At 40.8% G+C, this 140,804-nt stretch overlaps 10 protein-coding genes and 2 long non-coding RNA genes across 23 annotated transcripts; 7 read left to right on the forward strand and 5 right to left on the reverse strand.

The window, feature by feature from the left end:
* Positions 1 to 262: 262 nt before the first annotated feature.
* Positions 263 to 9,008, reverse strand: p3h3 (prolyl 3-hydroxylase 3). The gene is made up of 16 exons (XM_030393675.1): positions 8,714 to 9,008; positions 6,004 to 6,188; positions 5,757 to 5,915; positions 5,001 to 5,193; positions 4,778 to 4,909; positions 4,002 to 4,144; positions 3,764 to 3,853; positions 3,634 to 3,686; positions 3,471 to 3,550; positions 3,264 to 3,391; positions 3,091 to 3,186; positions 2,746 to 2,896; positions 2,483 to 2,600; positions 2,020 to 2,095; positions 1,792 to 1,932; positions 263 to 741 (listed from the first exon to the last, which is right to left on the reverse strand). The coding sequence occupies exons 1-16, from the start codon at positions 9,006 to 9,008 to the stop codon at positions 577 to 579; spliced, it is 2,205 nt and encodes a 734-aa protein (XP_030249535.1). The 3' UTR covers positions 263 to 576.
* A 550-nt stretch (positions 9,009 to 9,558) lies between these two features.
* usp5 (ubiquitin specific peptidase 5 (isopeptidase T)) lies at positions 9,559 to 21,983 on the forward strand. Of its 2 annotated transcripts, none has more exons than XM_030393673.1 (20): positions 9,559 to 9,879; positions 10,550 to 10,678; positions 10,825 to 10,888; positions 10,983 to 11,110; positions 11,330 to 11,475; positions 11,676 to 11,860; positions 12,026 to 12,120; positions 13,088 to 13,281; positions 13,478 to 13,549; positions 15,102 to 15,189; positions 15,347 to 15,472; positions 15,548 to 15,701; positions 17,188 to 17,350; positions 17,433 to 17,521; positions 17,867 to 18,052; positions 18,447 to 18,590; positions 18,679 to 18,821; positions 19,386 to 19,536; positions 19,724 to 19,808; positions 21,069 to 21,983. In XM_030393673.1, the coding sequence occupies exons 1-20, from the start codon at positions 9,772 to 9,774 to the stop codon at positions 21,160 to 21,162; spliced, it is 2,544 nt and encodes an 847-aa protein (XP_030249533.1). In that variant the 5' UTR covers positions 9,559 to 9,771; the 3' UTR covers positions 21,163 to 21,983. The 2 variants fall into 2 exon arrangements, with proteins under 2 accessions (XP_030249533.1, XP_030249534.1); XM_030393674.1 differs by having other exon boundaries at positions 17,867 to 17,995; positions 21,069 to 21,209.
* Positions 21,984 to 22,211: 228 nt separating this feature from the next.
* cd4-2.1 (CD4-2 molecule, tandem duplicate 1) lies at positions 22,212 to 27,513 on the forward strand. Its single transcript, XM_030393676.1, has 9 exons — positions 22,212 to 22,452; positions 23,519 to 23,560; positions 23,925 to 24,071; positions 24,151 to 24,288; positions 25,850 to 26,080; positions 26,174 to 26,245; positions 26,356 to 26,489; positions 26,623 to 26,690; positions 26,907 to 27,513. Exons 2-9 carry the CDS (start codon positions 23,533 to 23,535, stop codon positions 26,989 to 26,991), a joined length of 903 nt encoding a protein of 300 aa, XP_030249536.1. The 5' UTR covers positions 22,212 to 22,452; positions 23,519 to 23,532; the 3' UTR covers positions 26,992 to 27,513.
* Positions 27,514 to 28,481: 968 nt separating this feature from the next.
* Positions 28,482 to 52,176, forward strand: cd4-1 (CD4-1 molecule). Of its 2 annotated transcripts, XM_030395219.1 has the most exons (12): positions 28,482 to 28,517; positions 40,779 to 40,905; positions 41,712 to 41,766; positions 46,794 to 46,864; positions 46,958 to 47,110; positions 47,244 to 47,405; positions 48,524 to 48,760; positions 48,845 to 49,228; positions 50,637 to 50,894; positions 51,045 to 51,145; positions 51,249 to 51,292; positions 51,486 to 52,176. In XM_030395219.1, the coding sequence occupies exons 4-12, from the start codon at positions 46,798 to 46,800 to the stop codon at positions 51,514 to 51,516; spliced, it is 1,437 nt and encodes a 478-aa protein (XP_030251079.1). In that variant the 5' UTR covers positions 28,482 to 28,517; positions 40,779 to 40,905; positions 41,712 to 41,766; positions 46,794 to 46,797; the 3' UTR covers positions 51,517 to 52,176. The 2 variants fall into 2 exon arrangements, with proteins under 2 accessions (XP_030251079.1, XP_030251080.1); XM_030395220.1 differs by lacking the exon at positions 41,712 to 41,766 and having other exon boundaries at positions 28,491 to 28,517.
* A 1,633-nt stretch (positions 52,177 to 53,809) lies between these two features.
* On the reverse strand, positions 53,810 to 56,528 carry cldc1 (C-type lectin domain containing 1). The gene is made up of 5 exons (XM_030395221.1): positions 56,449 to 56,528; positions 56,181 to 56,357; positions 55,889 to 56,040; positions 55,670 to 55,791; positions 53,810 to 54,075 (listed from the first exon to the last, which is right to left on the reverse strand). Exons 1-5 carry the CDS (start codon positions 56,501 to 56,503, stop codon positions 53,913 to 53,915), a joined length of 669 nt encoding a protein of 222 aa, XP_030251081.1. The 5' UTR covers positions 56,504 to 56,528; the 3' UTR covers positions 53,810 to 53,912.
* A 10,725-nt stretch (positions 56,529 to 67,253) lies between these two features.
* Positions 67,254 to 84,913, forward strand: cops7a (COP9 constitutive photomorphogenic homolog subunit 7A). Its single transcript, XM_030393412.1, has 8 exons — positions 67,254 to 67,389; positions 72,454 to 72,576; positions 78,814 to 78,889; positions 79,650 to 79,738; positions 80,574 to 80,776; positions 80,894 to 80,999; positions 82,791 to 82,960; positions 84,317 to 84,913. Exons 2-8 carry the CDS (start codon positions 72,454 to 72,456, stop codon positions 84,354 to 84,356), a joined length of 807 nt encoding a protein of 268 aa, XP_030249272.1. The 5' UTR covers positions 67,254 to 67,389; the 3' UTR covers positions 84,357 to 84,913.
* On the reverse strand, positions 71,067 to 94,002 carry pianp (PILR alpha associated neural protein). Of its 6 annotated transcripts, none has more exons than XR_003981144.1 (6): positions 93,829 to 94,002; positions 93,254 to 93,310; positions 92,637 to 93,052; positions 92,157 to 92,235; positions 72,433 to 72,639; positions 71,067 to 71,444 (listed from the first exon to the last, which is right to left on the reverse strand). XR_003981144.1 is itself a non-coding variant. In XM_030393413.1 (6 exons), exons 2-6 carry the CDS (start codon positions 93,262 to 93,264, stop codon positions 87,851 to 87,853), a joined length of 675 nt encoding a protein of 224 aa, XP_030249273.1. In that variant the 5' UTR covers positions 93,265 to 93,310; positions 93,829 to 93,981; the 3' UTR covers positions 86,332 to 87,850. The 6 variants fall into 6 exon arrangements, 4 of the variants coding, with proteins under 4 accessions (XP_030249273.1, XP_030249275.1, XP_030249276.1 ...); XR_003981145.1 differs by having other exon boundaries at positions 71,067 to 71,206; positions 93,829 to 94,001; XM_030393413.1 differs by lacking the exons at positions 71,067 to 71,444; positions 72,433 to 72,639 and adding exons at positions 86,332 to 87,872; positions 88,507 to 88,653 and having other exon boundaries at positions 93,829 to 93,981.
* LOC115567141 (uncharacterized) lies at positions 73,921 to 76,494 on the forward strand. Its single transcript, XR_003981146.1, has 3 exons — positions 73,921 to 74,528; positions 75,448 to 75,598; positions 75,779 to 76,494. It is a non-coding gene; the product is annotated as an uncharacterized LOC115567141 (long non-coding RNA).
* Positions 75,959 to 77,960, reverse strand: LOC115567142 (uncharacterized). Its single transcript, XR_003981147.1, has 3 exons — positions 77,584 to 77,960; positions 76,794 to 76,929; positions 75,959 to 76,098 (listed from the first exon to the last, which is right to left on the reverse strand). It is a non-coding gene; the product is annotated as an uncharacterized LOC115567142 (long non-coding RNA).
* A 423-nt stretch (positions 94,003 to 94,425) lies between the features above and the next one.
* Positions 94,426 to 103,934, reverse strand: LOC115567137 (F-box/WD repeat-containing protein 7). Its single transcript, XM_030393411.1, has 13 exons — positions 103,681 to 103,934; positions 100,133 to 100,251; positions 99,456 to 99,676; positions 99,040 to 99,163; positions 98,653 to 98,774; positions 98,014 to 98,100; positions 97,728 to 97,817; positions 97,287 to 97,375; positions 96,415 to 96,637; positions 95,559 to 95,681; positions 95,247 to 95,412; positions 94,938 to 95,029; positions 94,426 to 94,773 (listed from the first exon to the last, which is right to left on the reverse strand). The coding sequence occupies exons 1-13, from the start codon at positions 103,768 to 103,770 to the stop codon at positions 94,676 to 94,678; spliced, it is 1,644 nt and encodes a 547-aa protein (XP_030249271.1). The 5' UTR covers positions 103,771 to 103,934; the 3' UTR covers positions 94,426 to 94,675.
* A 2,504-nt stretch (positions 103,935 to 106,438) lies between these two features.
* On the forward strand, positions 106,439 to 115,580 carry znf384b (zinc finger protein 384 b). Of its 5 annotated transcripts, XM_030394824.1 has the most exons (11): positions 106,445 to 106,597; positions 108,772 to 108,839; positions 108,990 to 109,212; positions 109,686 to 109,799; positions 110,723 to 110,865; positions 110,952 to 111,043; positions 111,795 to 112,019; positions 113,529 to 113,696; positions 113,815 to 113,893; positions 113,997 to 114,155; positions 114,300 to 114,650. In XM_030394824.1, the coding sequence occupies exons 2-11, from the start codon at positions 108,774 to 108,776 to the stop codon at positions 114,648 to 114,650; spliced, it is 1,620 nt and encodes a 539-aa protein (XP_030250684.1). In that variant the 5' UTR covers positions 106,445 to 106,597; positions 108,772 to 108,773. The 5 variants fall into 5 exon arrangements, with proteins under 5 accessions (XP_030250682.1, XP_030250680.1, XP_030250684.1 ...); XM_030394822.1 differs by having other exon boundaries at positions 106,439 to 106,625; positions 113,997 to 114,650; XM_030394820.1 differs by having other exon boundaries at positions 106,441 to 106,597; positions 113,997 to 115,580.
* Positions 115,581 to 116,366: 786 nt separating this feature from the next.
* gnl1 (guanine nucleotide binding protein-like 1) lies at positions 116,367 to 127,583 on the forward strand. Its single transcript, XM_030394266.1, has 12 exons — positions 116,367 to 116,591; positions 117,539 to 117,686; positions 118,538 to 118,674; positions 118,798 to 118,949; positions 120,642 to 120,713; positions 121,589 to 121,781; positions 121,979 to 122,077; positions 122,200 to 122,382; positions 122,871 to 123,049; positions 123,378 to 123,564; positions 124,609 to 124,749; positions 124,879 to 127,583. The coding sequence occupies exons 1-12, from the start codon at positions 116,519 to 116,521 to the stop codon at positions 125,142 to 125,144; spliced, it is 1,830 nt and encodes a 609-aa protein (XP_030250126.1). The 5' UTR covers positions 116,367 to 116,518; the 3' UTR covers positions 125,145 to 127,583.
* Positions 127,584 to 140,804: the final 13,221 nt, after the last annotated feature.

Consider the following 140,804-nt stretch of genomic DNA (forward strand, 5'->3'; position numbering starts at 1 on the left):
AACGCTAATGTAACTACTTTTAGTTTGCTACCGTTTAATTGCATATCTTATCACATGCTTCCACTATAAAGACAGGAACGGACTGAGGAAAGTATTAACACTCGAGGTTTTTTCTCTCCATATTTAATCAGCAGGCGGCCACAGAGAGTGTGAGGTGATCACTTAATAGATTACACAGCCTTGCTTTCACTTTTCTGGCCTTTTCCTTCCTCTCTTTGTCTCTAATGCTCTTACAGTTCCTCACTTTCGAGTACTCATTTAGTACTGGGAAAGAGTCGTGTTTATTTCGTCTTTTAATCTCTTCATTTCCACACAGAACGCACAGGGGTACAGAGTGACATTATAGGGAGGAGAGAACCGTCTTTCCTTCATTTATCGTCCTCATGTACAGTAAAAACACAGTATACAAACAAGAAAGCAGCTTTACATAAATAGGCAGCAAGAGGAAAACTGGACGTGTGGATAAAACTGAGAAATCTGAACAGAAAGGTGTCCATGGTCTTGTGATGGGATGGCGAACTGAGAATATATGTATTCCCGTTTGGTTGGTTCAGTCTATCATGTTTGTTCTGGCTCTCACAGCTCGTCTCTGCCGCCCGTCACCCTGCCTCTCCCTCGGCTGCTCTGCTTCGGCGCTTGGCTCCGGGCGTTCCGTCCGGCGGTGCCCTCGGCCTCCTCTTTGTCCTTTTTCACCACACTCTGTCCGTCTGCCGCCCACATGGCCTCTGCCTCCTCTCGCTCCTGAGGGATGAAGCAAAAAAGCACAGCGATGATGGATAAAATATTGATTGCCACTAGTGACTGATTACAGTTAAGAGTTATTTTTATATCCTTGTTCTTTCTGAGGGAATATTCTGAAACCAGTTAACCTTCAACCTCACGTAGTTTAAACCTCTGCTTTCCAACTTTGACTTAGTCTGTGTGGGCATGGTTACACCTTTCTGCGTTGTCTACGTTTATGTATATTTTGCTAATGCTTTTCATTACTGTTTTATTACACAGATTGTAAGTAGTTGTCGTTTTGTAAGTATGTTTGAGATGTATCCATAATTTGCGATTTATTTCTCCAACTAAAAATTAAACTTTCTCACTGTGAGGATATGTTAGGCAGTCTGCGTGGTCTTAAACATATTAAGTAGCATTGAGCTGGGTAAGCTACTGTTAGTTTACATTTTTGGCTTAATATTAAACAGACACTTTTTCAGAGCAGCTCCTGGTATTGGTTCAGCGTGTAAGAAATAGTGGCATCTAGCAGTGAGGTTTCACATATCAACAATCTGAATACCCCTTGCCTCACCCTCCCCTACAGGGAATGTGAATGGCCCTCTATAGTCGGTGTTTGTAGTCAGCGTTTGGTTTGTCTGTTCTGGGCTACAGTAAGAAAAAGTTGGTGCAAAATGGTGGACTCCGGCGAAGAGTCTGGCTGAAAAGGCTCATTCAGGGGTAATAAAAACACATACATTCTTAGATTAATGTGGTTATACAGTAATGAAATCATAATAATGTATAGAATATAACATTTCTACCCTAAAGAGCCCTATCAATCCTGCTCCCTGGATATTTATCTACAGAATGGTTCATCTTTAAAAATAACAATAATAAGACCATGGTACGGTCAGAGCGGGCACTGTGAATGCCAAAACATGATAACAACCACCGCATTTGCATTACACTCCTGCCGGCCTTGTTATCCAGCGCCAGTGTCACGACATCAACAACCAAATGACTTCAGGAGGACAGATCCGACCTGAGGAGGAGGTCAGTGCTGTGTGCTGACGTCATAATTCTCACCATGTCCCTGTAGAGCTTCTCCTTCGTGAACCAGAGGGCCAGTGCACACCGCCGGCCACTGGTCACTGCGGTAACACCGTGTGGATTTACTGGACCTGAGGAAAAACCCACCAGTCGACCACAGCTGGGTTTTACTCTGGCCTGGAGACGTGTAGAGTACGAATAAAGGTCATAAAGCAGGTTGAATTTATCAGTAAATTAGTGACCTCAGGTTGAAAAGTGACTTACTGTTACTGTCTTAGCGTCCCTGTTAGTGAAGAACAACTCTCCTCCATCGAAGTTGTCATTTAGGTAGAGAATGGCACTGAGAGAAAAATATATACAGCATATATATATTTATATATTTATATATATATATATATATATATATAAATATACACACACACATACACACAGCAGTACAGAAATATACAATACACCTTTTTAACCTTAGAAGTAGGCTGTCAGCTTGATTCTCTAAATTCCCCCTACTTTAACAACCTAGGTCAAACTTTTTAGTGAAATAAGGGCATTTTCGTGCTTAGCAACAGACATACTTGTGAATGGCTAATAAGCTTTATAATAAAATGATAAAAGGGCCAGAATCTGATTGTTAAATATATGTAAGGGTACATAATATGTGTACTCCTGAAAGAAAGTGTTTGCCTCTTTGCAGCCGCCGCTCTTTCCCTTAATGATACATTTTCTTTACCTGAGGTCTCTGTGTATGAATGCTGGTGGTTCCCTCCAGCACTGCTTGGTCTCAGGCTCGAGAAGACAGTTGTCAACATGGACAGGGTGAGACAGATCCAGCCTGCCCTCCTGGTCATCTGAGGAGCAGAGAAAATCAGACGAACAATTTAAGTTCACAGCATACAAGTCAACAGAGCGCTGTGAGGCCCCGTAGTTGTCATTCCACGTGTTAAGTATTAAGGATCTCCCTGTATGGAGGCATATGGATGATGTCAGTAATACCTGCGACAGCACTGCGGCAGACCAGGTGTGAGAAAGACATGAATAGTCCTGAGGGGCTCCTGAAGTAGGAGTGCAGCAGGACTGTCACTCTCTCGCCCAGCTCATGTAACAGCTTGGCATCTGATTGGTTCACCAGGCCTTCCTGAGCGAACTGCCAAAAAAAGAAAAAAAGAAAACAAATACTTCATAAATCATGTCCACGCACGAGATCCCCACAGCGCACCAAGATAATCTGATTGGTTCTTCAATCAATTCACCTTCAGTTAATTAATTTTGAGTGCAGGTTATTAAGGTTCATTCAGAAACACGTCTTAGCTCTGCTCCTGTTATCTTCTGCTCACCCACCTTCACAGCCCTGAGAACTGTCAGACCCTCAAACGTCTCATGAGGCGTGTGTGGAGACCGTCGTCCCCGGTAACCATCGCCGACAGATCCTGCAGCCTATCAGAGACGAGATGAAATGTCAGGTGAGAGTGTTGCTGATCTATCTGAGGGCCTCTTTAATAATCTGTACTTACTGCCGCTAACTGCAGTATTCTGTCACACTCCTTCTCAGTCATGACTCCGTCGAGCACTACGCGATTGGTCCCGTTCAGAAGCTCGTCGTCCATGGTGATGGTCACACCCACCTGAGGCACCGGACCACCTGGAGAGAGGACGAAAAAGAAAGGGTTGAGACAGGAAATTGGTAGGTGCTACTGACTTAGACAAGAGGATGATCTTACCTGAAAAGAATCCACTGTCGTCCACTTCCTCCTGCTTCTCTCCCTCTTTCATTTTCTCATTCATTTTCTTTTTTTCAGCTCTGAAAGTAAAATACAAACAATCCTGAGTTAATTCACATCAACTTTTGTTTTTAAAGTTCGTAGCACCTTCAGTCTTTCTCACCTCCAGATATCCCTCAGTGATTCAGGTACAACATCCTCTGGAGTCCACAGATCCTAAATGGAATGCGATAATTAAAATTGTGGACGCATTTTGTGAATCAAAAGTAGCATATTTTTGTCTCTGTACTTACTGGGTCAATGAAACTGAAGTCAAAGTTCTCCATGCCAAAATACAGCAGCTTCTTCTCTTGCAAGGAGCGACTGAAGTATCTGACAATCTCCTGCATAACACACAAGCATGAAGTCAGCATGAAAATGAGAAAGACAATTCAAGTCTGAAATGACTGGACAGTGATTCCTCACCTCTTCAAGTAAATACATAAAAAGGAAGTCAGACTTTTACAACCACAGTGGTGATTTTGGTGCTACCTGAGCTGGCTGTGTGCCCTGTGACTCTGTGTCTCCTCCTAGTGTCTCAGAGTAGAGCTGCAGGTTGTCTAAGGAGTCCCTGTCAGAGGGGTAGAACAGGAGAAGAGAGCGAAGAGTCTGCACTGCTCCTTTAATATCACCAGCTGTGGAGGCAGCAAAACAAGGAGGGTTAGCACTTAAGGCTTTAAAATGACGGCATTGAATGGACAGTTCACCCAAAAAACAAATCCAAAATACTTTTCCTCTCACCTGTAGTGCTATTTATCAATCTAGACTGTTTTGGTGTAAGTTCCTGAGTTTTGGCGATATCAGTTGTCGAGATGTCTTTCTTCTCTTGAAGATAATGGAACTACATTGCGCTCAGGTCTGCATGGTTCATCTCAAATGACATTTGGAAAACTCACAATCATGACCCTGTTCCTCTGTTGTGAGCAGTTTGATGAAGGGACTATTTTCTTTCTGCCTAACTATCCTTGCCAACCGTATCACCACATAATTAAAACAGATTCATTTCTAGCTAACTGATTCTGCTAACTCACCTTGCATCACTGAGCAAAAAACTCAGGATGCTATGAATGTTGACATCGTAAACTCGTAAGCACGTAAATTCCAAAACTCACGCCAAAACAGTCTAAAAGGATAAAAACAAATACAGGCAAGAAAAAAAATATGTAAGAGGAAGTTTATGTATAACTTTGATTTGGGGGTGAATTGGAAGATACACATAACATTGAATATACTTTGAATAGTGATGAGCTTGACCTCTGAACCCTGACCTTTAAACTGTGCAATATGCAGATGCTCCAGCTGTGAGGGCAGGAAGTCCTCCTGAGCAGAAATCCTTCCGGGTCTTGTGGCTACCTCCGTCACACAGGACTGTCGGCATGCGAGCAGTGAGAGGGAAAGAGCTGGACGGAAAGAAACGGAGTGATTGCTCTGTTCCATTTCTGCAGAGAAGTCAAGCTTCTAGTGATCTGTGTTTTGTTTTTGTTTTTTTACCTGCAGCCTTTTCATAAGCGCCGTCAACAGTGTCCACTCCCCTGTCATCGGGCAGCCGTTGAGAGGCTACCTCACATTGCACCCTGCACTCATCTGTCTGCTGCAGAGTTTGATTCACACATGCTTTCCACTTCTCTGCTGCTTGCACCCAGTCAGAAGAGGCCTCGGACTGAACCGCAGAATCATACAGGACCTGAGTTTGACAGTGAGCAAAGACAGAATAACATTGTTAGGTTAAATATAAAGATGCTGCTCCACTGGCATTATAGGAAAATAAAAGTACAAACTTAATCCGTTGAATTTCGAGACACGAGTGCATAGAATTACATGGGCCATTTTAGCTAAATTCAAACAAGTCTCGTCGTGTCATAACAAGCGAGTCTGAACAGAGAAAATAGGCTGCTCAGGCAGCGGTCCTCAATTAGTAAAACCAGGTTTGGACCACATGATTGGACAAAAGAAAGTGAAGGTGAGAGAGAGTAAGTTAGTCTCTCGAGTCATGGCTGTCTTTTCACATGAGCCAACACAAAATAATTAAATGAAGTTAAAATATTAAACCTTTCTGAAATATTGGTGAAGAGATGGTATGTCTGTAGAAAGGTACAGTCTCTACCCTTCCTGTCCCTTTAGCATAATTTGGTATATGAACCTGCAAACCAGTGACGTTTCTGGATATTAAAGAACATAATTGCTTAGCCTGTACAAAATTCCTCCTGCAACTCCAGTTCCTCAAAGACATCCCCCCTCCCAGCTCACCCAGTGTTTCTCATTCTCAATCTCTCGGTCCTGGAAGGCCTCCTCGGTCACTCCGTCCATTCGTCTGTACTTCTCAATGTTGTTCCTCATCTCCAGGTGACTGGGGTTGGCAACAAAGTAGGTGTGAGCTGCTGATGCCGCCTTCTGCAACTTTTCCAACTGACCAGAAGGGCAAACAGACAGACAGGAGTGTAAGAGGTCAGTTGTTATGTTATAAATCTGTGTGGCTGCCCAAAGATTAGCTCACCTTGTAGTATGTGACCTGCAGAAAGTTGTAAGGGTTGCGACTGCTGAATTCATAATCTATGTCCGAAGAAACAGGGAGCTGTCCTGCAGGTGTGACAGAGCGTCCGACACAAAACCTCAAACATTCAGCCTTCTGCTGCGCCCAGTCCAAGGCCCAGAGGTCCCACAGGTGATCCTTTTCAGAGTCTAGCAATACAGAAAACATGAATTTAGCACGCTCTGTCAGCCATACAAAAGACAACAACGTCCTAATGATGCACATTGTTTAGGCATCATCAACATTTGTATATAAAGCCTTCTGTTTTTTAACTCTACATTCTATACAGAGATAATGAGAGATTCACTCATGCATAAAAACTGTGATTTTTATTAAGTATAAGGTCCCTTTTTGATTTTGCAATGCATTTGTCTTCTGCTCATGAGGTCAATCTTAGATTTGAAGCACACGTTTAAAAACTGTGACTCAGGGAAGCTGCCCATGGCTTCATAGTTAAGTTACAACCCACTAATTATCTTGCATCCAAAGCAGTTTTGGCAACTCCAAAGCGTGGTGAATGAAAACAGCTTGTTTGTTTTTTCAGTTAAAATGCAGTTTGATCAACATCGCTGGTGTATTAAATTAGCCACTGAATGGACTCAGAGCTAAATTTTGATGATAGTACTAGATTTACACTATGCTGCCGACGAGAAACAATCTGTTTATTCTGATCAATATTGCATTTCTCTAACCTTTGTTTTTGTTTTCTGTTCCCACAAGCTGCAAGCTGTGTCACTCTCTACACTCTCTATAGCTTTATCCTCCCCCTCCTCCTCCCCCTCCTCCTCCTCTCTCTCCTCCTTCTCTTTCTCCTCCTCCCCTCTTTCTTTCAGGCTCCCTTCTGATGGACCACGGCCCCCTGGGACCATCTACCATTTCCGGGCTCCTGCTGCCTTGAAATACTGACTGATCTGGATCGTCACAACCCGGGCTCTGCTGGATCATTGCTCTCCTCTGTTTCACTATCTCCTCATATCTATATTTCTGTTAACCTTGATGCCTCTCTCTGTCTATTACTAATGATCTTGTGTGGCCTGCCCTCTTCCAGGTCAGCATGGTGGACAGGAGGTCGTCTGGCTCAGGCTCTACTTGGTGATGCCTTGTCCTGCTCGGTCGTCTCCTGGTTCCACTGACTTTACATAACTTGTATCAGATTTTCTGTTGATGTAACTTGTAAACTGTGAATTGTTGCTCTTTTCTGTACACGCAACATCTATTGCATGTCTGTCCGTCCTGGAAGAGGGATCCCTCCTCTGTGGCTCTTCCTGAGGTTTCTTCCATTGTTTTTTTTTACCCTGTTAAAAGGTTTTTTTTTCCATCAACATGTGAAGTTTTTCCTCACTCGAATCGAGGGTCTAAGGACAGAGGATGTTGTTCACTGTACAGATTGTAAAGCCCACTGAGGCAATGTGATTGTGATTTTGGGCTATATGAATAAAATTGATTTGATTTGATTTGATTTGATGACTTAATGCAAAAATGTTGTCGTGTTTATATGAATCCATGAATGAGAGCTGCAATGATTAGTCGATAAATCAGTTAGTCTATCAAGGGAAAATGTGTTGCCGACTATTCGGATAGTCATCTTCAAGCAAAAATCTCTAACATTTGCTGGTTTCAGCTTCTTACATGTAAGAAACAGCAGCATAGCATAGCATTCATTTATGACAGTAAATACAGAGTCTTTGGGTTTGGGCCTACTGGATGGACAAAAGAAGCCATTTGAAGATGAAACCTCTGTTACACAAAATGATGTTTATTGCCTTTTCTTTAATATTTTTTGCAATTTTCTGGGGAAGCTGACTTCTGTCTCCTCTGACTTTAGGCAGTGTTGCATAAAGTACCCAAAAGTCGTACTTAAATAAAGTGAAGATATCCCATTATAATTACTACTTTTTTACTTTTCTAAAAGTGAAAGTCACCAATACTAATAGCACTTGAGTGAAAGTCTTAATGTATCTGATATTAGATGTAGTAGTATAAGATAGTATAAGATTTCTGGCAATAAATACAGTAAAGTATCAAAAGTAACAGTAAAGGTAAAGGTAACTACCCACCAAGGTTGATTATCGAGTAAGATATTCAGCATTTTTCTGATAATCACAATGTGTTTTCTTTCATTTTCTTTGTTTGGTTTATAATCTGATCCGCAATGAAAAGTAACTAGAAATTTCAGTTTTCAAGTAAATGTAGTGAGTAAAAAGTACAATATTTTCTCCAATATGCAGTGGCGTCGAAGTGTAAAGCACTAGAACAAAGTACATGTACCTCAGAATCTTACTTAAGTACACTTCTTGAGTAAATCAGCTTAGTTACATTCCATCACTGACTTTAGACCTCTTAAATGCAACTCACTTGTTGAACTGATGTGCTGACAGTTTATGCACACACTGAGGTCACAAGTAAACATGGCTTTATTAAAAAGGGGTCACAGGGTTAAGGGTTTGGGAACCACAGCCATAGGATATGAGGTAATTAAAGTCAGGTATTGCATTTGATTAATATGTTAGACTGTGTATGGATTCTAGATCATTCATGTGAATCTGATTCATTCAAGGAATTACCAACAGCTATTAGAGCAGACCATTTGGCACACCACTGACTGACTGACTGCAAGAACACACATATCCCTCCATCTGAAGACGCACAGTATATCTGATACCTCATAACTTACCCAGTTTATTGAGCGCTTCTCTCCCGGCCGCCACACAGTCATCATGACACTTTCTGCGGACTCTAAATAGTGATTCCTTGGTTACGATGGATTTCTCCAACAGCTCCGCAGACTTCGCCCACTCCCCACCAAAATATGCACGTACTCCGCTGTAGTACAAGAAGTCATACGGCTGCAGCAGGGACAGAACATTGGAGCTGCCACCACCCGGGGTTGCTGAGGTAAAATTAAGTGATGTTAGAAAAACAAAATAAAACGCCACGTATACAGTGGAGTAGTCAGCCTGCAGCGCCATGGTCCGAGCGACAAACCAACCGTGTGGAGGAGACGGTGCTGGCTGGGGGAGGTGGAGGAGGGACCACGGAAATATTTAGGGAACGGAGGAGGAAAGTTTAAGGAAAGTAGGTGCTACTGTTCATATGACAGGATGTACTCACAACTGCACCTCCGTTACATCTCCAACTGGTGGTTCTGATCAATTAAATCAAGCTAAATGTAACTAAATGTGTTGTTTTGAACTAGTTATTGCTAGTCTGTGTGTTTAACGGGTTGTTATCCAGCAAGTTAGGTTGCAGTACCTCGATGTCGCCACGAGAGGAAGCCGTTGGTTGTGGTCAACCCATGTTACCGTAAATATACAAATAAAACAGGCTGAGGCCACTGAAATCAATCAGACAATCAATTGTCTGGTGAACGCATGGATCACTTCTCACAAACTCAGAGTCAGTCGATCCCCCGCGCGTGAACGCGAGTGACCGCAGTGATTTGGCTGTAATAGATGTGATCAGAATGTGAATTTACTGCTTTGTAAAATCGTGGCAGGCGGCCGTGTTCTATAGATTACGGTAACGAGCCGCAGCCCGTCGGCGTGCGGGCGACTGAGTTCGTTCGGCCTTCTCCCAACACCAGGCAGCGGCTCATGATTCATTCAGCCAAACACAGACAGCAGAAGACGGGCTAGACAACGGACACTCAACCGAGCCGGGGAATCAAGAGGCTGGGGGTCCAAACTCAGAGGAGCAAGTGTCCCACTGAAAGGCGGAACTAGCTAGCTTGTCATGGCGGATGTTGGAGAGGTTTTGATGTCGGTTTTGTCCACAATTCGGGTTCCGAAGCCCGGGGACCGTGTCCACAAAGACGAATGCGCCTTGTCATTTTCCTCGCCGGTGAGCCATCTTCCCTTTTAAATTTAAACGTCAGCCAACAATCAGTGTTGTTTCACTTCCCATTCGTTTCCCCTCTCTTTTGTTTATGTTTTATGTCTATTCTCGCCCACTTTGACGCACTGGCTTCCTAGATATTCTTGCTGCAACTAACAAACAAGCTAGCATCAAGCTAAGCTAATAATGCACTGTAATGGAAACTTAGCTGCTCTAGCTTTTTAGCTAGCTGTGCTAGTGTAATTGGGTATGCTGTCAAACTAACGGTAGCTAGCAAGCAAACAAACCTGGACGAGTTCAGGTCATAACTGTGGCAAGACTGTCCATGCTTTCTAATATAATTAACCACATAATATATCAAACATTACGGTGAAGTTTCTCGTGGATAGATAACATCAAACCAGTGTTAAACTGAATGCAAGTGTTGGCTGATTTTAGCTAGTCGGCTAAAATACAGTAGCTGATATGTGTCATGGTTAGAACACCTATATTGACAATTTTCTTTTTTTTTTTTTAAATATATTCTGTGACGCATTTGTAACGTTTTTATGACAACTGCCGTATAAATGAAGTTATTATTACCATTATTACTTATATTTTTCACTTCTCTGTGTTGTATCTGGATGGAGAGAGATAAGAACAGGTTGCAGCACTGAACATTGTGTCTTCTTCACAGGAGAGCGAAGGTGGCCTGTATGTGTGCATGAACAGTTTCCTGGGCTTTGGTGGTCAGTATGTGGACAGACACCATGCTCGGAGTGGCCAGAGGGCTTACTTGCACATCACCCGGACTCGCAAGGCTAAGGTGGATTGTTTATTCTACTTTTTGATTTATGTTTTCTGACATAGACACATATCTAGAATATATTTGACACTGTAAGGGCCATCTCTTTCCATGTCAAGTGAACTAATCCCCACACCCAATGATACCCTATGTTATTGTCACAAAAGGAAGAAGATAATAACTCTGGATCTGGACACCCTCCTAAGAAAAAGCCCACCAGACTGGCTATAGGTGAGCACACGAGCCAACAGAAACATAGATCATACAGGTGCCTTGTTTTGAGACTGACCTAGTCTTCCTCTAATCCTGTTTGTGGTCTGTCCAGGGATTGAAGGTGGTTTTGATGTGGAGCAGGAGCTGTATGAGGAGGATGTAAAGGTGGTAATTTTACCTGACAGGCAGGAGGTGACATCAGAGGACCTTGCTACCATGCCTGATGTTGTGAGAGAGAGGGTGAGCTACCTTGTGTGTTTTGTGGCAAAGACAAAAACAGTCTTTATAGATCAAATTAATGTTCATACAACATATTCCCTTAATACTAGAGCACAGGTGCACTTGCCCATAGGGATATGCAGGGACATATGAATAATCAATTGTGTTACTTTCAGTTTTGCAATGAGCTTTTGGTCACATGTAATTTGTTCCTATCCATTCATTTGTTGCCCCCCCAAGGTGTCCCTGTCAATGGCGGGTATCATGGCAGCCGACTCAGTGTCTCACACCTTACAAGTTCAACAGTGGGATGGAGAGGTGAGACAGGAGTCGAGGCATGCTGCTGATCTTAAACAGCTTGACAACGGAGTCAAGATCCCTCCCAGGTGAGACATCAGTTCCCAGCTGTCCTGTAAATAAATCTACCATCCACCTTGTCATAGATCAGAGATTTTACCAACAAAGTGTCTCTTCTATTCTGCCCAAAATTAAAGAAGAATGTGCAAAACTGTAAATTCTATTGCTGTCTCCTCAAAATGCATATACTTTAGTCCGTAAATGCTGTTTTGTCTTCTCTACATCCTAGTGGCTGGCGGTGTGAGGTGTGTGACCTCCAAGAGAATATTTGGATGAACCTGACGGATGGAAAAGTGCTGTGTGGTCGCAGGTATTTTGATGGCTCTGGTGGAAACAACCACGCCCTTCTCCACTTCCAGGAGACGGGATACCCCCTCGCTGTCAAACTCGGTACCATTACTCCCGATGGAGCAGGTGAGCATAACCAATTTCTGTTATAAAATTTTGAAGTCAAATTGCATGGCAGGCATAATATGTGGGCTTTGGTGGATCTCTGTTGGACTATACACAGTATTTGCATTTGTCTGGCTCTTCAGTGCTTCATTGCTCTTAACTTCCTCAACTGTTTTGTATGTCCAGATGTGTACTCCTATGATGAGGATGACATGGTGCTGGATGCCAAGTTACCAGAGCACCTATCCCACTTTGGCATCGACATGATGACCATGGAGAAGGTAAGCTCTGTGTTTCTGTTGCTTTTAGCCAAAGCTGTTATTTTTTGCTCTATGACAATTAAAAATACAAAATTAGCCATTATGGCCACTGGTTTATTATGTTTATCATCGGATCAAATTCCTGTAGACAAAGGTATCGTTCAACTCTCGTCTTCATGATTAAAGTCGTACGGATTTAGTCAGAGATATTGGAATTTCTATCCTATTGGCAGACATCCAGACAGTTATGGCTGGCTCGTCATCATAGAGCAGCTATTGATAACATGGTCAAAATTTTAGCTGCAGTCTTAGAGAACCAACACCACTAAACTAATGCCACAGAAAATTCATAGTATTCATTCACTATGAAATATGTATACGTTTATGTAACATTATTAAAGGATCATTACAGTATTATTACTGGTGGATTATAATAATGCAGTAATACTTCTCCTCGTGTGCTCTTATTTTCATAGAAGACACATTATTATATCCACATAATGTCCCCAGTTTCAGATATTTTCCTCTAACCTTTTTCTATTCTGATTCCTTGTTTGCCGTTCATTTTTTTGCCACCTGCTTGTCCCCTCACGCAGAGTGCAGGCTAAACAATTGTCAATATCTCTACCTCTCACCGTGCCATGTAATGTTGTTTCTTGTCTTGCTAATGTATTGCCGCACACACATAATGATGTTGCGCATACAGGGGGTGGAGGAATTGTGCTACACTGGGGCAGAAGACAAAGTGCATCACTTAGTACTGTGATGATGTGTTCTGTAGTTTCTTCATCATCTGACTGCTGTCACTACTGCATATTGGCTAATTTTGCTCATTTTTCTCAAAACCTACCTTTATTATATGATTGTTGCCATATATATATATATGTTTATATATATTTTATTTATATAAATAAATATATATATATTATATATTTGCTTATACACTGTATCATTCGTTACCTTATCCTTCTGACTTTTCTGCTCTCAGACCGAGCGGACGATGACAGAGCTGGAGATTGCTGTGAACCAGCGTGTTGGGGAGTGGGAAGTGATCCAGGAGTCGGGGACCACCCTACGGCCCATGTTCGGCCCTGGCTTGACGGGCATGAAGAACCTGGGGAACAGCTGCTACCTCAATTCTGTCATGCAAGTGCTCTTCACCGTTCCAGACTTCCAGAGCAAGTCAGTACCCTCTAATCCTCCTTCCTATTTGTTTTAAAGTGAATATGTCATTTCCTGTGTGGACAGACGATATTAAATTTAACCCTATCCCTTGAATATTTTTTTACAAAGTGACACTTTTCACACTGTCCAGCTTTAACATTAGGATACTGAATGTAAAGACTTTGTTTCATATCCTTTTGTTCATCCTGCCCAGGTATGTGTCTAACATTGACAAGATCATTGATGATGCCCCAAGTGACCCCACCCAGGACTTCAAAACCCAAGTGTGAGTGTCTTCTCCTATTGTGTAGTTGTTTTCTGTTGCCACTTTTACACAAAAATGAGTGTGTATATGCAGGTTTTTTAACTGTAGCTAAGTATAGGTGATTAACTCCTTTTCTTCGCCAGTAGATGAGTTTGTCTATCCGTTCCATTTTTTTGTGTGTATGTGCATGTGGTCATGTGTAACGTTTGTCATCACAAAGCCAACGGTAAAACAGGGAACAATGGAGAACAAAAATTTTTTTTATTCGATAACATTTTGAATTATGTTTTTTTATGTGGAATTTGCCAAGGAGTGAGACATCTCGCTTCCGTCTCATCCTTGTTAAGTTGCACATGTGCAGTAGTGATCAGGCAACTGTAAAGCACAAAACGACCATCAGCACTTTTTTAATAATGTTTGACTTCAGTCTCTCTTTCAAACTTGGTGCCGACTGAACACTGTTCGACCGCTCTTTGAACAGCGGCAGAGGTGACCAAGCAAGCGGTTCTTACTTTAACACATGTAATATCATCACGTCATCACGCTGACAAGGGGCCAGGGTGTTGTTTTTTCATCACAGCCAATCAGAACCGAGGCTGATAGACACCCGTGACAACTGCAGTCATTTGACACGGGAGTGAATGCTGATTGTACTCAATAACATTTTGGACAAGAGCCAGGATTTTTGTCCAATGTTGAAGGGATATATGACAAGGACTTGTATTACAATTTGATGCCCAAAAACATCCCTCATGCTACAGGAGGAATGCCAGGAAAATATTACACATTTTAAAAGTGCTTTCTCTGTATACATCTTCTCATATAACGGTCTTCAGACACATCCATTCTGACACACGTCCTGCCCTCTTACCCATTTTTTCTTGAGGATGTTGCCATCATGCACCGTAGATGAAAGGAACCCTCAACACGAATACACACAAGCAAACTCATGTGCCAGCTGTCATCTACAATTTACAGACTTCTTTTCAGGCAGCTCTGTGTTTGAGTGTGATTTGTATTTTTAATATGGTTTAGGGGGATCGAAATGCTCTATTGATATCAGCAGGGTTTAGTGCAGACCTGTACTGACACTTGGCCTCCTGTCATTTTAGCTCTTTACGATTGAAGGAAAAGAGTGCTTTGCTTCTTCTGTGACTCATCTAAACTGACAGAGCTTCTTATTGTCGAAAAATGAAACCTTAGTCTGGAATAGTCTTCTCATGTGTATGCCCAATACAGTGACTTGACACTTTTTGGTGTTGAGTTTAGATGTTATCATGATTATTGCAGTAACTTATTTTACACCAACATTTTAAATGTTTCCATTTGAAATTGAAATCTGGCAGATTTGATGTTTATGTGGCCTAATTCGAAACAATATCTACTTTTGTTGCTGCAAGGTCTTTATTACCCAGATACTGTATGAGAAAGTCTTCTCCCTGATAAGACATTCCACCATGCTATTTGAAACCCAAAAATATGTCTAGGCCTGTATCCAATTCCTCTCCTCGTGTGTGAGACTCTGGTATATTGTTGGATGTGAAGTGATGTCAGCTTGATTTGTTTATCACAGAGCCAAGCTCGGGTACGGCCTGTTGTCAGGAGAGTATTCCAAACCAGCACCAGACCCTGGAGATGAAAACGGTGCATCTGAACCCAGGGTAAGAAGAACAATCAGTCACAGTGGATTTACAAGTCTTACATATTGCAGATATTCACAGCACATGTGGGATTTACTCTCAGAAATATGTGACAATATGGTCTCCCTATTATTAGTCCTCACCGTTGTCAAATCAGACTGTTCATGCTTGTTTGCAGGGGGACCAAATCGGCATAGCACCACAAATGTTCAAAGCACTTGTTGGGCGGGGCCACCCAGAGTTCTCTACCAATCGACAACAGGATGCTCAGGAGTTTTTATTGCACTTCATAAACATGGTGGAGGTAAAGCATCTCCCTCTCTTTGCTTCTCATCTGGGTACCCAGCTTTCTCCTCACATTATTTCTTTTCGCACACAGAGGAACTGTCGCTCTGGGTCCAACCCGTCTGAAGCTTTCAGGTTCCTGGTGGAGGAGAGGATTGTGTGTCAGCAATCACAGAAAGCCAAGTACACACAGCGGGTGGATTATATCGTGCAGCTGCCTGTGCCGATGGACCAGGCTACCAACACAGGTGAGACAGTTCTACTCTTGGTTAGCAGTATGGTTGCTTAACTTGGTTTAAATAAGATTATATTTTAGGCTTTTAGCCTTTATTTAGATAGGACAGCTGGTAGAGTTTGACTGAAAGTGGGTAAGAGAGATGGGATGACCCTCAGCACAGGGCTACTGGTTGGAATCAAACCCGAGCAGCTGCTGAGGCCTCAGCCTCTGAACATGGAGTGCAAACTCCACCAGGTGAGCTGTCAGGGCTCTCCAGATTCACAGTAGTTAGGTTTCCACAGGCTGTATAGCGCCCATCATGGCACATACAAGGAGTGATGCCAGGATTTCTGCGGGGTCTTTAAAAGTCTAAAATTTCTAAATTTTTTAATTTTTATTTTTTGGCCTTTATTGACAGTACAGCTGCAGAGGGTGACAGGAGACAGGGTGAGAGAGAGGGGGAGTGACACACAGCAAAGGGACCTGGGCCGGGAGTCGAACCCGGGTCTGCTGCAGAGCCTCAGCACATGGGACACCCGCTGTACCAACTGAGCTAAACGGCGCCCTGACCATTTAGTTAGGTCTTAAATATGTTCATTTACCGCTTCGTTGTCACCTTTTTTTGTTTTGGGGAAATGTGTTGGTGAGATTCACAGCAGGTTCCGTGTGTTGTACTTCTTCCTGAAGTAACCAGGAACGTAAGTGGCATTTTGCCAACAGCCTGGTTGGAATTTATCACCGTACACTTGCAAGATCCAGAAAGACTTTGACTGCGGAATCTGCTACAACTATGGGAAAGTGAAAATTTGTGTTGGCTTGAACAACCAGAATTCAGTTGGTTAAAAGTCGTACCTCATAATGAATTTGAAGCGCAGTGTATGCTCTGCAAGAGGACCCTCAACTTGGGCACACTTGGTGTAAAAGCGCTGGTGTCACACACAAAATCGGAAAGACACCAGTTGGCTTCTAAAAGTCTCCAGCGAAGTCACACTATCACACACTTTTGTATGCCTTTGTCACCAGTTCCCAGTCTGAGTTCATCCAGTTCTGCTCGACCCGAACTTGGCGCTGCCTCTGCCGCCTCGCATTCAATCGACATTCAAACCATTTTCGGCTCAACTATGGCGTTGAAAGCGGAGGTGCTTTGGATTTTGAACACCGTTGCTAAACATTTTGGCAACAGATTTGGATGTTAAAAGTTGGTTATTTTTTTAAGTTCTTCTGGGACCGCACTTTTCCTTACTTTTTCGTACTACGTTTAGGTCTTAAATTAATTTCAAAATGGTCTTAAAAAGGTCTTAAAGAGTCTTAAATTTGACTTGTTCAAACATGCAGAAACCCTGGATGCTCTAAGGATGTTAGCTGAGGGTTCTTTAAGTCTCAGGGATGATTCTTTTTAATTTTTTAAAATCCTAAAATGTGTTTTCTGTAGCTATAGATATTTTACCAGTTTTAGTCCTCATACACATTGGTGTGCAAGTCACTGATGTTCAGCCATGCTTATATTTCTCTGACAGAAGAGCTTCAGGAGGCAGAACGCCGGCGTGAGGAGGGGGACTCATCAGCCCCTACAGTGCGTGCACAAATCCCCTTTACAGCTTGCATGGCGGCCCTCAGTGAACCAGAGATCCTCACAGACTTCTGGAGCTCAGCTGTGCAAACCAAGACTACTGCTACCAAGTATGAAGAGGGACAGTGACATGATGATTAAAACAAATTCTCAAATGCATTTATTAATATCTACTTTTGTGTCATTTGTCAGAACGACCCGCTTTGCCTCTTTCCCCGACCACCTGGTCATCCAGATTAAGAAGTTCACCTTCGGCCTTGACTGGGTCCCTAAGAAACTGGGTGAGCAAAGATATTATGAATATGTTTTGTTGTTGCACTCAAAAACGATTTGGGAATCTGTATTTTGCCCCCAAAAATGTTAAAATCCCGAATTCCCTTTCCACTCTCCCACTCACAAAATAACAAAAAAACATGAGGAAAGATAATGAAACAAAATATAGCAGCTCTCCTCTACGGAGCTTCCTGCAATAAGTAGTGGTAATTAATCTACACAATAAACAATAAATTAGGATGATTAAATTCTAAGAATGCTGTGAAAAATGTTAATATAATGTCAAGAATCCAAGCTGTATAAAACTATGGTTGTAAAGTTTGAAATGAAAAGTGTGTTTGAATGCTGTGCAGACGTGAGCATCGACGTTCCTGACACTTTGGACTTGAGCGCACTACGTGCCACCGGCCAGCAGCCAGGGGAAGAGCTTCTACCAGAGGTGGCCCCGCCCCCACTCATGACCCCAGACGTGGAGGTTAAAGGTATCCTGGGTTCCCATTTCAACGAGGAGGACGACTCGCTCTACTCCCCACTGCTGTGTTAGTCTGTCTGTCATTTCTGCTCTTTTCCTTCCTCCTCTCTTATTTGTCCTTCCTTGTTTCCTTCTTTTCTTTCTTTCAGCCTTTTCTTTTTCCGTGCGTCCTTCTGTTGCCTTTTTAATTATGTTTTTTACTTTTGCATGATGTGAAATTATTTGAGTTATATTTCAAATTGAGGAGGCAATATCTGAGTTAATTTTCTGTTGGTGTATGCTTTTGAAATATATGAGTTGATGTTTTTCTATTTATTATTTTCATTATTTTGTTGATTTTGTTGGAAACTTTTATTTATTAAGAAAGTATTCAGGGCCCAAAAATCAATGTTATTATTTTGCAAATAATTGGTGCTCTCACCAGCAAACAATGTAAAATTGCACATTGATCCACCTTTCAGCTCCAGTCCTCGATGACTCCACTGTGTCCCAGTTATGTGAAATGGGATTCCCACTGGAGGCCTGCAGGAAAGCGGTCTACTACACTGGGAACACTGGAATCGATGCTGCCATGAACTGGATCATGAGCCACATGGATGACCCAGGTGTGCACGGTGGTGGGAATCTATCATAAAGAGAATCCTCAATCTGGTCACTCAATCCTTATGTTGTCTTCTTTCTGATTGACTGCAGACTTCTCAGCCCCCCTGGTGTTGCCCGGCTGCAGCTCTGGTGCTGGGACCACACCCACAGAGAGCCTCTCTGAGGAGCACCTGGCAACCATTGTATCCATGGGCTTCAGCCGAGACCAGGCAACCAAAGCACTTCGAGCCACGGTTAGAATCAAACTCCGTCCAGATTAGAGATTTTACCTATCTCAGTTGTATAGAGGTAGAGCTGTGCATGTACAGATGCTGCAGCCATGTTTTCACCATGCTTGGAGACTCAAACCAGTGCTGTGCTTAATACCTCAACAAAAGGTTGCATTAAGCTAAGCTAGCTCAGAAATGCTGGTGAGAGAGAGGTCTCAGATTTGAGTTGTGGTTTCTCTGGAGGTTTTGTGGTAGTGACAAAATAATGGACATTAGCTAACACAGTTTTCACCTACATGCCCAAATGAAACAGCCAGACATTAGTTTAAAAAAAGAGTTGAGTACAGTGTCTCACAGGACAAAGAATTGCTCAGAAATTAGAGTAGGCGAAAAACCCAGAAAAGCCTTACAAACAAACGCTAACTAACTTTAATTTTCCGCGCAGAGTTTGATTTTGATGGCCAGCCCCCTAAGAAATAACATCAGCCGCCTTTGGCCCTCTAGCTTGTAAAATATTGTTCTTGCACTAAAAGCTCCATTTGTAGATATTCTCTAATAATAACTCTTTTTACTGGGGTTGTTTCACAGAGTAATGTTCTAGACCGGGCGGTAGACTGGATCTTCTCCCACCTGGATGACCTGGAGTCCATGGATGTGTCTGAAGGTGGTCGCTCAGCCGCAGAGAGCGAGGGCGGCAGAGATCCTCCACCTGGGCCTCGTGTCAGAGACGGACCAGGAAGTGAGTCCCAAGACCTCAGACAGAGCCTCACAAATTAGCTGCAGAGATGTGCTAATAAACATGAAATGTAGACGACCGTGATTTTACATTCTTCTATTTCAAGTCTTATGTTCTTCCAGCCATCCAAATATATTACTTTTGAATATATTTTAAAAATAAATTGAACTCATGGTTTCTCTCTTTTCAGAGTACGAGCTGTTCGCGTTTATCAGTCACATGGGGACAAGCACAATGTGCGGCCACTACGTCAGTCACATCAAGAAGGATCAGCAGTAAGTGGTTTCTGTTTGTTTATGGGTTTTTCTCCCCTGTTATTCTTACTTTAAGAGATATTTTAAAGCCTTTTGTCACTTTAAGGTTAGACCGACCATTCAAAAAACCATTACAAGTGTCAGATCCGTCACGCAAAAAAACCCCATTCCAAATGAGTTAAAGTCTTACAAAGTAAATGCTTTCTCTTCTCTAATAAGTAGTTCATTTATATATTAAATGTCTATACAATCATATTGTGTAATAAAGTAGCTGATTTTTACAGAGCCTCAGCAGGGGGCACCATACTCCAGGTCTGGTCTGAGCAATAATAGCTACTGACTGCAAAGTATCAACCTCTCAAAGAGCTGGGGATTTAAAAGGCCTGTCATTAAAACAACTTCTTGCTGGATGATATATTGTCCCAGAAATAATTGTAATAAATATTTTTCATTTTAAGGCCCTTTGATCCCACGTATTAATTGATCAAATAATAAGCATGATAATGCAGGTGCAGCCTTTCAAACAGCTGTGAACTTTTAATTCTAAATATTTCAGACACTGTAAGTGGAATGTAAAAAAAAAATAAAGTCTATATACATAAAGCACCAATTATACAAAACTTCACTACAAAAACAAAAAATCAAATGTGAAAAAATCACTTTCTGCAACAAAGCCTTATAATGGTTTGGAAAACTACAAGTTATTTTGTTATCATATTGGTGACATTCTTTATGTTAACAGACATGCTTGTGAACACAACGGTCAGCAAAAGTGACTATGATCAGCTCTCTGGCTCTTTGTCTGCCGTACGCCTCTCCTGGCCCTGCCTACTGTGTCTCTTTGTCCCTGTAGCCATTGTCTTGGTCAGAGCCGCTGTAAATCACCTCTGTACGGGCTTCAAATTGGTCAGCAACAAGCTTTGGAGGCTGTGTTCAGTCCTGTTTCAGTGTCCAGCTGTGTTCACTCTCAAGCTGCAAGGCAAACGGTAGCGAGCTACAGCCAAGTAAACAGCAGCAGCTGGTGGTTAAACTGGTGACAAGCCGCCGCCTATATTTTTGGAGCTACACTCAAATCTTGCATTTTAGAAAGATATGGCTTAAAATTGTTTCTAAATCACTACTTTGTGTTCAGATATGATGTTGCTCACGGGGACAATGGGTGTTGGATATTTTGTGCTGTGATAAAACCCTGTTAGTTTAGAAGTGTCTTGTTTATACATAATTAAACTGTCTGTTATCAGGGGCTCTCTCTGACCTCTTTGTGATCTCTCCGTTTCACAGGTGGGTCATCTTCAACGATCAGAAGGTGTGTGCTTCTGAGAAACCTCCCAAAGACCTGGGATACCTCTACTTCTACCGGAGAGTGGCTGAATGAGATGAAGGAATGTTACACTTGGGGTGAAGGAGGAGAAATGTGGACGCTAACAAAAAACACACCTTCATAGTCACACCCCACTAAACTCTTACGAATGCCCTGGCACGCTTCCCTGCTGACAAAAGTGTAAATAAATCTCTCAGACTGCATATATACACAGTTAATTAAGTTGGTGCAGATGTACAGATATGGTGTTGGGGACGGGGGGATTTTTCTTTTGATCCATTGATTACACACCATAGGCCTGTTCAGAAAAGCAGAGTCTGTCACCTGGACAGCTGACACATGAAACCTGTTAAAACAACTTTCCCTAGTTTCACTGTCCAAATAATTTTGAAACTGCATCATGAAACAGGCCTCAAGTTGAGTCTATTCACTCCTTATTAATGAGTATGCTTTAACTTTCACTGTTAATCTGTGTCCTGGCTATTGATTTACACTGCCATCAGTAGTCACTGCCCCTCCCTATCAAAACATGACGCTTCCAGCCCCCTCCTCTTTAATTGGACGGTTGCAGCTTGGTGTCACCCGGTAAGCCCGGCGCTAACTCCTTCTCCTCCTCTACCCTTTTCAGTAAAAACAGTTCAACATCCACGATGAGAGGAAATTGTCAGTAAATCAAATAAAATAACAGCTCAAATGTGTGTTGCAAAAAGGAAATACAAGAAAAAGAAGTCAAAACACCAAATCAACTTGTTTTTTTTCTTTATCGTTTGGTGAGGGTGATATCTGGATGATTTTTGTTTTATTTTTTGTTTTTATTTTGCAAACAAATCCTTTGTTACTTCTGCTGTGACAAATAAAGAATTGTCTTTCTGTCATTCTGCCTTTGTTCCTTTTTTTCCTAAAATGTCATCACAGAGTTGATTTTCAGTTGACTTTCACTTCTCTTCATGGTTTATCCACATTATGATTTTGACACCATGAGTTATAAATTAGTGATGAGTTAGCACAATCCTACAGGCTTAACATTTGGTTAATGATTGTATCCTTTAGGTTAATTGTAAATAAGTGTTTTTAAGTTACTGAACTTCATACACCTTCATGTACAAACTCCCAGGCCTACTTTGTGAGAAAGCGCAGGCATGAAGAGCAAACCCACAGAGGGCTGGGGGTTTGCTTTGGCCTACAACTTTCCAAACTGCAGGTTTTCTTTTTAGATCTCTTCCGCCTTGTGCAGTTTTTGCATCCTTGCGCTGTCGTTTTTCGATGAAGTGAAGCAGAGAGAGGATGAGGACAGATTTTGGCCTTCAAAAACAGCATTAAAATCTGTACTGCCGTGAAATAAAGGTAAGATCTCGAAACTATATTATGAAATCAAGCTGTATTAAAATTTCTGGATTCGATGTGAACATTTTGAAAGTTTTTTTTCTTGTCTTAGCGTGACGTGACCGCGACGACGAATGAGTAACAAATACACTCTAAAACATTTTGTAGCTTTTGCTATGTTCTCTCCTGTATCTGTAATCAAAACATCTCTTAGAGACTTGATTAAAATGTCTTGATTAAATGATTGTAAACAAATATGAAGAAACATGTGCTCGACCATGTCTCCACTGCTTTGATATGTTTGTCAACGCAAACTCTATATTAATGGATTATATACTTTATGATCTAAATCTAAAACTACCGCTCAGTCGGAGAAGTGAAATACATGTATTTATTGTTAAAAATGTCATCACTGTTTTAGATCGATTTTGATTGTTATCTACTAATGAGTGTTAATCTTCTGATCAGACTGTGTTTGTTCTGGCTGTCAAAAATAACTAAAATACAAAAATATAATTTGTGGCTTTAATATGAGAGATTGTTAAAACAGGTTTGAGTATTTTAGCTTTTGAATTTATTTCCAAAACCTTTCAGAATCATGAGACAGAAAGAGGAAGTCAAGAAGTGATGAATAAGTTGTTAGAAGTTTTTTTTTCATTTTGATTTGGTTTCCTTGTAAGTAACAAAGCTGCAGAACACAATTATTGCCTTTTTTTGCACTATTTTACAAACTTCTTATTTCTGATGTACAATTATTTTCTTTTGGAACGGGATGATTTACAAAAAAGCATCTTGGCATGCATTATTGAGCATTTCATTAAATACAAAAGAGCCAAAACATATGCTCGAATTCTCCCAGAGACATTTGGTTCTGTTTTTTTTTTTATTCAAGTCTACGAAGCAAGTTTTACATTTTTGATACGCAGAGGAAGGAAGTAGAGAGGTAGCTCGGTGGTTAGGGATGTTGCTCGCCTTAAACAGAAGCTGTGCGGCTTCTCTAAACTTGAAATGTGCATTCACACTATGAGCTACTGCAGCAAAGGTTTCCTTCTTTAATGGACATGTGTTTGTCATTTTCAACTTTTAGATCCAACGTTTAAAATGAAGACAGTTGTGTGGTTTGGGTTTGGTGAGTAAATATACTTCATCGTGACCATCCTTATCCTTTACATTAAAGTGGTAAATAAGTCACAAGTGGCGTAGATCCAAATTTGTCCTTGTTGTATGTTTACACGACTATTTCAGTCTACCGGTGAAAATGGCTGCAGTTCTGTTTTACTCATCCCAGATGCCTACAAACTCCCAAAATTCAACTAAATCAATTACCCTTTAACTTTACATTCTCTATATGGGCCTCTAATGCAAAATAATTGAGAATGTATTCCAATAACACAAGTTTGTCCTTGTCTTAATGCACAGAATGTGTGGTAGCCTCCTCTGAATATATCATACTAAATGAAGTGCGCCTCATGAATGTGATGCTCTCTCTTCAGTGCTGGGTGCACTCTCTGCTGCAGGCAGAGTGATCGTCACAAAATCAGGGGACACCGCCACCTTAGATTGTCCAAGCTTCAAGAGGACTCTGGAATGGCTTCGTGAATCTGAAAGTATTATTGTCGAAGGGAAATACACTAGAAAAGGTAGAAACAGACTTAAGACAATACCTACCGCACAATATTGTTGTTTTATTGTTAATTACATTAATTTTTTCTGCATTAGGCAAAAGTGACATTGCATCAAGGTCGATTGTGAAGCAGAGTGATCTGTTGATCCGCAATGTGAAGCCAGCAGATGCTGGATCGTTCACTTGCAAGGCAGATGGGCAAGATAATCAACATACACTCGTTGTGGTCTCAGGTAAGCAGAGGAAGCAAGAAATATGTGTTTGCAAATAAGTCTTAGTGTTGCTTTGAGCAAGTCTCATCATTACAATCCCATTTTTTGAAAAGGAAGTGATAATTAGATACTTCTGGATGATACTCGTAATTCATTGTTTTACACAAAATTTCTGCCCATGTTTTTTTAAAACACCACATTTCTGAATTTCGGTCAGTACATCTATTAAGTAATTAAAGTATGAAGTATGTATTTCTTTATTTCTTGCTCTGTAATGCTCTCTCTTTCTCTCTCTCTCTCTCTCTCTCTCTCTCTCTCTCTCACACACACACACACACACACACACACACACACACACACACACACACACACACACACAAAGTTAAAGGGTGTTTTAGCAAATTACTCTTAAATCTTTACAAACTTCACAAGAGACACATTTTTAATAGACAGAGTCGACCACCTGGTAGACTCTTTTAAAACGCCCTACTTCCTGTTAAAGTAAATGCTCTATGACTGATGACATCATCACGACTACTTCATCAAATCAGAAATCTCATTGTTATCAGTATTGTACAAAGTGCCTTAAAGTTATAGCAACATGATTAAGACTGAAGATATATGTTTGAATATTACTTTTGTAAAAATGAAGTCACCCATAGTAATAGTACTTGAGAAAAAAGTATCTGATATTGAGTGTATTTAAGTATAAAAAGTACAATAAAAGCAAGATCTACATATATTCACATGTATGTACTGTACACTGTGGGTCAATTGATTATCTGCCTGATATTCCTTTATTTGATCATCAGAAACAGTGTTTTTTTTCTTTTTTTTATATTTTTTTTGTTCAGTCAGCAGAATAACTGTCAACCTGAAGTTGTAATTGATAACATTCAGCCACATGTAGAACTGAGCTATGTTTACTTCTATCCCCACAAACTGCAAAATACCAAGACTCTTGATCGCCTACGACACACAGATACCAGAGTCGTTATACTTTTGGCTGAAAAACGTTGCTGTCAGCTGGAACCATATGTCATCTTCTTACACAGAGATAAACAAAACAATCATAATAAAGCTTTTTAATAAAAGAGATAAAAAAATGTTCAACTTTCTATGTCTAATCTATCTAATTGTCTACATAAAAATTGCATTAATATAAACTTAAAGTTATCAAATAAATGTAGTTGGGAGTGTAAAGTAGTACAAAATGTAAATACTGAAGTAAAGTACAAGCACCTCAAGATTGTACTTAAGTACTTCAGTAAATGTATTAAGCTACATCACAGCACAGCTTATTATAATGATATTTCAACAAGATGACTGTAACTTCTTATCATTTTTTAATCTGAGCTTCATGTGTGAATTCAGTGGAGTGGCCCTTTAATTCTCTGATTTGTTATCCCTAAGATTCAGATGCTCCAGTTTGTAAAACCAACCAAACTGCCATGTTATTTTTTAATGCTGCTCCTCCTATCATATACATATATATCCTATATGGATGAAGTCCTTTGTTCATCTTTTCCTCTTTGTGATTCTCACTCTGTCCTCGACTCCGTCTGTTGTCCCCCTCCATCAGTCTCTGCCAGCCCCTCTGGTGAGCTGCAGCCGGGCAGCAAGGTAACGCTCGAGTGTCAGGTAAACGGTATTAGCCCGGGCCCAATTCAGTGGAAGACGCCAGGTGGGAAACAAGTCAAAGGGTCACCACATGCAGTTGAATCTGTGGCCCTCTTAGACGCAGGGACCTGGGAGTGCATGTTCTCCCAAGGTGGGGAAATGCAGAGTCACAGCCTGGTCATCACGGTTAAAGGTAGGACACTCTTCTACTGGAGTCTTTGCCTTTTAACATATAAAAGCAGCCCCTGTGGCCACTGCTAAAGGCATAATGTGCTTTTGCTTTCAGAGCCTGTAACAACTACAACACTTCCACCAACCTCGAAGACCAACTCCAAGAACGGAGAGTCGCCGCCCAACGGTACGTACAGCTACTATAACACCTCTGACTTTGAGCACATTCTTCAGAGGATGAGTCATTTGTTCATTATCCTCCTCTTCTGCCGTGGTCTTCTGTCGTGGCTCAACCAGGTGGTCCCAGCGCTCCTGGTCCGCTGCTGGGGCTCAGGTGGTGGATGTGGGTTGTAATTGGAGTTGGCTGCCTGGTTGTGGTCCTCCTGATGGTCCTTGTCATTGTCTTGTGCAAGAGGATCAAAAGGAGGAAGGTATGTATAAAAAGTCATCAAGGGGAATTTAATGCTCAGTATATCTGAATTAGCTGTTCGGCAGGAGGAGGTTGGGTTACTGAGGAAAACCCCCTGAAAATTATAATGTGATTTTGCTTTTTTTCTGCGACAGAGAAAATTGCAGACGATGAAAAATGGCCGCCAGCTGCTCACGCCCAGGCAGTACTGCCAGTGTAACCGGTAAATGTTCTTTACTGTCTTCTATCTAGTAAAAAGAGAGACCGCTTTATCCGCTCTCCAGTAATCTGCTCACTTTACAGATGCTTTCTAATGGACTCCATTCACTTCATATTAATGACAGTTTGACCTTCATTTTCACTGTGCCTTTTACCAAGTGCTTCATTATTGTGTCGTAATTAGTGTGAAAACTTCTCCTCTTTCCTCTCTTTATCACAGCCCAGCAGCTGCAGCGAAACCGCAGCAAGGACGCCGGAGAGAGAAACCATCAGTTCCCCCTCTGCAGCCCCTCCTAATGGAGTGACATGAAAGGCAGATCGAAGAAAGAGAGAGACAGACAAAGAAAAAGAAAGAAAGAGAGGAGGATAGAGAGAAAGTGTGAGGGAGGGAGAAGATAGAGATAAGGAGAAAGCAAGTGGAAGAGATCCCCAGTGTGAATATGGCATGAATGTAAATGGGCTTTTGAATGCTCTTGATGAAAATGAAAATCAAATGTAATGATGTGGGCACTTAGAGCTTTTTTCACCACATACAACCAGTGAAGTGAATGCAAATAGGCTCTCCCACTGCAATAAAAAAAAAAAACAGCAACCATCTGTACTTATTTTTTACATTAATGCGGCGTGTGTGTCTGTGTCTGTACTGCCTTCGATCTTGAATTTATTTCAGCTGATTCATATGCATTTCTTTTCTTGAGTCTCTGTGTGTTTGATATATGTGTACGTATATGTTATTTCTCTAAGGCTGTAAATGCAAAGATTAGAGGACTATATTAAAATTTGATGTCTTTTTTCCCCCGCAGTCAATAAACTATATGGATACCAAACTGCAAGACTTGTTAAATTATTTCCATCCTCATATAACGAAACAGGGAAGCTTCTGTCAGTGAGATTAAATAACAGGCAGTAAAACTGGGTGTGCAGCATTTCCTGTGCGTTTAGGTGATGCCTAAACATTGCAAGGCAGGCAGACTCCGCCACTAACCATACAAACTACTTAATAAACAGGTAATTACTCACTTGATATACATTGAATGGCTATTTTGAGTGAAAATTATATAAAGGTGTATGATAAAAAATGAATTGAAAACAAAAAAACTACCTACTTATGTCTTAAGGTAGTTTGGTAACAGTGTGTGAAAGGTGGACCCTGCTAGTAACAAAACAAATGACATTTATTGACTGAATATACATTGAATGGCTACTTTTGAGAGAAAAAAAATATACAGCGGCATCAAAAAGGGGCTTGAAAAATACATTTGTTAGGAATTGTAACTTTGACATTTTGTTCGAATTAATTTCACACATTTTCTTGACTCTTTCGTGCCACAATATGCATTAAACCGTGCCTACATTGACACAGAAACTCTGTATTCCCCACAACTGGTGCAGGACAACGCAGGTGTTGACACCAGTGCAGCGCTACATGTAATGAAAACACACAGTAAACACCTGTTTAACACAGTAGCACAAGACCACAAACTACATCCATACAAATGCATACATGTGTGTAGGTATGTAAGAGTGAACAATATCTGATGTCTTGTATGAGCTTAGTAATTTCTTAGATTTTGGATCAGTAGTCTACTTTGTAAAACTTGGTGTGTGTGTGTGTGTGACAGAGAGGCAGAGACAATGTTATCCTGATCTATGTAATCCATTTAGCACATAACAGATAGGATGGGATCATAGCTGTGTCTGACTTCCTGTGTGTGTGTGTGTGTGTTTGCGTGAGTGTGTGTGTGTATGTGTGTACGAAAGCGACACCTGCAGTGCCGACAGTCGACCAAATGTCAGTGCTGAACTCATCGCTTCACTGAGAACATCACATGTGAGTACTCTTCAACACACTGTGCATTTACTCAGCGCTGTGCTTGTTATTAGCCAATTTAAGGGATATTCTTACAGAGGGAAGACACATGAGTCAGGATGACAATATGTGTGTGAATGAGAGCACAAATTGTTTCTACAAATACTGGCAAGGCTCCCAGACGCTGCCGGAGATCCACTCTCGTAGACAGGAGCCAAGGGGCAACCGAGGGACGAGGCTGTAGTGCTCAAATCTGGTCTCGTCCAAGGCCACATTTTTAAAAAACTCTTTGTCTTGTTACAAATGCTGATTGATTTGTCTTGGCCTTGGTTCGGTATCATCTGTCTTGTTAGCAGTTTGCCTCAAAAACTGGCACAAATGATCTCAAATAATTACAAGAAGAGGACGAGCCAGAATATCTGAACGCCTGGTGATATTTGTCTGATAAGAACACAGATGAGCTCGATGAAGTAATACAATTCTGAATGATTGGCAGTCTGTTCTATCCCTATAGCCTTACACAATATTAATGACATCAGTCTCAATCTGTGGATTTGACACTCTGTGTCACTCAGACTTGACTTTACTAGTCTTTGTGTTGTGCTGTTCATGATGACGACTCTGAGAGGGATTTCAAAATCTCAAATCAGAGAATCCAAAAATAGAAATCTGTTCCTCAGCTCACTGAAGTGTAAAGATAAACACTTGTGCAATAACGAACGATGACATTTGGTTGATTTTGCAATCGTTGGCATTGATGGGGTGGGCTATACACACAAGTAGTAAACAAAGAAGTACGGAATATTGTGTTCTTATGGAACAAATCTGTTCCTTAATGTAAAACCAGGAAACCAAGGAAAATGTAAATTTTATCATAAATATTGCTCAGGAGATCAGCTCTGTGGACTACAAACTGTTGCCTAACATGAAAAATGTTTGCTGCAGCTTTTATCCATCAATTATATTTCAAAAATATTTTGAAATAATTCAGCGATGTTCAGAAGCATGTGACAGTAACTGTTACCATCACACTTAGTCTTTCTATTCAGAAGAATTATTCTGTATTTATATCATACTGGAATTTATATGTTATAAATAATGTTTTATTCTGAAGAGCACGGAGTAATCATGGATATGTTGTAAACTTTGACATTATTGTTGCTGATTTCTAATTTGAAACAGAGCAAAACTCAAGATAATGTTTTTGTATTTCAGGGCACTAATATACATATAATACCAATATTAAGACATGAAATATCAGTATTTATACGTACGGTATTAGTTCTGTCAAATGAGATCGACACAATGCCAATACTGACCCTTAACAGGTTTATCGTACTGCTCATTACGGTGCACCGGCATGCAGGCTGTCAAAGCAAATAGCTTTCAATGTGCTTTCAATAATGCCATAAGAAAACCAACGTATGCTGTGCTGTAAATGTGTGCGTTGCAATCCATGTACAGTATGTCACACAGTGTCTACAAATGTAACCCGACTACAATATTCAACATATCACATGTTTTTACCCAATCCAACACTAAACCAAATGACTTTGGAGACCATCTCTGGTTCATGTTTGCAGGTTCATGGTCGTCTCTCTCCCGTAACGTGCTGCTGGTTGTCAAGTGATCTGATATAAAATGAATGAATGCTCCGGCATATTTTAGTAACATCTCGCGGCATTCTGCAAAAGGATGCTGTAACTAAGTCCCAAAGGTATTCTGGAGTCTGAAAAAGCTTTAAAATGTGGTGCATGTATCCCTCAACAAACCCAGTGTTCCTGTATATTGTCAACGTATAACTCACATGATTTTTTCTTTTTACTTTAGAACTGCAACACAGGAAATTACAAAAACAATTTCAGTTTAAAAGTAAAAAAAAATGGCTGATCTAAACCAGTCTTTAGTGTAGTGTACATAATATACAGTCTGTGTAAGTTGCTGAGAGATATACCTCTGTCTGTAAAATATAGCCACTATCCGTAATATTTATGAAAAGACACGGTGCAATAGACGGTCAGTTAATATTGTGTAACGGCTGATAAATGCACCTGCACATTTTGACATAATATTCCCATGTTGTCCTGGTCAGCGACAGACTGTCACACTGTCATTGACCCTGTGTGGTTACAGCCTTCTTTACATCAGCGCACTTCCTATCTCTGGATTGTTTTAATGTGTGTGAATGAATTATTTGTGTTGCTTTGTGCCGGCAAGCCTCGAATTGCCCACTGAGGGACGCGTCAAGTGTTTAAATGCACTGAAGTGAAAGTATAGTTAAAGCAGACACTCCATACTCATGTTACCCAGATGCATTGATGCTATTTGTTTAACAGCATTAACGGCCACAGGAGGAATATCCCAACCTCGTTAGTGTTGGTCCGTGCTGTATTCACTACTAGGAGATGTAGTCGAAACAGCCGTCGGTTGACAAAAACTCACCTACCTAGGCCTTCTGGGAGATCATCCGTGAGGTTTGCTCATTCTAACTTTATTCAAGGTTTCTTGCAGTAAGGTCAAAGTAGAAGGAAGGGGATGTATTATTGTTGTGGTTATTTATTTATCAGTTCATTTGACAGGGACAATCCATGGAGGCATCTAGTTAAAATGCACACTGATGCAACGTATTCTGGCTTCTCGCCATGGCTCATTTGCTTTCCTTGTTGGCTCGTTGCTCCGCCGTTGTGCCGTATTAATAAAACCTGCCATGAAAAGCACCCACTGCCTCTGATTAGCGTCCCCTCATATTCTTACCCTAACCCTAACAAATTTCCCTCCTCGTGCCTAAACCTAACCACGGTTATTAACTACCCAGGGGTGCTTTCCATGGCAGGTTTGCTTATTTTGGCATTACACCGGCATTTGATTTGAAATTACACGATGAGAAGACAAAGTCGATGCTTCGTTTTAATTTGGGAGTTTATTTAGTCAGTATTTACTTGCAGGTCTGTATTTAATGTTTGCAATCTGCGACCACTTTCTGACACCTTTACTTGCTCAGTTGTCCTCCTGGATCCAGATTCTTCCATATATATTATAATGTGCATGTATCAAAATCTTTGTACCAGAATCTTTATGTTCTGTGTTGGTCTGTTCCGTACACGCGACATCTATTGCAGGGCTCCCTCCCCTGCTGCTCTTCCTGAGGTTCCTTCCGTTCTTTCCTCTTTTTGTCACTTGCTCAAAATGACTGTCGAAGGACGGAGGGTGTCGTTCACTGTCCAGATTGTAAAGCCCACTGACGCATAGTGATTAGTGACTGGACTTGGTATTTTACCTGTGATGCTCTGCCGCTGCATGAATCTTTATGTCCTGCTTGTTTTGGGCGCTTTCACCACCAGATCGGCCTTCTGTAAAGGGGTGCACAGCTGTATTGACTCCAAGTGGCTGACTTGGCTGGTCACCACGTTTGGCTGTAGATCACTTCTTGTTTAAACACATTGTTCTACTGCATAGACCTCAAATTTCGCAGAGTACGTCGAACAAAGGGCTCTGAGTTCGATATCTTCAAACGCGGATGGAGCCGGAGGTCAGCACTTTAATCTCACTCATTGTTTTATTTGAGCGAGTGCACAGCCAATGTGATGAAAAAGAAAAAGTAATGGAAAAAAACCTCATGTATTCCTTTTCTTCCTCTCGGGGTTGTGAGGAGCGTGTCAACATTCATACTTAGAGGCCCAGCGTGCAGTTTTTCTGTCTCGTCTGTAAGCGATTACCAGGCTGTGTTTCCCTCGCTCTGTGCTCGATGAAAATATAACATCTCTGTTGCTCTGGGGGTGTTTTTGAGACAATAGGATTCCCTTTTCATGGCTATTACTCAGTTCTCTCTTCTCATTGTCTGTCTTGCACAAATGAACACACACACTCACACACACACACACACACACTCCAACACACACACATGCATACACACACACACGCATACACACACTCACAATCGTTCAAAGTGAAACTGAAATTTCTGAGGCAGTGTGTGTCCTTTCCCTGTTGTATTTGCATTTGGGTTTTAATTCCATCTGCGCAAATCATCATGAGCCGAATCCAGGTCAGAGAATGTGATTTTCAGTCCCTCAGACAATAATGCTACACAATAAGTTTACTTATGGTGAATATTAGTCGAGGTTACGGGGACCTTTCTACTCCAAAGTCGAAAAATACATATTTTCCCTCTTACCTGTAGAGCTTTCCATCCATCCAGACTGTCGACTTTTGGAGATATCAACCGTAGAGACATCTGCCCTCCTCTTGACAATACTTAAACTACGTATCGGCACTAATGGTGTCCCCGTCATGGATCTAACAATTAAAAACTGAATTTCACTTCAGAGGTGGAGCCACGCTGATTCCCCTTTATGCATGGTGACACAGTTAGCAGGTGTAGTTTGGTAGAAAGAGCACAGTTCCTCCATGAAACTGCTCATAAAAAGGTCTGTGGATTATCTTGGGTAACCAGATCATGACTTTCGTATTGCGCTGAGTGACATCTAGTTATATCATCAATGCAGACAGCTCTACGGCTGATATCTCCAAAACTCTAGATGGGTAAACAACACTACAGGTAAGAGAAAAGTATGTATTTTTGATTTTTGGGTGAACCGCCCCTTTAAACTTAGTCATGTAAACAGCTGGTACAAATGTGTAATGCAGCAAACAAGGCTTTCATCTTGAATGCCAAACAGCAGCATTTTTTAGTCAGGCCTTTGTGCTCCGACTGTAGGTGGAAACAGCACACTTTATGATTTTTTTTAAAACAATCCTTCAATTTCAGACGAGGATGATCTGAGAGGTGGTTTCCCGTTCTGTAAACTCCCCTCATGTGTAGCTTCAGTTCCACGCAGGTTTCAGTTGTCAGAGCAGATCCTGATGTGTGCAGTCGGTGTTTAAACAGCCCGTTCATGGTGACCGATTGCTGACCAGTCTCACACTTAAATGATGCATTTTGTAGTTTTGTCATTATAACAAGATGGCAGCAGGCCAGTGTTGCTGGGGTGTGAAAGCTTTGTGGCTTCACTGTTTTACTGCTAAACAAGAAGATGGATCCCAGTAGGCTAAAGGGTAACTGAACCAGGAAATGAGATGTAATGGTTAAAAGCTCTAAAGCTGTTACGGCGAGGTGGATGACAGCACCTGTATTTGTCCGACCATTTGCGTTAAGCGCTGAGATGAATGACGATGAAAGTTATTTACTCAAGTACTGTTCTTAAATACAAATCCAAGGTATTTTGGTTATTTTCATGCATCCATTATGTATCTTTATATTTTTACTTCACTCCGTCTCGGGGGTTAATATTACACTTTTAACTCCACCACATGTATCTGACAGCTTTTGATTTTACAAAAAGTTTGGGTTGAAATGCATCCGCTCACAAGGTCACACATGATAATAATGTCTCTCGGTGCGTATTTTTCAAGTCCTTTTCCTCGAGTCTATGTTGTGACATTGCATAAAACAAGAATTTCAGTGATGCTTCGAGCGCAACATTAATTAAAGGGGCACAGAGGTTGTGAAAGTCAGTTGAATAACTGTGATTAATGTACGGAGAACAAACAAACAGCAGTTTGCTTATGACATTCACCTCATTAAAATGTGACTTTTTATTATTTGTTTCATTGTTAATGACCAATAACAAATTGTAGGGTGGAGGTAGTGAACTTTTATGGGGCGTGTGTCGTCTTTTTTAAACTTAATCGTGACAACCCCTGTACTGAACTACAGTTTTAACACCACAAACTGATCTGATCTTTGATTTCAAATATCAGAGCATTATTATAAGATTCTGACTTAGAACGTATCATTCATGCATTCATCTTTTCTCGTCTTAACTTCTTCAGTTATGCTTTTTTTAAACTTGCTTTCATCAAACTGCCCTGGCTCGACTTCAGCTTGTTTCAAAATGCAGCTGCTAGGCTGTTAACAAGGTCTGCTTGGAGAACTCACATTCCACAGATTTTGGCTTTTCTGCACTGGCATGCCATCGCTGACCGACCCTCTTAGGTCATCGAAGCAGATGGTTGTTCCACAAGCAAAACTTAAAACCAGAGGTGACTGCTCTTTTAGCGGTCTTGGCACACAGACTCTGGAATAGTCTTCCCCTCTCGTTAGATCAGCGGAGTCTGTGGACTCAGAAACACACTTTTTTAGGCTCCGATGAAATCGAGACTTGCTCTGTATGATTATGGATCTCTGTGTGCTTTGAGTGTGTGTATTCTTGCCGTCTTTGTATGTGCGTTTGACTATGTTTTGTTTTGATATGCTCTGTGCTCAGTAGTTGTACATTATCTTTAATGTACATTGTAATTGACATTAATCACTTTGAAACTCGGGTTTTGAGAAGTCCGATGTGAATAAAGTTTTACTGGCTGGAAATGTTCTTCATTTATACTTTGAGGAGTCAAAATACTCTGAACAAATACATGCTTGAGGAGCACTTTTTGCATTTATTTGATACAAACAAGGTTCCAGCTGAGCTGAGTCAAGGACATTGTGGTTATGTGCCGTACTTTATCTGTTAACTTATTAGATGGTCTGATCAAATGCTTTGTGATGCCAAAACTTGTGCATTAAGGTTTATTTTAGAGTTCTTGCTGTGGAACATTTCAGTAACATTTTACTGAACATAAAGCTTAAAGGCGCTCTGTGGAACTGTTTTAGTTCTTGTTAGTGGACTCCATTTCTAAACTAACGTTAGTGCTGTCTGTCAGCGGAGCGCAGCGAGGCGCTGAGACGAGGCAGTTGAGAACGTGCATAAAGTCACATCGTTTGGACTGTGGCAACCCAAATCCTTTGCAAAGAAACCAACAGTCCAGCAGCTTTAAATACCTTAAATAGTCAATGAGAGAGATGGGGAAAGTCTCATTTTTTCACATGACGTTACAATCCGCTCTCATGTGGCCAAAAAAAGGGATTTATTCATGTAAAATGCCCCTTTAATATTGTGCAAAGTGAACATACACTAAAGTGGTGCATCAGTAAATAAACGTTGATGCTGTCGCATCGAAAAAGGATTTTCATTGTTTGCAGGATTTTTTTTAATTGAGTTTTAGCGTTCATTTGACGACTGCGTTTGCTTTTCAGTCTGTATTTTGTATCGTGACCTCTTTCAGCGGCCCTCACCTACCACAGGCCACTCACCTCTCAGTGGAGAGGTCTGACCCTGACAGTTATTTTGGAATGATGAGTTTAGATTGATTATTTACAGAATACTACAGAAACATGAAACTGCGTACATGTATGTAGGTGCTGTGGGACTGTACAGCACTTTTTCCATGGCACAACCAACGTCATCACCAACTCAGCTTCAGCAAAATCAGCTCTATGTTAATGAAAAGCACTACGGTAACAGTATGTTTTAACATAAACATGATGCTGTTTCTCCATCACGCAAATCCTTCTGCTTAGTTTGCATTTGTTAGGAATAACACGCAAACATGACTTGACATTTACAGCCAAGATAATTAGACTGACTGGAACAAAACAAAAGTAGAAGAATGTATTTTTCCATTCTGATGAAACGATCAGGCAGCAGCCCACAAACAATACAGCAGTGCACAGAAATAACTTGTGTACGACTGATGGAGGTGAAGCTGTGAGTGGGAGAGACAGAGAAGAACTTTTCTGTCTTTATCTTCTGTTTCACAACTGTGAGGTTTCAAAGAAGCTTGAATGAAGTTCCCCTCATGACAGACACACTGTTTTTCAGTCACTGAATGTCACTTGTTTCTGATTCTTAACATCTTTTCCACTGACATTTTGTTTATTTCTGAAACATACAGTACAAACTCGGTACCTCCCCGCTCTTTGTACGGGCCTTAGACATCCTCCAGTGTTTTGGTTACATCACACACCATGAGTCTAACTCGAAATGGTTATAAAACACACACAAAAAGTCAGAAACAGAGGATACAGATTGCCCTGCGAGGGAAACCCTCTGTAGGAGAGAACGGAGGATGAGGAAAGATGAGATGTATGTGAAAAAAGTGAATCACCCTTCATTCTTGCTTGTGGCCCACACTTTCTGTCTTTTTCTCTTTCAGTAATGACACAATGTGGTACGCTCGCCCTCGTTAGCTGTGTGACTAATGAGGGAGTCCTCACTTTCAGGTGTTTTCCATCAAAATCACAACTCAAAAAAAAAACAAAAAAACAGATCCACAGAGAAAGACGGTAGAATTTGGACCTATTCTTTGTGCCAGATGTGACGCACAGATGCTCACTTGCGCTGGGGCCACAAGTAGTAAATGTTTCTGCGCGGCAGTCGTAACTTGAAGGGTTTTGTTCTGGGGAGCAAACAAAAAGGCTTGTTTCATTTCGAGCTCAGAGGGAAACAGAAGCAGGTGCGAGCCCTTCATGGAGGCAGTACAGAGGCAGGCAGAAAAACCTCAGAGAGACACATGAGACGAGAGCAAGATGTTTGTTTTGTCCTTGTTGTGGTTCACGTCTGTAAACCACCTCGGCAGCGTGTTTCTGCACTTCTGGTCCCTTAACTGATTCCTGTAGCTGTAATTAGTTAGCTTGGGACGAGGCTTGACGGATCAACTCAATACTGTATGAAGAAGGATAGTTATTTTAGTTTTGATGCCTAAAAATGAATGTTTTAATGCAGTGGAAGAATAAATGGTCCTCAAATGATTGTCAAGCTTTTCTGCACCATAAATACTTTGCCCTCTCTGCTTCTCACCCACGGATGCCAGAAAATCAACAGAAGTGCTTGTTCTGTTTGTTAACTTTCTTCGGTGGTTTTGAGCTCTAATGAGTAGATTTTCAAGTCGTTGTGAAGGTTCACTGAAAAGAAACGAACAAAGACAAACTCAGGCCGACTGTGGCTGCCGCTGCAGTTTCATTCACCTCTTCAGTAACTTTCAAAACCTGCGATTGGTTTTAGTAGAATAACTGTCTGTCAAAAAATTTTTTTTAACTCTGAATTGGTGCAGTTGTAAAGTGATATTATAACAGTTGTGCGTATAACTTCAGTAAGGATCACAATAAGCTGTTAAAGTACAAACAGAGCGGCACAGTTGTGATATTACTGTTGTATTGAGTGCAGACGCGACTCTACAGCAGGTTAGGAGGGGAGATAAGCACCAACAGATGTTTGGCTCCTTCACAGGTGTACATTTACCAAATACTAGAATTACTGTGTGATGCAGAGTGTAGTCTGTATTTGATCCTGGCTGTTTTGTTTATTTGATAAAATGTTCTAATCTTTTAACACATCTATAATTGCCTGTGTAATCAGCCTCCGCAGGTGCTCGGTGACCTCTTGGTTCCACTCAGTGTTTCGGGCTCCGTCGGGAGTACATTGCGCCTAAATCATCATTCGGATAAACAGATTGTGGAGATCCTAACCCGCAGAACTCAAACTGGATCCTGACTCAGATCAATTTTAAACACAGACCAAAACAGTTTTCAAAAAGGGAGCAATGGCTTAACCATGACTGATCCGGCGCTTCTTGTTTTACGGCGCTTTACTGTATTATAGTTTGTGTCAGGTGTTGTTCCGTCTGTATTTTCTTGATGAGTTCTGAGTTCAGTTTGAGCTTTTTACCGTCTCTTGCATATGTTTTGTATTTGAAAGGCCCGGACAATGTAAATGAGCTTAGGCTATAGATGCTTTGTTGTGTGGCATCGGTATATGCTACATACTTGTCCCTATACAAATACACGACTGCAAAAAGCTGATGTTCTTATAAAAAACCAAATATTCATTCCTCAGTGAGTTCATGGTCATATGAAGTCCTTAACACTGGGGACACTGGACCTCTCTTTAAAATGGTTGATTTTTGTCCCCATCACTTTTAACTACAGTACATTCAAAGATTAGATATCATGTGGCCTCACACTTAGATTCCGTAATGATCGGTTGAACCTGACTCTGGACTTCTTGTGAACTCTTTCTCTAATATTAAAGAAGTATGACTACTTGTGTGGTCCTGTGACCTGTTGATGCGCCACTATACTAGATTTTTCCTGTTGTAATGATCTACTCTGACCTCATACTGATCCCTTCATCACATTGCCTTAAATCACTTATGCTGAAGACTGCGTGAGAAGAGTTCTTTCATCTGAGCCCTTTTGTCCACACCGCTTTTCAACACGAAGTGTCGCCCTCGTTCATGGTCCCATCAAAAGCAGCGCTGCAAGAGGCAGTGAGCGCAGGACTATATTCAGATGAATCTAATATATGTAATTTAGTTACAGTGTAATTCATTTAGGGACAAATGTTTGTTATTACAGAGATCAAACCTGCGCTGTCTGCTCGCGGGTTTGTTTGTTAAATCCCCGCGCTGCTCTAATTTCCTCGGTTAACCGTGATCAGCTCCCGTTATCAACAAACTCTAATTCATCGTTTATCAAAAAAGAAAACAGGAATTAGGTTAGATGAAATCATTTAGTGAAAAACGTTAATCTCTTCCATCTGCTGGGGCTTTTTTGGCGGGTCTACCGTTCACAATCTTGCATGGATGAGACTTTCAAAACCCACAGACCCTCATTTGATTCGAGTAAAATTCTTTTAACCATCAAAGATTCGAACATGACTCGCTTAATTGCGAGGAAAATCCAAATGATGCAAGAAAACTTTGGTGGAGGGAAAAAACAGTGTCTGGGATCTGAATGTTTGACTTGATGCCAGTATGATGCATCGTTAAATGGAGACGGACAGAGGATACATGTCAGGTTATCAAACAGTAAAGGGAAATAACCAATTATATAACTTTAATATTGCTAGAGGGAGATTCCACAGGCAATCAAGATACCCAGAAAAAGTAAAAAAATCCAAAAATGGGGAAGGAAACATCACAAAGCTTTTAATTGTAGTGGCTAAATCATTAAAAGGGCCCCGCGGAGCCTTGATGAAGACCTAATGGTCCAAACATGTTGGCTTTTTCATGATTACCCTTTTAATGATTTGGCCACTACAATAAAGGCTCTTTGATATTTTCTTCTGCGCTTTGGGATATCTTCTTTTTTGGAGGGGCCTCTGTAATCAACCTTTTCTCCCGTTCTCTATGAGCACCCAAAACAATCTTTGCCTACGTCGTGTTAAATAGAGCAAGCAGTCATCCTCTCTGCGTTTCACTCAAGAGGGGAATTAAAGCTAAATACTGTGGTAATTTTTGCTAATATGTATGTTTCTTTGGTTGAGATTCAGCATTTTTACATCCACAAGAGCAGTTAGTAGCAAAGATTTTGACGTGACGGAGTGACTGTCCGGCTCACTTGTTTGTTGACAGCCTGACAAAGTATCCGAGGCACTTTGATAATAAGAGAAATACTTTATAAGTCTACAAGTTTGGACTCCGAAGATTTTTCCTCTGGGCATTGAAAGTCTTTTTGTTTGCTACAAGACAAATGGCCCCGCAGGCTTTATCTAATTCTAACATCCATTTATCTCGCTGTGAACTTTAAGACTACGGAGTAAACTGATGTGCGTAGCTCCCGATGTTCACACAACAGCATTCGCCCGCTTCCTAGAAGATATCTAAAGACTTTATCTTTAGTAAAATGATTGATCAAAGACAATTTTAATGAAAGATTAAGTCTAAAGTGACGGTAGAATGAACACAGGGACAGGTCTTTGAGCAGATGAACTGCGGTGATTGTTGTTTTTTAAGATTTAAAGCCTGATGTTAGACTTACACCATATGTGTATTAAACTCACATGATTGCGTCTCTCTGAACAGCCGTCCCCGCGAGACACTTATGCGCTTCATCGGAGTGTTTCTGTTCAGGAAATGTTGCATTTTCAATTTCCCATTTATGAACTGCCTTTGTGAAGACTGGTCCAGCAGTTCATGGCTTGAATTCTGATACGCTAATTATGTATCTAAATCAGAACAAAATTATGACCAGGGGAAAATCAACTGAGCAATTACAATAAATTAGGCCGTACGCCGCCCATGTGCTATTTAGGACGTGCTAAAGATAGATAATGAGTCCAGTGAGACCCTTCACAAATTTTTGGGACTTCTGTTATCAGGCAGCAACTCACAGAGCCAATTCAGCCAATTAAGATTAGTTGTTTATTTGTTTAAAATTGGACTCATTAAAAAGTGGAAAGGAACAAAGTAACTCAAGAGTGCATTTGAACTGACTGATTAAAATGTGGCAACATTACGCTGCCCTAATTTAGTCCGAAATTGGGCGATTAATCAAAACTGTTAAGATTGTATTAAAAAAAGCAAAAGGATGAGATCTTGCTCTTTTCCTCTGTAACTAACAACCAATCAAAGGTCATTATTCTGATTCTGGGTTTGATCACTGACTGTGTGCTTTGTTTCCAGACCAATCGTTGGCGAGGGAGGTGCAACCGCACTTAAAAAGAAGGTTTGTTTGATAAATATTCAACATTTCCACCCGACTCCACATCCGTGAACACAGAGGGGGGACACTCAGCACTCAACACCAGCTGTAAGTATGCTGTTATTTGTTTGAAATTTTTAGCTCAATATACTTTTAAATTATAAAACATTTACTGCCATTTACATGAATTATCAGCGTCAGATTCTTTCCTCGTGTCAGACACTAAGTTTGCATCGAAAACCTGTGAGACCTCAGCCGACCCGCTGGGGACGAAATGAGTATTCATTGAATTGCAGCGACAAGATGTATGAATAAAAAGCGCATACTGATCCTTTTAATAAACTGAAAGAAATACTAAAAGATTAAACATTTAAAATGCATAAAATTCTCAGTACACCTGAAATCCATTTGATGTTTTAATTTTATGCAATGACGGCACAAAATGTTCTCTCGCTATACACACAATTTATAAATTAGAAAGGTAAAAATGAACTTTTAAAGAAATTCTGTGCATTAAATCAACATGGACCTTAGAACATAATATGACAGGCTGAGATAGCATCAACGTTAATATGTGAGCTGCAGAGTTTTCAGTGGAATATAAATCAGCAACAAGCAACATGTCTCTCTGATATATAAATTCTGTCTTTCTGTCGAGTATTAAAGTGGTTCAGCAATTTTGTGTCAAAGCTTTGTAAAGTTTATTTGTATTCAATTTAGCGAGAAGGAAAATTTTTAAATAAGAGCGACGATAAATTCAGCCCCAAACCAGAATTTTTATTCATTTTAAGTAAATAAATTATAAACTAATCCTGCCTGTGTTTTCTTCTCCTCCTCCTCCTCCTCCTTCACCTCGCCACTGTGTTTGACCCTCGCCCTCCCCTCCCCCCCTCCGACTCTGCATGTTGTTGAAGCTCCATCCTGACTGCAGATTACGATCATCTTGGTTTCTGGGTTAAAGCTCCACAGGTGCGATGACTTTGACGTCTCTTTATCATCAATTTCACTCTGTGTCTGATCTCCCTTCAACTTGTTTTTCTTACAAACTCTGAGCTCAGCGATAAATGATGCATCTTTATTTTATTTTCTATCAAATCTCCCCGGCAGGTTTGAAATATTTTTGCATATTTACGTGTTTGTAGTCCTTGATCTTTTATAGATACACCGGAAACATACATAAACCATTTTCCTTGAGACGTTTGTCCTCAACGCATTTCACGTCAGATTTTAAAGGTGTTCTTTAGGTAACCGATGACTGATGTAACAAACCAAAAACCTTTTTATGGCCTTTCCTTTATTTTCAAGCCAATGTTCTCATATTTAAAGAGTCAGGTCCCAAACGGAGGATAATAAGATTTTAAAGTCTTAAGGAGAATTTTTATGTGTTGGGATTAATGTGGGTATAAAAAGGACTTTAGGACCGGAATAAATTTTAAATGTATCCCAATACTTTTATGTAGAGGGCTATATAATTTCCTCACTACATTTTGTATCATCGGTGCCTCCAATGGTAAGATAAAGAGAGTTTTAAAGAGATCTTTCAGGCATTTTGTGTATACTGGACAGTTGACAGAGATGACAGGAAACGAGGGGAGAGAGATGATGAAGGATGATACGAGAAAGAAGACGAACATTGTGTTCCGCATCGGTGCTTTAAACCACCAGGGTGCTCAAATATTGATATTTTTATACAAACAAGTTGGGACGCCGTGTGAAACATAAACAAAACATGATGATCCTTTGCTCGTCCTTTTTCCTCAAAAATATTTTGTCATGCTTAAGACAGCGGCCGCATCATCACATCGCATCATATCCACTTATATACATACATACACGTATGTATATGAAAAGCTCAAACCCATAACAGGTTTTTTTCAAATTTTTGGGGGGCTTTTATCGGCTTTATTGATAGAACAGCTGAAGGTACGACAAGGAAACAAGGTGAGAGATAGAGGGAGTGACACGTGGCAAAGGGCCCCAGGGCAGGACTCCAGCCCGGGGCCGCAGCAGCGAGGACAAAGCCTCTGTACATGGGACGCCTGCTCTACCAACTGAGCTAAACGGCGCCCTAACCCCAGAACAGTGATGCGCCAAATAAACACCTTAAGAGAAGAAAAAAATTATTATAAATAATAATCAGAAATGAAATATACTATCCCACTTTGTACCCCTCAAAAAATTGTTAGAAAAATTGTTCTTTATTGACATCTATCATGTACTTTTACCAGTGTATCTGAAGTCTTTAGAAAATATGATCAAATACATTAAATCTGTATTTTAGACATTCCATTGGTATTATCTCAAATATCAGTTTGTGCCAACTAACAATTTTAGGGGGCGTATAATCGATCTGTGTGAGTAATATATTTTTCCTGGCAACAAATGTATCAAAGTATATGAAACATCCTTCTTCTTCAAACCAAGAAGCAAAACCTGAGGTTTAGCACCCAACCTGACACCAAAAATCAGGCCAAGCCTACTGGCAGTTTTATGACAAACGTCCTCAGTCAATGTCCACATTCAGTGTACATCACTCGCTAATCATTTTTGACATATACTTAATCTAAAACAGTACAATGTATATATGTAATGTCTTACTTTATCAACTTTATAGATTTTTAGTAAATATGTTCTTACTAACTTTGGAAAGTTGTTTAATGCTAAAAAAAACAAAACACTTATCACAAGTAAACAGGTTCACTTTTAACAGGTGATGGTATCATGATTGGGTGTGAAAGAGGCGTCCTCAAAAGGTCTATGACAAGAGAAGGGAGAGCGAGAGTTCACCACCAAGTGAAACGCATGACTGAATAAAAGGACACCGCATAGGCTCGGGAACGCTTCTTAAAACTGTCGTCGAAAGTCTGTTTGCAAATAACTGCATTCTGTTTTTATCTATGCTTTATACATTATCACAACTTTTTTAGAATCGTGGTTGTACCACAAAAATATATGTCAGAACTTAATAAAAGCCCAAATGGATATGCTTTGTTGCGAAATGTTGTTAAAGAAGGAAAAACACTCCAGTGGAAGTTTATTAGTTCAACAAATTATCTGAATGTCTTGCAAATCAAACTCACATTGGACTAAAACCTATTAGTTTCCTGTTTGTATGAGATACATGTTGATTGGTTGGCTCTGAAGATAAATAAAGATAAGATAGAACTTCATTCATCTCGAAGCAAATTCTCGTGCCAAAGATTGCTCCAAAGATTTACAGTAACAACCAGTAACAACCACTGTGTACCCGGGTCAGGGTCCACATTTTTACGAGAATATTTCATGAGCCCAGTTTTTATCAGAATAAGGACACTAGAGCACAAAATACTAGTTTAAACATGCAAAATACAATCTGTTTAAGGAGAAAATGCAAAAAACAGTGCATAAAAGAATAAAAATAGAACTAAAATGTGTTAAGTGCAAGAGTAATCAAACAATTTACTAAAATAGAAAAAAAAAACAATTATTGGCAATGACAGTGAAAGTAAAATGGGCAGCTATTTTAAAGGTAATAAAAAAAAAAGATTTTGTACCTGATAGTCAACGTAATAAAGCACATGATATTAAACATTAAATGGTATATCATAATAATAAGAAGTACTATAGCACATTATATTGGGAAGTGCTACAACACACGTTGAAAAAAAGTAATAGTGTCCTTTTTCTCAGCTAAATATTATGATTTCAGTTGAATCCTTGAGGTGAGGCCAATGCTCATCATGTCTGCTCATCTATTTATGTAGTATAATGTATGCAATCTTGAGGCAAACATTAATACCTTTTTGCATTAATTATGACATTTATTTGATCTCAGAGTCAAATACATTTTTACCAGTAACTCTCTGATCTTTGTCTCTTGTGCTCGCTTTATGGTTTTAAACACGGCTCAAAGTTTTAACAGCTTCATCGTCATCATGGGAAATTATCCGGGCTGTGGTGCTTATTCTATATTTGCAGTCCTTCATTGTTTATCTTCTTGGAGTGAAACTCAAAATAAAGATCTGATGCATAAACGTTATCTGTTCTTTTAATGGATTGAATCAATAATGAATAAAAGCAGAGATAAAAGTCTTTGAAAAGGTTTTTTGTGCCCAATCATGACATACTGTACACAGTGTAGAGAGATAAGAGAGAGATGAGGGAGTGAGACAAGGAGAGAGAAGAGAGAAACATCTACCTTAAACCACAGTCTAGGTGTGCTGCTGCTGTGGTCTCTTTTTTTTCTATTTTCAAGCGTGGAGAGATCCGTCTTTCGTGGAACAAGGGAGGAAGAGAGGGGGTGTGAGAGGCAGAGGGGGAGGATTGGGATAAGAATCTGCACCTTAACTAAATCAAGGCCCACCACAATGCAGCCTGAGCTCTCTGTCTCTTCCCTCCAACATTTGTCTGTGTCTTCACATCCAAAACCCACCACAGGCCGCCTACTCTCTACTCTCTACTCTCTCAGCTCTTTGTGTTTTATCTCCTCAAATCTCTCCAAATCTGAGACCACCACAAACCCCTCTTTGCTTCCTGCTGAATATATTCTCTTTGCAGCAAAATTTGATAAACATACAAAACCGTGTGAAGTAAGAAAATCTCAAAAACATTTATTTATTGTTTTAAATTAAAACAATAAATAAATGTTGTCAACAACGTATTACACCATTGTTCAATATAAAAATATAAAAATATCTACTCTGAATATGTATTATATATATGAACATTTTCCACACTAATTTTTCACAGTATCGATTCCCCCAGTAGTGGCTGTGTTGTTTCACTCTCCTCTCCAACAGCTGAAACAACTGCAGTTGCCCACATGGCTCCACCTCTTCCAGGATTAACTCAGATGCTGTTGTGCTTAACACAAAGTACACAAGCCCTGTTATTTGTATATTTTATTCCATGCCCTTAATATTGCATAAACTTCTCCTAGGTATCTAACTTCTAGGTATTAGATATCATTATTTTTCAAGGTATTGTATCGAAGCGTGTTATGATTCTTTTTTTTGGTTAAAAATCTCAGTTTTTTAGAGACCTTATACGTACTAATGCAATTCAAGAACATTGCAGCAAGTCACTGAGGTATTGGTTCAGCTCTTTATTGCAGAAACTTTAGGTACTTTCCTCAACTTTAGTGTCAGATTTCATTAATATAGACATTCTAACTGTCTTTTGTAATATTGTTATAAGCTGCAATATACTATAACATCACTACTTCACAGGCTCCTAAATAAATACAGAAAGAAACTATTTAGAAAATATAGATCAGGAGCAACAATATACAACAACCCAGTTTGAATTTTCCGCACTATGCTGACGACAAACTATTGTATTTTTGTGTGTCCAACAATCCTAACAAACTAAATTATTGAACATAGGAGTGCTTAAAGACTATTAGATGACCGACAGATAATTGTTACTAGAAACAAGAAAATATTTTCTTTGGTTCAAGTAAAACAAATGCAGATTATGGTGGCCTTATAAGTCAAAGCAAAGCCGGTCTAATTAAAGGCAAAAACCACTGAACTAACTTATGAATGACAATAACTGACTGTGTGAATGCATTCTTCCACCATAGAAATATAGATAAAGTCTACTATACATATATATATATATATATATATATATATATATATATATACATATATATATACATATATGTATAAATAAGTTACAAGTTCCAGTACAAAGACACTCAATCATGCTTTCGTCGCCTCTTGACTTTTGCAATACTCTTATCAGTGAATAGACTTCAGCTTATACAAAAGAAAGCTGCCATATGCTCAACAGGGTAAACGGGAACAAATCACATCTTTCTTTTTTATTATAGCTCTCTGTTTCTTTGAGAATCTAATTTAATGTTCAAGCACTAGTTTTATTACTTTTTCGTTTTGTTATTTCCATGTAAAGAACTCCATTCTATGTAGGAAAGTTTTTAATCAAATAAAGTGTATTATTATTGTCACACAGCATCAATATAAATATGTAATTGTTCTCAAATTATTTTTCAGATTTATGACAGAGATGAGGAACTTAATTCAGCCCGCTCTTATTCTCCTCTCCGTGCTCATGTCAACAACAGGTAAGATGCACTGATTGCAGGTGAATAACTATTTAGACTTGTGAACAGTTTGGTTTTGTGCACTGACACATGACGTCCTTCTCACTCTCTCAGGGACAGATGAGGTGATATATGCACAGGTGAATGACATGGTTACCCTGGAGCCTCCAAAGACATACTCTCCAACAGAACATTATCTGTACTGGTCTTTTGGTGGCCTTGAACTTGCTTGGCGTAACCCCATTGGAGGCTCAGGGCTAAATGCAGGTAAACAGTGCATTGAACTATTCACAAATACAACCTTTTTGGGGTGTTGTCTTTACTATCAACAAATTATGCAGGTATAAATCATGAAATTGTCTAGATTTTTGTTCAAAACTAACCATTGTTTTCCTTGCAGAAGAAAAGGATAAGCTGGAAATGATGAAATGGAAAGATATACTGATCTGGTCTGGCAACTCACTGATAATCACAAAAATCCCACAAGGGCAATTTGGGACTTTTACATGTACACTGGGTCGGGACAAGATTGAAAAAAACTGTAAACTACTGAGGCTCCAAGGTAAGGGTAAAAAATAAGGAGACATGATCTCCTCATTAGAAACTGCTATTCATGTTAAGTCATTCAAGTAGTTGTCAACATAATCTCTGTTGGTTAAATTTAGTTAATGCGTTGTTCAAAATAAGTGTATTTTTTAATTTCCTAAAATGTTTTATTAGTATTTTAGCCTGAGCGCTGTGGGGTTTAACTTGTCAAGCCAAACAAACAAAGCTGCTTTATTAAACATTTTTGTAGTTTTTGTACCAAACTGTAGGAGCATTTCTATCTATTAAATCACACTGACATCAGAATACTGAATTATCCAGAATATTAGAACAACATTAATGAATTGACTTTTTACCCTATTGTGACGGCATAGTGTCATGTAATATGATGAATGGCGTCTCTGTCTCAGACGCTCTGCCCCCATCCCTTGTTTCTGCTCTATGTAACTTCAGTGAGAGGGCAGGATCACAGCGTTACAGACATGTTTACTTCAATGTACACGTTTTCAATACATAACACTGTGATGATGTGATGAGTTTTGTTTGTAGTTAGCACCCTACATCACTGCCTTGTCCACAATGAGACGGATATCCTGCTGAACGAACATTTTCCTGTATGTTTTGGCCTTCTGTCCACACACGCAGAGTTTAATAAGGTCACTTAAAATAGACATTTTCTTTTGAAACGCCTATTAGTGCAGAAACTCTGGCATGTGTGTATCTTTGTGAACGAAGCGTTTGAGGAAACTATGGCATCTCAACTAAATTCACATGTGCCCATTGTGGCTTTCTGTAAAGTGCAACTCCACCTCGTCGTCCGACCACACAAATGAAATCACCTATTGCTTCTCTGTAGCACCTCTGCAGTGTGCCAGAAAGATGTTTTATTAAAGTTATGGAAATATATGTCAAATAACTGGAAGTATTTAATAACTAGCGTTCAACCGAAAAATATCGGTATCTGATAAATTGTTACAGACTGGGGATTTGTATTTACTGAACTCAGAAACTGTGGAGGGCGCCAAATTGCACAAAATGCCAATTTCTACTTAATATTGCTTTATGAAAAAAATTAAAACCTTTTCATCATCATTTTCATTCTGTTTCCTTTACCCTGCTCACTTTCTGTTCCAGTATCTATGAACCAGACCTCTCCTCTGCTGCCCGGGGACCGTGTTTCCCTGACCTGCGATGCGGAGAAGCCTCACAGTTTGAAGTCGCCACAGATACACTGGCTGAATCCTCAGGGGGTGAGAATATTCGGCTACCAACAAACAGTGACAGCCACAGGCCTACATAATGGCGAGTGGACCTGTGTTGTTACTAATGATAATAAAGAAAAGAGAGCCAAGATCAAAGTTACGGTTGTGGGTGAGTCATATGCACATTCAAGTATTTGTTTACTCTCATCCTCGACATAAGTTTACTATGATTTCTCGTCTCTTTTTCATTTAGACCTCTCCCCAGCTCCTACAAGTCCTCTGTATACCTCTAAATCCCAGCCTCTCACCATCCCCTGTTCCATTCCCTCTGGCATCTCCTGGGAACAAGTCAAAGCTAAGGGCGTCCAGGGAGTGCACTGGGACTACTTCCCCAACACAGGCTTGAGTCACATTTCTGGTGATCCACAGAGGCTCTTCTCCCTCTCTCTGAATGATACGCTGAGATGGCAGCCAGACAGAAGCCGAGGACTGACTCCTGTCTCTAGCCTTATAAAAGGAAATCTGTCATTGTTCATAAATAAAGCAAAGGAAGAAGACAGAGGCGACTATGTTTGCACCATGAAATTTCGCAATGGTGTCACTCTGAAGCGGACTGTGCAAGTAAACGTGCTGCAGAGTAAGTCAAAACAAATTGCTTCGTACAAGCACAGTCACGTCTGTCATATGGAATTTTGCTTCCTTGTTCTTTCATAATCACAGTGTCCTCATTTATCTTTTTGATGTCCACTTTCTTTGCTCCTTCCTAATTGTCATTCATGACAGGGTGGAGACAATCGTTTCTACCTCTCTGTTGTAGCGTGCAAGTGTTTTCATCTCTTGGCTGCAGAGTTTATTTGGAAGTGTCCCTGGTGTGGCATGAGGCTAATACACTTGTCTAGCTGCGCTTGTTTTAATAGAGTATAACGAGCTTTGCCTCTGCCAGAGGAGTGTGATAACGCAATGAATTTTAATTGGACTCTGTGTTCTGAGGATTTATGATGTAAAAGATTTCTCATTTTTATCTGAACTATTATTCAACCAGGAACTTTGAAAAAGAAACAACCTGATGGATTAATTCAAGGCAGGGGCGTATCAAGCAAATGTGGGTCCCCTGGTTTGCTTTTGAACCCTCTAATTCCTTCTGAGTCATTCTGCAATTTTTCTGTTTCTCTTCCGCTTCCCCCCCCTGGAATAACCACCACCGTCCACTAAACTAAATTTAATTTAGCATGTATTCAAAAGACTGTCTGTGTATCAGATACAGTGCTGTGAGTGAGTGCTAATGTGTAAAGTACATCAAGGTTGTTTTGTTTAATGGTGTTCAAGACAGCTAGATGAAATTAACAAATCAAACCCACAGTGTGGACCACAGTCCTATAATGGCTACTGATAGCGGAAGATAATAGGTAACAAATAATAACTAGTTAAGTCGTTAGTTTTGGGTTTGGTAGTTGGTTTGTAAAATCTGTTTTTAATTATCTATACAGTCATGTGACTCATCACTACAGTAACCATATTCTCATAAAATGATGTAAGTTATAAGTTATAAAAGCGTTATTAAACAAAAACACCAGGAAAACCAAAAATAGGGAAAAAAATAGCTGAGGTCTCAGAGGGTTAAGGCAAATCATATCACTGGTACAGTCATGTAAAATAATATTCCACACTCTAAATTATTATTCCTTTTAACCATTACCATCAGGCGACCCCTTGAAATGATCTTTAACCCTCTGTCATGAATTACTTATACTGTGTATTTTCTTTGTTGTTATTACTATGAGCATTGCAGATTTGATATTGATACTATCACATAATGCTATTTTTCTGCTTCTTTATATAAAAACTTTTTATTCAAACTTTTTTTTATTTGCCAAATCTCTCTGGCACACTGCAGCAACAGAGGCCAAAGGCTCAGTCTAATTCAGAGACAGTAAAAGTTGAGGAAAGGAGAGGATTTAAATTCCAAATGTTCTAATGCATCTCATATTCATTGTAATGCATATTTTTATTTCTTTGTTCTGCCTTTCTGCCCTTTCTCTCTCCAGTCATCTCCTCCCCAGAAACAGACTTGATTTCCGGCCAGCAGCTAAACCTGACCTGCAGCCTCGGCCGTCTGCTGTCTTCTGACCTGCAACTGAAATTGATCCCACCAGAACAATCGGCCCTGCAGCTTCTGACATCTGACCGTGAACCCGCCCTTCTCAACATCCCGGAAGTGGGTACCGGAGATAGCGGAAAGTGGAGGTGTGAGCTGTGGCAGCGCAGCGCACGGCTGACGTATGCTGTGATAGCTCTGAAGATCGGTGAGTGCAGGAAGTGAGATGTGACAGGAAATATGACAAGGGCATGACCTTGTGGCGACAATCTTCTTTTACGACAGAAACTTTGTTTCGTACGTGATGTGTTCTCTGTACTGTAACTGTTTGATGACTGTCTATCTCCGTCGTATACAGAACCAAAGCTGAGTGTGTGGATGCTGATCATCATATGCAGTGTCACAGTCATCGTGCTCCTCCTCCTCGTCCTCGTTTTCATCCTGTGCCACCGCAGACAGGTACAGTTAAACCATCCTTATTCCTATGTCTTAGATCACACTGGATGGCATTAAGAGTTATACCTATTTATTTGTTTGTTTCTGTCTCTGTGGCTGACATTAGCGGAAGATGAGACACCCCAGGCATCGACTCTGCCATTGCAAAAAGTACGTAACAACCATTTTCTGGACTGATGAAATGGCTCCAAACACATTCACACCCATCAGCACTGAAATCTGAATACAACTCTTAGCCATGAGGTGTTTTATGAAGATTTTAATGAAAAAAAATCTTAATTTTGCCTTTTGTGGTGTCTAGTGTCCATGACTCAAAGAGAAAACTGTGACTTTTCTGTTTCAGCCCCAAGCCCAAAGGATTCTACAGAACATAATATCTCCCAGAAAGAGTCTTTCAAGAGGACGTCACAACCGACTGATTTTCTCACTGGACATTTCTGCCATATCTATTAAACTGTAAAAGTCTGTAGGTGTGTCGGATGAGGCTCTGAAAGTTTAAAACAAAGTTCTGTCATTGTTGAAATGTCAGACAGACACACAAACATGTATTTTACACTTGTAAATATCGATTTGTTTGGATTATTTTATTTTTTGTGATTTGTAAAATTTAATTGATTTTGTGGAAACTTTTTTTATCTCACTTGATTCCTTAATCAAAGTGGGGTTTATCTAATATCACCATGTTGGTGTCATTCCTAGAACACCATGATTTATGCTGTTCCAGGACCATCTTTCAAACTGACCAATCACACTGTGTCATTCCTGGATGATTATGATAAATGTTTCTCCAGGACCGTCATTTAAAATTTAAGAAAAGGAGAGCAGGCTGCCGAATGGGTTAAATTATGTTATTTTTAAACACGGACCCTATATTTACATGTTTTCATGTGTAAATGATTCCTACTGACCAAAAGTTTTGAGATGGATCCAATAGATCACCTCAGTTGGAAGCAGCGACACAGGGGCAGTTCAATTTCGATTAGGGCGATTCCAACAGCCAAAGTTACATCCATTAAAAGTGCTCGTTTCTGCCACTGACAGGCTGAAGTTCTTATCCATTCTATTACCGAACACATAAGTCTCATTCAAGGAGAAGTCTTGTTCTGAAATCTTGCAATATGTGACTTGTTACTGGATTACAATGTTGGCAATGTGAGCTGGAGAGGGAGCAGCCAGCCCTAAACTCTAACATAACTCTAATCAACACGCAAGACTAAGATGAAGTATTTTCTGGGGAAAAAAGTTATTTCAGGAACAGAACAATTCTATGTGAACTGGGGCCGAAGGCAGCGTAAATAATAATCCATCGACAAATGCAGCAAATTTGCAAACAAATCTTTCCACATACGCATTTAAATTTTCCTTCCATCAACACCATATGTGTCTGCTCCCCTGTCAAATAATTGTGGCAATGCTACCCAGCAGTGCAGGTTTATGTCAGTAGATGATGGCACAGAGACTTCAACACAACTCCAGAATACCAGATCAGTAAAGAATGACATGTAATTTATCTCCCTTGTTTTATCAGTTCTGGTTACTCTTTAAAATTGAAATCGAAATATTAAATCATGATTATTTTATGGTTATTTAAAAGTTTTTTAAAAAATTGGCCCAGACTTTTTGAATCACTGACTCAGAGGAAGTGACCGCAAGATTTACAACTGTACGACAACGACTTCTTTTTGAACGCAACTTATGTTTTTGCTAACTGAACAGATTTTTATTGTTAGAAATGGTTAAGCTTTGTAGTCGGGGCCAGTACATTAACATACAAGGTTTCAACACACAACACTGTTATGATGTAATAAGTTTGTTTGTAGCTAGCGCCTACATTACATCTGACAAATTGGTACAGACCTGGGATTTGTGTTGTTGCACTCAGAAACTGTAGGGGGTGCCAAATTGCACAAAATGTCAATTTCTACATAATCTTGCTTTAAATGAATCCTTTACACACCAAAACATGTAAACACAGGGAGCACGTTGTAATATACTGGAATTCCCCTGTGAGTCGAGGACTTTCAGGGTTTGTAATCTATTTGGACACATAGTGTACTGTTCACAAACTGTTTTAATCTCAATTTCCCCTTTTTTTCAGTTTTATGTTGCATTCTGTTCAGTTTAAACAACAAAATTACTCTGTCAGGTTGAGTAAGACATGCTTTGAGTTCAAAAAGACCCTTTCAGAACATTAATGACGTGTTACAAAGGATAATTTCACCAATGCCCGTACTTTTCTAGTCTTTGTTCAGAGTTGGACCACTGTGACATTACAAAAACATAAATGGTCAGTTGCAGTGATGATCCTAGAACAACATTAATTATAATGTTCCCGGAACAACACCAACACCACAATATCAGATTGTGTATGAAACTGCTCTTCCATTTAATCATCATTTTTACATTACTGTTTGTGATATTGTCTGTTAATAATTCTTTATATTATATTCTTTTACATTGTTTTCAGATTTGTCTTTTTGTCCTTCTATGTAATGTATTTTTCAAGACGCTCTACTGTGCGATACTGTGTTGATACTGTAGGCTCGGTTACTTGCTTTTATGGATATATATACTCAAATATATTATTTTTCAAATGAGCAAATGTTGATGCTGAATACTCAAATTAGAATACTTTATCATTTAAATAAAAAAAAAAAAACTGGACGCTTTTGTAAGATATTTTTTTATTTGTAGGTTGGCCATAGATGTTTTTCAATAAAGAATCAATATTTTTAATGGCTGTCGTGGTCCTGCAGTGCTGTGATGGGGATCACGGGAGAATAGTGGCTTTCATTTGACAGATTCGGGGATACGCGAAGGAGCAGGGGACATCATACCAGGTCTGACTGTAGCTGTTCACCACTGCACAGTCCTCTCCCTCCGGCCCACCGGACTGGTGGTTGTCAGGCTCGTTTTTCTCGAGGTCCCAAAATCTACACAGAGGCGAATAGAAAAGATGTGTGAAGTTGTACTCTTAACTTTGTTTGTGCACAACAAGATGTAACTTAGTACATTTACTGTTACATAAAGTACTGTACGAAAGTTTATACCTCTACTCTACCACGTCTCAGAGGTGAATGTTGTACTTTTCACTCCACCACCAGTATCTGACAGTTTTAGTTACTAGTTACTCTTCAGATGAGAATTTTTTGTACATTTCCTGGTCGGTGATAACCACATATCTCCAAATATGATGATTTTAAACTCTGTTATTTCGGATAAGATCAGGGATTAGGTGATGAAATCTTTATGTTTCTATGGGTAAAAGAAACAGGAGTGTCTCTTCCTGAAACCATGAGAAGTTGACTTAAGCCCCTGGCACACCGACCAAACATTCTCCAACAAACGCAGACAAACACAGATGTTTGTTTGGTGTGTCATGGCTGCCTGTGTTTGTTTGGTCAGATTCAACATGTTTAATCTTTGGCTGTCTGTGTTTGATGAAGTTTGGTTAGTTTGCCATGCTTTCAAACAGACAATTACCCAGACAGTAGGCATATAACAGGGGTATCCATAGCAACACATGCACATTATGATCATTCCCAGGAATCGTGAACCTTATCACAATCATAATATCGTCCAAGACAATTGCAATTTTATTTTGTTATAGGCCCTCAAAGTGACCATCAGTGGTGACGATGAAGTCCTGCAACCATGATGTATTTCATTTGAAGGCCAAATGTCAGCTTTTTTACCCCACGCTTCAAAAATCATTAACGTGGTGTTTATCTGTGAAGATTATCTTGCTGAACAAAACGTGTAAGTATCATCAAGTTGTTTTTGCCACAGAGCTAATTTTTCTGCAATAATCCAAAATCTAATTGAAGAATCTTAAAGCTTTTTAGCCACCAAAATTAGGTCATCCCTGCAGCGCTCTTTAATAAAAAACCCCTCAAAACCTAATGACTTTCCCATCAAAACCAGCTGTATTTTGCACTAATTTATCAAATAATTAGCATGTTATCACACTGATGTAAGGTGGTGAACATAGTCAACTGTTTTCCTGCTAAACATCACCTTGTTATCATAGTTTTGTAGCCTTAAGCTCAAGGCACTGCTGTTCATAAGTACAGACTCATTGAGCTGTTAGCATGGCTCAGTCTTTTTGAGAGTATTATTGGCAAGCAGCAGCAGTGTTAACAGTGGCCGGTCTCTGATAGAAATAACCAGAAGTCTGTATGTGTAAACACACATTGGAAGGAATAAGCTCAACAGACGCTTCTGCTTTTCTCTACATCTGAACAACAAGATCGGCTTCCACACTAAAAACTTCCATTAAGGCCTGAAAAGACATGAAGTCACTATTATAACTATGAAGCATGTTTTAAACTCAGAGGTCTTTATTGTAAGTCTCTTAATGCATCCTGAAGCTGTAGGCAGGTGACCCACAATATTTTTGGTCACCGGACCTTCATTAAATTTCAATTCACGGACATGCACACACTCACTTATGTGTGTGCACTTTGTTCATGTCTGGAGAGTCATTTTATTACTTAAAGTGTTTGTCAAGTTTAAGCCATTACATACGGTATGGTAATTGTTGAGTTGTCCACCCATTTCCACTGTCCTTCAGTCTCACTGTCCGTCAGTCCCATCCAGTAGTATGTGATAAACCCTGCGATCCTGCGGCCTTCTTTTTCCACGGCGTCCTAAAGACATTGCATCCAAAGGTATTGCCCGTTGTCATTATACAAATAAATCAAACACGGAAAAAAAGCATCGACCGTACGCAGAAACAACACTCACATGCTCTTCTTTGTTGCTCAAAATGGCAAGATGGGCCCCCATCTCTTGACACTTTTGTGCACTTGTGGCGAAGTCCTGCTTGTCAGGGGTCATGAAGAAGCACTTTTCTCCGACATGAAGCCACTTGTCGGGACACTCGGTGCATTTGAACACTGTGGAACAATGCAAACAAACAAAGCCTGGTTAGCTAAGGTAAAGTTTACAGAAAAAAATCAGAAAACATGTGCAGAACATATATTTGAAAAATGGTGAATCATCGTCCATCTGCTGGAGGAAGACGAAAGTACAGTACCTGGAGCTGAGCAGTTGGTGGCCACGTCTGTGTATTTCTGACACAGCTGTCTGTAGCTATTCTTCAAAAGTGCAAGCTCCAGCCTCAGAGAGGCTACTTCTTTCTCTGATTTGTCCGGAGCCTGAGAATAGGCTTCAGAAACCATCAAGCCAATGAGAACAAAGAGGATGGCTTGGCCTGAAGAGACAAAGAGAAGAAACAACTGTAGAACACAAGCAAACAGACCCACAGAGACATCACTTGTACACACTGTGTAAGGTGGGCTTACCTTTCATCATCATGTCTGTCGTAGGGCAGTAGAACAATGCAAACTGTGGCTTCATCTCTCTGATCTCTGGGTATTTTTATAGAGCAGTGTGTGTACAAAAAAGAATAAAGGGTGAAAAGTACAGATTGCGCAAATTGGCGACACGGACTGGAGTGCGCATGATCATCAAATCGCGTAAACTCAGATGTTGCCGAATCTTACATTGATGGCCCGCCAATTTTGATAACAAACAAACATTTGATGGTGGGTGGGCATTATTTGTCAAAACATGAGCAAAGGTTTCTTCAAAAAGTATGACTCAGCAGTCATCTGCACATTGTGTTTGTGTGTGTGGAGGGTTATTTGTATTCTCTTCATTAATAGAGCATCTGCAAGAATATCACCTCTACACCACACATACTCACACACACCAGATGCCCACTCTGTTGCTCCAGCAGACTGTCAACATTTATTTATTTTTTTATTTTTTTTGGTATATGTCCCATTTATTATTTCATTCTTGGCATGTTATTCCCACAGCCAGTGTCATCTCTTCTGCTTCATGAGGTTTTGTTATTCAGACCAAAGTAATTAAAGTAGAGTAGTGTTTAGTTTTTATCGCTGAGCCCACTTCAGAGACTACTGAGCTAAAATTCGTGGTTGCACATCACCACAAGTTCTTATCACCTGAATCTGTGTACTTTCTCCTCGACTCTGAGATTATCTTTCTTAACAACACGCGCACACAGCACGCACGCACACACACACACACACACACACAGACACACAAACACCACACAGTTCCCAGCTGCTTTGCGTCACAACCTTGTCAGAGTTCCAATTTTAGTTTTTTTTAATTTATGTCAAGAAGTTGAAGGTACTTGCTGTTTTTCTTTCACCTGTTTTTCTAAAAATGGTATTCCTCCGTTCTGACTCACATGCCCACGTCATGGTCTTTGTCATTTATCACATCGTCTGTCATATTCCAAAATCATTGGGGTTCCAGAGTTCAATGCAGGGCAAGTTGGCAGTGAAACACCAGAACAACAAACAGAAATACAACACATGGAGCCAACATGATGAACATTCCAGAGTCTGTTTCAGGAAAAGCTGAAATTCTTACAGGAAGGTTTAACTAAACTTCTCCAAGCACATTTGCCACAGCACTGCAGCAGTGTTTTTATAGGCAGAGGGACGTGCCTCGATAAATCAACCAGCAGGGACAAATTTAATTTCAAGGAGAAATATTGCTGCTTGGTAGAGGAGATACCAAAGCCTTTAGGGACCAGCGGAGGTACAGTGCAAAGAGAGACAAAGTGAGGAAGAGTGTTAACAAGGGCATCGCAGCCTTGGGAACACCTGGGAACAGGCCTGCTCTTCAACATAGCAACGATATTCAGTGTGTGAATATGACAAAGAAAGTGAGAGATGTGTGAAAAAGTCAAATGTGGAACATTTCAACTACAGTTACTCAAGTGCAAAAATCTGTGACACTTTTGACAAGTTTTACACTTTTTTCTTTGTAATGTCAGAGGAAAAATTATATTTTGCTACTGCACGACATAGAGTGAAGGAAGGAGTATTCAGAAGTATTATCAGCTAAATGTACTTGAAGAACAGAAGTAAAAGTCCTCACTATATGGGCTGAATGGCCTCGATCAGTGCTCAATTTTTACATCTTATATTGTTGAATTCTTATCATTGATCCATGTGATTCTATTTCACATTCATGAGGGAGGTTTAATCTACTGTATAACAATTCATCATATTATACTGTACATCTTGGATTAAGTTTTAAGAAAGAAACAAATCACGCTGTTTTCCAACTGTGTTTGTCAGTTATTGTTACAAGTCAGTCATTTTACAGATAAAGATGTGTAGTTAAGTTTAGCTTCACCTCAACTAGCTACGAGATACATTTCTTCTTACAAGTTAATTAATCAATAATAAGAATCATTAAATATTTTAACTCCGTTCTGCTTAACTGTGTAATCCTTTATTATTTATTCCTAAGTGCATTTTGCTGATACTATACTAATACTAATACTTATACTAATACTTTAGTACTTTTAAATAAGTAACATTATTAATGCAGGAATTACTTATTTTACTGTATTGGAGTGTTTTATATTTGCAATGTAGCATTTTCAGTTTGGTATTTCTACTTTTATTTTAATGTAACAGATTGTATTACTTCTATTAGACCATGGTATATCATAACTGGGTACATTTACTCAAGGAACTGCACTTAAGTACAATTGTATAGGTACTTTAGTATTTCGAAGTTTGAAGTTACTTTCAAGTCAACTATAATAGAAAGATAAATGTTGCTCGGCATTGAGTCATAAACTAAAAAAATATACTTTAGAATATGGATGGATGGATGGATGGATAGATCTAACAGGCCTGTTGTTTCTGTAGGGGACAACTACATTACATTTTCAAAAGAGAATTTCCTGAGTTGCACATCAAAAGTATTGCTGTAACTCTGCTCATGAAATGTCTGTAACCTTGCCATTAGTAAAACTACATTGCAACATATGCAAACGCAAACACGGTCTGACTGTACCGTGACTAAAGCAAATGTCAGCTAACTACTAGCTAAAATAAAGAATGACCTCTTATTCTGAGCAGAGAAATGAAGACTGGTGACTATTACACATGTGTTTTCATTGTATTTAGTGAGGAAAATAAATAAATGTCTAACATGTCCTTAGTTTGGGGTGGCTGTAGCTCAGTGGGTAGAACAGGTCGACTAGTGATAGGAAGGTGGCTGGTTCAAATCCCGGCTCCAGGCTGGGCTGAGCTGCATGTCGAAGTATCCTTGAGCAAGATACTGAACCCCATGTTGCTCGTCAGTGAGGGCCCTGCGATGAGCTGGGGACTTGTCCAAGGAGTACCCTGCCCTCACCCTGAGACGAGGCTGGGATTGGCTCCAGCAGCAACACCCCGCGACCCCATGGAAAGGGAAAAGCGGTTACGGACGATGACATGACATGACATGTCCTTAGTTTGAACTGTTTACTTGAAGTCAGCCATCAATGGCAGATGTTCTGTGCCTGCATCATGCGCCACTACTAGGAGCTAAATGGATAATAGTGCTTTTATTGTGTTTTACAACATCTATGGCATGACATAGTGTTTCAAATAGTCAAATAGTGTTTACATGATATAGTGGGGGATCACGTGGCAATCCATCCGGTAGGTGTTGAGATTTTTCAGTCTGGTCCAAAGTTACGGACTGACATCACCCAAAAGCTCATTTAAATTTCATACTGTTGTGTTTTCTTACCCTCCACTAATTCCTCCTTCTCCAAACAATAATGCCCCTCTGTACAGTCAGTGAGTCTCTGTAAGATTTTACTGCTGCTGTTGCTATAATAATTGCATTTCTGGGAGCTCCCTCGCGGCTGTTAAGAATTATCATTTACAACATAAACTTTCTCTGGTGTCAGTGCCAGATATTTTTCCACATTTGTGTTTCCTCTGTTTATGTTGCTTCTTTGCTGTTGCCCATGAATGATTTAGAGAAAGAAATAATGGTTTCTAAGAAGAGTAATTGATCTGAAATAAGTCATTAGTGAAGATGGAAGATATACATTTATGAGGCTTTCATTTAAAGACACTGCCATAGACACAAATATGAGACAGGGTGAGTTTGAAATTGGTCAGGTTCAGAGGAACTGAACGTCAAACCTTTTACCGTCTTTACCCTCAACTGAGTATTTACGGTGAACTTTACCAAAACCTTGACAGAGTTTTGCTGTGGTCACAGTTAGTGTGTATTACAAAGATTGGTTCTTCTTGATAAAACTACTGACCTATTACGGTTTCCTGGCAAGACTGCTGATGTAAACACACAGGTGCAGGTGCTGTGGTGAGGTTATATGTGGGTGACAGATTTCACAGAAACCATCAAGATGTAATACAGCTGCGATGAACTGCGTTTTAGAATTGTGCTTATACATATTTTATATTTTATAAATGAACTGATAAAATGTGCTATATTTCTCATATGGCAGATTTGGTTTAGTGCGCAGTTAATGTGTCATGATATTGCAAATAAAGAGCAGTCTACCTAAATAAAGTGACAACACTTAAACATTCAGCTTATTTGAGTCGCAGCAGCATCACCTAACTGCGAGGAATATTGGCCAATTTATCGTGATACAGTACATAAAATTTGGTCTTGTATGCAATATTCATAAAGTAGAATTAAATCAATTTCTTTCTCTGTCGAGACTCTTACACTGTTACAGATCCAGATGTCACAGAAAGTGTTACGTGTTTCTTTTTATTTCCTTCTCTAGTTGCAAGTCATCATTTTCAGGTACTAAAATCATGCTCAATAGCTTCTGTCTGTGGGTCTATGAATGTGTGTATTAGTGTGTGTGTGTGGTGGTAATAGATCAAGCACGTACATCCCCAGTGGTGTTTGTTTTAAATGAGAGAGTGTCCTCACAAGCACATTATCAGGCCGAGCTGCCAGAGCCTGTTGGCCCTGCAGGAGAAATATTTCACAATTATGGACTTTTGTGCTTTTTCTATTACATGACCCTCACTGGACTGGAGAGAGCGCTTTATCTTTTTTATTGCCAATTATAGGTGTCCAAAAGCACACTGAGCTGAAATAAAGAGAGAATAATCAGCGAGTGGTAGGAACAGAGTGAGACAGAGAGACAGACAGGCAGAAGAACACACTCAGACTGGAGGGCCGGGAACTCAGGAGGTTGTAAGACAGTGTTTATACTCACAGAGCACAGTCAGTATGAGGCTGGCGCAGATGGAGGCCAAAAAGCCAATAATCATCAGGAGAGCAGTCTGACTCCTCAAACACTCAACGCCCTGCCTCGGTCCCTGGGAGCCTGATTAGACCCAAAACAGTCTGCAGCATGCTAGCTGTCGATTCACCATTTTTAATCCTCCGGTGAAGCACAGGGTGCAGACGCTGAGTTAAAGGAGACTGCAGAGCTTGACCAGAATTTAGCCTCATAACATTTACGAGTCCCAAAACATAATCATGTACGTCTGCTGGAAGTTTGGTCAAGTGTTTATTTGTGTCTTGTGTTGTCACATATGCACACAGACATAAAAATAGCGTTGGCAAAGTATTCAGATCCTTAGGAAAAAGCAGCAATGGCACACTTTAGTTATACATTCAAAGTCTTACTTGTGTCAAGGTACAGAAATGTATTTGGGAACATCATTTTCAGATAGATCATTAAGGGCGGGGCCACTGACAAGGAGTTTCAGGAGCAGTGTTTTCTGTGGGAGAGAGGAGCTTCTGTTGGTGTGGACTTTGACCTTTTGTATGCACAGGAACATATATAAGAAAAAACAAAACACATGACAGGTCTCCTTTAAAAAGATATGTATACAGTGTGGTCTCAAGACCCCATTTAAAATCTCTGATATTGTCATATATACCTGGAGATGATCAAAGGTTTGAGGATTCAGAGAGATGGTGAAAGTGTTGGAGGACAAATTGTTATTCTAAGCAAAGAAGGCCTTTCTCATCATCAAAAAACATTGCTAGACTGCAGGTTTCTGCAGTATTGGGGGCAGTGAATGTAACTCTAAAAATGATTCGAAGAAACTGCATCGCTTGTTTCCAAAGCACGATCTGGCAGACCCAAAGTGACCACACCATCAGAAGATCAATACATCAAGCTCGGTCCTCTGTTGTTAGAAAAACAACTTTATCACAGATACAGAATTTGATAAATAAAGAAGACGAGACTCCAATCAGCAAAAGTACTGTCAGAAGAAGGCCATCCTGTAGTGGTCTCAGAGGACGAGTATCAGTTTCTATACCACTTCTCATTAGGTGAAACAAGGCCTGAGAAAAGGCCTATTTACTGATGAATCCAAGTGTATCTGAACGGTATATGTAATGAGACAAACAGGAGAGAGAATGATTCCACAGTGTTTCAAACCCACGGTAAAACATGGGGGTCGAAAATATTGAACATTTTGGGTTAATTGGCAAGATTAGCATGCTAATACGCCAAGCTAAGAAAAACATCGGCCTTCTGGCATTGTCATGGTGAACATACTCGCGTCTATCTATCTATCTATCTATCTATCTATCTATCTATCTATCTATCTATCCCTCCATACATCAATACATCTATATGCAGTCCTGCACTCCTCACCTCTGGCTTCGAAAACCACCTCAGAGCGAAAAACGTTACATGCAGCTGTGTGAGGACAGCGCTGTTCAAAGACAGGTGGCAGGGTGTAGATGAAACCAGTACATGATCTTCATTTCCTGCTGCCTTTGATTTACCGCGTTGCCCCCTCATCCTCTTATCTTGCCCTCGCTCTCATTAACAGTTAAGCAGGGCAGGGAGTGCGCTGAAGGATGGCTTCATGTCGGAGAGCCGTGTTAACACTTCAGCAGGGACGAGCCGGACTGGCTGAAGAGCAGAGACAGCTGTGCAGAGATGGGCAGCCATCTTACCATACTGCACTCTATGGAGCAGCATGTGTTTGTGTGTGTGTTTGTGTGTGTGTGTGTGTGTGTGGGCCTGGACTGAACACACCCTATCAACAGACTTCACAGACAGAAAATGAGCACTTTGTCTGTGGAGCCCTGCTGACCGGCACAGGTGTTCCTCATTCCCCTTAATTGGGTCGGTTACTTTGTGCTGTCTGCAGGAGAAGAAAGCTTAAGACGTGTGTGTGTGTGTGTGTGTGTGTGTAGGTGTGTGTGTGTGTGTGTGTGTGTGTGTGTAAAGGCAGGAAGCATAAAGACATCTTTGCAAAGGCAAGGTCACTTTATCTTGGCTTTACTTTCACAAAGGCAGAGTTTGGAGATTAGAAGTGAGATTTAAGGCCGCATTAAGTCTTCTTCTGAGAAGACATTTTGACTTGTCATTGTAGGAGGGGCGCAGTAGTTACTGATAACAGCTCCGTTCTGTTCAAGTGTTCCGGTAAGCCCTGACAGCGTGACACTATGTAGCTGAAGCAGCTAAATTGAATTCAGCCATCAAAATATCAAAATGTCTTCGATGAACAAGGCCTAGCCACGATCCAAATGTGAACCAAACCGTTATCGAAGCTAAAATCAACAATTAGTTCCTACTCTGTAAGCCTGACTTCAAGCCTGTCCTGTAGCCGTAACTCTCGGTGGCCAGTTCAGAGATGTGTTAGCTAGTTCTCTGCGTTCAACGTAATCTCTTAGCCTTCTAAACTGATAAATACATAAATAAACAACTCCGTTTAATATTGAAATATCACAATCATGCAAATACAAGCAAAAAGTTGTCAAAAATGTACCTCAGTCAGAAAATGATATCCAGCATGACAGCTACACTGCAGTGCCTCTTTTATAGAGCACAGACGTGTGCTTTGTGATGGTGGGTTAGCCACTGAGCGACAGTCGTTCCCTGTCGCTGCTGCTCGTTCTTTGGGTCAGGGGCTGTATGCTTAGTGCTACTTAGCGTTTAAGCACCCTTTGAGAAATAATCTCCATCCATACTAACACTCCTGAAAACACCATTCATGTACATTGGGCATGCACATGCTGTTGTAGACAGCAAGAAGATTGCTTACTCTCGTTGGTTCCTTAGCTACGGAAAATACTTTGAACGAGGCAGGGAAACGTGACCGCTCTTTACAGAATCTTCTTGGATGATATTTTGACAGCAAAACACTGTAAGCAGCAGCTTTTATCTCTTTTTGTCTCACTTCTCTTTTTGTATTGTCAGTGTTTGTTTGTGTCTCTCAATCGAATGTTAAAAAATATATCATCCATTTTATCAATGTACAAACTCAAATACTTCAATATCATAACACATATTCAAGTTTACATTTACCAGTGATGCTACATACACTGATAACGTGGGTGTCTTCATCATCATTTACAAAAATCTCTGTTGCGGCCCATCTAGATGTAAACACTGAAACTAAGTTTCTGAGTATTTCCAACCCGGGGGAGTTTTTCAAAAGGTACATTTTTTGTGGTCTAAAACGCTAATGTGTGTATGAACGAAAGGCCAAAACGCATAGAAAAGCTTTGTTTTAAGAAATACCATGTATGTTTTCGGACAGGGCCTTACTGGGACTTAAATATAACACGTCCATTATTAGGAGTGTAGGAGTTCATCTTTAAAGCTGTGCTTTATCTATGAGAATTTAAAGTGCCTGCTGTGAGAATGGCCTGTTATGTGTATAGATATGCCTTGTACTTCAAAATATTATACATCGTGTCTTTAATAAGTGAAAGATTTGGTCGAAAATGTAAAATTAAGTTGTTTGTTTAGGGAATGTTTGAATTTGATTTTTAGAGCTTGAGTAAACACATTTTTGAGGATTTTGTTATGGCTGTGACTGCAATGAGGACATTTTGCCTCATCCACTTTCTGAAGGACTATTTAAGGTTGAGGGGTTAAGACGTGGTTGTAGAGCTAAGATTAAAAATCGGTTTGGGAATGTATCATGTCAATAATATGTGTGTATGCTTAACTTCAGGATGCTCTGGAGAGATAAGGCAGGAGAATTGGTGGGTGTGATCAGCACTTCTATATCGGCTGAACACGTAGAGAATGAAGCAGACCGAGATGGGTGGACATCGTGTATCATTTTACTATTGAATGCATTAAATCATTTATTCAGTTCTGTTTTGTTTTGTATTAAAGCTGTCATTCATTTAAAATATTTATGATATTGAATAAACTGTTCAAAAAGAAAGTAAACCACCAAAAGCAAAATAAGCTGCCTGTTCTGTGCTGATACATACAAAATAATAAATCAAAAAACATCTAAAGAAATGATAAATGTGTTTTCAGAAGACGTACAACAATGTCCATTCTTGTAACAAAACCTCGGATAAATCTGAGTTTAAACATTTCATCAGTGAATCAATGGGGCGCTGGGGCGAGGTGAGTCTGTTTTCCACAGTTGTCAGAAATGTTCACAGTAGTTATTCGAAGCTTATCCAGTCTATAACCTGTCCCTCCTCTCTCCCTCTGTCACAGATATTATCAGTAGAGCTGGGAGACAGATAATAAGTAAAACCAGTCAGCAGAGGAACACGGCTCTGAAAATGGGGAGGAATAATCACAAGAAATTATATAGGGATATTACCTCAGCGACAGCTTGAGTCTGATGAGGAAAATACAGAAAATTCCCCAGGGGTGAGGGAGGAGAGCAAGCAATCGATCTCAGACTCTCAGATCAAGACTACTGGTCAGATTCCCAGTAGTACTGCTTCTATTGCTTAGTTTTTAGTTTGTAGCAAATAGCAAAGACTACAATACAAAAGAAACACCTTTTAAACATTTCAACCATTTTTTTAATCATGTAATGACTTTTAACCTTTTGTATGGCTTTAGTCACTCCTTATGTTATTAATGAATGCATAGTCTTTTTAACATAGTCACAGTTCATGAATTCAGAGCGCTACTTTTTAACCCTATAGCAGCATACTATAATACCTTTCCAACCTGTTACACAACCACTTGATGTTCATTTAACTGAGATTTTGCAATATTCTACTGTTGTTTGTAATATGTATTTATACTAACTGCTGTCAACTAACACACACTGCAGTATTAGTCAATATTATCTACACTGAAGTTATAGTGTGGTACTAGGAACATATTTTACATCTCTGTTTCAAGGAGCAATTCTATTTCTAAAGGTAGATATGTATGTATTGTATATGTTGTATATTTTATTTTTACTCACTCATATTTCTTTTTGTCTACTATATTTATATCTTAATAAAATTTCTCTATAGTGTGATATTTCTATTCTAGAAGGAGCAACTGTAACATTATAATTTGCCCTAGGGGATCAATGTTTCAGATTCTGATTGATAATGACAATCAGGGGACAGTATTCAAAGTGTGTCCATTTACTATTACTAGTGTTATGTTGGATCATCCAGGTCTGACTAAAGGGCATAAGCACGATTATTGTCACATTTGTGCAAATTTACAACTCAAAATGGAGCTGTTAATAATTTCAGATTAGATCATTTTTAGGGTTGCTTTTGAGTCTGTGCTCAAAGATTACATGCCTATGATTAACAGAGCGTATCTCTGCAACTACAAGGTCTATGTGAATAATGTATCATAATAAAAGGAACACTTGAAATGTATGTTCAGATGTGTATAGGTATAAATGGGCATAAGCACGATTATTGTCACATTTGTGCAAATTTACAACTCAAAATGGAGCTGTTAATAATTTCAGATTAGATCATTTTTAGGGTTGCTTTTGAGTCTGTGCTCAAAGATTACATGCCTATGATTAACAGAGCGTATCTCTGCAACTACAAGGTCTATGTGAATAATGTATTATAATAAAAGGAACACTTGAAATGTATGTTCAGATGTGTATAGGTATAAATGTATATATATGTCATTGGGTCTTAGTAAATATCTGCTCAGGCTTAACAGGTGACGTCTGTGTTTTAATCATTCCATGCAAACCTTGTTGATAAAATTGTCTTCTAAAACATGTTTTACCTGTTTGTTTCCTGCAGTTTGAAATACACCCCTCCAGCCTACTATATAAGCTTACCAGTCTTTGATGTAACTGGAGCCTGTAATATGCCACACATGTGATAGCCTTATGTGGTTTGTGATTTTGCCCCCTTTGATTTTTCTAAAGGATTAGAGAAAAGACAAGACAGAAGACATAAGTCCCCCATTTTATCGCTTTGTGGCCTCCTCGGAGTTATATCAGGACTTCTGTGACCTTCCGTTTGTGAGCTCCTGCGTGATAAACATATTGATTTGTACAGTCCCAGGTGAGGTGAATCATCTCACCGCTAGATGACGCTGTTCTCCCTGAGCCCCTGAGTAAGATGCTGATCGACAGCTTGACATGTCCCGCCCACTTCGTTGTACAGTCCAATCAAATGTTACGTTCCTTTGTTGTCGTGCGTGATTGTGCTGCCGACGGAACTCATCAACCGAGAAGCTGTCTACTAGAAACCAACCCAACAAGGTAAAATTGGACATATGCAGCGTTATTTTAACTCTTTTGCGGAAGCATTTACGTGCATGTTGTATTTACTGATCATTCATGCAGTTAGTGGTATGATATAAATCAGTAGAACGGCTAAACATGGACTGAGGCCTAACGTCAACGGGTTAGCGAAGCCTTGCGGTTGGTTAGCCGTTAGCAACCGAGCTAGCATGACACATTGAGCTTGAATAATAACCGAGCACGATAACATAGATTTCAATGAGAACTGTTGTGCAAATAGTCTCCTACCTGAAACGATGTATATGTTTTGTGCGCTTGGCACTTTATCTTCCTTTGACATGTATGTCTGTTGTTGCATCAGATCATTAGCTTTAATGTTAGCCCGGTAATTTAGCTGTGGAGCTAACTTTAACTTTAGTACACAGGCAGAGAGTTTTGCTGTGCAAGTCTGGCTATAATTTCTTTAACCTTATAACAGCCTGCAGGCTGTAGGGGATCAGCTATTGCAAACGACAAAACTTAGAAAATAACCAGTAGATTGATCGACGTTAACATAAAAACATGGAGTCTTAAGTGTGAATATTTCACTCAGTTTATACTTAACATAGCTTCAATAAAGGTTTGAGACACGCTGATAGAAAATATATATTGTAAGATAATGTCAGACTGTCTAGGGAAAAAGATTGCTTTAATAACCTTAAAGCTATATGAAGGAAATAAAAATTATAAAACTTTATATGAGGGTGTTAACTGGATGTAGGCAAAGGTGATTAGATTATTGCAATGTCACAGTCCAGTGAAAACACTCCTGCTTTAAAGATATTAAAATGTGAAAAATGTATGGGAAAGTGTCTGGATAATGTCCTAAAAATGGAAGTCACTGTCACTTGTATCCTTTTCTTTCTTTCTTTCTTTCTTTCTTTCTTTCCTTCTTATTTTTTGAAATGGAGAATATGTATGAATGATATACATATAGACATCAACAATTATCAACTGTTATTAGCAATTGCCTATATGTGTAACTGATTCATATGTCGATTGTCTTTATATATTTGATCAACTATTAAAAAATGCTAAATAGGTCAATGCAAATCCCCGTAGATCAAAAAGACTTCTTAAGGTTGAAACAGGTCTGAAAAATAAATATACGTAAAAAATGTACTTTCAAAAGTATACAATGAAGAGAAAGGCAGAAACTCCTATAGTAATCAGCATTGTAAATGATTTCAACAATAAATTGATCAATCAAACCTTAATAACTCCTGTTGATTGACTGTTCAACTGCTCTAATAATTTCAGCACAATGGATATTACACAGTAATCTAACCTGACAGAAGTTTTACTGTCTGAGGCTCCGATATAGCAAGATTTACATGTGAAACAGTTGCACACAATGTAAATGGAGAGTAAAAAACATGCGATTTTGTTATGGCTGTGACTGCAAATGTTTTGGGGAACACTACTTTAGAAAAATATTACCTGAACAATATAAACTCAGTTAAATGGAAACATACACAAAAGGTGATAAATACACACACATTTTCAGTGACATGCAGAAACAAGTATTCACACATACACAACTTCTACCCTTGCAGTGTTACTACTATGTAGACTCCAACAGTAATAGGCAGACTTGTGTTAGTGCTACTGTCAGATAAAAGCTCTTTACTGTTTCAAGCATCCTCTTACATGTTAAATTACTCAAAAGCAAGCCTCTTCAAAAAGTGGCAGTTAAAGATACTTTACCTGTCATGTGATGATGGTGATCAAGGAATAAAGTAGATAAATCAGACTTTTTTTTCTCAGTGCTTTATGGAGAAAATTTGAGTTAAATGCTGTCGGACCGTATGAAGTTGACTTGCTCATCGACAAAACATCACATATTTGAAGAAATGCTGAATTCATCAGCAATAAAGTAATTTACCAGGATGCACTCCATTTCAGTAAAATCTCAGAGGAGGTTTGCAGTGATCTTGAAGTCCGTTTTGGTTGAAGAGGATTATGGGAAAGATGGATGAACCGCTTATTAGAGTTGAGAGGCTATTGAAGTGAGTGCTGCCTCAGTGAGTTTTGGGTTTGATATACACCACTGCCAACCCCAATTTAAATTGTTTTCCTTTTAGTAGCCTTGTACCTTTAAAAAAATAAAAAATAAAAAAATGTATGAAATATTTTATTTTGTTTGACACTTTAATTCTATTTTGAATCTAAAGCTACCTAGGCATGCATAACAATAAAGCAAGAACAATAGCAAAACAAATGTATTGGATAGAGTGTGTAGTGCCTGTTGTATTAGTATAAAAGAGAACAGTAGTTACTAGGACACGAGTAGCATTCCTATAAAAGTAATTTTTGTTTTTGTTTTGCTGTCATTATACACAATTAGACATTGATGACTGTAATAGGCAGAATTGAATTGAGTGCAGTGCAACAACAGTGTTCATTATCTAAGCTCATTACTGCATCACAAGACAATTAGTAGTAGTACACTAAGTTACATTGCATCCTTTTGTTCTTAGGGATCGGATCCTTGTTATTATTATTTTATAGAACCAATTTTAGTGTTTATTTAGAAAAACCTCCAGGTGGAAATCTTACAAACAATGGAATTGTCTTTTTTTAAGGATGTTATTTAAAGTGTGTGCATCAAGATGATCTAAAATCCATGTTGGATGCTTCAAGTCTCATTGTTACTTTGGAGACTTTATTCACCTGTTGGGCCACAGAATAAAGAAAACAACATCTCAAAATGTGTTTGCACAAAACGACAACTGTAAACTTGTTTACACAAAATAAGCAATGAGTTTATTGCTATTGGTGCACATTAACAGGCTTATACACCATGAAAGAAAATCACCTTGAGATTGGGCTTCACTTGTCATGTAGATGAAATAATACCGACAGGGCAGAGCACACATACAGTTACCTAAATGTATACCTGGAAAGACTTTCCTAAAAAAACATTAATGTTAAAAAGAAGAAAGAAAAGTATTTTTTAGATTGAAAAATAAAAAAAAAGGCAAAAAAGCCACAAGAATCCTTCCAAAAATCGTCAATAACTGAAAGTCATCTCCTTTTATAATATGCACTTTTAGTTTTAGTTTTCCATGGTTCAATGTTTGAGAGGTTTATTAGTCACTCTGGTTGTACAAGTACACTCCTCGACAGACTGTCAGACTCGACTACAGAAAAATAAAATGTACATAAGAATAATAATGATAATATTAATAAATAATAAATTAAAAAAAACAGAGTATACAGAGTAAAAATATAGCACAGTACTAAAAAAATCGAAACAGATGGTTGGGTGATACTTCCAATTAGAATAACTGTGGGTCCAGGGGGATGTCCTTTTCCAAAATGTTCTCAATTTTTTCTTTGATGTTTTCCCAAAATGATTGTATTTTTGGGCAATCCTAAAATATATGAGTATGGTCACTGTCCATACCGCAGTGTCTTAAGCATTTGTTGGAGAATGTCGCTTTTTCTGTAGATTACATTGAAGATGTTAGCAAAGCAACACAGGACATTAAATACTCATGTTTTTCTATATATCTTTAAACATTACAGGGCTGAATATCACAAAAGAAGTATGTTTGCCAATTCCCCATATCTCTTAAATGCCAATGAACTGACGGTTGTCTACCAGAAGTGACTACTTTTCTTAGCGAAATGTCACACTGATTCAGTCTATATTTGTGTCATATATTGTTTTATTTTTGTATCTCAGTGGTCACCATGGTACTCTGTATCTGAACAGCTGCACCCTGAATATTGAACAGATCCACATATTCCTCCAGCCATCTCTCACTGAAATGCAGCCAGGTCTGTCCTCCTTTTAAATTCAATAGACATAAACAGATGGAAGCAATTCAGCCTCACATTCAGCTCTCAATTTGACTTTTAAAAATTCCTGAAATGAAAAGAGATGCTGTTTTTCAAACAGTGTGGGTTAATTTGTTGGGATGCAACACATGCCCGCTCATCTGTTCATCTGGCCTGTGAATGTGCTCCTTCGACCTGCTTGATGGTGGTCCAGTGGGACAACATATGGAAGATGTGCATGTCTGCATCTAAATGTATCAGATTTGGGATGATACAATACATCAGCACCGATAAGCATCGCCTGAGATTAATAAGAAGAACCAGTCAGACTAGTCTTTGCTCAGCAGTAGGCATCCAGACACACTGTTGCATTAATTTTAGGAAATGGCCGCAGGTAATCAAACCAGTCTGATGCAACGGCACTAACTTTATCATGAATCTGTAAGACTAAACTTCCCTTGTGTCTCAAGTTGCATCATATGGGATTAAGATCTTATAATATCCCTCAAAGTCCAGAGGACATCTCCTCACAAGGCATTTCTGTGCTATTGTTACCGTAGAGCGATTACAAAGCAAGAGTCATGATAATGTTTAGCAACCTGACATGTGGTTATGCATCAGGAAATGTTCCTGTTTTTTTGTTTCGCTGGGATTCATTTTCTGAAGAAGTATCGGCTGGAGGCAAAGGCAGATTTCTTTCACTACTTAGGTAATTATTCTGGTGTTGCCCTCAGCCCAAAGTGCATTTGCATCGTCTCTATGTCGGGAATGGGTTTTGATGAATATACATGCCCTGCTTCGCATTCATTACACTTCTTGCCCGTATCGGTGCTACCTAGTGCAGCTACTCTTCCACTATCCGTGTAGCTCTCCAGGTAATTTGAGGGTTAAGTGCTTTGGTCAAGAGCACTTGGCAGTTGGACGTTAAATGAAAAGGGAGCATTGTTCGTTCAATTCTGTGTCCTCTAGACAGACCAGGAGTGGCTGCTGGACGATGTTTCGAGTTTCATGTTCATTAATAGAGCATTTGATATTAAGTATTTATGGAAGATTGTGACACCATGTACCTCGATCACATTTTCCTCCACCATTACATAAAATGGCAGAGCCACGACAGTCACAGGAAGGTCACATCCTTCATTTTTATCATACTTGTTCTTTTCTACACGGCTCTGATTCTTTCATGCGTCTCTCTGTAGTGCTTTTTGTGTAACCTGCTAACCATGTCACTGTTACCTGTGTGTCCCTTGGCATCAGATGGAGGTGGAGCAGCTCCTGTCTCTGTCAGGCTCAGCACTGGCCCAGGCTGTCAGCTCCCTGCTGGAGACCCCAGGCCTCTACGTCTTCTCTGACATCCTGGAGCTGCCTAATGTCAGAGAGGTAAACACACTCTCCCTCACTTTATCTTCCTCACCCTTTCTGTCTTTTGGGACCTTTTCAGACCTGGCATGGAGAAAACAGTCTTAATTACGACTCGACAGTTCATCTCACAAGTGTTAATTTATCCCAGACACCTGGAAAATCTGATCAGAGGGGTCAGCGATGCATGTGACCACATTGTTAGTGCAGCATAAACACAAGTGTATTTCCAAACCACACTGGACCAAATTTATCATCTGTGCAAGTGGATGTTAATGCGTCTACATTTGTGCACCAGTGATGTAATCTAAGTCGCAACTCAACTCGCATCTATGTATAGAATTCCTGGGCACAATGAGAGAGTGCATTGGGAACCTATTTCGTATGTTGTATGTTAAACCTGCGCAGTTAACAACCCATCTTGAATGTGAAATGCTGCTGTTACAGTAGTGCAGGATTGTGCAGCACCATTGTTCCATTCTTAAAGCCCTAGAAAGGATGCCAAGCAGGTGGGATATTTCCAAAGGATTTGTGTCCCTTTTTTATGCACCAAACAGTCAAATTACATTTGTCCTTATTTACTAAAAGAGCACATCAAGGTTTTTTCAGGTAAAATGGAAAACAAGCAGCACTGTTGAAGAATGGTATCAGAGGACATTGAGTAGGAAATTTAACATCTGAAAATAGCAGGTGTAAAATCTGCTGCACTGTTTTATTGGATAAACACAGAGAGAGAAAGAGAGAGACTAGCTAGGTCGAAACCGTGAGACAAACAGTGAGAGAAATGTCTTAATGGTCCAGACAATGAAAATACTTCAGTAGCCGCAGTAAAGAATACAACAGCAAATTAAAAAGACGCATTATAAAGTTCCCATAGACAAAAGAGCAACCATACAACCGCCTGTTATTAAAACACAAAGCTTTACCTTTCTGTTTGCCTCAGCGGTGTCCCGACTTACAATGGCTCACAGCAGTTCCAGCCCTGTAAAATATGAATGAAACCGACACTAATACTTGCAAGTAGGCCTGTCGTATTAATTTTATATATGTTTACGGCAATATTCTAGTCAGAGGACGTTTTAAAGGTTTATTAGAAGTCTCCCACAACATTTTGCTATTGATATTTTCCGACATTTGACCTTCCTCTTGTTAGTGTTTTTTTTTTGTAAACAATATTAGGGGCTTAACAACAAAGAACATTTTCTTTTGCTCTTCACTGCATCACTGACACTTGTCAAATTAGCTTGGCAGTTGTAGAAATCAGTTCAACTCATTTACATGTAAATGGAAAAAATTGAGGCAACACAAAATGTTGGACCCGTGGTAGTAATTTTTGTGAAAGTAGAGAAAATGTATTTGTTTTTTCTTGTTTTTACTGTAAGTGCACAGGGTATGTTTAAAGGAGACATATTATGCAAAACTCACTTTTTCGTTGCTTTAGTGTGTGTATTTGCATATCTGGAGTGCCTCCCCACCCCTTAAGAATGATTTTTGACCACTAAGTCAATGTTTTGTAAACGGACGCAGTCAGAAAATGTGTCTCTAAAGGAGCCAGTTGGATTTCACCCGCGCTGTTACGTAACAGAGCGGGTGATTTGAATACTCCCACCCTCATGCTGGATATCTCCTCCCACATTACGCCGGCTACCTGAACGATGATCCGCCATTTTCTCGCCTCACTCGTACGCGACAGCCTGACCGCTACCATGTACAACCCGAAAGCCAAGCACTCCTGCTATGTCATGAGATGCATGGATACTCATGTTTCCCGTCATCGCTTCCCTACCAAAGAGGATATCAGAGCGAAGTGGCTAAATTTTATTTTTCAGGGAAACGTCCCAGCTTCAGTGAGCAAAAGTGTTTTTGTCTGTGCCAGTCACTTCACGCCGGACTGTTTCAGCAACCAGGGTCAGTATAAAGCTGGACTGGCAACGAGATTGTTCCTAGAAGATGGATCCATACCCACTGTCCGTGTAAGTATTTAAAAAAAACAGTTTCGTTTGTGTTACTTTGGCCGTTTAGCACATGAGCTAACGCTAACCGTTGATGTAGATATGAGGCTGAACTAACGTTAAGTTGCAACGTTGGGCTTACTGGTCATATGATTCACTGTAATGTTAATAAGCAGTCTTTTAAAACATGGCACTGAATTGAGAAAATGAATTAGGATATTCATATATGATCGCTTCTAATCGGCCGGTGAACAACTGCTCGGCCGTGAACATGCTAGCTAGCTAGCTGGCTAGCATGTTCAAGGCCGAGCAGCTAGCTAGCTAGCTCACCGTCCGCGAACAACTTCTCCGACGTGAATACGCATGGGAGACAGTCTCCTCCACATGCTCACGGCCGCGCAGACGGTATGAAATGGTCTCAGTTGTTCACGGACGGTGGGCTGCGTTAATTTATTATCATGTTGTACTAAAGGAGGCTAAAGACTTCCTTTGTGTTAGTATTCATGTAACTACGTGTGTAGTGTTAGCTGCTGGCATGAGAGACCCGATCTGAGAGTACCAAAACGTTATCTGCAGTAAAGCAATCACTACTTAGTTTTGGAGTCGGATACAGGGGTTCCCTGCCTGCTGTGCTACGATTAACGTTAGTTATATGCAGACACGGACACACAAAAGTTGCTTCGCAAATGTGTACGTTTTTGCTCACTTACTAAAATCTAATGTGAAATGAGGGATGTGCATGGGTTTGCTCGGATTGTGATTTGCCAGATTCTTCCTCATCAAATTGATTTTTTAATCATCATCAGAGGACATTTGAGTCCTGCATTTTTCTAAATACAGCTATTTATTTGAAAATAAATCACCATTTTCTGAATATTTTTTGCAATGTGTACAATGTGCTCGCATTCTTATTTAGCATTGTATTATTTTTCCTCCCAAGACTATACCTGGCAGCCCTGCACTTCAATGAAAATACAGACCGTCCACAGGCAACAACCTCAGCTGGTGAGCCACTGTTCAGGCTTCATTTCCAAAGTGGAAGAAAGGAGGAGAATACACAGCAAAGCCAGTGAAGGAGCAACCAACCTTTCGTAAGTTTTAAACCTTTTTATTGAAATCACACAGAAAAATGAAACAGACATTAAAAAATACTTGTAAAATAAATAAAATATAATTAACCAGTGTCTATGGCTTTTTCTAGTTTTGTTTTTAATAAATATACGATAAAACACGATAAAGTACGCACAATATTTCACTTTTTCTGATTGCAGATTAGGTGGATGACATCTTGGACCTGGTGTTTGAGAAGGTTTTTCAGGACCCTGGTTCATACGCAGATGAGGTTTTGAAGATCTCCATTCCTGAGGTGCTCTCTGCGCAGTTAGAAACGCTGGACAAGAAGGAGGTGATGGACCACTATGTGACAAGGTTCAGTCAAGGGCCGGTCTGAACCCCACGTAGATGCCTCGAGTGCCGGGGAACTCCATCCGTATACGCAGCACCACACAGCTGGGCAGTGCCACAAACTCTTCAGCCCAGAAAGCCCCAACACCAGCTCTCAAAGCTCCTATATGCCAAGTATCTGTAACGGCTGAACAGAGTGGATATATTTAGTTATACATTTATATTTAGACATAGTTTTTGATTTACCTTATTTTTTTGTAAATATTTATATTACCTACTGTTTAACAACAGGCAATAAAAACTACTTGTACATTCAGTAACTTTTTGAATAGTTGTGTGTTGTTTGCTGTACTTGTATTTATAAAATTATATAAGCTGTTTTCTGTACTTTCAGTGTTTGACATGTAGACATAAGAATTATGATCATCAAGAGACAGGTTCGTAGGAGTGGGATGAGTATCCAAAAGTACAAAACATAAATTCCTGCACAATATCTAATTTGTATTTCCACCATTTATGAGCAGCAAGATTGTCATAGACCTAGGTGTAGATGTTGCTAATAAACTGTGTTCTTGCAAATTGATTTTTTTGCAGAAATGTATCTTTCCTAGTGTTTGATATGTAACATTTTAACAATTGTCAAACTGCCTTTCAAAAAGAAAAATAAGCAATGTAACAAAGTGGAAAATTGAATTTATTTCATTACTCATATTTTTATTACAATAACAGAATTTATACCGTATATTACCAAATAATAGCCGGGTCTCAATTAAACGCCTGTCCAAAACAAAGGCCTGGTCTGTTAAGTGGTTGGAACAAACAAATAAACGCCCGGCTATTATTTGATATTTTACGGTATGCAAAAAAAAAAAAAACACTTACTGTTCTATTCCCCTCAGACGTAAAGGCTCTGTAGATATTTAGTGCATTCTGAAGTTAGAATGCACACTGGTACGAGGCCAGGGTGGTCTGCCATGCAGGAAGGTGAGTTTTGAAGCTGATTTAGTCTTCTTATAACCTGTAAATGTGAAAGGTTAAGTGACGTTTGATGACTGATAATATGACTGAATAGTTACATTTTCATTCAACAAGCAGACATTCTCAGGCGCTGTATGCATTGTTATGCATCTAAACATAGGTACACACCTAAACCAGAGGGGAAAAAGGGAACATATCAGTTTAACGGTTTTTTTTATTTGAATATGTTTTTAGCAATAACGACTGGTCAGCATGTGCAACGATGTAACGTTATTAATTGGAATTAGTGCATTATGTTGAAACGCAGTACAAACGGATAAACAGACATTACTATGGAGGATACGGAGCTGGCAGACAGTCGCCCCAGCCCGCACACACGTGAAAAGTGTATGGCTGTGAGTTAGATGTCGGACAAAATAATGACGTAACAGTTAACATTATTATGGCGTAGCTGAGAATAAAAGTGCTACATTCCCACTCGTAGCTGCCGAAAAAACATTGCGGACTTGTGAAATTTACTCGTGTAACGGGAATAGCATGCTACTTATGTTTACTCAACACATCTAGATTTTTATAAGCAGTGAGTTACACATAGAGCGGTCAGCGGTCGACCGTATTTAGTCAGCGACCGTATTTACCGACGTACAAACATACACATTTTTAAGAAAAAAGTAAAATAAAGATCATAACTCACCATTCAGAAACGTCTTGTTGCAGTCTACATTGAGCAACTTATTCGCTAGCTCCTTCTTGTTCAGGGTCTGACTCTGGTTCAAACATTTAAGGTTGGACAGCAAAGTTTCCTCCTGCAGCCATGTTTCTCCCAGGGTTCACGCTCAGTTGTTGTCATGGTAGCATGAGCGTGCCGGCGTCGTCACACCTCCCGGAAGAAGTGGGTGGATTACCTGTGTCTCATTTGCATTTAAAGAGACAGGCACTCAAAACCGACTGTTCTGAACAGGGCTGTTTTGGCAGGGTTATTGAACAGTTATGAACTGCTATTGTGCTTCATCCTTATGGTATTTTGACCAAAGCATGTCACAGACATTTCATTAGGACACCAGGGAACTAGATTAACTTGTAGAAATAGGGTATAATATGACTCCTTTAAAACTGAGATATAAGATGGTAATTTAGATCATTAATTGTGATTGTGATTGTGATTAAATAGATCATACTATTACTTTTATGTAAAAGGTACAAGGGCTTATACAGAGTCAAGAGATATTTTGTCTGAAAAGAGGATAAAAATAATGAAGCAGAGAAACGTGATTGCTTTTGGCAAAACATAACTCAGCTGGACACTGGAACTATTGCATGTAGGCAGTAGTGGCATTATAAAATGTAAAATTAAACTGCACAACAGCTACTGGTATAGACAAATAGGTCAGCAATGCCTGTATTACATTATAAATGTTGAATTAAACACTGGTAGTCAAGGTTGATGTCTGCTGTTGTGGTCTTCTTAAAATGGGAAACTTGTTAGGGGGTGACAAATCAGGGAAGGGCACGTCGTGACTGATATAGGTGCCAATGTCATTTTATACAGATGTCTCTGTTTCTGCCTGCCTGGACATGAACACTAAAAAATGGTCAGCAGCATTTTCAAAAGTCTCGGTTTTAGGGGTCCTTAATCGCCAGAGTAGTGTGGACTCCAGGCGTAAAACGAAGCAAAAGCTATGCATTTTAAAACAAAAAAATGTATAAGTAGTGATGTAGCATCAGATGAATCCAGTCTGAATATAAGAAGTCAGGTCCTCATTTGGTCTGTCTCTCTGTCTCTCTCACTCATTAAAGACCTCTCCTCAGAGTTTCTCATTGCAAAGACAAAAATACAGTTGCACAGTTTTTATGTAGCGAGTCTCATTACGTCCATGTTCTGCCACATCATTTTCTCTTTTCCCCTCATTTTCCCTTCCCACAGCTGGAGAATGGCCCTCATGCACCAGTGTACCAGCTCCTCAACCTCTTTGCCTATGGAACCTACTGCGACTACAAAGGTATTTGCAGTGGCAGCACAGTGTAAATAAGTAATAGGGCAGCCCAGCAACTCTTTTATTATGAGCCGTATTTTCTTGCTGCGAGGCAGGCACCTTGACACGGCAGCTTAAACTCCCTCACCTGAGACACTGCAGGCAGGTTATTCACAGACCAAATTACTCGAGTGCTTTTAGCTGTTTGGGCCACTTTTCATCAAGTGTTCCGATTGGCTGATGATTGTCTGTTTCACAGCAGCGCTGGCGCAAATGAACAATAAACAAATCTATTGTGACTTAATTTGTGCTGTCTGTGTACTTCGTTTGGAAGCTGTAACAAGAAGTGGAATGTTAATTATGTCTAAATTTATGCTGAATATCAACCAATAGCCTGGAAAAAGAATGTAGCCTACTTTATTGTTCCCTTTCGAGTCACGCCGACAGGGAGCACATTTACTTTCACAGAGCTGTGTAGTGGAGCCCTTAGAGGAGCTGTCAGAGCTGCTGTCTCTGAGGGTGTGAGTCCTGTCACCAGGGGAGCATGGCAGCAGGAGACACAGTCGCTGGAGACCGACTTCCTCCCGACCCTGTTCTCTGACTGCTTAAACAGCTCCACACTCCCCTGCCTGTCTCAACGTAATATTACTCTTCAAAGTAATAAGCAGTGCCACGATTACGTGTGACTGTCTGACCCTCAGCAAAGTGACACTTACACGCTGCTCTGGTATATTTTCCCCTTTGTGATTTTTTTTTTTTCTTCTTATGTTCCTGTCTGCTGCTGTAGAGAGAGCAGCCTCTCTTCCCGAGTTGACCCCCGCACAGAGAAACAAGCTCCGCCATCTGTCCATCATCAGCCTGGCGTCCAACCTCAAGGTACCGGTTCATTGTTTGTTTACATCGTTCAGACGTGAAGATGAGCTGTAGTGTTTTGTTTGTCTCCAAAGTAGAAAATAAATCTCATTTCTGCAGCCTTCATATTAGCTGTAGGCTTCATAATACAAATATTAATGATGTATTAACAATTCTGCTTTTAGAATTCTGCTTTTTGCTGTTTTGTTCAAAAAGTTCATGTGAGGTTGGCTATAACTTTAAGCTTGTGGCTGTTTTTATATCTGCTAAATTAGAATCACAAGCCTTTTGGTCTTAACAAAAAGTTATTAGCACAGCCACTACTTTTCATGTCATTTTAGACATACCCGTCTCTCTCCAATGCATGAGATAGTATTAAAAGTTATGTTTCTCTCATTTGCACCTTTCAACCATTTTTTTGCTATATTTAACCTTTATTTATACAGGTAATGTCATTGAGAAACTGGTCATTTTCTCAAGAGAGACCTGGTCATCACACAGCTTATGCCCTTTTCTTTCTGTGCTCCTGATGATAAATAATTGATTCATTATTCTCACCAGCTCTGTTACCTTCCACTACCATTGCTCTATTCACTTTTGCCCCGGTTTTTCTCCCTAATATGTCACTGCTTTCAATGTATGTAGGCTTGAACTCCCTAATTGCCCAGTGGAGGATTGTTAGATTGTCCAAACCCTCCTCTCATTCTCCTCTGGCAGTGACATTTAGACAAACTGGCAAATTCACCGTAACATTTCTTTGTCATTTTCCATCAAACCGTTAAATTCAAATTATCTGCCTGCATACCTTGGTTAAAATAAAAGAGAATAGGGAGATTAAAGTTTCTGTTTTTCCCCTCAGTGCCTGCCGTACTCGCTGCTCCTACAGCAGCTCGAGCTGAAGAATGTGCGGGAGCTGGAGGACCTGCTGATTGAGGCCGTTTACTGTGACATCATCCAGGGCAAACTGGACCAGAGGAACCAGCAAGTGGAGGTGGACTGCAGTGTGGGTCGTGACCTGGGCCCCAACGAGCTCCCAAACATAATCAACACCCTGCAAGAGTGGTCAGTATCACCTCTGTGTGTCTGTGCACACACTTTAGATTTATATCTCAATTATCTGTTTTCCCAGCTCCTAACAATCTGCTTTCTGCCTCCCTCTGTGCCTGTTTCCTCTCTCAGGTGTACAGGGTGTGAGGCGGTGCTGTGTGGTATTGAGGAGCAGGTCTCGAGGGCAAACCAATACAGAGAGAGCCAGTTAAAGGTCAAAGTCCAAGTCGAAACAGAGGTTAGTCCCTCATCCTTTCTGGCTACAGTGCTCTCACTCTTTCCAACCAGAAAATGCAGCCGTTCCCTCAACTACATCTCTTTTTTTATGCTTCCAGCTTCTTGTGGTATTTAAGTTTCCCCCTGACTGCATAGTTCCTGTTTTTGAATCTTGTTTGAGGGCAAACTCATGCAGCTCTGGGTTCATAAATCTAACTTTAAAGGATAGGTTCACAATTCCTCCGTCTGAAAACAATAGTCAGGTTCCCGTATGAACATTGAAACAGGTTTTGCTTGCTGTAATCATATCCCTGTTGATACTGGCTGTGACGAGATCCCTTCTTACTGTGTGCTGTATCGGACTGAAGTGATGGGAGACACATTTCAGTTCTCATTCTGTGAAAAAATACCTGCAAGGTTACTGTCTTACTGTGTTACTGTTACTGAAATTCAGTCACATTCAACTGCAGCCCCGTAAGGAAACACTGTATGAACCTCTGTGGAAATGAACCTCATCCCAGCCTCATCTGGTATCTATTTCCTATAAAGTGGGCACAACAATAGCCCATAGTTTATCATAATACATACACACTGTGTCAGTATGTGTAACATCGAGTCCTTCCTAAACAATAATACGAGCAAGCAGTCATGTGTTTTCAGCGAAAAAAAAGTCTTGCTGACAGTGCATCCTAATTCATCTTCTCGCCCGTTATTTTCTCTTTCGTACTGTTTTTTTAATCTGCAAATCAGGATTCAAATAACCTGTACTGTTTGGATCGCGTCATTCCCGTGTCACGTCTCGCATGTGTGATCTTGTCGTGTATGACCCCCCTTTTGCTGATCAGTCATGTAGTGTGAAAACCACAACTGTAAGACTCCCGATGACGTGACAGAAAGTTGTGTAGTGTGAGCACGACTGTGATCTGACATGTGGTGTGTTCAAGCCATTATTCAAACCATTTTACATCAAAGTTAGCATGTACATGCAGGATTCTTAAACGTGGATAAACCTGCAAAAAATAGTTTGACTCCTGTCCTATTTCCAGTAGTGTTTCGTACATGTCATAAATGTGCCGAAAAACGGGGCACAGTTGAAAGCGGTCTGAAGGTCAGTGACAATGTTACGGTGCTTTTCATTTTCCTTTTTTACTTCAGTCTGTCTTTCAAACTCAACTCTGACTAAATGAGGTTCAATGGCTGCTTGAATGGAGAACGATGGGAACATACATATTTCAAGATTTCACCAGGGTGTCATGTTCCCATCGCAGCCGATCGAGCTGGAGCTGGTAGATACCCACGACTAGACCTGGGAATTAATTCTTGTACCTTTTCCCCATAAATACACTGCTGAAGTCTCGTATTAGATTCATATAAACTCTTTGGTAAATTTTTTCTCAGACTGGATTACGTCTCCTATCACTCACACTTGAAGCGTATTTGGAGGGAATCTCTTAATTAGAGCCCGACTGATGCACCATTTTTGGGGCTGATGCCAATAACGATAATAGGCAGTAAAAAAAATTCAGATATAGATATATCAGCTGAAATGTTGCTATCAAACAAATCACCATACTTGAGAAACAAGTTATTTTTAAAATGACGTCTGTGAACTAAAACAGTGAACCTCAGGGGGAATTTTATATATAGTAGGAACAATTACAACAAACAAAATAAGAAAAAAACCTGTTTCGATGTTTATATGGGGACCTCACTATTGTTTTAAAACAGACTTGCTAGCTGGGAAGCTCTCCTGTAACCCATCCCTTTATTAGTCTTTCATTCTTAATCTCTTCTTTATTCACTCTTCCCTCAGGTCTCAAACCTACAGAAAACGTTAAAGGCCAGCGCCGCCTCACCATCATCAGGCCCCGCCCCCGCCGGAGCCGCCTCAAATCAGGACGCAGACCAGCCTGCAGAGCCACGAGACCCTGCCTCCTCACAAGAACCACGACAACCAGGCAAAAAGAGCTCAAAGGTGAAAGGGTGAGTACTGTGACATCACCTTAGGACTTACTGTGAGGACACACTCAGGGAGGGTGAGAGCCACATAATGTCCACATCAATGAAGCGCTCTGAGCATCTTGGATGTGATGGCTCATAAATGGACCATCAAGAGTTTGCAAAGAAATTGCATTAATTTTTCCAAAGTTTCCAAACCTTTCAGTGATTGAACACATAAACATGTTTGGCCGTGTCGAATAATTTACAGAAATGGTGTTTTCCTCAGAATTGTTGGTGTGCTCTTAAATAAATGTCGTATTTGTTGTGGTTTTCAATTGTAAGCGAGAAATTCTATTTATTCTTGCATATCAAAAAACTGGAGCAAAAAGTAGCATTTGGAGGTTTTTTTCCATTAAGTTTCTACTATTGCTGCTTCTTCTTTTGTTCCGTAAAGCACTTTGTAATTGTACTTTGTGAAAGGTGCTCTATAAATACGAACTTACCTAGCTATAACTAAAGCTCTAGAAAGACTTGAATTTAAACACTGAATCAAAGCCATTAGTCCAGTGTTCTCGTAGAGTGCACAGTTAATTCAACACAAAACCAGCTATGTTTCCATTTTTTTCTTTTCTTTCAATAAATGATAAAAAGCCAGCTGCTAATGTAAGTGGTTTGTCTGTGTGCGAGTGTGTGCATGTGTCTGCATGAAGTAGCTTTATTATCAGATGCACATCAGTGTTTTGGAGCGGTGTTTGAAACCCTGCTATCAGGGACTCTTTCTGTTTTGCTTCCATCCGGCCCAATTACCGATGGCTAATTTCACATCTGCCCTGGATTGTAAAATGTCACTGGATACACAAATGCCCCTCATGCTATCCTCCTGAAAGAACTGTTCCCCCCTTCAGTGATCAGAGGAGACGCTCTGCTCGCCTGCTGTTTATGTTGTCACTCGCAAACAGAAAGCAGTGATTATTTTCTGGCTGCCTGTCACTTTTTGATGAAGCATAGAGACCTATAATTTTCATCACTCAGCACTGCACTTCATTCAAATGGAGATCCACTTAGTGTTTTGAAATCCAAATTAATGATAGCTTAACCTCAATCCTCGAATTAAAATGAGTTTTGACACCATTTCTTCATAAAGCTATTTAGAGGAGGGGACTGATTGTGCAGCAGTTATTATTAGAGATGGGCTCTTTGTACAAATACTTTATAATTTGCAGAAAGAGAAACGAGATCAATTTCAGTGCAAAAATACTAAATGCTGATGTTAATACTTGAACACAAATGCTTAGCAATGCAAGAAGATAGAAAACATGAAGTAACCCTTAACCATTTTTTAATTAATCCCAAACAAAGCACCAATCCACTGTATCTAACTGGCTGTTTCCGTCTCAGGCTGCGTGGCAGTGGGAAGATCTGGTCCAAGTCCAACTGAAGACAAGACACTGAGGCGTGGAGACGGTGGATGGACAGATGGACACTTTGGCGGACAAATGGATACATTAAAGGATGTGACCGGTGTTCTCTTGTCGCATACACTCGCCACAATAAAACCGGGAAGCTTAATGGGAACTTTTCTTGTCACTAAATCTCAACATGAAGGATTCGGAAACACACTGGCTTGATGGAAATGACAGGTGTGACATCCATTCTTGCAGTTCTTAATAGCCAACTAGTGGACTGTCACTGTATATATATATATGTGTGTGTGTGTGTGTGTGTGTATATATATGTATGTGTATATACACACACACTCTCAGAGCACTTGTCACATCAGAACCGTCTGCAAGCAGGAATCAGTTGCCTTTGACCGGAAACAGGATCAGTGTATTTGACGTGTGTGTATCTTTTATTGGTTTAAAATTTTTTCTTTTGGTTTAGATTAATTCTATGTTGCTTTGTATTGTTTTTGTTCTCTCTGCTGAGTCGAGACATGTATAAAATCTGAATATAAATTGTTGGGAAATAAAAAGAATGCCCTGTACTGTCTCATTAATGTCACTGTCACCTCTTTTATTAAATGCACTTCAAAGTGCATCTCTGGAGGGTGCACAGCTAAATGTTAACTCGCAGAAGGGGGCTACCCGTTAGGAGGTCAAGCCATTAATTAGGGCATATCCCCAAAGAGACTAATGTATTATAGAGCCGAGGCTTCCCCTGTGCGCAACCAGCATGGCTACACACACATCCACACACACACACACACACACCAAGTGCATTCATATTTCATACCAGTATGTTTTGCCCAGAGCTTCTATCTCAATGTTAAAATTGCCTGTTGAAATTGCCTGCCACCCTCTCTTGTACCTCAATCACGCAGTCAAAATTGCCTTCATCATGCCGGCCCTGTCCATCTCTCCCTCTTTTGATTCAGTTTTCCTCCCAAGTTCTCCGCTCCTCATCCTGCTTGACATTAATGGCAGCGATTAGCTGACCAGTAGCAATAGTGAGCGGGAAGTAGACGGGGAAATTATGCTCCTGTTTCGATTAACCCCCGCATCTTCCTCCAGCCTCCTCCTCCCTCCCTCCAAACATCTCTCTCACCTCTATAAATAGTGGTGTTAATTTCAGTCAGTGTGATTGAGCTTGATTAGATCAGTTTTTGCCAGACTGGAGCTGTGAATTCTAACAGCTGTACACCTCTTGAAAGTGTTTGTTAGTGAGAAGAGGGGTTAGCTGGCGTACTGTGTAATGTGAAGAGAAAGCAGAAGGTGAGCCGGGCGTGTTTATCCTACGTGTGAGCATGTGAGCGCTGACTGGAGTTCACACCTAACTTCTGCATTTGTTGTTTGTCCACAGCGGTTACAGATTGCTGCAGCATCTGCTGGTATGCGCCTCATAACTAGACGGTCATTAAAACTTCCGAGTGGAACAAAGCCAATCAATTACCCTGATTGATCAGTAAAATGCCCAGAGGAGATGGAAACCCTAGCTGTGCCGCAGACTGGGGGAGAATCTCAATACACTCGGGTGGCATTTCTCCACCGGCGCCCGCCTTGATTTTTATTGACATTTGTTTGAAAAACTGTACACAGAGGAGATTCTTGCTTAGCATCCTGTTAATCTTTCTGAAGCGAGAGGAATCCATATGAGGTGAGGAGATAAGGAGCGGGCTTCACACACGACCAGCAGCCTTATTCTTCCCTTTCAGCTGCTCCTCACTGGTAAAAAACATGATTGGCACATGCAGGACTTTTTTTAATGCCAAGCCCGAAGGTTCAAAATCAATGCAAGGCAGCGGACTAAATGTTCACTTCAGGGAGAAAAAAGATTAGGGTACGGGGGGGGTAGCTATTAAAATGCACCGTGTAAGCTTTGTCATTCCTATAAAGCGCTGCACATCGCACAAGATCCCAGGGGAATTCATTGAACATGCGCAGAAATAAACAGATAGACACACACACCCAAGCTAAAACGCCAGTGTTGAGTTTTTATTTAACTTCCATGGTACAGAAAGACCACATTTCTACAGGAATTGCTACTAAAAATCACAAGACTGGGTATCTGGAGGATTGCACGAGCCACGCATGATGCCACCAGCACTATGTCTGTAGTGGAAATGTGTGTAAGTTGGGGGTCGTGGGGAGTCATGTCTCTAAGACGCTTAGAAAAGTTGCCAAACACATACTGACATTTGGCTTTGAGAGATTCTGTAAGCTATCACTCACTGATAGATAAAATAGACATTTATAAATAATAGATTTGAAGCAACTCTCACAGGTTTTTCTTACTGTATACATGCAGACTGATTGTAGAGACAGAAATGATGCTCCTTGATGTACTACTTTCCTTTGGTGCACCCAAGACAGCTGATATACAGTGGCTTGATAGGAAGGGAGATGATGGAGGTTTTGTTTTCCAGATTGAGTTACTTTGCTGTCATGTGGAAAAAGATTCCTTGTCGTGGTAACACGAGTCCTTTGATCGCGTGTATAGTTCACAGATGCTCATTTCCATGTTGACATAAATCTGTCTTTGCTCTGCACCATCCGAAACCTTTGGGAATCATTGATTTTTAAACAGGAATGCCTCCTCTATCCGTCCCCGCTCTGAATATTTTATTTTATCTCCACAGCTGGAAGTACTCTATGCTTAACACACCTCAACACAGTCCAGCAGGAACAAAGGCTGCTCGTAGAGGCACGACAATGAGGTGAACGTAAGCCAGATAATTAAGAGAACAAATCATGAGGAAAAAACGAAACAAAACAGACTCCTCTACACACTGCAGAGGAAAAAAAAAGCCACACTATTTGCATTTCAGGCGCCCAAAGCGGGGAATAAACAGCAGTTTTTGGAGCGTGACATGTTAAACACATTGCCTGTTGGCTAAAGCCGTGCCAAACAGCTTTGTAAAATACCCCGCTCGGTGTTTGGAGATGCTGAGAATGGCTTTTTAACCATTTGCAAACCAGATACGAGTGTGCTGAACTGAACTGAATGCGAGTGTCACAAACAGCCCGCTTGATTAGAATGAACGCTGAGCAGCTTCCCGTGTTGTTGTGGAAGCACAGGTAGGGCATTTCAGGGGTAATGGGATGTTACACGGCTGTTAAACTGCTTGTTTGTGAGTTAGTCAAGGCAGGTCGAGACGCAGAGCTGCTGGGTAGCTTGGCACAGCTTGGGGCCATACAGGGGATGGAAAACAGAGGGAGCAGGTTACAGTGACGCAGAGCCACATAAAAGAAATTTACACCGAGCACAGAGGAAGGACGGAAGGAAGGAGGGAGCAGCGGGGAGATGAGTTTGGGTTTTTGTCAGACCTCAGGGGAGCCAAAGAGTTTCGTGATGGCTGGATACCTGGGATCCCTGAATTCATTTCACAGTTTCAGAGAAAATAAAGCGGCGCTGCGGGCACACCCTCTGGTCATGTTGATGTTGCTCCTCAGGCCCCCGAAGAAATGTTTACCATGTGGAAAAACAGTCATCTCAGAGGTTCACAACTGGGATCCTGACACAGCAAGAGACACAGAGAAGAAGAGTGAGACTGAGAGGAGGGGTGGGTGGGGGGGTTGTTTTGGGAAGCTGATGATGGGAGGAAGGACAGAGAAGGAGAAGAGAAGTGGAGCACGGAGGCCCGAAGCTGGAAAAGTGGCGGTACACGCAAACGGAAAGCTGCATCACAGGGGACTGAGAGGGAAGAGAAGGAGGAAGAGGAGGAAGGTGGAGGAAAAGCTGATGGGAGGGAGGAAGTGAGAGGGAGCACAGGAGTACATCGCTATAATTATCCTGATTGAGATTAACTTTAAATACCCTCAAATAAAAGCATCATTTCATGGACGGCGGCAACTGGGCGCCTTTTTACAGGCCCACGATGACTCATCTGGAGAGGGAGTTTAAACACTGATACATCTTACAGCCGCAGCAACACTCGGGCCCTGAATGCTCCACAGAGAATAGCACTGAGGTCCAATTATACTCCATGTACATCATCACAATGCACGTTAAAGGGGGAACATAAGGCTGCTTCACAGACTCACACCGACGCACACGCAAAGAATCAAACTTGACTCCAGAGGTGCAAGGCGACTCACAGACACACACACGTACTCAGAGGGCACAGAGTTGGCGAGGCGACTCATTACCTCTCCCTGTCGGTGAAGGAGGAGGAGGTGCTGTGCAACGTCTGCCGGCTGTCCTCCGAAGCGAGGGAGCGAGGGAGCGCGAGGGAGAGCGGGGGAGCCACGCCACGGGAAAGCGGGGGCGGATGCTGGGAACAGCTGCGATCGTAACTGGGAGAGAGGGATAGTGGCACAGATAGAGGAGAGGGTGGGGGACACGAGAAAGAGAGAGAGAGAGAGAGAGGCCGAAAAGAATAGATGGCGATGGAGAGCGAAGAAAAAGAGGAGACGGACCAGAGGAAAGAGAAAAGATGTGGGAATAGAAGAAGATGGGAATTGAAGATAAAAGAGCCAAAGAAGAAGGGGGACAGGAATAGAAACAGAGATGAAAGGAGACAAAGACAGTTGAAGTAAAAGAAAGGTGAGAGAGGGAGAGACAGAGAACAGGGAGTGATGGAGGGAGAGGTTGAGATGAAGGGAGATGGACAGAGAGAGAGATGAGGGGAGAAAAGGCAGAATGAGGAGGAACGACAGAGGGGGGAGAGGCAGAGAAACAAAGTCAGGGAGCATCAAGAACAGGCGAGCCATTTAGCATCAGCGAACACATTACACTGCCACTGTGAGAGAGAATTAGTGCACTCATCGGACTCATTAAAACGCTGTCAGGGGGGAGAGGGAGGCAGAGCGAGAAATGGGGAAGGAGACAGGCACCGAAGGAGGGAGTCGGGGGGGGGGGGGGGGGGGAGAGAGGTGGGAAGGACGCAACAAGGCGAAGGAACGGACAGAGGGGTGACGCCATTACTTCAGGAGGGATGGCGGGTTGAGGTGACGACACAGCGCACGAGTCACAGGTTCAGGCGCTTAAGAATACTTAGTGGCACAACAAAGCTGTTCTCGCGGCCATAAAAGCCATCCTGGAGCCCCGGCAACACCTGTCCTCTCCTCACCGACTCCTCTCTCTCCGTGTGCACACACACGGCGACACACACACAAAACACCGTCACGCTTGACTACATTAGCCACACTGACGATTTCAGGGCCGGGAGAATCACTGAGCACATATGCCTCTCTTCTATAATCATAATGAACTGGACGCTGGCCAATTTCCACTATAGGCTATCATTTCGGTCCATCTGTACCCCCCCCCCCCCCCCCCCGTTCTTTCCGCGGCACATTCTCCATCTAACACATGGCGTTATTTACACATTTATGACACCGAAGCACGAGCCAGTCTATAGAGAGGGGCTGCTGCCATGTCTCTAGTCCGGACTCCCTGCGAATCTCACTTTTGTAAGGCCACTTCGGATGGGTTTTCCTCCACAGCGGGGGTCGGCGAAGTAAGTTCCCCCAAACAAGAGCCAAGGCCAGTCTCAGGAACGGAGAGAAAAGGGTTTATCGTGTATCAGCTCACAGCAAGCTGGAGGATTATCTGTGGATCTGCAGCCGGACTGGCGGTGCTGGGAGAGATAGGAGACTGGCAAGGGAGATAAGGGGAGCACCAGCTGTGCAAAGACAGGCAGCCTTAGAGCTAGGCAACGGCGATAACGCAAAGTAAGAAACTGAAAGAAGAAGCGGGGAGAGCACAGGTATTCTGAGGGAAGAAAAATCCCTGGCAGGCGAAGGGGATGGAGGCCCGAGTGGGAGGGGGCGAAGGGGGGATAATGTAAGAGTGTGGGAGCATAACTGAGATTAAAAGAGTATGAAAAGGGGAGAACAAATTGCACGGATCCGGGCGATGGAATTAAAAATGATACAACAGAAATGTGGGAAAGATGAGCAGATAAGGGAATTACATAAAGGAGGAGGAGGAGAGTAAAAGTATAAATGAGTGAGAGAAAGAAGTGAAAAGTGAGACGCAGAGAGAGAGAGAGAGAGAGAGAGAGAGAGAGAGAGAGAGAGGAAGGGGTTCGTGTCCCAGTGGTCAAATAAACTAGGTGTTATTGGATTGATCAGCAAAGCGTGGAAGTGCTCCACTACATCACGTAGATGGCTCCCAATTCCCGGCTAACGGCCAAGTGTGCAGCTAACACGTCCTCCAAGGCCTGAAACATGTACAGACCCCCCACCCTGTGTTTACATGCAGCGAGTTGTTTAATGGCCGCCGGGCTGCTAAAGCACACTGACACCAGCGAAGCCATGTTTCTCTTCCCCCGTCCCATTGGTTACAGGGAAGGTTTAATTATTGGGCACTCAATGACACATCTGCGCCAACTGTGACTTTTAGGAACAGAAGTGTTGTTAATAAAAGTCATTAGTAAGCAATTACTCCACAGCTTTCACTTTAAAGGGGGGACAGCACAGGCACATTACATAATCGCGGACAACAACGACACAGAGAAGACGGACTGATCAGCGTGCACGTGCAAACACATCTGCAGCTGTCAAGGTCTTATTTTTCACTAAAACCAACACATCTGGCCTCTTCGTGAAGCCCAATCCGTACACTCTCATCTTGACCCATCAGTGGGCATGGTCACAGGAAGTAAGGCCCCCATATGACAAGGCATTTTAAAAAACCATCAACTTCATGTGTGACATATGCCGAATTTATGAGAAGGCACTAATAATACGGATTTTCTCAAAGACAGCATTCCACAAGGTCTATAAATTTCCTCCCGGCTCAACAACTCACACAATTGAGCGATTCTGTGATGGAGTCTGGCAAATTTCTCTCTTTTCATCTTCTCGTGTGTAGCTGAGGCGGCTTTGACCTAAAGTACACTGGTGTTCAAGTCTGCCATCTGCTGAAGCGGCAAGATGTTCTCAAAATGTTGTTTTTGTTTTTGATAACTCTAAAACACAAGTTATCCTGGCCAATGAAATTAATACAGGAAATATGAACGCTGTGTGCCATTTACAATGATGTCATCATACAGACTGACCCCTCTGCACCCCCATCTGTGACTCACTTGCAGCATCTCTGTCAGTGGGTTAAAAGGGGGCAAGTCTTGAATTTCCAGCAGAAAATATCAGATTCTAGACCCTTTTAGCCCAATCTTTTAAAATCACTGTGTACTCCAATGTCTTTACACTTATGGAAAGCCCTACATAGTTTTAAATAAGTTATTCCAGACATATTTTACTCCTAAAACTGATCTGTGTTGAGAAATGTCCACAGATTATGAGCAAGTCAACAAAAATGTGAAAACCAAAATTCTGTGCGGCAGAAATATGTGTTCCTATTCCTGAGCGTGTTAATGATCTCCCCACCTTAGATGTGTCTCACGATTTATCCACTTAGTTGGAAAGTTTCAAAACCTCGATACAGCCCCTGATTCAAATGAGGTGCACGTTGTTCTAAAGAAAAATCAATTTTGTCAGAGTAAATGTAATGCAGGAATCTGTAAGACGGTTTCAAATCAAGCATCTCATTTAACCCTCTTAGTCTCCAAGCGTCCAATTTAGAAATTCAAATTTAAGCCATATTGAGGGAGGCGTCCTGTATTAAATCTCACGCTGGGCTGTATCATCACAGCTCTCACTATAAAGAACCCTCAGGTCCTTTAATCAGGACGACCAGTAGTGGCCTCCTGCTGTGAGACAGGTGTCTCAGCTCATGCAGGGAAAAGTCTGCTGATCTTTCACTGTAGTTCATCAAAGAAGCTTTTTCATTTTTTACATTCATGTGGACGTTCACACACAGGATGTCAGAGGAGAGAGCTCAGGTTTCCTACCAGAGTTTGGCTGTGATGACGACCGCCGTCAGGATGAGCAGGGAGGAGATGGTCACGGTGACGTAGAACTGAGGGTCCACTGTAACACACACACACACACACACATTTACTAATCTCACAGCTTGTCTAATTGTATCCAGAACAACAGAGGAAAATGAGTGAAGCCAGCTGAGATGTGAAATTGGATGCGGCCTCCATATACAACACTAATCCGATGACGTCTTCTCTGTATCTTGCAATTTGACAGCGGCCAATTCCTCCCTGAGAGTGATGAGAACTTTATTAGGCATCCCCCGCCACAGACACAGCCGGCTGCACACAGCACAGTGTCAGCTGCTGACAGCTCATTCCCTGGAGGACGTGTGTGTGTGTGTGTGTGTGTGTGTGTGTGTGTGTGTGTGTGTTCACATGGGCTGTAGCTCGTGGCCACCTTTACTTTCCGAAAAAAAATATCCTTATTGTGCATCTCCCGGTGCCCACCTTCCTCAGGCTCCGTCTCCTCCGCCTCCGTCCCTCCGTCCTCCACCCCCTCCCGGTCCCTGGACTCCAGCGGTGGCTCCTCACGGGGCTGCGCGCTCGCGTCAGGATAATAAGGCCAGTCCTCGGAGGTGGCGGTGCTGGCCTCCTGCTGGCTCCCATGCTGGCGCAGGGGATCGTTCTCCTGGCTGGAGAGGAAGTGGTAGGTCTCGTCCTCCACGGGCTGCGTGGGACCCCAGTCCACCGCCCACAGAGGGGTGGGTGTGACCTGGGCCGTGACGGACAGCTGGACCGACAGGGCGTCCACCTGCTCCTCGCCCTCGTCACGGTTACAGGTGGTGAGCTGCGCCACCAGACCAACCAGGAAGAGGGGAACGAGGCAGCGGAGGGCGGTCAGTCGTGCGACAGGAGAGATGGAGCTGGAGGAGAAGTGGAGGGGAAAAGCATGAGAGGAGGTGGAGTGACAGAGAAGTTATCTGAGAAAATGTATTGTCTGCTGGCGCCCCGCGCGACCCCATCAGCTCAGACATTGATTCCCATGCCAGCCATCACTCAGAATGACATTTCATGCATCTGCACGCCGCGCATCCCTCCTTCACCTCAGACACTATCCATCTTACCATCTCTCCATCGCTTCGCTGTGTTCACTGAGACTCCGCTCCTCCGATCATCTCTCTCTGGAAGACAGGACAGAGGGGCAAGAGAGAGAAAAAAAGAGAGGGAGAGAGCAAGAAGGAGGAGGGTCCAGCATTTTCTCTCTTCTATTAGCATGTAAACACAGACAGCAGCAGAGCCAACTCTGTCACTTTTTAAAAAAGAAAAAAAGATCACACTCTCCCCTGGGCTTTCAAATTTAACGCTCAATTACGCGCCACATGCCCATACAGTAAACACATACACAGGCAGGAGCGCACACTCGGTGTCCGTCCGTCTGTCTGTCTGTCTGTCCGTCACACACATTTACAGTGCACACACCTGGGCATAGCACATTAATCATCATTAGAGGCGTCATGCACGGAGCCAGGACTCTATATGGCACTTTGCGCGCAGACCGGTAACTTCCTATGCGCGCTGCTGCTGCCGCCGCCGCTGCTGCTGCCGCTTAAATGCCACAGAAATGTCACTCCGTGAGACACACGAGCACACCGAGGAGACGGACACAGACACACCGACACATATCAGTTATGATGCCTACCTCTGGCAGTGGAGAGAGGGAATGAGAGAGGGAGGCAGAGAGAAAGGGGGAGATACAGAGTGAGAGGGAAAAAAAAGCATCGGTTGCCGTGGCGACGGAGACATGTAGAGTCTGCTGGAGTAAGAGAGCGAGAGAGAGAGAGAGAGAGAGAGTGTGTGTGATGGAGGGAGGGCAAGAGACTGTAGGAAAGAGATTTAAATGCTAATTATGTTTTTTTTTTCTAAAACGGGTTCAATTAAATGGACGCAAAGGAAAAGAAATGAATTTGACGAGGCAAACAGAAATGATACTGAGGACGACATTAATAAGCTCGTTTTTGAGGCAGAGAAAAAAATAACTCTTCAATTATGTTTACAAAAACAAGCAAGGACACCCCAGAGAGAGAGAGAGAGAGAGAGAGAGAGACAGAGAGACAGACACAGCGAAGAGGAAGGAGAGGGGGGAGGAAGAAAGGGAGGATGGGAGGGGAATAAAGATGGAATAAAATTTAATTTACATTCATTTACACAGGCTGCACCGGCAGAGCGGGGCGATGAACTGGTGTTTGAAGAAGAGGCAGGTCAGATTGGAAGGAAGAAGAAAAACAACAGACGCAAATTTAGAGGTGAGAGTCACAGTGTGACAGTTTTATTTTATGTGGAAATAATATTTACATAGAAAACAATCTGCCCACCGCTCACACACACACAAAAACACACACACACACACACACACTCACTCACTCTCCCCTTTCGACACTGACACTCAGTCTGTCACACTTCACTCCCCTGCGCCCCCTCCTTCGCTGTCACCACGCTCCTTCTCCTTCTCATTTCCTCTTCGGGCCGTGGCGTGAGAAAGCCGGCTCTCACTGGAGGACGCAGCGCAGCCACGAGCCGGACCCTCCGTCCTCCTCCGCGCTGTCACGCCGGCCGGCTCTCCCCTCGTCCTCATCGTCCTCACAATCTAAATTTGACAAAGAGGTCATGAGGATTTGTCACGACGTGCATCATCTAAAATTAACCTGACAGTGAAATCAATTCCATGGTAACCCATTAGCCATGTGCGTCAGTAAACTAAGACATGAAAAAGGTGTGAAATTGCATTAGTGTGTGTATGTGTGTGTGTACCATCAGTCTCCTCCTCGTCATCTTCAGAGTCCCCCTCAGACTCCAGCGAGCAGGACTCCAATCGACTGTCTCTCCTCACTGTGACGTCACCCCTGTAAGATTTTACACCAAGCAATTCATCAAACGCCTAATATCAATAGAAGAGTGTGTCAAAATCAGTTAAATCCACCAGCGCATTATAAATCCCGGTATAGCTTTAGAATTAGCAGTGCAGTTGACCTTGGAATAAATATGCAAATGAGAAATATAATTGAGCGGTTTAGACTCAAGTCTTTTTAGCCGAGTTGCGTTGACATGCGTCATGCCCACCTCTGCTTCCCAGAACGCGGGAGCTGCTCCCACACGATAAGGTCGCGACCTCCTGTGACCCACCGGTGGTCTCCACTCCCCGTGGTCCACGCCGCAAAGCAGAGGATTCTGGGAGCGTCGGGCCAGGTCAGAGAGGCCAGGTACCGACACTGAGGCAGTGAGAACACTAGAGGGACGAGGTGGGGGGGGAAACGGAGGTCAACAGAGGGAAACAAAGTGCTTTCGATTTTGTCTCAAGCCTGTATCGGGCTTTCACCCTCTCAGAGTGGAGCGGGTAACTTGTGGCTGCACATGGTTTACTCGGCAACTCACAATTTAGCGAGCTCTCTCCATTTGCCACATCATAGCAGGAGCCAATTAGGAGGCCTCCTGTCTGGTGAGCACAATCTGTTACCCCGGTGATGCTGCTGTGATTGGTCAGTCTGGACATCGCTCCTGTGATAATTGGACAGATGTTAGGTGGAGGATTATGCAAATGCTCCGACATTTTCAACATATATATATTATACATATTCAATCTCTCCATCCCACACACACACGCATATACACAAACACACACACACACCATTGTGTTTGCTATGCTTTTGAAGACATAAACATAGGCTTACATTCTTTCCTGGTCACTTACCCTTACTATAACCATAATGACCACCTAATCCTAACCCCTACACTAAACCCAACCTTAAACCAAGTTTTAATCCTAAAATGTAATTTTTGACATTGTGGGGACTTGCATTTTGTCCCAATAAGGAACGTGGGTCCCCACAACGTGAGTAATACACACACACACACACACACACACACAGAGGCTTATATTTCATTTGTTTTTGAGGACATTAACACAGACTTGTATTTTGTCCCCATAATAAAGCGGGTCCCCACAATGTGAGTAATCCACGTCCCAACATACAAACAGTTGTGTTTCCTTTGTTGTTGAGGATATTAACATAGACTTATATGAATTTCCTTCCTCCTTCCTTGGTCATTCAGACCATAACCATGACTACTACTAGCCTTATCTTAACACTCACCTTAAACCAAGCCATCCCCCTATAATTTAATGCTTTCCTAATGGGGACTTGCATTTTGTCCCTGCAAGGAAAATGGGCCCCCACAATGTGATTACACACATCCACACAAAGTCTGTCAATCCCACTCCAGAGCTCACCTGTCCTCCAGTGCAGGATCTTGAGCCAAGCTCGACCGTGAGCCAGGAACACTCGATCCCCCCGCGGGCTGAGGGTCAGACGCCCCGCCGGCCCCCCTCCGCAGCCCGTCACCTGGCCGCTCCAGTGGTGCAGCAGCCTTAGAGGGTCTCGATCCGAACACCGGTTCTCCCACACAGACACCCCTCCCTCTGCTGAGCCGCTGAACACCAGCGGACCCTGAGACTGTGGAGGGCACAGGAGACACGGTTGTCATGGTGATCTGAGTCTTTACCCAGTGTGTGTGTGTGTGTGTGTGTGTGTGTGTGTGTGTGTGTGTGCATGTGTGTGTGAGAGAGATAGACAGATACACAGAGAGTGTACATATGTTTGTGTACATGGGAAAAAAAAAGTGTGTGAACAGTTTCTGCGCTGCTGCTGGTTATAAATGGATTGTGCTCTTTGCATGATAAACAACAAAGAGGGTGACAATGATGTGCTACGCTTTAACGCTTCAGGCACATTTTGATTGCAAATTGAAAAATGTGCATAGGCAGCACAGCTTTGGATTTCAACATCCATAAAAATCTTTTTTCTTGCTCACAATAATATGTACAGTATTCTCTCTAAAGATGGACGAGCTCCGCGGCTAACATCTCAACAAATATCTTTGATTTCCATTTGAAAGCTATAAACAGAGAGCGTGTGTGACGATAAGAGTGAAGTAATACAGCCGTTTGATTTCCTGAGGAGAAGCTTTTTCACAAATTAATAATTAAGACTTCTGAAAGTACTTGAAACAGCTTCTAGGGAGAGAGTGTTTTTGTGTTAAAAATAGGCTGAACATGAAAAACAGCTTGAGCATCCTCGGCCGGTAGGTGAGTGACATACCCACCTGGACGGATGTGACTGCTTCCTGGTGAGCGTTGATTGACTGGCAGTTTTCAAAGGTGTGCCAGCTCCAGGCTTGAACTTTCCCCCCGTCTGCAGAGGTGACAGAGTGTGAGGTTAACATGTGCTGACAGGCGTCTGGCAGTCATTATTGCTGGTCACGGTCGACCCACCTGAGCCTGACTGCCTAAACTGTGTGCCTCCATCTCCCTGATTCAGCCCGATAACTCTGCGCTACACTTTCTAACTCGCTGGCAGATGATGCCACCGTGTGAGACTCTAGTAAAGACACACACACACCAGCATTCGTACAGATATGCCTGCACATTCCCAGAACACACACATGTACAGAAGTAGACACAAATGCAATGTGATCTGACAAAATCTAAGTCCAATTATTGTTTTCGCTGTGTCACATGCACCTGCTCTTCACACAAAAACACACCTGACCCGGTGATGATGTAGCCGTCCTCCTCTGGCACAAAGCAGAGCGCAGTCACAGCGTTGAATGTGTAGATAGACTTAACACACTGCCCTGGAGGTAACGAGAAAACACTAATTTAATTGACAGGACACAGACCGGCAGTCACGCAGGAATACATTGATTACAATGCGCACACACCGTGTTTCTCAGACAGAGCCAAGGGGCTCCGTCTACCTTAATATATATGTATATATGTGTGTGTGTGTGTGTGCGTGTGTGTGTGGCATGTTTGTGTGGTTAAGCGTACCGATGCTCAGGGCCCAGATCTTCACATTGCAGTCTGCAGAGCCACTCAAAATAAACCTCTCCTTGTCGGACAAAGACAGTGACCAAGCTGGCGAGAGGGCAGACACAGACAAAAGAGCAGGGAGGACAGAGGAAGAGGAGGAGGGGGAGGAGGAGGAGGGGGGGGGAGGGGGGGGGGGGGGATCAGGAAAAGAGAGAGAAGTGAGGACAAAAAAAAATAAGCTGGGAGGAAGCTGTAAATAAGTGATGATGTACAAAATGAAAAAAAAAAAAGACAAGACAGATTGTGAGAGAGAGGCAAAGAGAGAATGGACGTGATTTTAAAAAAGAAACAAATTAGCCGATGAGCTGAGCTGCATCATTTATGCGCTGCACTTCTCCACTTGGTATTTTTAAGTCAGCGGAGCAGGTGGGGAGGGAGTGTAGGAGGAGAGCCAGAGAGGCCGGTGGATTTCAAGTGATGGAAGGCTGCCTGCTTCAGACAGACAGTGAACTCTCTAAAGTGTCTGCTGAGGTTATCTCTCACTGGGGTTGATCTGATGAACCGCTCCTATAATTACCAGACCGCAGGACACGGGCATTACTGCAGCCGGCCCGCATGTAAGGATCTGTGTGCGTGAAAGTGCGCGCGTGTCCTCACCCAGCCTCTTGCAGAACTCGGGGGGAGGTGCAGCCAGACAGGTGACCCCACCAGTGTGACCCCCCAGGTTCTTGTGCTCGGTCGCCGTGGGAACGTGCCATACCTTCACCGTCGTGTCTCGGCTTGGGAGTGATAAAGAGAGGTTGGGGGGAGTTAAAAGAGGGAGTTACAGTGAGTGAGAGAAGGCGGGCGAAAACAAGCAAGCACAGTTAAAAGGCGCTCAACATAAATCGCAAGAGATTTGCGCCGAGCGGTCGGGGCGGAGGAGGAAAAACAAATACATGTCAGACAGCGAGGGAGAGAGCCCGAGCATATTAAGTGAAAAATTAGGTGAAGTGTTCACTTTGCACACCCATTATGCAAATCAGGGCTTCTTTCCCGCTTTACCTTCCAGACACCACCAAGTTGTCAACAGCAACCACACAGGTAACTATGTCGTTGTGACCCTCGAGCAGCCTCAAGCGAAACCTCGCCTTCTCCCAAGACGCTTTGAGGGATGTAAATTCAGCTTCTGTAAATACAAAAAAAATGATTTGTGCAATTAGCAGTGTTGCCTCATCAGAGCCCCAGCTTGTTAATCTACACAGTTCTTCAGTATGGATTAGTGTGCTAATGCGAAGCGTGGGTCCTGTCTTCAGGGAAGCACATGTAGCCTGTTGGTTTTAATACTGGCAGCCACATGAGCTCGTTAGGACTCCTCTGGGCGTGCGTGTTTAATCTGAAGCCGGATAAATTAGGGCGCTGCGTTGTACTTTTTAACTGGAATTACAATCTCTTTCTCCCACTTTTCTCAAGTATCCCACCTTCCTGCCGTAGATGCTGCTCGTTGTCCGCGTCTCGGCACTGATCTGACACGTTGGCCGGCTCTGTCCCTTCCCGACGTCTGCCTATCTCTGCTCCCCCTCCTCTCTCCCTCTGCCTGGCAGCCGGCGCTGGCGTTGCTTGAGCTTTGGACTGCTCTTCTCCCTTAAGGATCTTGGAGGCTGGAGGCGTTTGTGATGGAAGGGCCTCAGGGGCATCCTCCCTGTGCCAGTGCAGAAAGCAAGAGCTGAATGAATAATCGAGATGCAAACTGCACACGGCGTCCTCTGCGACGGGGAAGCATACCTGTGGAGGCTACTCGAGTCCCACGTAAACAAAAACACAAGCACTTCTTAATAACAAGATTCTAGAAAAGAATATGCTTCATTCGTTTTGATGTTAACGTCTGCACATGGTGGTTTCTGTGATGTGCTAAGAGCCCTGGGGGGCTTTAATGGGGAGATGACATCCCTGAGTGATGTTTACATGAGACATTATGAACAGCAGAGAGTTCCCATTTTCTTCCAAGCGTGACAGTGTTTGACCTCCAGTGTGTTTGGATAGACATACAAAAAAGATCAAAGGCTTCAAAGTGAATGTTGTTGCTTTTGAAGAATTACGTGTTTCTCCATCTGAACCCCCCCCCCCCCCCGTCGCTACCTCTCCCTCACTTCCTTACACTTGTCTTTTCATCTTCTCCTTTTTTCCGTCTCCCACAATCCCCAGAGTTTGCTGCGGGCCAGAAAGCTGCAGCTGAAGCTCAGCCAATCTGGAACGCAGCTCCGCCTTCCTGGAGATCTGAGAGGAGAGAACGCACGAGATTGGTTGTAAACCGAGCTGCTCAATCCACAAGTTGTTTATATGCACAACCAACACGCTCAGCCTGTATTGATTTATTACACTGCTACTGGCAACACGCACAGTGCTCCTGTCTGAACGTGAGCTGTGAACCGCGCATGAATGAGTGAATAAGGTCCGTTAACTTCTCATTTTTTAGCTGTTTCCTGTGTTAAACAAGCACTCCCGACAATTAACACATAAAAGGTTGACTTCTGTTAACAATAAACACTGACATGATGTCTTTTGTGGCTCTGGTAGAGCTCTATGTTGTAAAACAACTCCTGATGATGTAATAATGATGTCATCTGAGTTATCTCGGCTCAGGCTTCTAGACAGGACAGACTCAAGGGGACGCAAGTGTTGACAATATGTGGGAAATTAGTGGACAGGGACAGTCTAACATGACAGGACTGAGTGACATTGTCGGAAATGTAGGAAGACGATGTTTTGGGAGGGTTTGTCCCTTAGTAAAGACTACAAGTCTGTATATCTGCTATTTTGATTTTGACCAGAGAGAAAAATCTTTCTCTGGCAGAAGTATTGACTTAAGATACTTTACTTAAGAAAATGTATTACTATCACACTGTAAAATACTGTAGGTGAGTATAATCAGTAAAATGTCCCCTCTGACTGCTATATTATTATATATTATATCATTAGATTATTATTACTCATCCATCCATATAAAAGCAGGATATTGCTGTTGTAGTTGGTTGAGGTGGAGCTCTGAAATATTTTGTATAGAACTGCAAATGATGATTATTTTCAATTTTCTCCATTGATTTGTCCAACCAATAGTTAGAACCTCAGAATTATTAAAAATACATAATGTAAATTAAAGTAAAAGCAGGAGATCCCCACGCATTAAAAAATGAACTTGAACAACGTGGGTGTATGATCATTTACATAAGAATCTTTCCTTTCTGTTGACCACAAATTACATAATGAGGTTGAGTCGAGCTTGTCCGTTTGATGTGTGATATAACTGTCTGTTATCGCCGTGATGAAACAATGACTTGATAGCAATTATCAAAATGGTCGCTGTTTAATTTTCAGCCGTTCCTGTTGGGTTGTTTGATTTATCGCCAATCATCACATTTCATATGCTCTCCATATGTGTTTTGCCAAGTGCCTAATAACGAAATAACTGTCCAATAATTGCAGCGGAGTAAAAAAAGCACTTTTCCCTCTGAAATGTGGTGGAGTAGAAGGAGAAAGTCGCATTAAAAGAAAAGACTCAAGCCGCTGATATCTGTACATAAGAACAGTATTTGTGTACAAGTAACAATACCTCAACGTAAGCTCACAGTGTTGTGCTTAAGTTTAAGTATCAGAACTAAAAGTGCTCCTTGTGCGACAGAATTACCTCTGTTTATCTATTATTACAATGTTAAAATGTCTTTATTAATGTATAACTCTGTTAGCAGCATCTTTGTTTTGATCTTATATTCAGTATATAATAATAACATGTTATATACATCATACCTTGTAAACTTTTTTTTATGTTTTTCTGGGTTAAACTTTGATCTCAAAAGTGTCCGTCAGATAACTTAGTAAAGTAGAAAGTGCAACAAGTCCCTCTAAAAGAAAGTGTTGTATTACTTAAAAAGATTAGTTTGAAAAGACACATTTTTTTGTGTGTGCTGCTTTTGTTTTACAATCAGTTTCTAGTCGGTTGTGGGATATTTCATCATACAAGCTACAAGTACAAACGAATGAAATGCAACCTCCGCAGAGGGGTGAATCATGGCCGCTACACCAGTCACCTTCACCATCACTACCAGCTGTAGATGTGTGGGACACCAGTGTGGGCATATATTATCCAGTTTCCAATTAGGGGCAGCCCAGTAAAGAAACAACCCTGTTGTAGGGCACGGCCATAATTTACAAAATTGAGATGCTGCCCTTTTACATGCCGAGTCTCTCCTCAAGTTCCTGATCATTATTTTCTTTTTTTTTCTTTTTTTGATGCACTCGGTGCAAGTGTAAGCTTCTGATCTCTCAAATCCTGAGGCAGAAGCTGTCAAATCATTCACTCCGACATTATAATTAATTCATGTTAATGACATATTTTGCTTCTTTTTGAGATCAACACTGTTATTTATAGTGTGCGATGCCTAAATTCTGATATCTGTTATTAAATGTGGATAAGTATCAAAAGTAAAAGTTAAAATAAATTACACTTATATATTATATATTTTTAAAAATATATATAAAAAATATGTATTTCAAGTTCATATTAAGTTTCATGTCTGTCAGGACGTAATATTCTTTTACATTTTAGTAAAGCATTTGTTTAAACAAGAGACACCTCTGTTGTCCTTCAGTTAAAGGTCATTTTATCTAATAAAAATAAATATCATAATTATGAAATACACTGATAGCACAAAACTGCGATATTTTCTGCGTAGTTCATTCCACCGTGAAAATCTCATACCGCTGCAACCCAACACTGTGTACTCAGTGTCACCTGAGATTACGGCCTCATGTATTCAACATTTTTCTGATTACTGGATCACAGCTTTTTAAAATTTCTGCTTCAGATAAAATTTATCAATCTTGAAATGTCGTATTTTGCCTCTACACTCTGCAAAGTAACTAGTCACCAGAAACTGACCGGTACTTGATTTTTGGGGCTATATTAAGGAGTAAAAACATCAATATATCGGCCCTTATACACACATATCTTGCAATGATCCCTCAAATGTAATCATCAGACATCTTCTAACAAAGGAGACAAGATATTTTACAGTTTAACAATAAACGTTAGTGTCTAAAGAGATATCAGTGCATTATAATCTCTAAAATAACAGTTTTCATATTGGTGTGTATCAGACAACATATAGACGACACCGATATATGTCTGATAGTTCAATGTCGGCGCATAATATCAAGGGTCAACCGATACGGTTTTTGCAGGGCCAGTGCAGATTATTAGATATCAAGGAGACTGGAAACAGATAACTGTGATAATCAGTCTTACCCTAGATATTATTGTCAAACAGATATATCAATTAGGCTCTAGTAACAAGTAAAAGTATTTCATGTAAACATTCAAGTAACGCACAAGTAGGCTACCTGAGTAAATGTAGCCTACTTTAATGTACTTAGTTACATTCCAGTATACTGGCTGTGCTGAGCCAAGTCTGACTTCCTTTAAAGTTTGTGATGTCTGGATATTCAACAGTGCTCCTCTGAAGGCTGGTGAAGTTTAATATTTGTTCCACTGTCTGTAATTTAGACTAAATGTGTAATAAAGTCAGAGCTGCAGTCATGACCTGTTGTTACACCTGAGGGAAATCTATTCAGGATTATGCAGAAGTCACACATATTACACATGGATCCCACTGGGCGGGAGGAAAATATGCAGATTAAGTGTTTCTGTACCTTGAATCTCTCCTCTGGGGTAAGACTGATTTTTATTTCCAGATTTTCAATCTGTCTCAACTTCTTCTGCAGCTTCCTCACCTCCCCCATTGGAAGCTGAGCACCGCCTCACCTCAAACCTCAAAGTAAGACCCAAACTACACCTTAAACTGCCCCGACTGACTCTGAAAGAGTCAAAGACACAACATCGTGTTGGATAAATAAGAAGTATCTGACGGCTCGGCGATGTGTTTGGAGAGACGTGTCGCCGGATGTTGACAACAGTAAACGTGTATAACTGTCCTTACAGCGACACCATGTGGACGGGTGAAGAAGTGCATTTAAAAACAGTAAACAATTAATATTATTGTACGTTTAAAAAAATGTGTTGCTCACTCATTAAAGCAGACGTGATTGTTAACATTTCTTTAAAGTTACATGCAGTTTATTTATCTAAATAAAGCCTAGCTAACTAGAGGTCACACTGACAACCGGAGGACTCACTCTGTGCTGCCTTCACGCGCTATTCCACCAGCTCGTATTTTCGAGCTTTCCATTCATACATGAGATAACATAAAGACAGTGCCAACAAGTTTATTGTACCAAAGCACAGAGGGGAAAAAAAATGTCAAAAGAAATATATTCATACTCAAAATATGCTTTCCAACTACACATCAAGGCACAGTGATTGGATATATAATAAAATGGGTATGAAATCAACCTTTAAACATTGTATAAATATATGCAGTACAAAATTGGGTTTTTTTCTTAATCATGCACCAGTTATGGAGAGGAATGTATGACACTTTCTGGTATTACCTCATTCTGAACATTTGGAGAGACCAGATTGCATGGTATCAGTTCCAAAACCTGAAATAAATTTGCTGAAACCTCAAACTGTGTTCTATTTGTTTTCCATGAACAACAGTCCAAAACCCCCAAATATTCAGTGTACTCCAATATTGGATGGAGCGTCAGCAAACTGTCACATTTGGGAAGCTAGAGACAATAATTTTTGGGCATTTCTGCTTGAAAATGGCTAAAGGGATAAACTGATTATTATAATGCTCAATTAGTTTTCTGTGAATAGACTAAACAAGCTAAATCACTAATCTGGTGGGTAAATTTAACCCTACTTGGACCCTTGGTCCCTGGGTCTTTAGGTTATCCACCCATGGAGTGAAAAGTATATATAGAATAAAGGTTAATAATTGTTAATTTGAGTGAATGAATTTGTCAATTTTAAAAGATATGTTCACCAAACAATGAAAGTCAGTCATTATGTATTCACTCCTGTGCTGATAGTCGGTCCGGTGAAGTTTCGTATCATCAAACCATTTCTGGAGCCTCACAGCCAAATGACAATGTAGCATTCTATCAAACAATTAAAGTAGTCGCTGGAAGCCCCGAGATCCAGAGTTCTTTTGAAAAGATGTGATTTTCTCTCTTAGATTGAGCTGTTGAGTGTAACACAGATGCTTTAAGCTTAGCAGTTCAACTGAAGATCTTAACTTATAAAAGGGTAAATAATAAATTTTAAAATCAATTTGGATCTCAGTACTTCTGGAGACTTGGATTACACTAGATGAGCTGTATGGAGCATTTTAGTGTTATTTTTTGGTTGTTGAAGTCCCCATCTACTTCAGTTGTTGAGGAGAATGCTGCAACGCTGTTTTATGATGAAGCTCCAGAAAAGTTTTTGTGGCCTACGAAACTTCACCCAACGTTCAATCTGTAAGGAGATGAGTAGACTATGCCTGTGTTCCAATACCCACACTGCCATACTATAATGTATTTATATAAAAATATATGTATAGTGTGTATATGTATAAATAGTATGACATGCAACATGCCAAAAATACCAGGATGTCCCACTACATCCTGTCACATTTTTGCTGTATGATGCCAGCAGGCTTTTCTGGCTATTGTGACCAACAGTTCTCTGCGCAGCACAAAGATATAGGAGCAAGAGTGTCAAAGTTCAAGTAGCACTGTGATGACAAATTAGTAAGTCCCAATTATATGCATGAATACTCTATATAAAAATGTAGGGGGGAACTTATCCTTTAAGGCACCAATTAATTTAATATACAGAAAGATAAAGGGTCAATATGATTAAGATGAATATGATTGATAGAAATATGTAAATAGTTATGGTAAATTATCATTAATTAATGTATGGGGAAGGGATGGGATTAAATAAATCAATACTTCTTCTCACGTCTTTATCAAATACATACACAAAGTCATTGAGTCTTTAAAAATCTTTCGCAATGCTTTTTATGTATTTCTAGTTATTGTTGTTTGTTGTTCCAAATAAACATTTCAATAATCAATTTCATCAAACCGAAGGACTTCATTAAGTAACTTGAGGGTATAAATGACTGAACAAAGGGGAAAGTGTATTATCCACAGGGTTTAGTCATTTGAAAGAATAGCTGTGATATGATGGAACAGATTATATATGACTCTCTTACTTCCGACAGCACGTGAATACATCACAGCGGCTGCCCTGCCTCAGCTTGAGGCTCGAACGTAACAAAGTAAACCCACACAATCGAGTCTGGATGTAATAAAAAAATAAAAAAATAAAAAACTTCTAACTAACTTAACTTCTGCTGTGATGATACACCAGCTGACAGAGAACACAATTCTTTTTTTCTTTTTTTAAATCAACCGTCCCCCAAATTACGGGAAGTGACATCACCGCACACACTTCTTTTGTCTGACGACCTTATCCGGAGGAAGTGAAGCTCAGACGAGGCAGCTGCTTCACCGGAGGGTAAAAAAAAAAAAAAAAAAAAACTAAAAAAAAAAAAAAAAAAAGAAGGGGGGAAAACTTCACTGGTTTACAGGAATTTCGAACGATTTGGAAACTGTGTCCAACTCGTCCCGACCCACGACAGTTCCGGGGAGGGAGACGGAGTCGTCGGTACCGGTAAACGCCACCACTCTCCATGCAGTCGGTAGTAATTTTGAGTAGATTTGCATGACTCCGCTGCCGCCTCTCCACCCGTCTCCACAGCCGGAAGTCTGTGAGGATGGTCTATTGGTTTTTTTCTCTTCGCTTCAGTTTTTTCATCCTTTGGTTTTTTTTTTTTTTTTTTTCGCTTTGCTTGTTATTTTTTTTCCCCGAGCAGGAGGGCACTACAGACACCGCTGTCTGCTAGCTAACTGTATGTTAATCAGCACGTCGGGCCCGATTAACTACAAGATGCAAGGAGCCGAAATGGAGTCCTTCTCTTGAGCCAGGGCTTATTTTAAACATTATCACGGCCTACATCTCATTTTGTGGCGTTTTCATAAAAGTTAGTATGATGTGGTGTTTTGTTGATCGTTACGCGGGAGCCAACTTATAGCTGTGAAGTTGAATCCGCTGTGAATAACCCCACATTTAGTTTGTATCGTCACTGTGTGTTGGTACGATAGATCATCAGATCCTTACTTTACAGCTGTAGTCCAGATGAGAAAATTGTACATTAAATTATATAATCGAGGATTATAATATTTAATTTACACGTTTGCAAGGGACAGTCACTTAGTCCAACATGTTATGTTGGTTTCCAAGCCATATTTATGGGGGTTTTCTCATCATAACTCTTTTATAATCAGTTAGTTATTAAACCTTTATAATTCCTTATCAGTCAGTCTTTGCATCTCTTTATAACCAGTGTGATCTTGTCTGCTGGGCCCAATGCTGTTCTATTTACAGCTGCCCCAAGAGCCCCACACATCCTGGGTGCCCTGCACTCCTCTGTGTGGTTACTTGATTAATGTGACCTTTTTTAAAAGCAGATAATGTTGACTTATCACAGTAGAAAAGCACATCTGCCACAAGTAACGTGAAGGATGGCTCTGTTGTTTTCTTGTGAACCAGCATGCATGATACCAGCAGCCAAATGGATCGCTTCTTCTTACAATACCATTCACCGGCTGCACCGAATGTCAATATTTTTATAAATACATGCAGGCACCTGTTCACACGATTTGGCTTACCAGAGTCACTTCCTCGTGGTGTAAACTTAGTATCCATCCATTAAACATGTTTATCTCCAGGATTGTTCTGCTTTCTGCTAGTTTGGCCTTTTGGAGCAACCTAGACAAGTCACAATTAGTGTGTGTGTGTGTGTGTGTGTGTTACAAAGATTTTTATGCTCATCTTGTCCCTTGTTTCATTTCAGTTGTCAAATTCTGTGCAACTAACACCACAATGATGCAAATAAAGACATAAACTTCTCAAAGTTTTTTAGAGATGTTGGGATATTTAAGTGTTATTCTGTGACACATCTGAATATTTGCGTTTTCTTTATGAATGTTTATGGTCCCAGAAAATAATGCGACACATTTAATTAGACTTTTATCACATATCCATGCACACGCACTTTATATATATCCCAATATCCCTAACTAATAGTAGTCGTAGGAGTGTAATTCCTGCTCTTTGCCTTTTTAGGGGATTTATTTTTGTGTTCTTCAGTTGCACAGATATCATGATATATTTTTAGATGGCTGTCTTGCAATGTATGAATTATCGCAGAATCCGTATCGTGAACCGAATTATCTCATGGGATATTTTGTGATTCCCATTTATAATCTGAACCTAATCGTGAGTCTGATGATATTAAAGGGAGACAAAAATTGTGTTATCCCAAGTAGGATAACGTCTATCTATTTCTATCTAATAATCAGATCGTGGCTGATCATCTCGTCGTCTCGCTGGCATCCATCTTAGTAGATATATTCTTTTATAACTATTTCTAAATCATCTGAGATAAATGTGAGTCTCTGTTTAATTAACTTACATAGACAGTTTTCAATTGTTTCATCTTGTGTCACAATATCAGGAGGTAGTCTATAAAAGATCAATAACCAAGCCCTAATTTCACCTAACAAATGACAGCTACATATTTGTATATATTTAAAGGGTTCCACTTGACCAAAGAAATAATCTCTATCATTGTCTACTAATCATAATTGGAAATGTCTGTTTTTATTTATATATTTGGAATCTGAAATGTGATATCACACTTCTTTGTCATGTTATGTCTTTGTATTGTTGATGTATCATATTGATGACTCTCTAAGTTACATGTAGGTTTGATCTCATTACAGAAATGATGGAAGATTCTCATTTTAATTCATCGTATTTCTGGTCTCCAATCCCCACGGTACCAGGACAGGTAAGTCCGGACAATTAAATCAAGAATATATATTTCCCTCAGACCTGATTTGAAAAGTAAACTAATTTGAGGGGTGTTCTGTGACTACAAATATACAATGAGTGGAGAACAGTCTGTTCAATCAAATTAAAAACTCATCCCTCCTGACAGATTGAGAATGCCATGTTCCTGAACAAGATGAAGGAGCAGCAGGAAAAGAACGCTACCTTCGCTGCTTCCTCTGCATCCCACTATCAAACAGCCCTTCTCACCATTCCCACTCCTGGGACAAAGACAGATGGTGGAGGGCATGTTGGTGGTGTGGCACAACTCCACCCTCCTCACAGCAACCAGAACATGCTGTCTGTCCCCTCCACAGGCATCATGACGGCAGGTGAGTCTGGGTCTTTATCTGCTTGACGCTGTATTAGTTTATTCAGTGATGATCAATTTCAAATCAGGAGATCACCAAAGGCTGAGTTGGGCCCTACATGTTTAGTTCTGAACCATACGTTTGCAGCAATGGATTAAAACATTAAGATGATCAGAACAAAGTGTGCTTAGCCCATCTCAGCACTATGGGCTAAGAGCACACATTGTCTGTTAAACAAACATAGGTAAAGTAAACACTTCCAATTTACGCTACAACCTCAGGTCTTCATTAAATAATGGAGGAGCAGGGACCTGCCATGTTGTACCGTCACCATCTTAACACTTCCAGTTTAACATATAGTACACAAATGTTTCCCTAATACACTTTTAGACTGAACAATGTCCACAGTTACAATCTGTTAATGTAAGGCCGCCTGCAGTCGCCTTTGTCATGTGTGATAATTTCTCTGTTTCTGTCCGGTTCTTTCGGTGAAGCGGGTCTGGTCATCACAACTCCTCAGGGAACACTTGTCTCTCCCACCTCGTCTCAGTCGTTTGTCTCCGGTCACCCAGCAACCACCATGATTGTTTCAGCGCTCCATCCTTCAGGTAAAACAAGCATAATGACACAAACCACATGATATAATTCATAAATGGTTCTGAAATGTTGCCGCAGCAGCCACAACTACTGTATTATTGAGTGTAATGTCAATGCCTACTGATTTCTGTGGGCGCACATAGAGTGAATTTGCTTTTACAAGAATCAGCTGAACCACAAATTGCGTTTTAAGTCAAAACTCAAGAGACCAAGAAAAATGTTAATTCTGCGTAATGTGATATCGTTTAAGTGATATGGAACATGATCAAACCTGGTGGGTGTCCTTTTTTTACTATGCCCTGGGCTTTGCAAGAGAAAATAATCTGTGAGTTATTAACCCAGCTGAGCACTGCTCTCACAGATTGGTCTCTGGAGTTACACAGCAACAAAACCTGAAAATTAGCAGCTAATGATTTAATGCTTATCCAGTCTGAGCCATTGACTAACGCTTCTATGCCTTTAAGTAAACCAATTTCTCTAAAATAAGTAGATATTTTCCAAGTGCAAGTGACTGGCTTGTTTGTCTTTTGTTTGTTTATAACTTTAGCTTTTTGTTGGAAGTGTTATTAAGAACTTTATGATTCTTTCAACATGTATAATTCAACATTATTCATCAGATTTTAAGTCAGAATTAAGTCTTAATTTACATTATGATTTATGTTTTCTATAGGTTCTATGTATTTACTCATTTAAATGTAATTTACTCCTGAAAAAAAAAAGAATAATGACAAAAAAAACATGAGACCTCCTGCAGCCTGCTTAGATTTGGACTTTGATCAACATGTAGAGGGCAGTTAAAAAAAACGAAAAGCAAAAAGGCTCAGTAGACACTTAAACAACTGTACCACAGAACTTGCAACCCTCTTTCTAAAATCTACTACTCGGTTCATGATTATTCGCTCCTCTTGACCTGCTGCTGTTGATCCTGTTGTAGATAAAAAAGAAGGGGATGCAGCGTCGCATGTGGTCGTGATGCCAGCGCCGTCAAAGCGCGGACGAAAGAAGAAGGCAACGGTGGCCAGGATCGGTCCATCAGGAAATGAAACGCTTATACTGGCTCATCTGGCCAGTGGCCAGGTAAGAAAGTACAGAATAAAAAGAAAAGTCTAAGATGGTGCAAAAAATAAAAATCATCAGATAACTTTGAGTATTACTTTTGACAGGTGGCAACTTTGCAGCATCACCCTGGAGACCCGTATGAGCTGTCAAATGAAGATGAAGACCGTGCGCCTAAAGATAGCACTAAAACATACAGGTACGGTGTCGAAACAACACCCGCTGTGCATCCCCCCTTTCTCCTCCCTCTATCTGTGGAATGCAAGCACACTTGTTCCTCTGTGTCCTGTTGAAATCCGCATAGGGACGATAAGCTTTTATAGATGAACTACACGCTGCTGGATATAAGCATTTAACACACACAGACACCTCCTGTAAACACACTTCACTGCATGTCGTTGCAGAACTTGCCTGTGTTTTAGTGGCAGTTGATTCTGTCTTTTAATGTATTTGAGATACAAATACATCAGTGCTTCATAGCCCTCTCTGCCTCTGCACACACTGGAAATGAAATGCTACCCGGCCTCTACCGTCCTCTTTGTCTTTATATAGCATGCTCTTTGAGTTGTGAACTCTCAAGCACTCCTGCTCTTTCTCTTTTTATTGTATCTATGTACCTTTCCCTGTCCGTTTTCACTGATTTCTGCCTTGACATCTTTCCCTGTTTACTTTTCTTTTATATTTTAATTTAACCCCCCCTCACATCCACTGTCTTCATTGGTTTATCTAATATAATTTATTTTGTTTTTTATTGTAAGTTTCATTTTCTATCATATCTTTCTTTTTTTTTTTGTGGCACCCTTGTCTCCTTCCAACAACCGTCCTCTCCTTTTTTTACTTTCCTTTTTCCATCATCCTCTCTTGTGTCTCTTTTTTCTGTATATGTGTCCCTCTTCTTCCTTCTTGTTCTTCCATCCCGCCCTCCCATTTCTGTGTCTCTCCGCCTGTAGGTGCCGGATGTGTGCGGCGACCTTCCTCAGTAAGTCTGACATGCAGATCCACTCCAAGTCGCACACAGAGGCCAAACCTCACAAGTGTCCTCACTGCGCCAAGTCATTCGCCAACTCCAGCTACCTGGCCCAGCACATCCGCATCCACAGTGGGGCCAAGCCTTACACCTGCTCCTACTGCCAGAAATCTTTCAGGCAGCTCAGTCATTTACAGCAGCACACACGGTACTGCAGACCCCCCCTTTCCCTGTAACCAATCCCATACCATATTCCCCTGTCCTGTTAACTTGTTCTGCCAAGAGCTTTTTAGAAGCCCAGACTCCTGTCTTCACCTTCCTCCTGGGGAAGAAATTGGAGAGGTGTGCAGATGCATATTTCACTGCCGTGTAGGTGTTGGCTCGCATGCTACCAGATCCATCCAGGAGTGACCTTTTCAGAAAAAAAAAGAAAAAAAGAAAAAAAATCTAAATTCAAATTACACCTTTTAAAGTTGGGCTCTGTCCATAAAAAGATTTTTCCATAATTTATACATTCATCAGGATGGCCATTTGAAATGCATGGAGCTGTGTTATATTAATTGATGAGAATATTTGACCTTTTCTTTTTTTCATTTGTGCGTGTGCACACAATACTTGCTTCTCTCTGTACTATCTGCATTGCATTTTCATCACATTTTCCTGCTTTACACACTTCTTTTGTCTGTGTTCTGTCATTTCTTCTGCCAGGGCTTTTCCAATAGAAACACACACATACACATTTAGAAATACAACTTGAAATGAAGGTTTAATTAAAGTCCTATTTCCTTTGTGCTTCCCCATTTAACCCATCGTGTGATTGTTTGGTATACTTCTTTGTTAATACCTTTACTTACCATCTCCATTGAACGCTGTGGAAATCCTTTGCTATCATGCTCTGCTTTCTTGCTCTCTGAAATCATTTTACGATCATCCTGTTGCTCTTCTTTTTGGCTGTCATCAAATTGATCGATTTACGATCATTTCTGGAGGCATGTTAGTCCAAACGGATGCATTTGTAAAACTTAAAGGTGCAATATGTAAGAAAAGGAGTATGAAACATTCAAAATTAACCAAAACTATCGACAGAATGTCAAGAAACAGTTTTGTCAGAGTTTGTCAGTCAAAGCCGTTAATGTACTGTGTTAAGGAGATATCGACTGAAGTTAACGTGCTAACCAGCTAGCCACAGGCCTGAAAACCACTGTGTCCCAGTGCTCCAAAGCTAACAGTAGCTGCAGTCAGGGATTTATAAAAAGAATACAGTTACGAGTCACCCTAGTGATAGGCTGCCCCCCTGTCTGTAGGGAGTATGAATTCAATGTGGCCAATTCTTACATGTTGCACCTTTTTAAAATTATTACATGTTAAATGTTCTATTTTTGTTTGCACATTCCAGTCATCTAGGGCAGAAGGATATGCATAAAAAGGACAGAGTCCAAGTAATTAACTTTTGCTTTGTTATTCTGTGATAGTTTGACACTGTATCAAAAGATGAAATTTAAAGAAATCTAAACTATCAAATTTAAAGGACATAAATCTGACAGCGCTTTCCTTGCAGCATAAGTGTAAAACAGTGCAGAATTTTGATGATCCTGACAGGTTTTGATAAACAACTACCTTGCTGAATGTGTCAAGTATCGTATCATCTGTCTTTTTTCTCAGTCCACCTTTACGATCCTGTTTCTTTCTCTCTCACCCTGCTGTCTGCCCTCATCAGAAACCATACAGAGTCAAAGCCCCACAAGTGTCCCCACTGTACCAAGTCATTTGCCAATTCTAGCTACCTGGCCCAACATATCCGCATCCACACCGGAGTGAAACCCTACTCCTGCTCCTACTGCCAAAAGTGCTTCAGACAGCTCAGTCACCTTCAGCAGCACAACAGGTAAGTGAGTCACTGGTCTTGGGTTTCTCATCTGCCTCAATGTCTCTCTGGGGTCATGTTAGAACACCATGAACATAATTGGAGTCCATTTATGTACATTAAAGTTCTTTTTATTCAGGATTCACACCGGAGATCGACCATACAAGTGTTCCCATCCAGGATGTGAGAAGTCGTTCACGCAACTCTCAAATTTACAGGTGTGAAAGAATGTAGTCTCATACAGTAATTTCATGTAATGTGTTGGTTCTAATATCCGCAGTACCGTAAAACTACTTTTGTCCAATAACCATTCTTTCCCAGTCCCATCGGCGTCAGCACAACAAGGACAAACCCTACAAGTGCACCAACTGTAATAAAGGATACATAGATGCAGCAAGCCTGGAGGTTCACATGTCTACACACACGGTCAAACATGCAAGGATCTACTCGTGTGGTCTCTGCAACCGCACTTATACCTCAGTAAGACAAATGTCCATTTCTGAAGAACATTACTACATGAAACACTATGAATCGCCTCACTGGCATCAGACAACTGGCAACTACTTTGCACCGTGTAGTCATATGTCCACTGTTTCCCCTCTACCTATCCTCCCCTCATCTCAGGAGACGTATCTGGTGAAACACATGGAGAAACACAGCCCAGACCAGTTGACTGCACCGGCAGCACAGTCGGCACAACAGAACCAGAACCAAAGCCAGGGCCAGGCAGAGAGCGCAGCTGGAGGATCGAGTCGAGCTGGGGGAGCTGGGAGTGGAGGAGCAGGCGGAGGGCAGCAGGGGCAGAGCCAGGGCGGCTACCCCCAATCCTGTCCATTTGACATGCATCAGTATAAGACAGTGTCTGCAAGTGACATCCAGTACAAACCGGTCACTGTAGCGGACCTTACTTCCAACAAGGACCTCTGTCTCACTGTGTCAGCGTCCACTATTCAAGTGGAGCACCTCAACTCCTAGGGGGGATGAAAGGAAGAAGTTTGGGGCTTGGGGAAGTTAAAATCAATTCAAGGAATGGAAGATGGAGAGTGGAAGGATATAAGCAATACTAAGATAATACAAGAACTTTGGAACACGCAAATGACTGTGCCTGGATGATGGTTTGAGACGGACGGGACAAACAACATGGTGACACAGTATACTGAATGCTATAATTTTGTTTTAATTCTTTTAGTTTTTTTTCTGCCTTGTTTGATTTTTTTTTTGTCTTTTGCTGAGCTGTCTTGTCTGAGTAGAGAGTGCATGTAAAGGCTGCAATAAAATATGTTTCAGTCCATCACAGTGATGGTTAATAAAGGGAAGACAGTCAAAGAGACAGTGCTTCTCTTTATTCTTGTTTCTTCACCTCCTGCTCTTCCCTTCAAATACAGCTTTGGCCACAGCAATTTATAGCCTCTCTGTTATTAAAATTGGCAGTTGACTGTGAAGGTAAATTTTTATACTTTCGTAAAGAGACATCAGTGTTAATACCTCTATCATGTTGTAAAATACACACCCACAAGTAAGTCTTTTTAACTTTAAAGGGGACATAGCAGTAACTTCCTTTTCAGGAATGGGGGAAAAAAAAAAATCAATCAAGTATATATATAGATATATACTACCAGTTTATAAAGTATGATTGTGTGTTTAAAGGATGTGGTAATCCATATAACCGAGACCTTTTTGCAGGCGTTCACTATCTTCAGGGAAGTGACAAGCCAGTTCACTTTTCATGTAATCCTATTGTACTGCTTTGTGTCTATGTCCTTAAAGTAATGTTATCCAAATGTGTTCATGCTATTGTACTTCCACGATGACAATGTTTATAAGACTTCTTTATGGACATACTGGCACATCTGAAATTTGTGTTTTTATTTTCAGTTTATAATACAATAAACCATCTGAAATATTTGTCATTGGCTTTTTTTTTTTCTTTCAGTTTCAGTCTTAATAATACCAAATTAAGTGTTCCTTATGTGCCTCAGTGGCTTCATCAGAAGACTTTCATTCAGTGTTACTAAAAGATTTTAATCTGCTGATTATTTTCTTGATCGATTTAGAAAACATTTGTGTTTTCTAGAGATGAAAAAAGTCTCTGCAAAGCTAAGGATAACATTTTAGATGGCAGTCCCACAGTCAAAGCCAGTCTATTCATTATCAATTATTCATATTTGAATAATCAAAAATATTTGATATTTTTGAAACATTACTTTAACAATGTACCAATCATCAAAATGATTGTTGATTTATTTTTTCTGTGAACTGAGTAGGTCTAATTGATTGATATACTGCTTTAGCTCTGTATACATTACATGTAAACACCTATTTTTTCCCCAAGAACAACTATGAGCAGATGGTCATATAACACCTGCAAAACAGAGAAGCAAACACCAAACTGCTTGTGTCTTAATTACAACACAATCATGCAACTGCCCGTCCAGATATATTCATTGTTTTATCTTGTCTGCTCTGTTGGAATGTGCAAATGTGTGAGGTGTTTACAAAAGTGGACTGTACCATTGCAGAGAAGGGGGCTTATAGTCAGTTTAGCCAACATTTCTGTGGTCTGTGTAAATAATGATACTTGGAATGAGATCCTTTACTCGACTTCAAATGATTCCTAAAAAGACCAAAATTATCGTAAACCAAAATGATCTCAACCCGTGCGATTATGAAAATACTTAAATGTGGTATCGTCCGCCATTCTCTGCAGTCTGCAGTGGATATGGCGTCACTGAAAAGTGTAGGAGTCGAGAAACTTCACCCATGTAAATAACGTCAATTAGAAAGCTGTAGGTAGCAATACACAGTAAATAGCTCTATATATATTAAACAGCGCATTTTTAAGTATGCCCCGGAAAAAGCCATTTAGCAACAAACAGAAGAAGAAACAGCTACAAGTCAAACGGGAGAGGAAGAGAGGTAACTATAGTGGTCGTTAGCGTTGCCATGCTAGCGTTAGCAGTTAGCTAACGGTTCGTGCTCCACAGCTAATTATACGTATGGGTCACGAATAGTTGTGCTGGTGTCTGCTGTGTCGTTTTAAGTCCGATTTTCAACTACCACTTATGTCGCTAGCCTGTTAAATAACCGCCATGTTGTCTGTAAGCTAGCTGTAATAGCAATAACAATATAGTGGTATAACTTGCCTGTGAACTTGTAAATAAAACAACAGCACAGGTTTGCGCATGTGTTACAGGAGCGTGAAAATCGCAGACATGTTTGACTTTCAGCCCTTGATGATGAAGGAAAGACTGCCAAATTAGCTTAGACCGTGGGGTAGTGTTAGGCCACCTGCAGATCAATTTCAAAACAGCGTTTAATAGTGATTACATGTTGGCTCAAAGATTTCCATGAGCTTGATGTATAACGCAATACCACTCATAATGAGCACAGGACAAAGACACCAGACATCATTTTAATTCTCCAAACAACTGTTAAAGTTGTTTAATTGCAACCAAATGGAGGAGAGATTTTAGAATTGCTTTAATGTTCCTTCACATTTACCAAAAAAAGTTGACTTCACCCTCTTAAGAACTTCTGTAGCAGCAGGGTCATTATGAGTACAACTGTAACATAACTTAAAAGGGAATTAATTTTCATAAGGCCAGGCCCTATCCTCTGTTAATAATTTCATTTGCGGTAGAGGCCATTGCAGGGTGAATGTAGATTTGTCATCAAGAAGTAATTTGAAGCCTTCTGGACTGGGACATGAGAGAGGGCAGCTAATTAGAAGCATATTGAGATCTGTAACAGCCAACATGAGTGAAAAGTAGATCTTAGTATTGGATTCAATAAAGCTGATTAGCACATGATCCATGTCTGTGTTTGACTGTAATTAATCCCTGACAATTGCCCCTGACCTCCAGGTGACACAGGTTCTGGGCCCAGCAGTCGTAATGCCAGTGTGGAGCGAGGAGGAGAGCGACAGTCGGACACATCAGACAGTGAGACCACTGATATTAGGAGATTAAATCAGCAGCCCTTCAACAGAGAAGGTAGATATGACCCCAACAGGTGAGTTGTCAGTATTATTACTCATACTCACTTTCATTAAAAGAGTGGGAATTCGAAAGATGTATAATTCTGCTGAGATAAATACACACTACACAGAGTGTCTGGTATTTGATATTCAGGGTTATATAAAATGTAATGCCTGGAAAAGCAGCAGAATGTTTGAATTAGCAAAAAAAGTGTCTACTCCATGTAAATCATTGGAGCAATTTGTCAGAGCTGCAGTGGGAGCAATTTGATCAAGTATTGGCATTTGGTGCCAATATTGAAGTAATCAGATATTGGTCTGAGGTCACAGATCCACGTACCTATCCAGATTCCATAGTCTGGTGCGCTTACGAATTCTTAAGGGGTAATAATACAATTTAAACCCATTTGAATGATAAATTATTTTGTAATTACAAAATTTTACAAAGATATTGCATGTTTTTCAACCAGAATCAAAACAGTTAGACATACAGGCGGATCTTGCTCTTGACAATGAACCCGAGTGAGCTTGTAACAGATGTCTAACTCAACATGTCCTTAGATTTGAGATATTTTAGTCTCAAAACACAAAAAACTAATGCAAGTTGTACCTGTATCGGCAGATATCCAAATTCAGGAATCTCTGAGTTGCATCAGAAATGCAAAAAAAAAAAGTGGATCTCAAGGCAGAGCATCAACTCAGTATTTCAGTTCTGTATATTTTTTTGGCAAGGCTCTTCTTTATTGTGTGGTGAAAAGTTAAATCTAGAAAAGGCAACTAAATTTGCATATTTTTATAAAGATTTGATACATACATTTGAGGCCACAATGCCTAGAAAGTATGTGAAGTAGCCCTATTGATGCCCCTGTCACAATCCTCCACTTAGGTTCCGGCTACACTTTGAGAAAGAGAGTAAAGAAGAGGTGGAAAAGAGGAAGAAGCTGGCCAGGGAGAAGGTCCTGCAGCATGTCTCGGACAAGGAACTTGAGATCAACATCAATGACATCTACCCCTCAGAGAAAGGTCTGGCTGTTTTTTAATGCTTTCCACATGACAGTCTCAAAATAAGGCAAACAGATGAGTGGAGTAGGTTAATGGAGTGGGTCACACTGCTTGACATGCTTAAACTTGATTATTCACTGCCAGGTCTTGGTTTCCCACGACGGCCGTCCTGGAATTATGAGATGACACGAGAGAATCTGTTGAGGAAAGAGGAGAAGTCGTACAGAGATTACCTGGATGACCTGAGCTCCAGGAACCCGCCTGGGTCTCTCAGCCACTTTGAGCACAATCTAGAGGTAATCGATACACTTAATGGCTTTTTGATTAACAAAATGCCCTTGCTGGAGCCGAAACTTGTTGTCTTTAATTTATTTTGCATCTAATTTTGTTTACATAATTGAACAATTTGGCACCACATGAGGGGAATAGTGCTGCTTGGTGAATAACCTAACACAATTTTTTGTTTCAACCTTTTCTTAGCAACCTAATCTAACTCAGACAAAGCTGAAAACCTACAGAGATCATTGGTGGACATTGCTGCAATTTTTGCCCCCGTTCATGTAACCTATTCTTGTTTGTTGTTGCCCTGAATCAAAATGAAATCCATTCTTATTATAAATCGCCCAGCAGGTAAAGAAATACAGGTCAGACTTCACCAATTTCCTGCTGAACCAGGATTACTCAATTAATTAAACTTCTCTGGAGCACACAATGGCTTTTGATCCTCTCTCCCCTCAGTACTATTTGGTCCCCTCAATTGAGAGCAGCCAGTTTAGCATTTAGCCATTGTGTCAAGACAACTGAGTCTTAAAAGCTCACACTGCCTGGACATTGCACAAAAATTAGAATGAAAAAAATTCAGTTGAACCCTTTGACAGCAGATGAAGTAATCCTGCTTATTATTGAGTTGCCATGATGTATCATGAACTGAATATTTCATTGTGGTAAAGTTGACTCATGCAGGGATTTGCAGGTATATTTTGACACACCTGTCTATTATCTGGTATTTTCTACTGGGAACAAAGTACCACAGTATCTTGCATGCAGTGACATTGCTGTCGTTTGTTCTAGCTATGAAAATGCTAACACTGTTTTTCAAAATCAAAAACCCTGCAGATCATTTAATTTCAAAGCGTGGGCTGAGCTCAGGAGGAACATTACAGCAGAAGCAGGCATTGAGCAGCTGGTGGTGTGATAAGTGACTCTCAGTAATCTAGAGATGATGGCTTTTTAAGTGGAGCTGAGGATAAATGTGATGGAAAAATAAAACTTATATGAAAAGCTGCTGTTTGAACAGGTTATTTTGCAATTTAGACTCAATATTATTTTTATAATAGAAAACCAATCACAAGGTTTGTTAACAATAACATTTGGGGTTCAGACCCCAATGTTACGTAGGTTACATATGAATTAATTTTCTTTTTTCATGTTAATTTTAACATGTATATATCTCTATCATCTACAATGCATGTTTGATGCTTTACTTTCACTCATGTTAGGATGGAGACCCACCTTTATCTGTTGGGCCACAGACTAAAGAAGATTACAGCTTGAGTTTGGTATTTAGTTGGACTGGCTTTGACTTGAGATGCTGCTGTCGAGTTTATTTGGTTTATCTAAGACATCAGCAGAGCAACACAGAAGAAACGTGGGAAAACACTGTTTACATATGCATCTTTAAATTGTACAGTTTCGGCTAAAAATAACTGCAGAAAAAAAACATTGTTTGCTGCAATTGCAAATCAGTCAACACTTATCCACTCAGAAGTTACTGTTGGTTTAGCCCAACCTCGCATTCATACAGTCCATTAAATTGGGGCATGATATGAAACAGAATTATAGATATCAGCTTAAAGTAGTTTAAAAATATTTTTAATCTTTTACCCTTGTTTCCCAATAAATTGTTATGCTGAATAACAACAAAACCCATTTAACAATTTACGGTATTAAACCTGACCTACATCTCTCTCCTTTAATCTTCACTGTAGACATGGAGGCAGCTATGGAGAGTGCTGGAGATGTCAGACGTCATCCTGCTCATCGTGGACATCAGGCACCCGGTAGGTGACCTTGTAAGCAAAAGCCTACAGGATGGATCCGACCACTAGATGGAGACACAGTCAACGTCCATCTGAATGGCTGACATGGTGTTTATTATCGTCAGTTTATTTACTGTAGACATTTTCAAATGTATAGTGTTTTTGTTTGGCAATTTGGTCACTTAATATAGTTGTCTAGATTATAAGGCATGGCTCATGTATAGATGGAACTGTATATTATAATGAAAATAAATCATGATGACATTGATAAAATGCAAGATTGGGTAAGTAGTTTTGGGAAAAAAGAAAATAGAGTTTTAGAGAAATGTATACCACCTGATTATACTACATTTAACCCCTACTTTAATTTGACTGTTTCTGTCCTTTTTGAATTTGATTGTAGGACAATCTTGCATTCATTCTTTAACCACAAATGGTCATATATTGTATACGGATAAATTTGAACCTCAAAGCAGCAGTTCAGATGAGCAGTTTGACCTACAGTATTTAATACTGATCATTGGTTTTCCTTCATTAGTGTCTTTTTAAATCTTGTAATATTGTTGTTGTGTTGTTGATAAACTCAGAATGAAATGGCTTCATTTACGTTACACTGTGCTCAAGATTTGCTAGTGTCATTTGATTCCAAGTTAAAGTTAAACCCAGTTTTTTTTTGTTCTAATTATAAGACATAAGCTCCTGACATACTTATTCAAACTTCTAACAAGCCAGATATACTTGCCAGATGAAGTGAATTCCTAACCTCTATTTAGAGTTTCCAGCACTAGCACAAGTCGTCTTGTTCCTATTAATAAGGACATGATCTCGAGGTTTACTTCTTGAATAGGCCATAATTGATACTTTAACCCGGGGTATCCTCATGTAAACCTGCCCAGGTGCTGCAGTTCCCTCCAGCCCTATACCACTACATCACAGGAGATCTCCAGAAGCAGGTGGTCCTGGTGTTGAACAAAGCCGACCTGTGTCCTCCCCCACTGGTGATCGCCTGGAAACACTACATGGCCTCTCAATTCCCGCACCTGCAAATAGTGTGCTTCACCTCTCACCCTGGACAGCCCTACAGCACACGTGAGTAGAGGGAGAATAAGGAGAGGGTGGGAAACTGGGAGGATAAGAAGAGGATGGAGTACAAATAAAATGTAAATAAACCTGCCACTCAGTGGATTTACTCGTGTGCAACATCACCAGAATAACCTGATTGGCTCTTGTTGCAGCGAGAATAACTACATGTCTGTCTGTCTGTCTGTCTGTCTGCTGGTTTGTAGTGCTCCAGAAAAAGAGGATGAGGAAGAAGGCTGGCTGGAGTCAAGCTGGAGGTCCTCTCGATATCCTGAAGGCCTGCCAAGAGATCACAGCAGGCAGAGGTAGGTGTCTGTTTGCTATTTCCCTCGCTTTGATAATGCAGGCATGTTAGCCATTTGTCCACTCTGTGAACTTGATGCACATCTATTTTGATCCTTGTAAGTAATATTTCTTGTTTCCATAGTTGACCTATCCAGCTGGGAGCAGAAGATTCACAGAGATGCTGTTGCTGAGCAACTAGATGGTGATCGTCCAGATGATGGAGCCGAGTCAGTGCTGATTGAGCATCAAAGTGACAGCGCTATGGAGATGAGCAGCCCATCCCAGGAGCTCTACAAAGATGGAGTTCTCACACTGGGCTGCATAGGTAAGAGAGGTGAACCATGTAGCCAGATTGAGTGGAAGTTTCTGAGAATGTTTCCAAAACAAAATCTTGACAAATAAGTAGTTTCTAAGTAACTTCTCAACTGTGAATTCTGATTGAAATCTTTTTTTTGTGGGTTTTTTTTTCTTGACTCGATAAGGATAATTGCATCAATAAGCACCTAATTATTCAAAGCTTATCAGGGACCTCAATATGTTTTCATTTTAATGTGATTAGGAAAGAAAACAAGGTCCTCCTTTCCCTTTTACCGGACCTGTTGAATGCTATTGCTCTTTTTATCATCCACAGTAATTTCATCTGATATGATATGAAAAATGTGTCCATATGAAGTGAATCATATCCTGTCTTCCAGTCAAAAGGCGTCACTATCATTAAAAAAAAGGGCACTGGGTAATTTCAGGCTAGCATCATAAAACCAAATTAGCAACATAATTATTAGATATTAAAACCGATTCTCTTTCTTCCCCCAGGTTTTCCTAATGTTGGCAAGTCATCTGTTATTAACAGCCTGGTGGGGAGGAAGGTGGTTAGTGTATCTCGGACCCCAGGCCACACCAAATACTTCCAGACCTACTACCTCACCCAGACAGTGAAACTCTGCGACTGCCCCGGACTGGTTTTCCCCTCCCGTGTCGACAAACAGCTGCAGGTAAGCTCTCTTTTATTTACTTCAGAGCAGATGTGACTTTGAGTTTTATTGTCTGTTTAGGCCCCATAGAAACTTAATTGTATTGAAAACACACTTGCATTCCTCTGGGAAAATGGATTATTGATTTTATACATTCTCTTCTTGTTATGCTTCAAAGGCTCTTGATGAATTCCAGGGTTGTTTTGTGTGATGGCTTCTCATCTTTGTAAACAGTTAATTTGATACTATCTTGCCATTTTCAAAAAGGATTTTGGAGTTTGCTTTGATTTATCTTAGTGATCTTTTTCTTCCTCTTGTTTTTACGTTTGCTTTTTTTTATCTTCTCTAGATTCTGGCAGGCATCTACCCTGTGTCTCAGCTGCAGGAGCCCTACAGCTCAGTTGGTTATCTGTGCGAAAGAACGCCTTTCCTCTCTGTGCTGAAGCTCAAACATCCCAGTTTGCAGGACAGCGATCCACACCTAGGAAACCAGGGATCTGAAGAGCTCAGCTGGACTGCCTGGGATGTGTGTGAGGGTAAGCCACAATTATGTCTGAAGGCGTTTGACCCATGTCTCAAGTCAAGTCACTTCAGCAACCCACATGATACTGCAGTCTTATCTTCAGTATCTGATAATGAGCCTAATTTTTTCTCAATCAAAATAAAAAAATCCTTCCCTGTCACTTCCAAGTCAAGTCTCAAGTTGTTGATTTTCTGTCAAGTTAAGTTGCAAGTCATCAAAACAGTGACTTTTATAAACTCAACTGATTATACACACGTTGTTGTACTGATGATTATTACTGTGGGACAATGTGCTAGGCTGTGGACACATGACATAAAGATGTTATTTAATGGTGTAGATTGCAAAATGGGAGAGAAGAGAGAGAAAAACTGAGGGGTTTTGAGAAGCCAAGAAAATAAACTACACAAATTGTCAAAAGTTTGTGCAGTGCAGTGGGTCAATGTAAAATCGAACAAACCTACCAGAATGTCAAAGCTACAGCATCTCCGCAGAAAGCATCCAATCTAAACATCCAGGACCAAGATAATGTTAACATTAGCTTTTAACTTAACCATGGTAAATCAATATGTTTGATAGCTGAGATAAAGGCTAATTAAATATGTTAATTATGGCTAAATGTAATGGCTATTTCAGAACTTAAATCAATGTGGTGAATGTTTAGGATTTCCCTTAGTTAGCTAAATTCTGCTCGAGTAATTAACTACAGAAATGATGTTGTAGTCAATTTGTGAAAGCCAGAACATTCTACGTTTTTATTGATAGTTACAAACACACACACACACACACACACACACACACACACACACACACACACACTCCAGGTTCCATTTAGTTTGATTGTAAGAAGGGCAGCAGGTGTAGGACAACCCTTGAACATAGCAATATGATGTATTCATTTATTTACAATGTCGAAGAGTTGCCCTACACCTGCTGACTTTAATCACTGCAATCAATGAACAATTAGTTGTTCATTTTAATAGACCTGTCTTATTTTGTCTTTTGTTTATTGTTGTCTTTAAAATGCTCCCGCTCTCTCCATCTCTTTATGTTCCTTCAGCATGGGCAGAGAGGAGAGGCTATAAGACAGCCAAAGCAGCTCGTAACGATGTTTACCGTGCAGCTAACAGTCTCCTGAGGTTGGCAATTGATGGCAGATTGTGCCTCTGCCTGAGACCAACTGGCTACAGCTGCCTGAGAGGTAAAAGTGGCTCTTTCATGACTCATCATTTCAGCTCTAAGTGTATTTGAAAAGTTAGAACGGCAGGTGGGTGGAATACATTTATTTCTGGGCTTATTTGTCATTTATTTATTTATTTATGGTCTACAGAGCATTGGGAAAATCACCCAGACTTGCCGGAGATCATGGCTCTTCAAGGAAGGATGACAGAGGAGGAAGGAGCAGGAGAGAGGGACGATGACGACGACGGGGAGTCCAGCACCGAGCCCGAGGAAGAGAGAGACAGGGATGCAGACGACGATGAGGATGGAGATGATGAAGATGAGGGGTTTGGACGTCCAAGCCGGAAGGATGACAAGCCATCTGGCTTTACTGTCAACATGTACAATGTCCTTCGGGAAAATGAGTGCGAGTGATAACCGGGGGGAAAGACGAGCAGGAATACATGAGTTGTTCCTTTCCCCTGACTTTGCCCTGATTACCCCAGTGCACTTTTCATTCCCTTTTTTTTCCTAAATCTGCATTCCTTCTCATTTATTCTTGCTCCTCCACTCCTCATGACATGACATGACATGATCCCTTCTCAGTCAATGAGCCCATTTGCTTCATCCTATTATATACAGAGCATATTCATGTATCCCATGCTGTGCCTCTGCTCTGCTTGTTCATCCATGAAGCTTATTCTTTAGTGTTGCTTCCAGGAACGGGTTTGGTTTGGTTTGATTTAATCTCTCCCCCCCTTCCCCTTTTTTTTTGCATGTAGTTGAACAAAATAACTTCCCTGAGCCTGGAATAATCAATCAACTGGTACTCAATCTCTTTATTGTTAAGTTACTTCACAGCTGTGACGCCAAAGTTCAGGAAAGAATGATGAAACAAATCAGAAGCACTGTCAATATGATGTCATTCACTGGAGCCACCCTTTAGCTCTCAGAGCAGCTGAAGATTTAAGAACATGGCTCTAAATCTTCTTTATAGAAGTCAATTCTCACAACTTTGCCTAAAGGGTATCGGGATGGGATATAAGATATATTAAACCATAAAAGTAGAATGAATCAAACCAGTATTTTACACACAGTTTTGCCGTTAGCAGAATTGCAGCTCTGTTGGAGGTTCATTTATCTAAACTGGGGTTTTGACTTGAGTTATAATGTATCTGAGAGTTATATTTTATTTGGTGTGATTCTACACAGTCAGTAGGAAATTAAATATAAAATGGGGAGGGAAGGGTAATTGAACCCTTTATTGCTGGACAAGGCTGTTTCAGGAATTTAACCTGTAGTGTTTTAACTACTACAAAACTGATCCCTCAATACAGACGGAGATCAACAATATTTAGTGCAGGATTTTGTCTACACTAGTTAAGCAAGTTTATATGCTAAAAGATCAATAGGTTTGAGCCAACAGAGACAGTTTAAAAATCTGTTACAGGAATAGTTCAACATTTTGGAAAGTACAATGATTATTTGTTTCCTTTCTGAAAGTTGTGATGAGAAGATAGATGCCACAGTGTTATCTGATTGGTAAATATGATGCTGGAGTGTAGCATAAAGAGTAGGAAAGACGAGACGTAACAGCTAGCCTATTTCTGTCCAATGGCAACACAAACATGAAGATGAATAATTACAACATTGTATCCTGTATTCCAGTTTTACTTTTTTGGACTTTAAAACTTTAATTTGGTTCTGAATTATCGTCAGAACGAAAAAGTCAACCAACAGCACAAACAAACTTACCAATGCAGGCAGTGGGAGTTCAGAAACTACTGTGTTTTGCAAGGTAAAATAACTGTCTTTTTCAGTGCAGTCTGGTGGCTTTGAAGAGAATGAAAAATTAGAACCTGTCGGCAGCAAAACACTTAAAGTGGATGTACTTTGATGGCCGTGGTTGGCCCATTGAGTTACATTGCTGCCATTATAGCTCGTTCAGGCGATGTACTGGACCTGTTCCAAAACCTTTTGTACCTTTTTAGTCTTTTAGACACCAAAATATGCAAAAAACAGAGCCCATGTTTAAAAGACCTCTTACTTTGTCAGGTTACTAGTGAGTTTTAAAGGTTCATGCTGTTGGACAGAACCAAGCTAGCTCTTCTCCTGTTTCCGATCTTTATGCTAAGCTAAGCTAACCGTCTGCTGGTTGAATCCTCATATTTTCCGTACACTGATCTCTGAAGTGTATTTGCAAAATGTCGAACTATTCCTTTAACCACGCAGAAAGAGAGACTGGCCATCTTGGCTTCCATCTGTCCATCATTATAAATAACATTACACACTCCATCTGTCCTCTGATGCTGGTTTTATGACACTTCACTCAATCTCAAGGTCAGATCATGTAAAGCTGTTAGGACTCTGCTGCAGACAATTCTTAGTGTTCGTGACCGCCATGTTTTCATCAAACAGTCTGAACAACAACTGACATTTCATCTCTTTCTGGTCTCTCTCTCTTTCTCTGTGATGTGCGATGGCCCCGCTCCAATCCTGAGTGCTGTATTATTGCGTGCTGTAGTCTGACCTCATTCATGTGTTCACTGAGGGAGCTCTACAGCAGAGTGTTGTGTTACTGTGTAATACATCACACTGCAGCCACATGCAGTCATTTCTACCACCGGTACAGTTAAAAGCAGTTACACAACACTACCATGCTGTTAGACATGCAACAGACTTTTTGTTGTGTTGATGTGGAATTATGTTTTAGTTGTTTTTTGGAAGTATGAAAACTGTCAGCGTCTGGAGAGTAGCTTGAAGGCTTGAGGTGTGTGAAGGCTATTTGCTGCATTCTTCATTTCATTCCTAGTATGCCTACTGATGACTGGACTGCTTTCTGCAATAAATAAATAAATAATCCTCTAAACCGTATAGGTGTCAGTGACATTTTTTCTTTTATCTTTAAAGACATCTTTAATATAATCGCTGTTTGATAACTCGTGTAGATGATTAAGTATGTTATCAGAAAATATCTTTTAATGATGAACTCTCTAATGACTTCTTCTTTTATTAAAAAGAGACACTCTGCCAACTCCCACTTAAATGATGTGGGAACTTCAAAATGATTTGACAAAATTTTAGGGGGGAATCTGTGATCAAAACGGACAGCTGGGACATGTTTGGATGAGCTTTGTCAAACTAATTACACTTTGTATTCTGCCTGACTGCCAAACAGACACAAATTTATAAATGCATTCTCGTGGAGATGTTCCTGCTTTATGGTTAAAGTTTTCCTTTGATTAGTCAGGGGACTTCCTTAGGGAGATAATTACTGCGTCAAGATTTACTGATAGTAACGATCAGCTGCACTGTACTCATATCTAATTAAAGTCCCCCCAAACTACTTTATCAGTAAAGTTCCAGATGGGTGAGAGTTGAAGCTGGCTCAGCAGCTACAGTAAAAATTTCGTCTTAAAAAGGATTTTTTTGGGATCTCATGACTTCAGGAGACTTGGACCAGCTGTATGAAGCTGTTGTTTTTTATTTCCCCACCTACTTCAGTTGTCTAGGAGCACACTACAAAACCGTTTTGCAGTGAACTTTTTAAAACCAGGCCAGCCATTTGTAATTATTGACATGGACAGAAGTTCCCAAATTGGGGCCCTCATCCCCTCCCATCCCTAGCTCTAATACCGACACAGTCAATTTTAAATAAGCTCTCTGTCATTAGCCTCGTGGAGTCTCTAACAACTTTCTCCAGATTCAGTGTTAATGAACCATCCAGGCAGTGCTCACTCTGTTTTGCATACACATACTCGATATGGTTATAAAGCACACGAAGGGAAGTCTGTTATTAAAAAACACAGTCATTTCTTACAAGTCAGACTGTCACAGTTACAGATACTTTGTATTCCTCCTTTTACTTTAAAACAAAAAAGTAGAGCTTTTAAACCATAAAAAATACATTTCTCACCATTTTTTTAGCAGTCAGTTCTTGTATGGATCAGGTTATAAATGGTATATGGTATATGAAAGTGCATATAGGGTAAATTTCTTGCTGAGACTGCGTATGTGAAAAAACTCACCTCAGGATTACAGCCTACAGAGAGATGTGTTTTATAAACTTCGATAGATTTTTTGACCAAAAATGGTGAATGGGGTAAAAGTTTCAACTAACAGATATCACAGTGAAACTTTTCTTACATTAAGACATTTATATTTTGTACTACAATTTTTCCTCATCATTACAGTTTAATAAATATGCTAATTTGGATAAATGTCAGATTCGGAATTAAAAACTCCTACATGTCAAGTTGTACTCAAAGGCACCAGACTCCTCATTACGACTGATTTTTGTTTCATCAAGATCCATGCTTTATTAGAAATGAATGAAAAAAAAAAAAAAAGCCAAACTTGTATCTGCACAAAACTTTAACAGGGTCTTTTCAGGGCTGAGACCCACCCTCCATCTTCATTTCGTGGAAATCTCTTTTGTTGTTTTTGTGTAATATTGCTGACAAACCAACAAACAAACGGACCCGGGTGAAAAACACAATTTCCTTGGCAGAGTTGATAAACAGAGGTCTACTCATCTCTTCTTCAGTGGACCGGAGACTACTGACCATGTACCCTTTGACGCCCCCTGCAGACAGGCCTGATTGACGCCTATGATCTTCTGCAACACCACTGTGAATGAAGAAAGATATATTTGAATCACAGATTCTACTAATAACACGGCTTGAAACAAACAGCATGTGATTTATTTGCTCTCTCAAGAGGCGTCTGATCTCCTCAAGGGAGCAGAACAGAATCGACAGGCTCTTGAAAAGACACTGAAGTTATGCTCTGAGCCTACTCTTATTATAATGGTGTTTGTCTAGCAAAGCAGTTCCAATTTTCATTTCAAAGCCACTGCCTGTTTTACATGACTGTGTTTAATAAAACAGGATCTGCATGGGAAGAGGAGAGCTGCTCTAACAATACAACATAACCCTGAGCGTTGTCCGCTGCGCAACTGCATTTATTAACTGTGGGGCATGTGGAATAAATTATCACCTCTCCCAGCTTCTAATAAAATTATTTCTATGGTCATGTGTTAAAAATGTGAAGCAAATCCTTGAGATTTATGTCTCATTTGAGTGCTGTTCGTCAACCTCATTATGGGATGACTGTATTGACAGAGTCTGTCAATCTAGTCACGTTCTTGACACCTCTCCAGTCCTCCTGTCAGAGTAAATCTGGCTGCAGCTATTATCTCATTATGTTTATTGTGACCCAGTGGGCACCGTTCATGAGTGAGCTGAGACGGCGTGATGATAATCACCACTGAGGACTGCCATAATCATTATTTACGCAATGGAAGTGGGTGGAAATCCCCTCAACTTGCATAATTTGGATCCAGTGCCAACTTGTGCGGTACTCAGAGATGCTATTTGCTGACTAGATAAACTCTGAGGGGGGAAGAGAGGAATCATCCAGAATTGTTTCCGATTTGCAGCCGGAGCCATGGGCTGCTTAATTTCCCGAGCTAGAGCTCAAACTATGTTGTGGCCCTCAAACCTGTATGGCAGTAATTACAGCCAGACAAAAGTACCAAGATTTACTGGAGCATGACACCATAAATTTCAAAACTGTTAATTAAATTCTGCTGTGCTAAATATCTTAGCTGCCAGCATCAGTCACGCCTTTTAATGCCCATGTGGTTTAAATTTGATCTTTCCTTTTTTTTCTCTTTTTTTTTTTACTCCTCGGAAAGCTTTCTCATGACGCAAGCCGGTTGTTGTGGCGACTCTTGACCTCTTCCTCCCCCCTTTTCTCTCTTATTTGCCCCATTGTTGCTCCCTATGTGACCCCCCGCCAACATGTGGGTGAGACCACGGAGTAATGAATTGGTTTCATATGAGAGCTGGAGCATAAGCAGAGCAGAGAAATTCATTAGTCTGGTTTTATATGCTCCCCTGGGCACTTTGGACACACACATTCTCACACACGCACACACACAACACACACACACAGTTGAGATGGAGAGTGAATAGGAAGTGCAACAAGTGTTTTAGTGTTTCAGTTAAAGACAAAAACTAAAAATCAAATGTCCCTGTTGGCTTTATAGGAACAACCAAACTGCACACAGTCTCATTATAGTAAATAATAGTTCTATATCTCAGCTGGCAGGTACACCTCTGTGGTCACTAGAGGGCTATCAAAGCCAGCGCTAGTGTGAGACTGTGCTGCACTTAATAGTCAGGTGCACCGAGCTGACTGTGCACAGCCTTCTCATTTGTGGTGTTTATAGTGTGTAAGTGCAGTAATGTGTTACGTGATATCACAACCATGTTCAGTTTTATCGCCTTCAGAGGAGGTGGGTCACCAAGTGTTACCTGGGTCAATGGTGGAAATGTTCAGATGGATTACTGAAGAAAAGGTGCGCTGCCAATACTTGAGACAATCTCATACTGATAATAATGATAGTTAATTGCTACAGAGTAATACCCCAATACCTGTGATTTGAGGACGTTATAGTTGATAATGAGTTACTGGAGAACAGACTGGATGATACTATATTAATGAATTATTAAGTCATCATTAGATACTAACATTCTACATATGCAAATTAGGGAATTACTCATTAACACCTCATTAACTATCAAGTCATTTCTGATTCATTCCTTACTCACAACTCACATTGTTGTCTACCTTATTATAAAGTGTTACCAATAATAACAACAACATCTTGCAAATTATAGCGAAATAACCAAAATGAAATGTAATAATATCAGGGAATACAAGAACAATAAAATAAGTAGTTTAAAAAATAGAGTGATAAAAACAAACTATGTAAGAGCAACACTAAAACGTCTGAATAAACATTATCCAAACTCCTGTCTGTACAGGTGTGTTTTCAAAAGCTTTTTAAATTGAGGTGCTGACTCAGCTGACCTGATATTTTAGGGGGAGTGTGTTCCATTACATTAAGGCTGGAACCATAAAAGCATGATCCGCCTTTTGTTTTTAACCTGCACCATAGAGCTGTTGGCAACATTTTAATCTCTGATCTGAAGGGTTCTGAAGCAGGATAAGGGGTTAGGAGTTCTGAAATGTAATCTGCAGCCAGACTATGTAGGGATTTAAAAATAATCAGTAAAACCTTAAACAATGAATTCTGTAATAGGTAGACAGTGTGAGTCAGCCAGGAGTATAAGTGTTTCCAGCTAAAGGCACTTTAAGTTTCAAAAGTAAAAGCACTTGTTCTTCTGTAAAATGTCCCCTGTGACTGACATGACATTATTAAAGTGTTAATGATGATGTGAAAATGCAAAGGCAGCAATTTACTGTCGCAGCTGGGTGAAGTGGAGCTGCTTTAAAGTGAGTCAGGCAGTTTTATCCAGAGCGTCACAAAATAACTCCTCGTTAGATGATAATTGTGAGGGGGAAGAAGACAAAAACAAAGCTCTGTTGCACATATTTGTATTGTATTTATCTTTTTGGACCAATTTTGTGAACTACTGGATAATTTGGTCTGAGTTTAGAGGTGAAATGGCCTCATTTGCCTGGAACTGCCAAACTGACGAGTGGCCTCAATCCCCTTAATCTTTAACAACACATTATTCTGTATTTTATAAGTTTATCATATGTTTTTTATGCTTCTTACTCTGTTGAGTGTTTAGTGACAAAACAAAACACTCAAGTAAAGTACGAGAACCTTAAACTTGAACTTAAGTATAATGTTTTCCACCGCTGATGAGGGTTGATTTCTGTCTTAAACGCAGATTGCAGATCAGCTTGAATGCAGTCGCTTTCAGACAAGCAGTTATCAGAGTTTTTCTCTTGTTTGGACAATTTCATTTTCCATGCACCTTGGAAGTAGTTGTGATAGAAATCCCTATTCTGCTAGAGTCACACACTTTTCACTTATATTCAGACCACACACGGTCAAACACACTCTGATTTACAGCTCAGGCAGATGTCCTGCCAGTCAACGTCCCGGTGCTCCAGCGGCGCTGTGGTGGGTGACGAGGCCTCGGCCCTGAAGATTGGATGTCCTCCTCAGCTTCTTATGATGCCGGCCTCGACTACCATCACCTGCAAGGGTGGAAAGTAACTAAGTACATTTACTCAGTTGCTTTACGCAAGTACAATTTCGAGGTGCTTGAATAATTCAATTTTACACCCTTGCATTTCAGGCTGAAATACTGTAAATTTTCTTTCATTTGCTTTGATTAAAATGTCATGAGCTCATAAAATACAATGCTGTGTTGAGGTTTGAACCTTTTTGACTAATGACACCTTTCAAAAAACTGTCCAGTTGGGGCCCCTTCTTTGTTAAGCAGTTTGACGAAAGGCAGATTTCTCCTCCACATTTCTCTTTAATCTAAATAAAGGTTCAATGAACACAAAGGTAGAATTATATATATATACATATATATATATGTATACATATATATATATACATATATAATGTCTTTCTTTCCAACTACATTAATCATCTTACAACCACTTAGATTTCCATGTGACTCTTTGGAGGTGCCTGGCACTGGGACTGCGAACCGCTAAATTAAACTACTGAACAGTTTATAAAGTAGTCGACAGCTACAACAGTGTAATGCTTTTTATATGATGAAGGGTCAACAATAATCAAATGTTGTCTTATAATATATCACCCACAGAGGCCGCTTTCCTAAAGAATTAATACTTTTACTTTGAAACTTTAAACACATTTTGCTGATGATGCTTCTGTACTGTACACTGGGACTTTTATATATTTACAGTATTGTAAAAAGTACTCTCAAGTTGAACTTGGTTAAATGTAAAGATATCGCGTTCAAATATGATTTTGGTAAAAGTGAAAGTTACTCTAGTACTTGAGTGAAAGTGTTAAAGTATCTGATAGTAAATGTGCTTTAGTTTCAAAAGTGCCAGTAAAAGTAAATTATACATATGTTTACATGTATCTATATATTGAATATTAATGAACAACTGATTATTAGTAAAAGTACCTAGTAACTAAAGTTATCAAATGAATGCAGTGGAGTAGAAAGTACAGTATTCAGCCTATTTGGAGTGGAAGTATTTAATACAAAAAAAGGCAATACTCAGCTTAAGTACAAGCAGGCCTCCCTCAAAATTGTGCTTAAGTTTATTACTTGAGCTGATGGTAACATTCCATCTTTCTTGCTACTGATTCTTCAGGGCCACTTGTGAGCATTTGAATTAGGTTTTTGATGGCGTAGTGCTGCTGTGGACACTGAGGCACAAGTCTGATTAAAAATTCCCCTCAGGCCAAATGTGTGGACAGCAGAATATACACTAATCTGTATTGGATGCTCTGAAAGCCGAGCACAATGGGGGAGAAAATCCGACAGTTAGAGTCTCTTTTCTTCAGGTGATCAGCGCTCGGTAAACTGTCTCAGCAGTGTGTCACTGCGAGGTAAACTCAGACACATTGTTTGCCACAGTGAGCATTCAGCACAGTGTGTACAGAGCAGCTTTCTCCCATTTTCCTCCTGCAGTGGGTCACAATATGGCAGCTGGGTTTGTTTGTTCAGAGGACTTGTTGCTTGAGTGTGGAAAGGGGCCTTCTCTCTGTTTGACATGGAGGTCTCCAACAACACAAACTCAGAGGGATGAAGTGTTTTAAAGCTTTAATGTGAATGATCTGTATTCTAACTGTTGCATTCATGTGCTGAATATGTGTGTGCTGGTGCATGAATGAGACCTCTTTAGTCACCGCCTTGTGTGTTTGTCTGTGACCCTGTTTGTGAGTCAGAGCCCATGTGTCAATAGGTATTTTTAGCACCACCTCTCACTGCATTGCAATGGCACTCATTCGCACCCCTCTGAGTCTCTCCCCCTCTGCCATCCTCCTCACCCATCCAACCAACCGCCCGCCCCGTCCTCAGCGCCTTCCAATCCGCCACAACATTCACTCTCACTGGAAGGAGCCAGCAACAGTCTGCCTGAAAAGTTTAACAAAACAGAGGGAGTGGAGACGGGAAGCAGATCAGACGTCGGCCAAGGCGTCCAAGATTACTCCACTACATTAGCTGAGCTTTGTTTCTCCCTTGGGCTTTGGCCAATTTGAATATTAATTAAAATAATTAAAGGATAGCTATAATTATAAGCCCTTTTCACGCAGACGCAGGCCCTGGGAACATGGCATGGCTGTGTAAAGGCAGCGATCAGCCAAGTTTAAACTACTGTCTGAGCTAAAGACCAGGGGTGTGGAAAGGCTGCACATGTAATTGGTAAAGACAGTAGGGTGGAGGGCCAGACAAAGAAGATCAGAACGCATCAGATGAACAACTCCCATAGCTCTATTGTTAGCAGCGCGGAGAGATCGGCGAAGAAAAAGGGAGGCCATTCATTGAATGGCTGGCACAGACAGGTGAGGAGAGGAGGGAGGGAAGGGGTGAGGGAAAAGGGAAGCAAAATCCTCGAGGGGCTGGAGTGACAGTTTGAACAGAAGGCGACAGTTGTAGAGGAGCCTCCCAAATGCCATAGCAGAGGCTGCACTCCTCCACACTGTCAGATGTGTGTGTGTGTGTGTGTGTGTGTGTGTGTGTGTGTGTGTGTACAAATGAATAGCAGGGGATTTCTGAGGGGGGAGAGAAACCTGACTCTCAAAAGAGTGTGCATCCCCCCCCCCCCTCCACCTACAGCCATGAGGAAGACGAGGCACAAGTCCGCCGCTACAGCTGAGAGGGTCTCCAGGGACTCCTGACTGTGTGAGGGGTCATCTGGCATCCCACCTCCCCTCCCTCCTCACCCCTCGCTCCCCACATTCCCCTGACAACACTGAGCTCATCACACTTCACACACATCCAGCTGCGTGATCACACGGACACTCGAGGCAGGATGGGATTTGTCCAGCAGATACTTTTATCTGTGTGAGAGACGCTGCATGGTGTCGGCCAGACAAATTAATCTGTTACAGCGAGTACTTTCTTGTGGCTGGAAGCGCCGTTTGGTTATAAGAGAGCATAGAAGATGATCAAAAAGAGGGAAGTTTCTTCCTCAAGATCACTGAGAGCACAAAATCCAAACACGAGTCCTGTTTTGACTGAGTGATAAGGCTTCAAAAGTCTGAGTCAGCTCTTTAAACGAAGAACAAAATGTACTTTTTACAAAATGTTTTTATCGTCAAAAACTTCACAGATGTTAAATCAATCTTCACACTTTTCATATAAAAATACCAAAACAGATGCACACACATAAACACATTGCAATTTGTCTGTCCACTGCTTTGGCACACTCTGACAGTGGTGGAAGAAATACTCTGATGTTTTACTAAAGTAAAAGATGTGATACCACAGCGCAAAAATACTTTTATTTTTGTTTACTCTGGCAGCTCCTTCGGCCTAAAGATGGGGATGTTGTAACAAAGTAAGCGTTGTTTTCGTGCTTCTGTACAAACAGACTACAGAGCAGCTTCTCACCTCAGGCTATAAGACCGCTCTGTTCTCCCTCAGCAATCCAGCGTGACGAATAGTTTTAATTTCATGACTTATCCAACCCAGATAAGTTTGACTCCAGCCCTGTGACGGAACTGCTTTATTCATACAGAAATAGCCAGTCTTCATGCTGAGAGTCTCATTTGCTTATGTAGGTCATAAAGAGGGATCAGTATAATACCGAGACTGCTTCGTAATGAGTTAAAGGCTCTTTGTAGTGCGTTTAATTGAAAGTTGTGATCGTAAAAATAATACCCTTTTAAGTATAAGTCCTGCATTGAAAAATTTACACAAGAGAAAGTACAAGAGTTTGGCATCTACATAAACTAAAAGTATAAAAGTAAACACTCATTATGCATTAATGTGTTCATCACTTTAAAGTTGCACTACATATCTTTTCATAGGGACAGTTTTGGTTACGTTATCCGATTATCTTAAACTGTAGGACCGTGACTGTTCACACCCCATCATCAGAACACAAGCCTGATTCAAGTCGATGTCTACAGATACGAACGTCAACACATGACTCTAAAAAATTGTAAATATTCAAGTACAAGTATCTCAAAACTGAACTTAGATACAACACATGAGTCAATGTAATTAGTTAAATTCCATCCCTGCTTATGAAAGGTAATAATCTAATGTCATACCTCACAATACATCACTCACTTTCTACAAAAGCCAGTACCTCTACTGTAATTCTTCATATATGTTACTTCTGTACTTATACTTGTGTATTTTTTTTTACATCGTTTTAACTTTGTTTTATTTTATTGGCAGCTAAAGCGAACCTATGGGGGCACACATCCTTAAGTTTCACTTTCAGTTATGTCTGCCCCCATAGGTTCGCTTTAGCTGCCGTTCTGATACTCTGTAAATATTGTGCCAAATGTTCTCTATTTTTTTCCTAATAACAGCACTCCGTAACATCGATCAACAGGGATATGGGTTTAAAACGGCCGAAGTTCTCCCTTAAGTTTAGATATTGAGTGTGTTGCTTATTAAGCTGAGTGGTAAAACATATTTTTCAGAAGAAATGAGTCCACAGGTTTGTTTTGGACTGTTAGAATAATACAATGATTATTTTAGCATCCTGTCTCACACTTAGCTCTTATTTAATCTGTGTATTTACATATCTCCTTGCCTGAGTATATATATTAGTTATTGCCTGCCATTGTTTCGGGAGGGACCAGTATATGTGGAACAGTGCTGTGAACCTCGAGAGAGTGAAGTTTGGTGTACACTGTCTTGCTGTGTTGATTGAAAAGATTAAAGAAAGGTAAACAAAGAAAATAATTGTAGCCAGCTCAGTGCCCACAGCCCTGAGAGACCAGAGAACGCTACCAAACCAAGCTCCAAGCAACGCTGTGCCAGCCACACGGCCACACAGAGCATGACAGAAGACTCTTAATCTAGCTACGAGAATATATCAACAATCTTGCATCCAAAAATAGAAACGCACAACAGGGAACAAACAGAAGCGACGGAAAGACAGAGAGCTCTGCGGAAAGTGAGAGGAGCTGACACGACCGTTTTCCTCCCCGAACACCTAAAAAGAGCGCTCCAGGGCTGTGACGCACACCCTCACCCCCAATCACGTACCTCCCCCTGGGGCTGACAGTGACCCTGTGACCCCCGACACCTCCACCGCCCCCAGATCCTCCTCAGGGGCCAATCAAATCCGACCTGGCCGGGGCCTGTGACTGATACTGACAGCACAGACACGTTACAGTAAACAGACATTAGAGGGGAGCACGGGGTAGATGTAGAGTTGTACATTTACTCAGAGACACATATGCACACTCTCGCCTATGTTTGAACCAAACCTGGACCTGAAGTCTCACACGCATGAGAAAAAAAACGAAGGTATTCTGTGGCAAACGGAGCTGCGGGGCTCTCTGGGGGTTTTATCTGACCATCTCAAATCTGAGACATTTTATTGCTTTTGGGTATTCCCAGTGAAAAAAGAACAGTGGCTGAGAGGTTTCAGGGGATAGTATGCCTGGTATGTGGTTTTACGCCGGTTCCCAACATACTGCAAGCCTCGCATTCTGCAACTGATCTGTGTTGTCTGAATCCTGCAGCCCTGCACAGCTGTCAGGCCCTGACAGGGGGTGGACAGGCTGCCTGTGAGTGTGTGTGTGTGTGTGTGTGTGTGTGTGTGTGTGTGTGTGTGTGTGTGTGTGTGCGTTGTCTTAAACCTTTGAGTTGAACACTTCCCATTTCTAATTCAGATGTTTGTGTTTTTTTACTTAAGCGAGGTCAGAGAAGTGATACATTCAAGCTGCACATTCAAAATGACATGGCAATAGATCAACTGTCATCCCTCCTGGATGGAAATAGTAATTTTCAGCCAAATGCAGTAGCCTTTATTAAAAAGTAAAGGGTTTATTTAAAGTTTTAAAACACTTCTCGCTGAGTTGAAAAACCCCCTTTCTTCTTCTTTTTTTTTGACAGTTCATTGATGTTTTGTGCAACTTATTCTCTTTCCTCCTCTATCTTTTCTCTTTTTTTTATGTATCTCACCAGGTGCTTTCTTGTCTTCACTGACTCATAAGTGCAATATAACTTGAACTTCTCTCTTTCCCTGTGTTAGTCTCTCTCCAAGTGAATTCCTCACAGGATCAGACCTGCTTTTTATGCTCCACTGGTTTCCTCTCAAAGCGAGAATGAGTAGCGAGGGAGGAGGGAGAGAAGGGGGGGGGGGGGGGGGGGGGGGTTTAGTGACAACAAACCAAAAACTCTGCGGAGAAATGGAGCATGTTTTGTGGAAAAAAAAGGGGGCGAAAAAAAATATGAAAAAAGCATTAGGGCAAAGCGAGAAAGTGTGACACATAAAGAATAGGGGAGAGGAGGCACGGGGTGGAAGGGAAATAATACAGAAAAAGGTCATTATTTCTGCCAGGGGATTTGCAGTTGCCCAGACAACGAACAAAGCAGAGCCAGTTGGACGATGTGCACAAAAGAAAAGGCTGAAAAGAGAAAGTGAAAAGGCTCTGGAGAGTGAGGGCACAAGAACTGAGAATTACTGTGCTCATCAGCAGGATCATTTCTGGGAATCGGTGAATATTTTGTCGGCGAACGTCTTGGATTGTGACTCAAATCTCTACAATCATCATCCCGTTAATTTCACCTCAACTTCATCACCTCATTTTTCCATTTGTTAGGCGTGATTGGGAAACAAAGTTTGGAGAAGAAAGCCTCCATGAAACAGACTCCAGTGAACCAGAAAACATGAATAAATCATGGTCAGAGAAATAAACTCTGCATGTGAGGTTATTTTTTATGTGGCGGCCCGGACGAGGCAAGCTTAACCATTAAACACAAAGAGAGGCCAGTGTTTTGGTTCGGTTTAAGCACTGAATTAAAAAGTGGTGAGAGAGAAGGTCAATGATATGCAGAGAAAATGAGTTTGGGCCAGATGAAAGTGCAGCTAAAGTCTTTTCAAAACACACAGATTGATGGAGGGAGGGTGAGGCAGTGAGGCAGAGAAGTGGAGGGTGACGGGGGTCTGAATGGAGCCGAAACTCAGAATCAAGAGTAGAAATTCGTTAAATCTGCTGAAAATTAATCAACAAACAGAAAACGTTCTTTTGTTCAGTGCTTCCCATTCAGCTTGTGCAGCTTTTGTATTCTACTTTTCTATTCATGATTGCATTTTACAAGTTTTTATTAAAGGTAATTAGCAACTGTATCAGAATACATTTTCAAGCAACCCTCCCAACTCTGATATCATTATTATTATAAGAGCTTCTTATACCTGTGAGGAGTTTGATCCATAGTGATGCATCATATTTTATAAAGTGAACTATAATCTGAAAGCTAACAGTAACTAAAAGTGTACAGCACTTGAGTGAACGTCCTTTTAAACACCATATGGCAGGAATTTATCACTTTCCTGAGTTTGTCTCAGTCAGAAATTGTTGACTTATTAACAACAGCGTCTCATTTCAAAACACTCTTGAGGTCACACACACACACACACACACAACACACACACACACGCACACACACACACACACACACACACACACACACACACACACACACACACAAGACTCAGTGTTCCTCTACCTTGTTTATCAAAGGTGGAGCTCAGACTCTGTTAAATGACCTTTATTGTCCCTCGCTGCTGATTGAGCGCCAGCTAAAGTTTCCCTCCTCTCAGGCAGTCAGGCAAGTACCAACACATACTGTAACTGTTTCACAGCCCTCTTTTAAGCTCTCTCTGTGTCTGCCTGGTGCCATGTTTGATGTGATTCCGCAGAAACATACACACATGTGGCTCCATTAAAACATGAATTGCCATCCCAGTCCTGCTTTCGCCTCAGGGTCCCATATCAACAACTCTCCTGGTTCCTGCAGCTCCATCTCTGTCTTTTACTGCAAACCCTTCAATCTGGGTCATTATAGCCCAGGGGCAGTAATGGTATACAGTTACACCACCAATACTCTGTAATAAAGTTTCCTGTAGAGCTAAATACCACTGAAGATCGTTGTGGGCCGACGTTACATGGCTCGGGACGGATGCAGAGAGCAGATAGAGAGTAGATAATTTAAAAAGTTTACAAGTTTATATCAAGAAGACAGAAATAAAAACACCAGAGAAACATTCTCCACACATGCAAAGGGTTAACAAGGTGAAGGCAGGTCTGCCTGCTGCTGTATCACATGTCATATTCCCCAAATCTCAGCCTTGCTGTAA

The sequence above is a fragment of the Sparus aurata genome, chromosome 17 (assembly GCF_900880675.1).
Source record: "Sparus aurata chromosome 17, fSpaAur1.1, whole genome shotgun sequence".
Lineage (NCBI taxonomy): Eukaryota > Metazoa > Chordata > Actinopteri > Spariformes > Sparidae > Sparus > Sparus aurata.

Coding starts and splice junctions, on each gene's coding strand:
- LOC115567137 (XM_030393411.1), bottom strand. CDS start 103,770: ATGGGGGAGGTGAGGAAGCTGCAGAAGAAGTTGAGACAGATTGAAAAT. Junction 99,164..99,455: donor GCAGCATCTACGGCAGGAAG/GTGGGATACTTG, acceptor TTGTATTTACAG/AAGCTGAATTTACATCCCTC. Junction 97,376..97,727: donor CTACATCATCACCGGGTCAG/GTGTGTTTTTGT, acceptor TCACCTCTGCAG/ACGGGGGGAAAGTTCAAGCC.
- usp5 (XM_030393673.1), top strand. CDS start 9,772: ATGGCGGATGTTGGAGAGGTTTTGATGTCGGTTTTGTCCACAATTCGG. Junction 17,522..17,866: donor CTGGGTCCCTAAGAAACTGG/GTGAGCAAAGAT, acceptor AATGCTGTGCAG/ACGTGAGCATCGACGTTCCT. Junction 18,053..18,446: donor GCTCTACTCCCCACTGCTGT/GTTAGTCTGTCT, acceptor TCCACCTTTCAG/CTCCAGTCCTCGATGACTCC.
- cd4-1 (XM_030395219.1), top strand. CDS start 46,798: ATGACAGAGATGAGGAACTTAATTCAGCCCGCTCTTATTCTCCTCTCC. Junction 48,761..48,844: donor GATCAAAGTTACGGTTGTGG/GTGAGTCATATG, acceptor TTTTTCATTTAG/ACCTCTCCCCAGCTCCTACA. Junction 51,293..51,485: donor CGACTCTGCCATTGCAAAAA/GTACGTAACAAC, acceptor TTTCTGTTTCAG/CCCCAAGCCCAAAGGATTCT.
- znf384b (XM_030394822.1), top strand. CDS start 108,774: ATGATGGAAGATTCTCATTTTAATTCATCGTATTTCTGGTCTCCAATC. Junction 109,213..109,685: donor CACAGGCATCATGACGGCAG/GTGAGTCTGGGT, acceptor CTTTCGGTGAAG/CGGGTCTGGTCATCACAACT. Junction 109,800..110,722: donor TTCAGCGCTCCATCCTTCAG/GTAAAACAAGCA, acceptor ATCCTGTTGTAG/ATAAAAAAGAAGGGGATGCA.
- p3h3 (XM_030393675.1), bottom strand. CDS start 9,008: ATGGCGCTGCAGGCTGACTACTCCACTGTATACGTGGCGTTTTATTTT. Junction 5,916..6,003: donor TGCAGGTCACATACTACAAG/GTGAGCTAATCT, acceptor CCTTCTGGTCAG/TTGGAAAAGTTGCAGAAGGC. Junction 3,854..4,001: donor AGGGCACACAGCCAGCTCAG/GTAGCACCAAAA, acceptor TGTGTTATGCAG/GAGATTGTCAGATACTTCAG.
- gnl1 (XM_030394266.1), top strand. CDS start 116,519: ATGCCCCGGAAAAAGCCATTTAGCAACAAACAGAAGAAGAAACAGCTA. Junction 116,592..117,538: donor CAAACGGGAGAGGAAGAGAG/GTAACTATAGTG, acceptor CCTGACCTCCAG/GTGACACAGGTTCTGGGCCC. Junction 121,782..121,978: donor TGGACAGCCCTACAGCACAC/GTGAGTAGAGGG, acceptor GCTGGTTTGTAG/TGCTCCAGAAAAAGAGGATG.
- pianp (XM_030393413.1), bottom strand. Junction 92,236..92,636: donor GGAGACGGAGCCTGAGGAAG/GTGGGCACCGGG, acceptor TGTGTGTTACAG/TGGACCCTCAGTTCTACGTC. Junction 87,873..88,506: donor TCCTTCACCGACAGGGAGAG/GTAATGAGTCGC, acceptor TTGCTGTGTCAG/GATCCCAGTTGTGAACCTCT.
- cops7a (XM_030393412.1), top strand. CDS start 72,454: ATGGAGGTGGAGCAGCTCCTGTCTCTGTCAGGCTCAGCACTGGCCCAG. Junction 78,890..79,649: donor AACCTACTGCGACTACAAAG/GTATTTGCAGTG, acceptor CTGCTGCTGTAG/AGAGAGCAGCCTCTCTTCCC. Junction 81,000..82,790: donor AAGTCCAAGTCGAAACAGAG/GTTAGTCCCTCA, acceptor CTCTTCCCTCAG/GTCTCAAACCTACAGAAAAC.
- cldc1 (XM_030395221.1), bottom strand. CDS start 56,503: ATGAAGCCACAGTTTGCATTGTTCTACTGCCCTACGACAGACATGATG. Junction 56,041..56,180: donor CACCAACTGCTCAGCTCCAG/GTACTGTACTTT, acceptor ATTGTTCCACAG/TGTTCAAATGCACCGAGTGT. Junction 55,792..55,888: donor TGAGCAACAAAGAAGAGCAT/GTGAGTGTTGTT, acceptor CAATGTCTTTAG/GACGCCGTGGAAAAAGAAGG.
- cd4-2.1 (XM_030393676.1), top strand. CDS start 23,533: ATGAAGACAGTTGTGTGGTTTGGGTTTG. Junction 23,561..23,924: donor AGTTGTGTGGTTTGGGTTTG/GTGAGTAAATAT, acceptor CTCTCTCTTCAG/TGCTGGGTGCACTCTCTGCT. Junction 24,072..24,150: donor AGGGAAATACACTAGAAAAG/GTAGAAACAGAC, acceptor TTTCTGCATTAG/GCAAAAGTGACATTGCATCA.